The 144,179-nt window shown below is 39.4% G+C and overlaps 2 protein-coding genes across 2 annotated transcripts; one reads left to right on the top strand and one right to left on the bottom strand.

The window, feature by feature from the left end:
• The first annotated feature begins 44,269 nt into the window (after window positions 1–44,269).
• Cd96 (CD96 molecule) lies at window positions 44,270–121,052 on the top strand. The gene is given in 18 exon segments (XM_051190939.1): window positions 44,270–44,391; window positions 45,779–45,870; window positions 47,987–48,229; window positions 55,634–55,752; window positions 66,506–66,713; window positions 70,725–70,779; window positions 80,170–80,258; window positions 82,311–82,499; window positions 86,788–86,879; window positions 95,474–95,519; window positions 96,280–96,351; window positions 113,835–113,900; window positions 114,576–115,037; window positions 115,179–115,454; window positions 115,973–115,996; window positions 115,999–116,058; window positions 118,649–118,787; window positions 120,930–121,052. Coding segments are annotated over 18 exon segments (2,463 nt in total). The 3' UTR covers window positions 121,039–121,052.
• LOC127227226 (glyceraldehyde-3-phosphate dehydrogenase) lies at window positions 114,324–115,525 on the bottom strand. Its single transcript, XM_051191565.1, has one exon. The coding sequence runs from the start codon at window positions 115,502–115,504 to the stop codon at window positions 114,503–114,505; it is 1,002 nt and encodes a 333-aa protein (XP_051047522.1). The 5' UTR covers window positions 115,505–115,525; the 3' UTR covers window positions 114,324–114,502.
• Window positions 121,053–144,179: the final 23,127 nt, after the last annotated feature.

Raw genomic sequence — 144,179 nt, 5'->3', positions numbered from 1 at the left:
GTTTCTCTTTTTAAGAATAACTAGAGTTATTAGGCCAAGACGTGAAACCAGGCATAAGAATAGAAAAAGTTCAATAGTGACTTTAACATGAAAATTTCCAGAGGATTAATAGGGAGAAAAAGGGATTTCTGAACATTAATTAGGAGCAGCTGCCTGAACCTATCAAGGGTTAGTAGATGGAGAATGAAGGGCACTCAGTGTGAGATGGTTGCCTGCTGCTCTCCAGGGCATGAGGGATCAGGAGTTGATGACTGGCAAGGGCAATGAAATAGAAATACAAGGAGACAGAGGGCTGAGGGTCATAGTAACTCCACCATCAAAGGCAGAGATTTTATAGACAAACCTTTGTGGAAATTTGACAACAATCCAATTGATTATTGTAGTTTGTGTCTGTTAAATACCGATATCTTACATATAAATCAAAAGAAGAGAAGCAAGTGTCATTTCTGTATTATTTGTGTACTCCCACACATAAGGAATCTGGCATTTGATCTCCCCAGATTCAACAATAGGGGCTCAGTGAGCACTGGTTTATATTTAAGTGTATGTTTTGTGGCATTGCTGTATTATTCCCACCCACTAAGGCAACCAAAAAGGGGAACTGAGCTAGGAATGAAGATGTCTAGGTTTTAGTTTTAGTTCTACCCTAGAAATGTGTAATTTGGGTCATCTTTTGAATCTCAGTTCACAACAGAAAAAAATATAGGGAGGGAAGGAGACAGAGAGGGGGGAGAGAAATTAAAATAGATGTATTTTAAAGGTACCTCCCCCAGCTCTAACAGTCTATAATTACAAGCATCACATGCAGACAAGTATGCCCACATTTTATTCTCTTGTTTTTCTTTGTGTGCATATGTCTACATCTATCTACAGATTTGTGCAAATGTCTGAACCTGTGTGTGGGTTTGTGTGTGTGAGTACAAGATATGGGGATACCAAAAGAGGGTGTCCTATTCCCAGGAGCTGGAGTTTTCAGGTAATTTTGAGTTGCTCAATGTATGTTCTAGGATAGGACCTGGGTCCTCTGATGAATAGTGCATGCTCATAACTGCAGAGACATCCCTCCAATACCATAAAGAAGCGCTGTCTGTGGCCTTTAATATTCTTCAATTTATTCTATGAGAATTGTTCAGCTTGTTTCCAACAAGTTCTTTCTTTTTCAAAAACCTGTTCCTCTTCTTTCTCCTCCTTCCTAACCCCAAACAACACATGCTTAAAAGGATGGAGACCAGAGACCACGCTACTGACAACAGAAATTACTTTCATTACCCAAATATTTCCTATTCTTCCATGGTTCCATAGTATTATTAGGATGATTCTGTGTGTGTGTGTGTGTGTGTGTGTGTGGTCTTTTTGTGAATTTTATTACCCTTTCAATCACAAGGTAGTGATGATGCTAAAATATCTCATATTTTAATATTATTGTAACCTTTTTTTTTTTTTTTTTTTTTTTGGACACATGGTTTCTATGAATGGCACACTATCCTGAAACTTACTATGTAGACAAACCTGACCTCAAACTCAAAGATCCACCTGTCTCAGCCTCTTTAGTGCTGGGATTAAAGCATGGGTCACCAAGCCCAGTTATATTATTCCAACCTTACATATCTACTTAATTAAGTCTTTGTTTGTGCCACTTGGTTTTCCTGTTACTATATCAGAAAACCTGGGATATTCAAATTAAAAAGAAATTTTATTTTGTTTTATAGTTTTAGAGATTTCATTACATTTTTACTAGGAAACACTGATCTGGGCATTTGTTGAGGCAACACAAAGGGTAGTGTTGGAATCTGCTCATCTGTAGTTGAGGAGCTATTGCCAGTTGATGGGGGTGAGAAGAGAGGATAGTCATTTTCACACCCAAATGCATGTGGACATCTGTAATTGCATGCAGAAGGATATACCCTTAAAAAAAAAGAAAAGAAAAGACAATGGAGTCAGGAGGGGGATATCTGTGGGTTTGAGAGGAGTTGGTTGGGGAAAATGGGGGTAGATAAAATCATAATATATTTTATACATGTATGAAATTTTCAAAGAATAAAAAATAAAGTAACATTTTTAAATATTTAATAAAGAAAAATACTCTATAAAAACAAGTCACCCTATGAATGTCACCATTATTTAAGAGGAAAGGATGAATTCATTCCAAATTCCATCAAAGAGCAAAAGAAATAAAATGCTAGTATTTGAGTTCTTTCAGAATTAAGGGAGCTTCATGCAAATCATGCTCCAAATTTTCAGTTACTCAAAGACAAATTAATAACTGAAAGTGTATTCCTAATCACTATAGATGGAGAAAACAAGATATTTAATGATAAATCCTGACATTCTTTTTATTTTTTTATATAACCAAGTCCATTTAAATGAAAACAAATATTTATAGACAATATTTGGGAATTTAGGCGTTGTTCTTTCCAAACTACTTCCTGCTGGTAAGGGGCGCTGTCATGGGTGATTCGAAGAAGATTCAGAAATCCTGACTGTAGTCTGTAAGGCTGCTTTGTCCAGCTGTTTTGAATGTAGGATCACCTGGTACTCTGTTTCAGGTGGTCTGGCTTGATCAAACCACATTAGTCTGGAAGGAATTCACATCTTTTCATTTTCTGTGGAAACAAAAATAGAAATCCTTTTCCCCAGTAACTTGTCCTTGAACTTAAATTTTGGAGTCAAAGCATTTTTTTAATTTAATTTATTATTTTACATGTCGATTCTTAATTTGTGTATAAAGAGTTAGAATTTAACCTACCTACAAAATGATAAAACCTAGCAAATAAACACAGAGAACATTATTTATTGACTTCATTCCATTAACTTGTTTATACTTTATGTTATGTTCTTTTCCACCCCAAATAAAAAACTTAATGTATCCTTTAAAAGACAAGAAATATAGCATGACAAGTAAATCTAGATGTTCTTATATGCAAAATATAATCTGTCAAGAATGATCATCTTTTTTGCAAAAAAAAAAAGTGTGTTACATTTTTGGCACTTCTCATCAATAAACGTATCATAAAACACACAAAAACCAAAAGAAAGAAGTAATACTTAGAGTGGATTAAAAAGGAAATTGCTGCTTAGAATGTATATTCTGGTGTTTCATCTTTTTTATTATTAGATGCTAAATACAAATTTAAGAAGTTTCCTACCATCTAAAACAAAAAAGAAAACATGTCAAGAAAATAATCACAAGGGTGTGTATAGTTACAAACATAACCCTCTTAGAAGAAAGGAACCCTAAATTTATTGTTGATAGCTGAGAAATATATCTACCTGGGTTATATTGAATAATGTGAACAGTGACAATACCACAACATTCTTCCAGAAAGCATAGTGATGATTTCTGTGGCATGATATATATATATATATATATCTTAATTTATACCAACAACATCTTATTAAAGAAAATGCAGTACAAAGCAATTTCTAAAAGCTGAAATCAAGCAGTATGACTCAGGCTTCCCATTTCTGCATATAGCTCTAAAAGACTCCAAGTCAACACACCATAGAGACACTTACCACCCATGTTGACTGCTACACGATTCACAATAGCCCGGAATCAGAACCAGCCTAGATGTCCATCAGCATGGGAATTGATAATGAAAATGTGGTGCATATACGTAATGTAATTTATGATGCCATAAAAATATGAAATCTTGACACGTTGGGAAATTAGAAGCGACTGGAAATCATCATTTTCATGGAAATATATAGATACAGCATGGCACACCTTGGGTATTTTTTCCTCTTACCCAGCACCAAAAGTTAAAACTACACACACACACTCACACACGCATGTGTAGGGGTGCATTTATGTCTGCAAGTGTGTAGGTAGATCATAAAATTATAAAGAGGATCATGAGAGGGAAAGAAGAGATCTTGAAGGAGATTAGACTTCAGCGGATGAAAATAGAACTAACAGAAAGGAAGGAAACACGTTGTAAATGGAGCACAGAGGAGAGCAGTGGAGGAGAGGAACAATGGACAACACACTATAGTGACACATATGTGTGACGATGCCAGGATGGAACATGGGAAACCTCTACCATCTTGGTCTTTCTGCTCTTCAGACATATGCAACCAATTTCCATTTACTTTTGAACTTTTTCTCCAAATATATATTTTGCACACTTTTTAAATTATACTTCTTAGTCAGCATATAAAACAATGGGTTTCATCATGACATTTTAAAACATAAAGATCATTGTGCATTGTATTTGTTCCTGTACTACCCTCCCTTGTCCTCCCTTCCCTTCCCTTCCCCTTTTCCCTACTGGTACCTTCCTTCCTTCCATAGAGTGTGTGTGTGTGTGTGTGTGTGTGTGTGTGTGTGGTGTAATAATGTATACATATATGCATATATTATACATATGTGTATATATGAGATGTATATGAATTTGAAATTCTGCTTAAAATAGCCTGCTTTTCTCTTCCCTATCCCTCCTTAACTTATCCTTTCCCCTCTTATTATCTCTGGACCCTTTCTCTCCCCACCCCAGACAGTCTGCCTTCTATTTTCATTTCTCTCTCTCTCTCTCTCTCTCTCTCTCTCTCTCTCTCTCTCTCTCTCTCTGTGTGTGTGTGTGTGTGTGTGTGTGTGTGTGTGTGTGTATGAGAGAGAGAGAGACAGAGACAGAGAAAGTCTTTCTAAACTTGGCAAGCACTCTTTCCTCCTCTCATGACAAGCTGGCCCAGAACTGTCATATGTTTTCCTACCCTAACCCAAGAATCACGTTTTCAAGGAGCTCTTTAAATTCCCCATCTCTGAATCTTAAAGTGAGATTTATTTTCTCACGAGTGTCTGAGGCTAGTGTGTCACTTTGTTGGTTGTCCATTTTATGCATTCAGATTTTCTTTTCATATTACCAAGTCTGATATTTGACTGAAGAGATCTCATCACTTATCAGAAAGTTTAACTTCATGCATTTAACCAGATAGATGCCATCCATATAGTATATGCAGTGGTCAACATAATCCTTCTAATCGGAATTCTGGTGGACATAAAATATTTATTATCTGTTCTGAGAAATAGGCAATAGACTTCTATGGTTTTGAATCTAATATAGATAAGTGTACATTTCTTAACTGGTGCTTTCTAAATATATGTCCTGGCTTATCTGCCCTGAAATATGTTGCCAACAATTTTGAGATCTGGACAGCTGGACAGAGCTAAATGTAAGCTATTTTTCCCCCACGAGCCATATGCTCTGGGAATCACCCTGGTAACAGATTTATAGCCCTTTGCTGTGATCATGAGGAGAGTAGGTGTGACTACAAAGTATACCTCACATAATCCAGGCACAACAAGGCAAAGCAATAATTTATTGCCACTACTCTGGTCTTATGAATACAAAACAGGCAGAAAGTAGATTGTCAAGATGAAAAAATACAAACTACAGTGGTGTTTGTGAACAAGTACATTTTCCCTAAAATTCTCCTTGTTTAATTCATATATTTTAAAGCATTATAGCTACCCTAGATGCATTGAGTTTGCTTATGGAATTCCAATATCTAAATACCACAGTAAAATATTCTTACATTGAAAAATTTCAGAAAGGGTTTTTTCTTAATAACTTGTTGTCTCTGTAATGCAGTACATTCTCTTACTTATAAATTTCCTTACTTATGATCTAAAATCAGTAGCTTTTCTGTCAATCTTAATTTTAGTGGACCATATACTACTAGGAGACATTAAACAGGATGCATATAAGAGGACAGATGTGCTGAAGAAGGTGCTAATTTAACCTTATGTTTGAGCAAGGAGAATTTCTCTGCCCTTTAAAATCGAATTGATCAAAACCTTTATTTCAACAGCTCTGCTTCTGCACTATTGAAAGAAACTTAGGTAACCTTATTTCCTGTGTGGTCTGGATGGGTTGCACTGCTCAAGTTTTATTCCATCTAATTACTGACAATGTTTGTAGCTCCATGGAGACAAGCTAAGATAGAGAAAGCATTAGAAGTTCCCAGTAATAATGACTACAATATGATCAGATGTTTCATGTCTATCAAATGTGTGTGTGTGTGTGTGTGTGTGTGTGTGTGTAACATCTTTGTTGTTGTTGTTTTTATCTCAAGGAGTCCACTTAGTGCAGCATATATGTATATGCACGGGGGTAGGACTGTATCAGAATATGGATAGCCTCTAAGGAGTTATATTTCTGAATAAAACTAATTATTCATCCTTCAGTAGCCATCAATGGCTAATAGCTCCTTAACATAGGATAGAACATTATGAGGCCCTTCCTAACCCATGCTAGGATTGACTTTGTCCTTTGCAGATCTTGTGCAAACAGTAACAATCACTGAACTCATTGTGCAACAGCATTGTCATGTCTAGCAAACACTGCTTTGCTCAAAGTGTCCACTACTTTTGGCTTTTGCAGCCTTTCCACCACCTTTTTCTGAGCTAATCGCTGAGTTGTATGGGGATGGGGTGTGTTACAGCTGTCTCATGGAGAGCTGAGGATGCTGTCATCTTAGTTCTAGGCACTGTGACAAGCATTTGGAATCTCTGCACTAACCATGGTCCAAGGCAAAAAGGAGTTTCTCTAATGGGCCTTGAGAGTTGCCCTAATCTACTGGTATAAAATAAGAACTTGGCTCTCAGTTTATTCCCCTGTCCAAATAATAGAATAATAGTAGTAGGTTTTCCACTCAGGCTTATGATCTAGCCAGCCATAGAGTTTTGTTTTGTTAATAGTAATAATCATGGGTTCCATCTTGTGGCATTGGCTTTATACCCAAACAGAAAATAATTATTCCTATAACATCTATGCCACTATCACACCAGTGGATATATCTTGTAGGACCATCCATCATTATAGTTCCCAGAATTCATGAAGTAGATAAGACTATAGACTATTTTCCTCCCTTGGCAACTTGCATAACACCTTCTAGCACAATGAAAACTAGCCAGAAGGGAGGAGAGTATTAGTCTGGTTCCACTTTGATTTCTTCATATCCTATTATTCAACAAAGATGCCATACATATTTAGGAATTGAGTCTTACTATCAAGCTTTGAAAAGTAACTAGGAAGAATGGCAATAGTCTGTAATATTTGGTGTGGGTCTATGGTACCCCATTGGCCAATAAGAAGTAGTCAAAAAGAGGTAACCCATAGCTAGCACTTGACTTTTTATTTGATAGTCTATAGTGTTAGGGGAAACATTGTCCCCATTATGAGTCAATGCCATTTATTGTATATAGTTTTTAAAAACTTCTACAGTAGTAGACTTCCATATGGCCCTTTCAAAGGTCTTCAGTGTTAGCTTTCCCTCCTCATACTCCCTCCTCTACCTGTACTCCCATCCCCTATCTACTTAGTTCTTGTATCTTTACTCATCTTTATTCCTTCATAACACTTATATCCTATTCCTGTAAACTTAAAATACCTCTTCTATGGCTCATTACTAGTTTCCTACCTCCCGTGGGGGCACCAATGGCATATATATATATATATATGTATGTATATACATATATATATATGCCATATTTTAATGATTCATTTATCAATTTATGGTCGTCTAGTTTTTTTTCCATTTTCTAGCTATTGAGAAGGTAACAAACACTGATAAGTAAGTGCCTCTGCAGTTGATATTCCTATGAATTTCTCTGGGAAAATGAGTCAAGGAGAAGTTTTTGAGGGCAGTTATAAATACTTAAGCGCAAACACTATTATCATCATCAAAACACCAAGTGAGAATGGGCCAATAGGCCTTCTTTAACCACAAAAATGATCAAAGGATTTTGAGGGCAGATAGCTTTCCCTTATTGCAGATTTCCATAATGTGCATATAGTCAGGGATGACAGAAAAAGTATACAAACACAAGGGTGGATAGCAACAACTGCCCTGGAAATATATGAATGAAGAATAGCTTAATAGGACTTTTAGACAATTCTGGTATTATTTTCAGTTTTATCAATCAAGTTCAAAGCCCAAGGAGGAATTATGACAGAACAAATGGCAGAGTTTGCAGTTGACAAGTTCCCCTTAAGCTCTACATTCCAACATGATTTCCAGTCAAAGACACGGTCTGATGGAGGCACCAGTGTTAAAGCTTAGAGGCCCAGAGATGCCTTCAGTTTACAAATGAAAACTAAGAATAATTAACCTGCTCCAGATCATTCAGGCTGAAAACTTTTCCTCCTTCTAGAAATCAAGATCATTTACCATCAGGACAATTCTCCTAATGCCTAAATCAAGCCACTTGTAATTTATGCTATTCCCTCAATAGAAAGATATATATATATATATATATATATATATATATATATATATATATATGAGATAATATATACATGTATGCTATGAATATAATATATTCCTCTTTGTACATCTTCCTATGTCAAGGTCAAGGAAACACTATTAAATTCAAGGAGATAACATCGATAGGATACATTTTTTTGAAGAAAAATGTAACCTTTTTATTCATACCACATTAGCCATTCTATTATTTAAAAAGGCTCTTTTTGTACTCCCTCTATACTGAAGCTAAACTACTGGTTTTATAAGTACAATATTATTTTTTTTAAAAGTATAGAATTAGTGACTCTTAGCTGGCTGTGCTAACATACATCTGTAATCCCAGCACTGTGTGGACTGAGTCAAGAATATCACCTTGAGTTTGAGACCACCACTGGATGCACAGTGAACTACAGGTTAGGCTAAGCTATAGAATTTGTCCCTCCCTATCATCAAAATAAGTAAACTAAAACAACAAAGGTGACTCTTCAAGCATGTTCATTTATGTAAGCTCTTTTCACATTAGGCTTATATTAAATGTACCAAAAAGACTGAAATTTGTTGATGGGAGATGTCATTCTGTATATGTTTCTCATACTGGTTTAATGAATAAAGCACTGTTGGCCAATAGGAAAGGAAGATAGGTGGGACCAGGAGACTAGGAGGAAAGAGGAAGGAGTAAGGAGGAGTCAAGATGGAGAGTCTGGAGAGAACAGAACTGCCAGCTGCCTCTCACTGGTAAGACCACGTGGAAATACATAGAAATGGGTTAATACTTAAGACAGAGCTAGCTGATAAGAAACTAGTAACAGGCCAGCACAATTATATCAAATACAGAGTCTCTGTGTGTTAATTGGGGCTGGCGCAGCGGCGGGACCAGACCAGGGGGCAGGCGGAAAAACTGTTCCCATTTTTGCTGATAAATTTTGCCCTGCAAAATGACAGCATTGACTCTACAGAACAATGAAAATTAAGACTCTACAAAAGGAAAAACTGCCTCTGGAAATCAGTCCTTGAAACCATAGCAGCACAGATATACTTGGCAAAAAAAAAAAAAAAAAAAAAAAAAAAAAAATTATCTGTGGATAGCAATGCAATACAATTGCCATGCAAAATGATAGCATAAAGTAAATTTCTTGTCAACAGTGTTTAGATTAATTATATTACTTCACACATGATGCCATATGTTATTTAGAATGGAAAGAGACTCTGTCACATTACAGAATATTTTAAATTATTTGCTAATGTGAGTTCTTGCTAACTGTAGTCACTTTCTAGAAGTATCCAACGAGGGTGCACACCTCAATTGAATTGTAGTTGTGGGTGTCACGGTTAACAAGTGCCTGAAATACCCACACTTGGCTACTTAACCTCTTTGATGCCTGTTTGTCCAACTCCTGGGTACTAAGAACAGCATCCTGTTGGAATAAAGATGTCTTTAGAGCATTTTGAGTATATCACTATCTTTCAAGTTAAACTTTAGTATCAGGAATTATGCAACTGTTGCTGTTTGGGCACGAAATGAACTGTTGTGTTAAGTCCTTTGAGCAACACAGACAATGACTTTCTCTTTAAATGCTTCTCTTGTCTTATATTGCTGGAGATGGAGATGTGGTTGGATGTTCTTGGGTTTGAACATCTCTTTTCTCAGATTAGAAACTCGGATGGTCAAAATGCAGAGAATATGTGTCAGCCATCTATATTGCACCACCTTATTCCTATTGCCCCAAGTCTACTTCAGATCCAGAGACCATCATGGAAAAGGGATGGAAATAATGTAAGAGCCAGTGGTCAGGGAGGACCATAGTGAAACAGAATGTTCTGGACATGACAGGACCATTGCTTTCATGAACTGGAAGCATCTGTGGTTGCCATCAATAGACTTGCTAGTAAGCCAATAAACATTTTAGTGTGAGTTATGAAGGGGTTCATGAGCTTCCATCCTAACTTAGGAGCAATAGACAGCTGACAGATTCTGGGGAAGAGAGAATCAATTTCAGTTAAGGGTGTGTCATGCTCCAGAGGATGGCCTTACACCAAGCATTATATGGGTAACACCAACTGGATTTTGGAGTTTTTTAAAGGCAAAAAATTAGGCAGTAGGAAGCTGAGAATGAATCTTGGAGGTGTTAGAGGAGATGGGAGGGGCTTATGATCAAAATGCATTTATGAAATTCTCAAGAGAAATGATAAAAAATTATATAAGAACTTGGAAGGGAAAAACAGGAGATCAAGACTGAAATAATCGCTCAGGCCACACAACTTGTTACTAGCAGAGTTGCTCTTAGCCTTGTGTCTAAGTTCAAGTGTACACCAACACCCAGCTAGCACACTCTATTTTTTTTTATATTGCTGATGTTTGTTGTCTTGTCCTCTTCTTGTTTTGAAACATGGCCTTACTCTATAGCCCAACTGTTCTAGAACGTACTGTGTAACCCAGGACATCTGAGTGATCCTGCTTCAGCCTGAGTTCTGGGTTTCAAAACAACCAAACCAATTTTTTTTTAATTTCTCTTTAAAATGAAGAAGAGACGAACATCACTTAGTGTGTTCTGAAATGAGGGTCCAGACAGCACAGGGAATGCTGGGTTAATATATAATAAAGTACTATCATAACCTGTTTTGTTGGGAATATGTGCAGCTTTGAGGAATGGGGTAAAGAAACAGAAGCCCATGAGGACAGACAATGCGGATGCAGAAACAATGACAACCAGGTCTTTGGAATACATACACAAAGAAGGGATCAGTAGCACAGACATTCCTCTGTGACTGGCAGTTAATGTCTGCCTGTTAGCAGAAAAACATCCACTGGACAGTGACATGACCAGTAATAGCTGAGAAAATGAAAAGCTATTAAAAAGGAATAATAGCATCATACAGACAGAGAGAGATTCAGAGAACTCATCAACAAAAGGAAAGAAAGCAACTAGCTGCAAACAGCCCATTCTCAGTGTAGCAGTGTATCCAGGGGGCAGAAGAATTGCAAACAAATTCTCCAACCATCGAATTTATGGTAATGGAATGTGAGCACATCAGCACACTAGGACAAGACACTCAACAACCAGGAGAGTAGGTGGGGGGAATCTGTGCCCTTCAGAGTGACATCTTTTTTAAACTTTAGGTAGCAGAAGTTGAGAGATTTCTTGATGAAAAATGCCTGGAGCCCTGCTATCACATCAGCCTTTATGGTTGGGGTTTGGAATCATTGAAAGCATCCAGACATCAAAGCAGAAGGCGAATGCCCCAAGTCTGATAGAGCATCAGACACATGAGGAGAAGCAAAGGCGAGTTTCTGTGAGTGCCAAGGGCATGCTCCCTTGGGTAAGGGGAGGACAGCTGTCGAGTGGCTCCCTGATGGGGTTATCCTGATTTATTTTTGCAATCGTTTCATCTTTACTGAACCACGGGATAAAAATAGCAATGTTTGTTAGGGCTTTACAATTTTTTTTAATGCTTCAAATTACATGGCCTTTAATAGACTGTGCTCACACTCACCTTATGTGCTCATGTGTTTGTATCTTCTGAACTGCTGTGAGCCAAGTTACAGTCCCTTTCCCTTTGTTCCCAGCCACCCTTCCAATTCTGTGTCATCCTAAGCATGTTGCCTCTCTCTAAGCTAAGACCTGATTTGGCCCTGCTTAGAGACTGCCCTCTGCTCTTTCGACTTTCTAAGATTTATTTATTTTTATTTTATGAGGATTTTGCCTGCACCCATGTCATGCCCATGACTGGCCAAATGCACCTGATGAGGGCAGCAGAGGGTGTCAAATTTCAGAGAACTGGAGTTATACATTGTTGTGAGCCACTGTTGGGTGCTAGGAACATTGGGAGTTTAAACCCTCTGGCACGTGATGGCACCAAGAGAACTGGCTCTTACTTAAATTGGAAGACTGCAAGGCTGTCTCTGGTGTTCTGTGTAATATGGGGATTTTAAGTAAGGATGCATGTACTGATTCAAATTTCATCTTCACAGAAAAAAAAAAAAGCAAAACTGACAAATGAGACTTTTTCTTTCATTTTCCCTAGACATGAATTAAGTTTACTTACTGTTTCTGTGTTGCCTAACACCACACACACACACACACACACACACACACACACACACACACACACACACACACACACACAACACCTATGCATATATGGTTGTATACATAAAACTGAAGGCAGATCTTTGGAGCGCTCCAAAGAGAGCTATCAATGTCCAATTTAGTTGCTGTCTTGGACTTTTGTTGTCTCAACAGACCTCTGGGGATGGGCAACATAGCATGGCACAGCTCTATATTTATGGTGTTCTATCTGCTGATTCAGTTAACTGAAATCAATCATTGGAAAGTTGTCAGTAGCAATCCTTGAACTTCACCGACAGTCCATACCAATCTGAGTTTGCTTCTGCCTAAGTATGCATAGCACTAAACTCCCAAGAGAGGAAAAAGACTGATTCTCCTCTGGATTAGAAAAATTCATCTTTGGAAATTTAGAAACTAGTGCACAGCTATTGAAAGAAAAATTGTATTCTGGACTTAAAGTCCCTTAACTGAAGTTGCTGCAATCTGATTTTAGCCTCCTTCTCACCCTGGCCAGTGGATAGGTGAGAACTAGCTATTTGTTTTCCTCATAAATTCTTCACTATCCAAGAGATTGATGGACTCATTAATACCCAACAAACAGCATCAAATGTCACCCACAGACCAAATACTATGCTGCATTTCAAGATATTGCAAAAATATTTGATTTCAGTACCTCAACTGTGAATTCAATTTACAAAAAAAAAAAAAAAAGATAGAGATGGGTAAGTAATTATAAGCATAATGATGAATTCTATGACAAAGATAAGAAAAGAGTGATGAGAAACACAGAGAAGGGACAAACCAGAGTGGAGATTCCAGTCTTTAGGGATAAATAAACATAAGTCAATTAGCCAAGCATCAAGAGATGGAAAGCTGATGCATAGAGAACAGCAGAGAAAAGACACAGAAACAAGAGACCAGACGCTCTTGAGGAATCACAATGAGGAGGTATGTTGTTGTGTGTGCAAATTGTAAGGCAGGTCCAAAATGAAGTTTCAAACGTGAACAAGAACCTGCTCAATACCTGTATTTGCATATGAAGCTTAGGTTTCTGCCTGGGCATTTCAAAAGAGTCTTAGAACAATTTCAAGGGAGAGAACAATAGAATCGTGTTTGTGTATTTTATATGATAAATGCATGGCTTCACCGCTCTGTGTTCCACCTATGGCCTACTCTTAAAACCTTAAAGTTATGTAAAAACAATGGTCCAGGTCTTGAAGTGTTTCTCAGTCATAAAGCAAACAGAATCATCTTTAATTGGAAAAATTAATACCAGCATCTATGTTTCAATCTCCTTGGAAATTTATAAATGTTATTCAAAACCAAAGTTAAATCAAGTTACAGGGAGGAAAAAATATCTAAAATCAGATATCAAGTCCAGGTTAATTGAACTATTTTCCATCTTATTTTTGGAATATAATTGAAGAGAACATTCTGTATTATACACCATTTAATTTCAATTGATAATAGTATCCTTCTGGAGATGTCCTTGGCTGACTTAGTATTGTCTTCCAAAAGCAGAGAGATAAATAACAAGTGGATTATTCCTCAAGTGACATTGCCTTTTTGAGGAAACATACTGCTGTGGGAGGCTTAAAAAAGTTAAAAGTCCTGAATTGTCTGAGTTACAGTTTTCTCAGATGAATATATAATAAATCTTCCTCAAAGTCTCACTATATAAACAAATAGTTTCTGTTCTAAAAAGGGTTTGCTATGAGGCCCAAGGAATCAAAACAGCTTTTATAGAAACTAAAACAATACTGTCAGCTATTATAAATCATTACCCGATCACAATGACAAATAAAAAGTAGTGCTTAGACTCAAATAATAGCATCTACTCTGGCCTATACCTCTATCCTACATGTACCAGCATTGGCTTAGGAGGGAGGCTAAGTGGTATCCCAGACAACTAATCCATGAAAAGGACAATGTGGGAAAGTCCCAGATGTTCTCTGTGTCCACAGTGTAGACTCCTGACCCTAGCACAGAAGAACTCTGTAAATCTTCATTAGTACTCAGAAGAGCAGGGAGGAGCCTTGAGTATTTGGAGAGTTGTAGCTTGATCAAGCCTGAACATCTGAGTTTGATCTGTACATTAGAAGCTAAATCAGTGCTCTAAGCCAGACAAATATTGCTAGGAGAAGGTATGTGAGAAAACTCAATACTGGAATGCCCAGCTCCCATTTACTGTGGCTCCCATGTTTCTATAGATGAATACTATCATGGTGATGACCAGGTCATATCCTGTGTTTATCCCCAACAGTAACAAACACTGGTCAGGATATGATTTCAGAGGAACCTTTGTACATTGTGGAAATGCACACCAGTGTATTGAAACTCTTTAAAAACTTAAACATAGAACTCCCATAAGACCAAACTTACTACTCAGCACAATTCTTTACAGATATTGAAAGAATAGTACTCAACTTCATATGGAAAGAAATGATGCAGGGTAGTTAAACTAATCCTGTACAATAAAAGAACTTATGGAGGTATTATTATTCTTGATTTCAAGATCTATTACAGAGATATAGTAATAAAACTGCATGGTATTGGCATAAAAACAGATGGGTAGATCAATGGGATTGAATTGAAAACCCAAATGTAAATCCGCACAGCTGTGGACACCTGATTTTTGACAAAGAAACAAAAAATCATACAATGGAAAACAGAAAGCTTATTCAACAAATGGTGCCTGTAACTAACTGGATGGTGACATGTGGAAGAAAGCAAATAGATCCTTATCTATTGCCCTGAACGAAATCCAAGCCTAAGTGAATCAAAGACCTCAATATAAATTCAGATATACATACCCTGATAGAAGAGAAAGTAGGAAATAACCTTGAACACATTGGCACAATAGACAACTTCCTTAATAGAACCCCAATGACATAGACACTATGATAATTTATAAATGGGACCTCATGAAACTGAAAAGCTTCTGTAAGGCAAAGAGCACAGTCAATAGAAAAAAAATGACAAAATGGGAAAAGTTCTTCATAATTCTCACATCTGACAGAGGGCTGATTTCAAAATATATAAAATCTCAATAAACTAGACATCCCTGAGAAGTCTAAGGGACCTCAGACAGTGGAATCAGGATGTATTCCTGGTGCACGAAAGGACATTGCAGGTACATCCCCCATGGAGGGATACTCCCTTAACCTGGAGACAGGAGAGAAGTCCTAGTCCCTACTTCAAATGACTTGACAGATTTAGATGACCCCTCCTGGATGGCATCATCCTACATGTGGAATGGGGAAGAATGGGAGAGGAGGGTGGTCGGGGTGCATCTGAGCAGGGGGAGAGAAAGAAGAAGGGAGGGAGGGAAAGAGGGAGGGAAGGAGGAAGAGGGAACTGGGATCAATATGTAAAATAAAAACTAAAATAAATAAAATAAAATTTACCTCAATAAAAAAAAATAACCCATTTCAAAAATTGGGTAGAGATCTAAATAGAGTTCTCAACAGAAGAATCCCAAATGGCTGAGAAACACTTAAATGTTCAGCATCCTTAACCATCAGGGAAATGCAAGTCAAAATGACTCTGAGATTCTACTTTATACCTGTCAGAAAGACTAAAATCAAAAACAAGTGATAGCTCATGCTTGAGAGGATGTTGAGCAAAGGAAACAATTCTCCATTGCTGGTGGGGGGGATGCAAATTTGTATAGCCACTTTGGAAATCAATATGCAATTTCTTGAAAAATTGGGAATGGATCTCCCTCAGGACCCAGCTATACCACTCTTGGGCATATACCCAAATGATGCTCAATTATTACACAAAGGCACTTACTTAGCTATGTTCATGGCAGCTTCACTCATAATATCCAGAACCTAGAAACAACCTAGATGTCCTTCAACAACTGAAGAATGGATAAAGAAAATGTGGTACATTTACACAACGGGCTAAGCTGTTAAAAAAAAAAAAGTGACATCATGAAATTTGAAGGTGAGTGAACAGAACTAGAAACAATCATCCTAAGTGAGGTAACACAGACCCAGACAAATAAATATGGTATATACTCAATTATAAGTGAATATTAGCTGTAAAGTAAAGGATAGCCATGCTAAAATTCACAGACCAAGAGAGGCTAGGTAAGAAGGCAGGTGTAAGTGGAACACCCAGATCTTCCTTGGAAGGGAAAATAGGAGAAATTTGGTGAGTGGACTTGGGGTGGGTGGGGATAGGAACATGATGGATAAGGTGGTGGCAGGGGAAAAGTACTGAAAGAGAGTACTGGAAAGGGGCTCATTTCAGGATCGCATAGAAACCTGATGCAAGGGAAACTCCCAAGATCCTACAAGGATGACCTCAGCTAAGACTACTAGCAATAGGGGATATGCAGCCAGAACTGGAAATTTCCTGTGACCAGGCAAGACTACTGATAGAGAGATTGGGACACCAACCTAGCCACATAATCTTCAACCTGCAGTCTGTCCTGCCTATGGCATATGTGGCATTAAGGATGGCACAGAATTTAAGATAGTGGCCAACTACTGACGAGTCCAGCCTAAGATCCATGCCATGAGAAAGAGACTATCCCTGACTGGAGTAACAGGACTCAGAATCTGTGTTTCCCAGAGAACTAGGATAGAACCAAACATGACTGGAGGAAAAAGCAATGTTAATGTAAAACTGCCTAACGGTATTACTTATAGATTGATGGCTAGCCCAATGGTCATCAGAGAGGTTTCATCCAGCAATTGATGGAAACAGATGCAGAGACCCACACTCAAGCATTTGGCTGAGCTCCAGCAATCTGAAGGGGAGGAGGGAAGGATTGTAGGAGCCAGAGGGGTCAAGGATATCAAAAAATAAAAAAGAATGCAGAATCACCTAACCTGAACTCACAGGAGCTCTGGATTCACAGAAGACTGAACCAAGACAACCAGAGAGCCTGCATGGAACTGACCTAGGCCATCTGCATATATATGACACTTGTGTAGCCTCGTCTTCTTGTAGGACTCCTAACAGTGGGAGCCGGGGTTATCTTTGACTTTTTCTGGCTTTGGGGACTGTATTCCTTATACTGGGTTGCCTTTTCCAGCCTACATACAAGGCAAGGTGTTTCATCTTTCTGCAACTTAATATGCATATTTTATTGACATCCATGGGGAGGTCTGCCCTTTCTGTGTAGAAACAACAGAGGAGTGGATGGGGGCAGAGAGGAAATCGGGGGGGCAACTGAGAGGAGAGGGGGGAGAGGAAACTGCAGTCAGGATGGTGTATAAAGTAAATACTTATCAAAAAATAAATAGGGATATAAAGTTCATCATCAGTATATTAAAATAAAAGCTAAAATACCTTCATTTCGTCCCACTTTAAACCAACCAACAAGAAAAACCTGAAGATGCCATTTAGGTCTGTGCTCATAGGGAACCTTAAGAATAGCTGTATTGGGTGGCATTGGAAGTTAGTAGCTGGAAGACTTGAGATGCTAATGACAACTCTCTTAATTTCTTATTAAAATAGCCTTAAACATATATATGCAAGAAATTTGTTTTTTAAAATTGTAGCATCACTGCAAATTCAAGATAAGAAAAACTCATATGGCAAAACTGGAAGGTCAACTAATTTCATTAGCCCCAGAGATGAGCTTAAGATATGAGTTCGTGCGCTGTAGGACACACACATCAGTCTCTGACCCTGAACAAGCCTGGTGGACTTGGAAAAGTTGGAAGGACTGATTCCTCGAGTTAGAAAAACAAGCAACCATTCTTTCACTCCAGAGGAGCTAGTTTGTAGCCAGAGAAAACCAGTCTTTCTTGTTCCACATTTACCAGGACTGTGCACAGGAAAGTACACGGGGGATAGATGATGCCAATTTATTTTAGGTGGAGGCAGGATGGAGGCAAGACATGAAGGTTAGAAGTTTAGTGTCTCATCTGAATCCACTGTCAGAAAGCTGCAGATTATTACATATCCCTTTGCTCATGAAGAAATTTGATAAATTGAAAAAAGATACAGGGGCTGGAAACATAGTTCAGCAGTTCGAACCATTGACTTTTCTTCCAGAGGACCTGGGTTCAATTCCCAGTAATCACATGGTGGCTCCCAACCACCATTAACTCCACTCCTAGAGGATCTGATACCATCTTCAAGTCTCCACAGGTACCAGATATACATGCACTATGCAGACAAATGTGCCCATACACATAAAAAAATAAACTAAAACAAAACTAATGCCTTTTCACCGAACTTGTGGCAGTCATTAACAGAGCATATGCAGGAACAAAACAAGTCTCAGTAATTTCAAAAGTTTCAAATTATCCTGAGTTTAACCTTTGAACAATTTGAGTAAATTTTAATCAATAATAATAAATAGAAATGACCAAATGCCTGGAAAATTAAAAGAATAAAAAACAATTTCTAAATAAATTTTGGCTGAACAACACAAGAAAAATTAGACTGTTTTTGTCAAATGATAATGAAATTTGTGTTGTGCTGATACAGTAGGAACACATACAGCTTTCAGAGGTGTCCAATCTTGCAGCTGTGGCCTGCATGTGACCCAGGAGAGCTAGGGATGGTGGCCATCACAATGTCGTAGGCTCACTTAAAAGGTGGCAAGATGTTTTCTACACTACTTTAACAACTGGACTGTGCAGCTCTTGGGTGTGACCTTCATAGATGACGAAGTCAGATCAGTCGTGCCTATAAAAAAAAAATATCTAAGTCAGCGAAGGTTCCCTTACAAGAACTGGAAAACAAGGAAAAAATAATAGTAAAGAAAACTTAAGGCAGAGAGGCAGGACAGGAAACTATATTCACAAGTGGCTTTTCTCAGTAGACCAAGTGCAAGAACAATGTTTTCCATGAGAACTCTTTGCCTTGTTTATTTTGCTTGGTCTTCAATAGAGAATGAATTATTTTCATAAAACATCCATCACCAACAGCAATTTTGCTGAGGTGTATTTTACACACTATAAAATTCATCATTTAAATGTATAATTCAATGGTGTTTGGTAAATTCATTGAGTTGTATTATTTTCCACATAATTGTTCAGATCATTTTTATCACCCATTGAGGGCCCCTCACATGCATTTATAGTTAAACCCATTCCCACATCTAGCTCTAGGCAAACCACTAGTATAACTGTCCTGTTTCTATTTGTCTATTCTTGATCCTCTATGTCCTGATAAAATTGGAGCCATAGAACTTTTGGTCTTTTATGACTGACTTCTTTCCTTTAATCACAATGCTTTCAATGTCCTTTGTTGAAATATTCATATATTTTAATCAGATTTTAATTACTGGGTAATATCCTAATAAGTGTATATGTCACAATTTGCTTATTCATTTAAAAGTTACTTGGTATGTAGGTAATGACACATTTCAGGCAATTAAAAACATTCACTTGTAAGTCTACATACAGTAGGTGATGCTTTTTATGTTTGATTTAAGAAAGAGTCAAACCTTTTCAATGTAGATGGTGCCCTTTACACACAAATTGGTAATGAATGAAAGGTTTGTTTCAATCATGACACACCAATGCCAATATTTGTTTGTATGTGCCTTTTCAACTACAGTCATTCAAGTGCAATGAAGTATTACCTCAGTGTGGCCCACTTCTTGACTATTGAAGCTTTATTAGTACACAGCAGCACCCAGTTTTTATGTATTGCCTATTGTTGCTTTTATCCTATAACAACAAGCTTAAGTAGGTATAATGAAACCATATTGTCCACAAAGCTTAAAACATTTACTCTTTGGCTTTTTATAGAAAAGGCTTGCTGGTCTCTGGATATAGAAGAAGACATCTAGATTTCGCTCATATTCTTGTTTCATCTTTGTAGCAGACAGAGGGACAAGAAATGCTCTTTTGAAGGTTATAGAACATGAACACAGCTCACCAAACCACCAAAAACTAATGACAAGATTGTATAATGTTCCCCCAAACACACATCACACAAGACAGATAGGCTTCCTGTATAGTAACAAGGACAGTGGCTAAGAGCAATCCAAAGCTCAAAATTTGCCTGAGAAGAGATCACTGGGAAACTCAAAGACAACAGGAAAGAAAAATACAAAAGAAAAAAACAGAATACAGAAAAAAAAAAAACCTACCTATTGAACCTGTAGCTGCAGCAAATGGTAAACACAGTCTAATTTGTAACCAAACAGAACTGCATGCAAGGCATTCACTTCCTCCTTTCTACCCATCAGCTTCCAACAAAAATTTGCAAAGCAAGCTAAAAATATAAATAAATACATAAATAATCTGGCTACACAGAGAGATCATGCTCCAAAACCAGACATACATATGGCAGAGATTTCTGGAACTGCAGAAAGAGGAATTTAAAATAGCTATGATCAATATTCTCAAAGCTGGGATGGAAAAAGTGACATCAACAACACACAGATAACTAAACAGACATATGGAAAGTCTAAGAAAGGAAAAGTGCCCTGCTGTGTGATTTGGTCAGAGACATTTCTTCTCACACTGGTCAGTGATAACTGCAGAGGCTCATAACTGATCACACTGCTGCTGAGAACAAGTGGTTGCTTAATGCTCGGCCATAAATGAGATATCTCTATCACTCACTTCAAGACCAAAGGACCATTGCAGGAGAGATAGCACAGAGGGTATAACAGCTAAAAGCAGCAGTCCTCAACGTGGTGCTTGCAGCTCTTTGGGGGTCAAACATCCCTTTCACAGAGGTCATATAGCAGATATTCTGCATATCATATATTTACATTGTGATTCATAAGAGCAGAAAATTAAAGTTATGAAGTAGCAATGAAAATAATTTTATGGTTGGGAGGGTCACCAAAACATGAGAAACTATATTAAATGGTCACAGCATTAGGAAGGTTGAGAACCACTGAGCTTAAGGATGGTATGGGGTGATGTGAAACACTCTTTAAGTATGTCATGGTCATAGAACACTTGAGGTCACAAAATCTGTGATTATTGCACAAAATTTGACTCATTAAGACCCTGTGGAGGAAGGGAGAGGGACCCACAAGGCCCCACTTCCCTGAGAATACGTAGGCAGTTAATAGTTGTTGGAGGAAGGAGAGATATTTCTTTTCGCACGGATGTCCATGTTCCTGTTAAACAAACAAACAAGCAAAAAAAAAAAAAAAAAAAAAAAAAAAAAAAGCCAGGAAAGTCGATGGGGAAACGAAGATCAAGAGAGAGAATAAAATGGCATCATGAAACCCATTACCATGTATAATTAATATGTTAGTAAAACCATAAAAGTGTCCTAATAGTAAAGAAGGTTTTTGGTGACCCTTTAATAGACTGAACAAAGTCCAAAAATTTGATGAACTTGACAATACTTAAATATAAAGTAGAAAGTGAAGAGAAAAGATTGAGAACTAATAGAAAACTTGTCCAACAACTATGTGACAATTACATAAGACACATAATGAAAATACTAGAAGATAGGAAAAATTAAAAAAAAAAAGTTCCCTCTCTGAACAGCCAACAATTGCTGTATCTCTACATCTAGAAGTGGGGCCTTTCAGATTTTGCCAGTTTATGTTAGCACATCAATTGCTGTCGTCATTTCTCAGGTCTCGTTTAGGTAACCATATTGCAGATATTTCCCGGGTGAACCTGTTCCATCCTATCCAGTGGAGTCAATGTCATAGCAGACATGGTGGTCCTCTGGCCTCTACAGTCTCTCAGCCCCTCCTCCTTAACATCTCCTGAGCCTTGGGTATGGTGGCTGTTTTGTAGATGGATCAGTTAGGGCTGGGTCATGCACTGTCAGCTCTTTTCTCAAATTTGACCAGTTGTGGATTTCTGTAAGGGCTTCCACCTGAGACAAACAGAAGCTGCTTTGGTGAGCAGGGAACTCCATTTCCCATGGGTACAAGGATTTAGAACACAGGAATTATGCTGGCTTATGGAAGGGGCAGCATAATCTGTGATTTTAATATGGAAACTCAAATTAGGAGTTTCTTGATGGAAGAAATCTGATCTTACTCATTTTTCCATCTCTAGTACTTATTAGTATTTAGTATATAAACCCACAAATTTTTAAGGAACCCAGTAAATTCATTTTGGATGAGCTAACAAAATTATTGTGAAATTGACATAGAGAACTATTTCAAGCACTTTTTTCCATTAAGAATAAATGCATCTCAGGGCTGGAGAGATGGCTCAGCCGTTAAAGTTTAGGCTCACAAGCAAAAATATAAGTATAAATGCCTCTCTAAAATTTGAATTAATATGGTCTTAGCCTAGACAAGGTTGAAGCTGAGGTGGACTAGAAGAGGGACGGACAAAGAATAAAGGAGTGGCGAATCATGTATGTTGGAAAAGGCATCACTCTAGAGAAGTTTTACTTTACCTATTCTTTACCCTTTACTTTCAGTAGCTATTTCAACAAGTCTGCCTACAGAGTCCTTGATAACACAGCCTTGGGCTCTGCTAAATAAAGGAACAATTATAAACTCCAGTAAAGGTCTCTCTGACATGCCATGTTCTCTCAGGGCTGCAGGTGGAGAGGGAGATGGGGAAATAACCTGATTATATTTTCCTCATTGCCTGTTTTTTTTTCTTTTTTGCCCATTGTGTGCTTCACCATCATTCATCAGCGTTATGTCATACAAGGGCTTTCCTTAAAATAGCTGAGAAGTAGCATTGCAGATCACTTACCCCTGTCAGCAAGTCAATTTGGAACTCACTGTCTTCTTCTAGGTCAAAAAAAAATTGCTAATATTTTTAGAGGACATGATGGATTGCATTTAGGATCCTAACAAAAGGTGACCAAAATAAAACAAACATTATTTTTGTGTCTGAAGTGGCCGGAAGAAGAATGGGAAAGCCTAGATGACATTTCTCACTCAACCTTACTTGCCACTTACTTTGAAAGAGGGGACACAGGGCAATGGAGATAAATTCTAAGCCATCATTTAAATCATACCCATGGGCATTTGTCATTCAGGTGACATTGCACCGTGCTACTTGATAAAATTGAAAATGCACTTTCTTTCACTGTGTCTGGCCTAAGGTGCTCTGCTCCAGTCTGCTGTACGGATCCTCTACTCTTTGGGTTTACATTTTTAAAGGAGTATGAAGTTGACAAACATTGTACAGATTTCTGTTTTTAAATCACACAAAAAAGAAAATTGGTGTTTTGTGGAATCATTTGCCTCATCCCTCACCCAGAGCATCTCTCTGACTTTCAATTGTAATTCCACATGGCTCCTGAGCTAACTGCATTCACTGACATCCCAGCTCAGGCTGCATTCAATATTTGAACTTTAACAAATCACCTCAAATGTACCTAGTTAATTTCTCTGCTTCAGTACAGTACAGTAGTTTCTAAACTGGTGACCAGGAGCACACAAGAGGCCAAAAGAATGCTAAGGAACATCCCTAAAATTGCCAATTCTAATCATCACTTAGCTTCATCACAGAACTCCTGCCCTTGTTGGCTTTTTATACCAATGTGAGTCTAAAAGCCATGGATTAAGAAATCTCGCATCTAAGAATTTGGGAAGCCATTGCTCTAACCTGTTTGGAACAGAACATGAATAAAATAATAGATATAGATCTGGAAGGGATTTAAGAGATGGTTGAAGGCATCATCTGATGACATGGATGAGAACGTTGAGGTGGGAAGAAATAAATAACATGCCTAGAAGCACAACATGATTTTCATGCAGCTATCAATTGGTTTACACTTCAACATTCTTACTGTTCTATAATGTTGAATGAAGATGAAGACTGAAAAAGTATACCTTTCTGCCAGCTCCGAGTTATCAGATGAGGTAGCCTCAGTGCCACTGTCACCTCTACAGGGTTCTACATCTACCCTTCAACATGGCCTCTGAGCCTCTCCTTGCTACTATTTCTATTATAAATTAAATATTTTATTAAATATTAAAACATGTCCCACTAGCCTCTCCATTATTCATTCCTCCATCCATTCCATTAAGGATAATAAGCTAGTTTTACAAGCTTTTCTAGAACACAAATACCACATTAAATCATCTAATCCTAACCACTCAAAGTCTGGAGGCCAGGAAGCTGGCATAATGGACCATGAAGAGGGCTCAGTTTAGGAACACACGGAACTAGGTAGTAGATGGACATATAGTATACGGCTTCTAAGCACAAACTTCTGGGCACTTCCAAAAGAAATTCAGATTACAAAGAGCTGATTTCTGCCTACATTTTGCTAGGAAAACATGGATAATTATCATGTTCTATTGAGGTGCACACTGATGCCATTTTTTGTCATAAATGGCTCAGACCATACACCTTCACTTCTGAATTCTTCTTACTTTCTAGCATGCCATCAAATTGCAGAAAAAACAGTGACATTGGAGAAATTCTCTGCAATGGCTCTTCCTTTCTCTTTGTGTCTTTACAAGCTTAACACTAATTCCTGGGCTCTTAAGATGTATCTCACGTTTCAAATTACAAATGTGTACTGTTTTTTATTATTAATATTTAGATTAGGAACAATTTTATTTTACATATCTATCCCAGTTCCCTCTCCCTGCCATTCTCCCATGCCCCCCCCCACCAACCTCTCCACCCTACCCCCCATCCACTCCCCAGGTAGGGTGAGGCCTTCCATGGGGGATCATCAAAGTTTGTCACATCATTTGGGGGGCATGTATCTAGGCTGAAATAGTACTCCTCCATGGGGGGATGGGCTCCAAAGTCCATATGTGCACTGGAAATGAATACTGATTCCACTATCAGAAACCCTATAGACTGTGTAGGCCTCCTGATTGTCACCCATGTTCAGGGGGCCTATTTTGGTCCTATGCTGATTCCCCAGCTTTCTGGCTGGGGTCTATGAGCTCCCACTTGCTCAGATCAGCTGTTTTTGTGGATTTTCCCAACATGGTCTTGAGACCTTTGCTCATCACCCCTCCCTGTCTACACCACTCAGGGGTGATGGATTCCAAGACCTCCAGTTGTGCACCAGGTGAAGGAGTCCTGAATCAGTCAGTTCACAGAGCCCCCCATGATTATCCCACTGGGTACTATAGAGGGGCCAGCATCAGTACCACTGTCACTTCCACAGAGTTGTACAGGGGTCTCTGCCTCTCCCTGGTACTGCTTATTTCACAGTAGTTTCAGATGCCCCTCTACAAAATGACATGGTTACCTCAATGCACTGCCACTGACTGTGGTTTCTCTTACTTTCACTGGGTTTGTTCTTGCAAAGATTCTCTTGAAGAACATAGTCTAAACCTGTACCAGGATACTGAACAACTCTAAAGACACTTTTCTCCATCATATGGTATTTTCATCCATCAGCAAAAGGGGTCCTGAACTTACAGACATTTTATTGAAATAGCCATGAATGAGAAAATTGTTAGCAAATAGATGCCATAGATTGCTGTCTCCTCCCTTCTATTTCCCTCCATCTCCCTCTTTTGTGAAGACAGACCAAATCTAAGAGGATGGATAGTAGAGCAAAGTAGTTAAGGAAAAAAAAAAGAACCATCTCTGCACAGGGTGGGAAGGCAAGGCAGCTTGATGTTTTCCCAGAGGAACATGCATTTGTCTGATGTATTCTGTGCATTTTCTTTGCAGAAGAGAGAGGAACTGGACCAGATCACTGACAAGATGACACAGATGGAAGAAATCTCTTAGGATGCAAGAATGAAAGAGTTCCAGGAATCTTAGGATGCTGAGAATTCGAAGAGAACAGAAGGTTTACTTTAAAGTAGGTACAGATGAAGTTTCTCTACTTGATGCCCACACAGTCAAAACGACAATGTCTAACATTTCAACCTCAACTAGATGCAGGCTTGCAAATTACTATGTATTTCAGTAGTTATGTACTGAACAGCATGCTATTGTTACACTATTGCTCTCCTCTTCGTGGACCAAGGCAAGTACACAAGGACTAAGTCAACAGACAAATCTGAAAGAGTGATTCCCAAAGGTTTATATCTCCTGCCACCTACAGCAGATGGATGCTTTGCTACTAATCTGAGCTTTCCCTTACTCTTCTCTGCAGAAGAGTTCTCTCTTGTATTACCCCTAGATCACAATCCTGCAGTAGATTTCCCACGGAGTGTTCTAGTTTTGCCCACTCCTAAATTTTGTTCTAAGAGGGAACAAATACATGTTCAACTGGAATCCCACTTTTTCAGTTTCAATAAGCAGCAGGGTTTTCTCATGGGTTAGTAACTCTTACTCATATTCTAGAATTTTTAGGATGCTAGAATGAGTTGACACTTTCATTGTTCCCTCATTCTGGCATTTTAGTTTTATAAAACCCCAAATTAACTCATGGCTGTTGTTGAGTCTGCTTTAAGAGATTACATGCCTCCCAAAGTATCTCAGTTGGTTTAAGAGCTGATGTATGGTATACAGGTCTAATTTGCTTCCCAGATAAACATCCGTGTTTGTTTAATAGCCACTGGCTGAGTTGCTCTGAGAATGACGAAAACCATGTGGAAAGCCCAAGGGCCACTTGCTCATCTCCTGAAGTTACACTGTAGGTGTTATATGGCTCATCAAGTTAGAGGTTTTATCTCATGAAAACTGAGCTCAAGAATTAAGCCTCACAATTTCCTGGCAGAGTAAATCTAGATTCTCAGTAATAAGAGATTTTCCCCATGCTTCTTCTAGCTAGAGCCTGGAGGTGTCATGTTTATAGTAAGGAAGCTGCACTGAACTTATTTTTCAGTGTTTGTGCATTCTTACCATATGTAGTACTACTAGATGAGGGTCGCTGAAGACGATTCAGTCTGCAATTTCCTCCCAAGTCAAGGACACAGAAAGGTACAGTAGGAAGAGTAAAATGCTAAGGAGACATGCTCAGGGTGCATACCTGGATTCTGGTGAATGTACAGTTAAGTTTGATTGAAGAAGATGTGAGTTTTGCAAGAGCAGAATGAAGTGAAGATGTTAACCACCCCCTTTCATATCCCCAAGCCCATGCCACAGGGAGATGCTTCCAGCATAAAGTCCTTACGCATGTCTCTGGTACTGGTTTCCTCCATTCCCTTTCAAAACCTCCCACCCCGAGACAGTATGATGATGTCATTTCACAGCATTTTAAAACTTCTATAAAACAGACATGCTTAAGACTCACAACAGGCTGGCCGACATAAGGTCTCCATGGAGGAACCTGGAGGGCAGGGATCCTGGGTACACAGCCAGCCAACCCAACAACCATACAGATGGTCTTGGAAAAGACTGTGACAAATACCCTCAAGTAAAATCCCTTGCAGTCCTTCAGTGGGACTGGGTGAGTGTTCCCTAAAGTGTACCACATTTTATGTGCTTTAAACTTTGGGCTGTATGCCCATTCTGAAAAAGAGATGTCTAAGAAAAGGGTAGTGGATGCTAAACTTGGAAGGCCCTCAAATCTATTTTGATTCCATCCATTATGTCTAGACTCTCAGTTGCCACCATCCGGGAGCACTATTTAGAATGCAGTCAGTCAGACCACTATATGACACCAGAGTGGTTAGCTTCCAGGTCAGCAACAAGCTCTTCCATAAATTCATGGAAGTAGTTACTGTCAGACTGTGTGTTCCATTTTGTTCTGTGATTTTGAACACATTCCAGGTTCAGCTGTTTTCTCAGACGACCTACTGAAAACACTCCAGCTTCTTAACCTCCATATTCCTGGGGCACCGTGGCCATGTATATATTATATATGTCCTGGACACTATACCTCATTGGTACTGCAGCAGGAGAAACAGCATCATAAAGAAGAACGGAACAACACTTAAGGCAAGGGTTTCTACTCATGATGAATCACCCACTATGTATGTGTCTGTGGTGTCCTGCCATTCTTCCCTATGTCAATGGCCTGGTCCACAAAACTAGAGAAAGAAACCAAAACATTCTCAATGTAAGAACCACTTTCACAGATATATGTTATGCATGATCATGCTTTGAATATTGCTAGAACATTATTTGCATTATGTCTCTGCATATGCTATAAATGGCCTTAATGTGAATAGCTTTTAAAGCTGTCATTTATTGAGAACAGTCAAACATTACTTTCATGCCCACTGCATCAGGCTTTGTACTAAGTCATTCTACCTTGGTGAACCAATTTAACAGCTCTAAAAACCCAAGAGAATTCTTGTTCCAGTTTAAAAGACCCTGGGAATTCCTGTTCCAGGTAAGACAACAGACCTAAGAGTGAAGCAATAACCCTTTGGAGCTCCTGGAATTATAAATGGTGATGCTAGGCATCGAGGTACAGTTTGTGACTGTGAATCCAGACTTCTTGACAGCCCAAATTTTAAGCCTGGGTGGGGAAGGCCCTCTCTAGATGACCTGGCCGATCCAGGTCAGTGAGTAATGTGGTAAGAACACAAGACAACATTGTCAGCTGCCCGCCATTCCATGCTTTTCTCCAGGGCCCGCATAAGGCTTCACTTAACAAACAACTCAGGCTCTTATTGAGCTACCAAGTAAATGTCCTTGTCCTCTCTCACAGCTCACTAATGCTGGCTTCTTGAGGAAGAAAACTACCAGCAAAGCACACCAGTATTAAAGCAAAAGCAATGCTCTTTTTAGCCATGTATATAGCAGCAACAATTTCAATTTAAAATAACAACGCAAATAAGGAGAACCCATTGTACCACAATGAAAGAAATTCATGCCCCACAGATTCACACGAAGAGTTCTCGACATTGTCTAAAGTGTTGGATTGTCACAGAACAAACAGTCTTAAGTTTACATTTTTTTCTTTTCTGTGTGACAAAAATGCCATTTTTGTCATTTTCACATTAAATTGTTTTAAATTTTACATTAGACTGCTATTCACTCTCACTTTATGAAAAAAATCTGAAAGTGAACTCTCATTATAAAGACTCAAAATGTTAAAAAAGAATCACATAAGGATTTTATTGACCCAATTAACATTCATAAAAGATGAGGAAACAGCTTGCAACGTCTCTGAGGTCACACAGTAGGGACTTCAGCTTGTTAAGCCTCAGCTTATGCTTGACAAATGGCAAATAACACATCTGTGGACCATTCAGTCATTCTTTTGAGTAATAGAAATGCCTCATCTGGAATCTGCTCTGACGGAGGAGCCAGCCTTGCAGTGCACACAGGCTAGAACTAGCACAAGCATTGTATGATGATGTGGAGGAGGCCAGCATATATTCTGGCCTCAGATGTCTCTATGACCCACAGCATCCATTCACTCAAAGTTCTGCTCACCTTCCACCACCACCATTATTCTTTGCATGTCACTGAAAGGAGAAAGTAGGTATCAACTACTGGAATCTAGACAGGCCCACCCCAAAAGCTAATGATCTTGGCCTGTGTTTACCTTAGATTAAGTGCATGTGCACACACATACTCACACACAGAGGGGGAGAGCAGATGGAGGATGGATGGATGGATGGATGGATGGATGGATGGATGGATGGATGGATGGATGCATGCATGGATGCATGGATGGATGGATGGATGGACACCTAGACATACACACAGATAGACAGGCTGACTGACTCACAACAGATGATGTTGGTTATAAGAAAGATTCCTCTAATTTGAAGTTCGGAGGTTTGTGAAACTTAGTGGATATTTTATTTTCTGTTTTTGCCCTCTAAATTTCTATGGTCTGAATTCAATCTAGACTTCATTCTGATCAATAAACTATGTATCGTATCACTGGCTCTTGAGAGTAATTGTTTTAATGAGGGTCTGACAGACTTCTGTTGATCCCCAGGAAGCATAGCAGAGGAATTGTGTTTATAATCAACTCTAATCCATCCTAATCTTCCACCTTAACCTCATCAAGAATTAAGTGATTGATTTTTTTTTTTTTTTTTTTTGGTCTCCTGAAAGAAAATAAAGACCTCCTGAGATGAAACTTGGAAGGCATCCAAAGATAAAGAGACAACCCAGGACCAGCACCATTTGTACTTGGATGTGAAACTTGTCTTGGCAATTTCCCTCCTGCCAGCTCTCAGCCCATAATTGAACACTAGCATGATGCCAGGTCATGTTTCACAGAATACCCTAATCACTTCTTCACCTTGGTGACAATTACCTGAAAACACAACATGGCAAAAACAATACATGGGCCAGGTTGTTGTCCTGCATCCTGCCTCCTCTTAGGGACAACCCACACTCTACAGGGCCCAAGTGTACAGTTGATGGCTCCCAGTTTAGTGTTTCGGGCTATGATGCTTTTTTTCCTGTTTATGTCACTCAGAACAATGGCATGTGTGGTTGGGATTTAAAAAAACAGCTGAATTTTAATTCAGCTGTCACTCAAACAAGGGCTCATTTGTAAAGTCTCCATGAAACTGGGGCTGAAGTCATGAACTTTGTAGTATGGAGAACAATAAGGGAGCATGGAGAGAAAACTGGTCTTTCCTGTTCCCATCTCTTGCTCCTTTCATCCCTGCTTATATCTCCATTTTCTTTTCTTTCTTTCCTTCTTTCTTCCTTCCTTTATCTATTTATTCATTTATTTATTATTTTTGCCACTGCCTCGGGTTCCTATTATCTCTTTGTACTCGATTGTCAAATAAAGTGTCCTCCCTCATCTCTTTGTGTCTGGTCCTTCACACCCATGGCACTGTCAAACTGCCAAGCTGCATTCTCCTCTTCTGAACCCTAGACTTCAAGTGCTGCTGATGCCTGCAGAGGTCACACTGCCATCTCCTCCAGTGTTGATGCTGCTCAGGAATCTTATCTATTTAGCCTACTTATCCCCATCCCCTCAGTCACTAGTCAAGAAATTACTTCTTCACTAGTTCTCCAGGTCCTCTCTCTTTCACATGCCACACACCAGAGACTCAAATACAAACTTTTAGAACTCTGTTAGTGCCCATATTTTGACTTTTGTCACAATCAGTCTCATGTCACACAGGAAGTACTTCTGTTACTAGTATGGTCCCTCCATCGGTGCACTGGCCCAGCTGCCTTATTGCCCAGATATTTTCCTGTGTATTTTCTCTTCTCTGCCTGGTAATGTAGGGCAGCGCATACTCACTGCCCCATCTTTGATCCACTCACACACTTCAGATCTCAGAAATTCAGTTTTAACAACTCTTTAATTGCCTACAGCTTTTGTTCTTCTTAAAGATGATGTATACATTTATTTTAAAATAATTTTTCTTTACTTTTGAGAAATCCAAACATGTACACAATGAAATATGGTTATATCTACCAATTTTTCTCTTTCTTGTGTCCACTCAACATATCACTCTCCAAACTTCATATCCCTTTGGGGGGATCACTGACTAAGTCCAGTTGGTACTGCCCAATATGTGCATTGGTATGGGATTATCCACTAGAGCATGGGAAATCTACCTGTGGGCTTAGCCTTTAAAAGGAATGACTCTCCCTCCCACGACAGATATCACCTACCAATAGCCCCTCAGAAAAGAGTTGGACCTGGGAAAGTGTCTCCCATCTATGCTGAAATTTTTGGATGGCTTAATCTTGTGTATGTAACCACAGCTGATGTGAATTTATCATGTCTGAAATGTAGCACTTCACACACAGTATTCTTCTCCATCTTCCAGTTCTTACATTATTTTATGAATATATTTGTTTTGTCACTTTTAATTCTATGTAGGCACACATGTCTTGTGAATACTGTTACCAACAGAGGCAAGAGATATTGGATCCCTTGGATCTGGAGTTACAAACAATTATGAGCTCCCCAACATGGGCTCTGGGAACTGAACTGAAGTACTTTGCAAGCCCGTACAATCTCTTTCACACTAAGCATCTCCCAACCCCAACCTCTTATACTCTTTCCACATGTTCTTCATTGCTGTTCCCTTAACCTTGGTGTCCATTTATAGCTGAGCTCTCCAACTCTTATTCTCAGCACTTTGCCCAGTTACGCATTTGTGCAATGACTGTTGTCCATGAAAAAGAAAATCTTCTCTGACAAAGGCTGAAAGCATAACAGGCCATAACAGGAACAAGGTCAATTCAAGGGGCTGTGTCCTCCTCAACCATGGGGTTTTGATGATGTTTACAGAACACAGAAAGAGAACTACTGGGGTGTTTAAAGGGATCAGCGAGAGTGATAAGGATGTATGGAGAATATCACAGGGCTTGGGGAAAGAATAACCCAAGGGAAGAATGTGTAAAAACCATATAGATGCATACTATCTCACAACCCAGTTAAAAATGCACTAGAGGGATAATAGACTATATGTGATATAAAGGAATTGAGGGGGGAATACTGCTGTTCCAAGGACTAAGCATGGATGAAGCAAGGTAATAAGGTAAAGGATGGGGTAGTGGGTGTGTTAAACAAAATTAAAGGTTTCAAGAAAAATGGAAAGTCACTAGATTAGGAAGATAATTTAAAAATAAAACTTTTAAAAAGTTTGAGTGAAATTATTCTGCATGGATGAACAATGCTACTCCCAGAAAGGCATGGCTCATTCTATAAGAATTGCCATGGAAGGGCCTACCTCTTTACAATTTAGTGGTCATGGAGGCTCTGGAGTTCTCCAAAACAACACAGGCTCTTCTCATTGCTTTTGATCTCATCACTTGTGTAATTTTTTTAAGTGGATCTCAAATAGCCTAGGCTGGCCTAGAACTCAATATGTAAGACAACCTTGAACTTCTGATCCATGTCTGTGTCTCCTTACAGGCATGCACCACCACAACTACATTTATTCCATTCTGGATATCAAACTTTAGGCTTTTGGGGTGCTAGACAAGCACTCTACCAACCGAGTTATACCCCAGCCCCCCTTTTATTTTAGTTAGTGGAAAACATTCCTGGCCTGATCTACCAGCAAACTTTAGGATGTGCCACTAAATTTACAATTATTAGAAGAAACGCCAGACTCTGTCCCAAGAAAGATTCAAATTAAAAAGAACATTTTACTTTTATCACATTGAAGCCTTGAGCCAGAGAGATTTTATGTCAGAAAATACCAAAGGGCCAGATATGATGTGGGAAAGAGAAATATCTTACAACTGGGTCAAAGGGGAAGGTAAGCAATAAGTAGACACAGTAGCCATGTAAGAGGAGATGAACAGGATAGCAGGTACAGAAGAACTCTAAGTCTCTCTCAGGCAGCAGAGTCCTCACTCTGGCACACAGCAGTAAATGACATGTTAGGACATTCATCATTGTAGACAATGTTTTTGTTTCTGTGCCCATTTCTAGAGGCATTCCTGTCTTGATTCCATGAAGCCCCAATATCACTACCACATAAACACTAAATTGCTTAGTGCGCTCCAATGGCAGTAGAGGCCAAGCTGATTATGTCATCTATTCAAAAGATGTTATGTCATGAACACTGTCACCCAAGGCCACTACTGGTTCCCATCAGGGCAATAATGGAAAACATGTGAAGTCGGAAGGAAATTCAATAACCAAGCCCGATATGAGACTTTGAGGCTAGTCTAATAGGAATAGATTCACTTGGCTTTATTCCTGTTTGGTCACCTGCTTTGTGAGGAAAGTTATGGCAACCTATGAGCATTGATTAACTCATCTCTCCCTGGACCCTAATGCCAAATATTTTAAATCAGGAAGATGTGGAGAGTAGGTTGTTTTGCTATGCCCTCCTCTCTATCATGGTGGAAACTTTAACAGCTTCTCCAGATTAGCCAAAAGACTCAGTTGTTGATTGACCTGAGGACAACTAAAATTCAGAATGGGGCTTAGGTGAGAACTCAGTAGGCAAAGGCCTGCCACATGAGCTTGAGAACCTGAGTTTGATGCCTCAGATCTCCTATAAAAAACCTGGACACAGCATTAGGTGTTTCTAATTCCAGGATTAGAGAGACAGAGACAAGGGGATCCCTGGGGCTTGCTAGCCAGTCTAGCTAAATCAGTAAGCTCTGGGTTCAGCCAGAAAGTCAGTCTGAAAAAAAAAAAAAAGCTATTAAAAATGGTACCTGACACAGATGTCTGTCCTACACATGAACTCGCCCACACATGTGCACATACACAAACCCACAAACACACACATTTTCAGGAGTGCATTTGACAGAAATATGGACATTATTCCATGCTATAGTATTTCAGAAAGTAATTGGGATGGATAGCTGCTAGTTTTCCAGCAAATTTTTAGCATTAGCTTTTTGTTAAAAAAGAAATTTAAATTCTTTTGGTTAAATTTCTATGGAGGCAAATAATAGAGAATTTGAACTCTCAATTTATTTTTAGAGGCATGTTTTTAAAGCAATGGATTTACTAATTCAATCTTATATTTCTTTTATGGCATCCCTGTGTCTAACCCAGTATTTCTGTGTATAGGGTAGCAATTTATTTTAGATATTTATGTAAGTCCTAGCAAGATCTTCCCATTAATCCAATCACTACAGCATGCTATGATTAATTCACTCCAGCATTGATTTCTAAGGTCAGAGTAAAAGCCTCCATCCAGGAGGGAAAAAAATGCATTAAGGGATTATAGGCTAAAACTTCCAGGACAACGATATTTACCCATATAATTTATTGTAATTTTCTGTTTTACATGGTCTATCATCTTCTCTATATTTCATGGAAATCTCATATTTTATAACTTAATGGCAGACCAAATCATTTAGTGATGACCATTAAGCCTGTCTTGAGTCAGTGAACTAGAAAGCTATTTTCATTTGTGTAATCTTTAGCCATTTACTATTTTACTAATGAGGAAATGCAAGCCTAGAAAAATCAGATAACCTAGCTGTCCAACATCATTGATCTGAAAAGAGGGTTATCTAGAAACCATCTTTACCCTTTTCTTTCTGTCCCTTTTTGCATGCATTTATAGGCCTTGCTGTGATGCTGTTAGCTGAGGTGTGTACCAGACACTGGACTTTCACATGTGTTATCCCTTAGAGGCTACACAGCAATCTGTTATCCTAATTTTCTGTCCAAGAAAGTGAAATTGTGATGTGTTACTTAGCCAACGTCATTCACCTAACAGCTGACCTGGGTTATAATTCCCAGTGAAAATGAAAATTTTGCTTTCCTCCAAACCATGTTCTGTATATACAAACGTTGCTTGAGAAGATTATACTGAAAAGTCCTTTCTCACTTTGGCCATTCACCACTGTCTTAGAAAAATTGGTAATTTGTCTCATAGTAGAACTATCATATGATAGTTTTATTTACTTATTTTTGAGGAATCCTCATGGCTATGCAAATTTACATTTCCACCAATAACATATGAGCCCTCTTCTCAGCATCCTCACTAGCATTTGTTGAGAATAGATTTTCAAACGGGAAGTGAAAGCAAAGGCCTGGGATGTTAAAAAGAAAAAATGGGATGGGGTGGGGTGTGGGGGTTAAATTCAAATAAAAACAAAGGATAGTGGGTTAAATGTGAGGATGTGACTGGTCTAGAAGAACTGTAAAAAGAGACATGTTACCCACGGTCCTCTGCAACAACAGTAGAGACATGCAGCATGAAGTTTTCTTCCTTGATATCTTGAGCCAACAGCCAAGCTTTCTAAGAGTTTGGTTTCCTAGTATGTACCATGGAGAAGAGGCCAGAGTATGTATATCCTGCCTTCCAAATACCTTTTATCCATGTTTCCAAGTTTGAAAAATAAAACGAAACAAAGCAAAACACTTCTACAAGTGTGTTTTGCATATTGACCCTCACACACTGATAGTAGAAGACTTCAGTACCCCACTGTCACCAATGAACAAGTCATTCAGACAAAGACTAAACAGCGAAATGCTAAAGCTAAAAGACATTATATAACAAATGGACCTAGCAGATATTTACAGTACACTCTACCCAAAGACAAAAATATGTGCCTTCTTCTCTTCACCTCATAGAACTTTTTCCAAATTGGACCACATAGTTGGACACAGAGCAAGTCTCACCTGATATAGAAAATTGAAGTAACTGCCAGAATCCTACCATAACACCATAAATTAAAGCTAGGTATCAATAACAGAAAGTTTACAAACTCATGTAAACTGAACTACTTTCTACTCACTGAAAAACTGGTCAAGACAAAAAAAAAGTAATTAAAGACTTTATAGAGTTCAATGAAAATGAATACACAACCAGCCTTTCAAACATATGGATCCCAATAAAAGCAGTACTAAGAGGAAACTACATAGCACTAAGTGTCCACATTAAAAAAAAAATTGGAGAGCTCTCATACTAGCAACTTAAAAGCACACCTGAAAGCTCTAAAACAAAAAGAAGTAATCATACCCCAAAAGAGTAGATTGTAAGAAATAACCAAACTGAGGGCTGAAGTCAATAAAATAGAAACAGAGAATACAAAGAACTAATGAAACAAAGAGTTGGTTCTTTGAGAAAATAACACAATAGACATTTATCCAAACTAACTAAAAGATAGAGAAATTTATCCAAATTAACAAAACCAGAAAAGGGGGACATAAAAATAGACACTGAGAAAATTCAGAGAATTTCAAGGACATACTTTAAAAATCTGTACTCCATCAAACTGGAAAATTTAAAAGAAATGGATAATTTTGTCAATAGGTACCACTTACCAAAGTTAAATCAAGATAAAATAAACAATGAAAATATACCCACATCCCCTAATGAAATAGAGACAGACATTTAAAGTCTTCTAATGAAAAAAAAAAAAAAAAAAAAAAAAAAAAAAAAAAAAAAAACAGTGCCAGAATTCTATCAGACTTTCGGAGAAGAGTTAAAACCAATGCTTCTCTATTTTTTCCACAAAATAAAACAGAAGGGTCATTGCCAAACTCTTTTTATGAGGCCAAACTCTTTTATGAGACCAGAGTTAACAGATAGCCAAACCACATGAAGATTCATTGAAGAAAAAAAAAAAGATTACAGATCAATTTCTGCTATGAACCTAGATACAAAAATACTAATAACATATGTAGTTATAAGTTATTTTCTGTTTTGCCTAGTCCAACTGGAAAAGTTTTTCTCCTACCTGCTGGTACCTTCACCTGCTTATGAAATAATCACTCTGAGGTAAATATTAAATATAATTTCTTGGTCAGTGGCTCAGTCATATTGCTGTCTAGCTTTCTCTTATAAATTCACCCATTTCTACTAATCTGTTTATTACAACATGGCTGTGTTCTGGCATCCTTCTCCTTAGGCTGCTGCTGGCATCTCTCTTGGGTGGCTAGCTCAAATCCCTTTCAACCCTGTCCTTCTTCTCCTGTATATCTGTTTGAATTGCCCTCCTAGCTATATTGTATCTTGCCATAGGCCAAAGTAGCATTAATTATCAACCAATGGGAACAACATATATTCATAGCTTACAGAAGGATATTCCACCCCCAAAATACTTACAAAGCAAATCCATGAACACATCAAAAAAAAAATCATCCACAATGACAAAGTAGGCTTCTTCCTGGAAATTCTGGGATGATTCAATATATGAAAATCAGGAAATGTTATCTACTATATAAACAAACTGAAAAAAAAACAACAAAACAAACACATGATCATCTCATTATATGCAATACAAATGTTTGATAAAAATCCAAAGCCTCTTCATGATAAAAAGTCCCAGAAAGATTAGGGATACAAGACAAGGAACATATCTAGACATAGTAATAATAATAATAATAATAATAATAATAATAATAATAATAATAATAAAGTACAGCAAGCTTATAGGAAACAATTAAATGGAAAGAAATTCAACTAAAATCAGGAACAAGACAAATTTGTTCACTTTCTCCACATCTGTTCAATATAGTACTTGAAGTTTTAGATAGAGTGATAAGACAACTGAAAGAGATCAAGCGGATACAAATTGGAAAGAAAGAATTCAAAGAAATTGTTATTTGCAGATGATGTGATAGTATATGTAAATGACCCTAAAAGTTCTACCAGGGAACTCATAGAGGTCAGAAACATTTTCAGTGAAGTGGCAGGACACAAAATAAACTTCAAAAAGAAAATAAATGAGTAGCCCTCCTAAATATAAATGACAAATAGCCTGAGAAAGAAATCAAGGGAACAACACCTTTCACAAAAGCCTTAAATAATACAAAATATTTTGGGGTAACTATAACTGAGCAAATGAAAGACTTGTATGATAAAAAGGTTCAAGTCTTTTAAGAAAGAAATTGAAGAAGACATCAGAAGATGGAATTATCTCCCATATTCATGGATTGGTACAGTAAAAATGGGCATCCTACCAAAGGCAATCTACAGATTCAATGAAATCCCCATCAAAATTCCAACACAAGTCTTTATAGACCCTGAAAGGATAATACTCTACTAAATATGGGGAAAAAACAGCACAATAATTCTCCAGAATAAAAGAACTGCTGGGGGGGGATCACCATCTATGAATTTCGACTGTATTGTAGAGCTATAGTAATAAAAACAGCATGGCATTGACATTAAAACAGACACAATGACCAATAGAGTTAAACTGAAGACCTGAACATAAATCCAAACACATTTGGACACCTGATTTGTAATAAAGAAGCTGGAAATTCTCACTGGAAAAAAAGACAGCATCTTCAACAAACAGTGCTTGCCAAACTGTATGGCTGCATATAAAAGAATCCAAATAGCTTCACACTTATCACCCTGCACAAAACTCAACTCCAAATAGATCGAAGATCTCAGCATAAAACCAGACACACTGAACCTGATAGAAAAGTAATTGAGGAATAGCCTTAACTGCACTGGCAAAGGATACAACTTCATAAACAGAACACCAATAGTGCAGGTTCTATTATCAATAATTAATAAATAGTCCTTCATGAAACTAAAACACTCTGTAAGACAGGGGGAAAAGTCAATTGTAACAAAGTAACATTCTACAAAATGGGAAAAGATTTTTACACACTCCACATCTGAAAGAAGGCTAGTATGCAAAATAGATAAAGAACTTAAGAAACTAGATAAAAAAGTAAATAACCCAATTTAAAATTGGGTACAGATGGAAACAAAGAATTCTCAATAAAAGAATTTCAAATGGCTGAGAAACATTTAAAGAAATGACTCAGGGTAGGAATAGAAGACAGGAGAGAGAGAGAGAGAGAGAGAGAGAGAGAGAGAGAGAGAGAGAGAGAGAGAGAGAGAGAGAGAGAACAAACATAAAAGAGGGAGCCATTATTGGTTTGAAGAGAAAACTGAACCTAAAGAAAGGACTAGAGACCTACAAGACTGCCACCAACTAACAATTTGAGCAACCATGGAAAGGCTACCATAAATGCCCTTCCTGGATAGTGAGATCAACAACTAACTTATCCACCATCATGGAGCCCTCATCTAGTACCTGTTGGAAACAGAAGCAAACACCCATAACTAAACACTGAGACTAACTAGAATCCAGATGCAGAGGGAGAGGACAAGAACAGGTTGCAGAAACACATAGAGACAGCTGACCTGAACAAGGAGGAGCTAATGGGCCCCCAGACTGATAGCTGGTAATCCAGCATGGGACTGACTCAGGTCCCCTGAATATGGGTCTCAGCCAGAAGGACTAAGCAGTCTAAGGGACCTGAGACAGTGTAACCAGGATGTATTCCTGGTGCACAAAAGGACATTGCAGACACATCCCCCATGGAGGGATACTGCCTTAACCTAGAGACTGGAGAGAAGTCCTAGTCCCTACTTCAAATGACTTGACATATTTAGATGACCCCTCCTGGATGGCATCACCCTACATGTGGAGTGGGGGAGATTGGGAAGGGAGGGTGGTCAGGGTGCATGTGAGGGGGGAGAGAGGGTAAGAGGGAAGGGAGGGAGGGGAGGGAGAGGGAACTGGGATCAACATGTAAAATAAAAAAAATTAAAAAAGAAAGAAAGAAAGAAAGAAAGAAAGAAAGAAAGAAAGAGGGCAGGAATTCTGCTGTGGGATTTTGTCTTGTAGAAATGACAGTATGCCTACTTAAAAAAGACATGACACCACCAATGGACATGTTACTCTAGTAGGGAGAAGTCTCTGGGAGCCATACTCCTAGGGAAAGAACAAACTGATGACTGCTGAAAGGAAGATTTAAATTCCCTCAATTAGGTGTTCCTAATTGGTTATTTAATATAAAGTAGCTTGAAAATCATATCCATATAAGCAAGACTTATCAGACTCAGCAAGTTGTATTTATGTATTTATGTGCATATATATATATATATATATATATATATGACATACAAATACATGTGCATGTTTTATACACACACACATGTGCCACAATAATGATATGGAAAGATTATGGAATGGGGAAACCATGCAATTATAATCTAATTTCATATATATTGCACAAAATAGATATAACTGGGATGAGAAGAAAGGTAAATAAACAAATAAATAGCCTTTTAAAAAATGTTTCTACACGTCCCTATACACCTTACATGGTGTACTAGATAGTTTTCTGTCAACTTGACACAAGCTAGAGTTAGAGAGAAGGGAGCCCCATTTGAGAAAATGCTCCATAAGATCTGGCTGAAGGTGAACTTGTTGGGCATTTTCTTAATTAGTGATTGATTGGGGAAGGTTCCAGCCCATTGTGGAGGGTCTATAACTTGGCTTGTGATCATGGAGTCTATAAGAATAAAGGCTAGGCAAGCCGCAAGTAGCAAGTTGGTAAGCAGCACCCTTCCACTGTTCAGGTTCTCACCCTGCTTGAGTTCATGTACTGTCTTTCTTTGATTATGAATGGTGATGTAGAAGCACAAATGGAATAAACCCGTTCATCACCCCCCCCCCAAAAAAAGAAATGTCCAAAGTTCTCACCCATCAGGGAAGTGGAAATCAAAACTACTTTGAGAGTTCATCTTATGTCTGTCAAAGTGGCTGAGATCGATAACACAATTGACAGTTTATACTGGCAAGGGTGTGGAGCAAGGTGAACACTTCTCCACTGCTGAAGTACAAACTTGTACAGACACTATGGAAATCAATATGGCAGTTTCACAGAAAATTGGGAATTGATTTATCTATCTCAAGATTCAGCTATATCACTCTTGGGCATACACCTAAAGGACAGTTGCTCAAGCATATTCACCAAAGCTTTATTCATAATAGCCAGAAAGTGGAAACAACCTAGATGCCCCTCAACTTCAGAATGGATAAAGAAAATGTGGTATGTTTACATAGTGGACTCAGCTGTTAAAAAACAGTGGCATCATGAAATTCACAGGCAAATGGATGTAACTAGAAAAAAAGTCATCCTAAGTGAGGCACCTCAGACTAAGAAAGACAAATATGGTATATATTCACTTATAAGTGGACATTAGCCATTAAGTAAATGATAACCAAACCAACCTAGACCCAGAGAGGTTATGTAAAGAGGAGAGGTCCAGGGAGGACACAGGGATCTATCTGAGAAGGGAAAACAGAATGGATTTTACAAGTGGACTGGGAGTGGTGAGGTGGGTAGATCAGGTGGGGTGGGAAGATGGGATGGAGTGAGACAATGTGAGGAGACACAGCTGGAATTGGGGGCATATTGGGGCAGTATGGAAACCTGATCCAGTGGAAACTTCCTTGAATCTATGAAGGTTGATCTCAATGAAGACTGCAAGTAAGGGAGGCTACTGAAGCTCAACTGGCCATCTCTTGCAGCCAGGCAAGACTTCCAGTGGTGGGTGTCGGTTACATTCAATTGAGTTGTTGACTGAGGGGATCCCATAGAAATCCTCCAAACAACCCAGACTGATGCTTGATGACATAGCACCACTTCCTGTTCACTCTGCTTCCTGAACACAGATGCAATATGACAGGCCAGCCTCTTGTCCTGCCACCATACCTTCCCAGTCTACTACCATGTTTCCCCCCACCCCAATGACGATAGACTATATTCCTCTAGAACTGTTAATCCAAACTCACTTATGTTGTTCCTGTCATGGTGCTTTGTTGTGGCAATGAGAAAGGATCTGGAACACACACTTGGTATGCTTCATGCTCAGGGAACTCATGTAGGAGTGCCTTCAGGATAAATGCTTTCAAGGGTATGAAGGAAGCAAGGGGGGCAGAAGGAGATATTGACCTGTGTTAAAGATGTTATAGAGCCCCACTGCAACATAGCTCGGAAGCTGGCAGACACACTGTAGTTTCCATAAGCAAAACAAGTACCCAGGCCTTTGTGCTTTGCCTGTCACTATCCATTCATTAACTGTTGAGTGTTTTTAGTGGGGAAGCATTAATGTGGGAAGGCAGCATTCTTTAAAAAAAAAAAAAAAAAAAAAAAAGTCTTAGAAAATAGCCGAACTGCAAGCCACATGATTTACTAAAATAAAGGATAGGTCTGATTTTTAGGATTCTTTCAAAGATCTTATTTCAACATTGTGGACCTTGTAAGAAGATAATATTATTCTGTTTTAATAGATGTGGCATCATCTTAGCGTTTTACTGAAAAACATTCATATGGTACCTATTTCATGCCATGACTACTCTGAGAATTATAGACAGAGCAATACACAGGACAACTTATCATGCACACCCTATCTCCCTTTTCTTAGTAAAGGCCACACTGTCATTAGAGTGTGGACACCACTGACAACCAGCAGGCACTTTCGTAGATTGACAAGGGAAGAATAAACTCTCGATAGGTCCTCGGCCTCACTTTTAAAAGACAATTTCATACATGTGTGCAGTATGTTCTGACTACTCTCTCCCCTTACCTCTTTTATCATCCTCCCATTCCTACCAATCCCCTACCCATACCTGTCCTTTTCCCAAATTCATGACTTTGCCTTTGTTCTAAAACACACAGTTTAACCAAGACCATCTGTGTTGGAATGGAACTATTTACTGGAGCCCAGTGAAGTCACCAGCAGATACACAACTGAAGGGCAATGACTCCCCATGTGTCTGAATCTCTCAATAGCAAATACTTCAGCAGCAAGGGTAGGGCCCCTTGAGCTCCTGACTCTCAAAGAACCTATTTTCATATAGACCCAATGCATTCTGCCTCCCCTTTTACCTTTCATCCTTTCAACTTGCCTACTCCCACCCTATTTATCTTTCAAAATGTTTCTTTATGCTCAAACAATATTTCGTTATGCTGATGCTGGGGTATGGGTGGGGAACCAAACCTAACTAATTCTCAAGTGAAGAAGGGAAGTTAAACTCTATAGCCTGGACTTGAAAGCTCTCTGAACTTCAAACTTGCCTCTACATAGCTTTGTTTTACATCCAGCTATGCTCCAGGAGAACAGCTTATATGCACACTGCATCCACCTTGAACTTCAATGTTGCCAAGCCTTGGCTCTTCCTATTTCCTCTGCACAGAATAACCCACCTCCCAGTCTCTTCCAGGATGACTTCTCTAGCACCTGGCTAAGTTCAGAATCCATCCTTGAGATGATTCTAGCCATTCCCTCCCTCTCCCTATTTCAGTCTGTAAATCCCATGCTGCCTGTTCACTCAGGCAGCCATTTGTATTGTCCAGGTGGAATTTTGCTTTGTTTGCCTGTTTCATTTTCTGATGTACATGGATGCTTTTTTCCCCATTAGAATGGCAAGTTTCTAGAGAACAAAGATCATGATGTTTCCATTACATTTTTCAATGACCTAGACCTGTGTATCTTTAGTGACCCCTGAAGGGTCACAGTAAATATATTTTAGTTAACAGAATCCTTGAGTGTCGCATTTTAAAACACACTGGAAAGTGCACAAAAAATATACCACTTCACTTTCTTGCAATTTATGTGAGTGGGTTAAAAATAAAGGTCCAGTTATATTTGAGTTAATCACTGTAGCAACCGTGAAAATAAGTTTACCTCTTGTTCCCTTCCCTCTCCTCGGTGCCCTCTTCTAATTGAGTGTGTTTAGATAGACTGTTTAAAAACTTTGTCCAAACACAGTCCTGGCCTTCCTCTCCAGCAGAAATGCATGTGCATTCCAGCTCCTCTTTGTAAATAATTGCATATGCCTCTGAAGTTCAAGAAGTTCAAGGTTTCTCTTCATGCTGTGAAACTGACTTCTGTTTCCTTTTCATGTGCAGTAGGCTGGAATACAAGGCAGAAGAGATGCTGTGTGGTTTGGGATTTGGTGAGCAGAGAGGATAATAGGAAAGATTGATAAGGCTTCATAAAAGAGTTATTTTTAAGTACAGAGAATGCCTATCCCCCTGCTGAAAGGGCCTTTAGAAAATATTACAGGATAGGAATGCTGTGGCCGCCATTCCCATCACCTGGGATAGCTGCTTTGGTCTGCAGGCTGCTGCTGCCACCTGCTGCAAAACAACAGCCATGGAGGGGCTGCCACTTGGGTCTTGCCCAAGGCATCAGGTACATTCAATCTGTATGCCATGGGTACCTGAAAATTGTCGTCTCTAGGAGTCTAGATAAATCCCAAAGGAAAATTAGTACAATCCTGGACACAGATATTCCTAGGATTTAGAATCATGAACCAGGAGTCCAAAACAAAACAAAATGAAGCAAGCAAACAAGCAAAACTAGCTAGAGGACGTAGATTTGCCCAAAAGCAACTGATAAGTAACTCTATTAAACCACCCCAGTCAGAGGCTGGGATTCTATTAAAAGTGAACCTGTAGCTCTTTTAATCACACGTTTGTTTTAATGGGACAGTCTCGCTCTCTTTTTAAAGCTTCTTCATTTTAATGCAATAAGAGATGTCAAATACTCCAAGTAAGAACTCAGTACATTGGGATTTTTATGACAAATGGAGTAACAGGTGACAAGTTCTTCTCCAAGAATATAATCTGTCCTCATCACATAGGAACACCAACTCTCAGATTAGAGTCTTTATAGCACATCTCTTGACTTGTTTTATTTTTGTTCTATCATTGAATTATCAGAATTCCCAGCTAAGACAAAGAAAGTTACCCTGAGCAGTTACAACACTTCCTGTCCTCCCTTCAAGGGTCTGAGCTCCTAACCTTCCCTGGAAAAATCATCATGGCTCCCTGACTTAACAAACCCACTGGTGTGCTACATAGTTCTTTATGGTTTTGGGCTTGGCCAAATAAAGCTCTTCTTATACCATCATCTAAAAAGACCCCTGGTCATCACAATGAGGGATTTCCCCATCTGGCCTCCAATTATTAAGACAAGGGGTGGAAAAGACACTCCCTTCTCTCTTCACACCCCAGACATGTGGATTTCCTTACAAGAAACTAGACAACGAATTCAGTCGGATAGCTGACATCACTCCCCGTTATTTTTCAGAGTTTATTAAAATCGGACATGTTAATCATTGTTCTTTCACCCTGAGGCAATTTTGGAAAGAAAATATATCTCAAGATTGTACTGAAACGCTATTATGAGAGGCCAAAAAGCTGCTGTTTGCTAAATGACTTTGTATTCTTGAAAGGGGATGTATAAAAAGCACAGGGGGACTGCACTGCACCGTTTCCTTTGTTTGGATTTTAGAAGCAGCTTGACTGACAAAGAGACTAAAGGAGAGAATCTTGGGATATGAAAAAGTCTTTTAGAGGTGAGACACAAGGTTTCAGAGAACATTTTCTGCATTGTTCTTGTGAAGGTTATACTTAGCCCTGAACCACACTACTTTCCTGTCTGCATTTCATTTCCTGGGGAATTGCCAAGCGATCAACACCCCCAACCTGTGGTAATGTTGGGGTTTTTGAGCACGAGTAGGGTGGCTGGAGTTTGCTCAGCTAAAGACATCAATCGACTCCTGTGATCATTACAGAAATGCTGGTGTGAGCTCTTCTTTGGGAGACATAGGGAGAAAATGGACATACTGTGCTGTTTACTCCATCATCCAGATCCAGTTTTTCAGGGGTAAAACTTCTGGTCAATCCTTTCCTCTCAGATGGCTGCTTTAGGAAACTTTGCTCCTTTGAGTTGATCACTAAAGGGCAAACTGTTGCTGAGGTTTTCAGATACGTATGTGACAGCAACAGAAAGATGCTAGAGTTGAGATGGGATTCCTCATGAGCACTAAAATTAAAAGGGGAGTGGATGGTTTGGGCCATTGTTCTGGCCACTCTTCACCATTTTACCTCTTCAAAGAGTCTTGAGTAATTGGAAAATTATGTCTTGGAGAGGAAATGCTCCTGGGACATCATAAAGGCAACTCCAGAAAACTAAAAACACCCTACAATCATATCCATGGTCGGAAAGCCTTACTCAGCTTTTAATCCTGTCTCAAGCATTTCCTGTTTCTTCAAATTAACAAGTTGTTTCTCCTCCGCAGTGCCAATGCCATTAGTTGTTGGATGTATGTGAGGTCTTAGTCACATATAAGAAGTGACTTGGAAAGCAAAGAGGATCCCTGTGGCCTTAAGGCCATCCTTAGACCAGAACCTAAAAGGCCTATTTCAAAATCAAAGGACAAAAGCTTAGTTCCAAATACCACAGTACAAGGTTATTATTGAAAGCCTGAGTGACTTAAGAATTGGTATGGCTATGAAGAATGTAAGAGTTTCTGAATCAAAGACATTGGAATTGGTGATGTAGGTAGGCTCACAGGCACATTATTAAAAGATCCCTCCCAGGGAGTTAGACTCAGATGTGTAGACCTCTGTCTACCCAAAGTTTGTGCATTCACAAATGCATAATAATTCATACCCACAGAGTATCTTTGAGGTCTTGTTTCTTCTCGACAGCTTGTCATCTTTTTATCCTTTCCCTTTGTGAGCTCCAGGGGACTTGTCACAATAATGTATAACTTCTGTAATGGTAAATTCTAAAACAGAGCCCAATGTTTCTGAAGACATATCAAAGGCTCAGGGCTGAACAAATCTTTAGTCGTCTGTACCATGCAGCCAGGTTGCTGATGGGAGAATCTTCTTTTATGTCTGACATATCATGAGCTGGATAAAGATGATGCCCTAGGTTACTATTACCTGAGGCATCTCCTACTTTCTCCTTGGTAGACATAACTACATGGAGATGAAGGTCCCTTCATCCTCTGAGGGTATGTCAAGGCTCTTCCTCTACTTGGCCAGAGTGAATGTAGGAGGCAGTCTGGAGTTATGAAGTTAACACTGAAGGAAAACTACAGATGTGACTAATTGCAAAGAGAATTCGTGTTCTCTTAAGGGGTGGTCTCTAAATGATCTACTTAATTTCTCAGTGCTTTCCTTTCCCTTTTGATAAGGTAGCATAATGTCACTCTTATGACACATGCAGATTAAAATGACCGCATGTATAAGAGCCTCTAGTAAACACATAGTGTTTTAAAAGAAAAATCATTTTATTATGAAGAACTTAGAATTAAAGTGTGGAAAAAAACTACTGTACTTAGACTAGTTATTACAGATGCTGATCCAGAAAGGTCAAATTCATGTGTATTAACACTTTCATAGTAAATTTGCCAGGGCACTTCACTAGGCCTAATTTATGGGGCTGAAGAGGTAGTTCAGCAATGAAGGGCGCTTTCTACTCTTATTGAGGACCTGAGTTTGATTCCTAGTATGAATATCTAGCAGCTGTAACTCCAGTTCCAGAAGGATTTATGGCCATCTATGGGCATTTTTACTCATATTTCCACACAGACACATACTCATACATATAATTAAAAAATAAAAATATAAGCCTTCAAATATGCTCAGTTTTATTCACAGTCAGAGACCTTCAGTTACCTTTTGGGTAGACGAAAAGACAGAAATATGCAGGTCCATAGTTTCCTCTCCTCATCCTAAATCACAAGGGGTTTTCTTTCCTGTAACAGCCAGGAAGAAATTCCAGTTGCTTTCTCATACCAGTGAACTAAACAGGGTTTTTAAAGAGTCATTGTTAGGTTTTGTATGCTGAAAATGATTTTTAAAGCACACTCATGCACATGGGCACACATACCAACACACACACACACACACACACACACACACACACGACCTAAAGGGGCACTCCAGGTAAATTATACAAACTGATTACTTACATCCTTCCTTTCCAGAGGTATGGGAAGAAATATTCAGTGTAGGACAAGCCACATATGCTCCGCCTGATTCTGATGTCAACTTGACCTGCCTAACAAAGGAGAAAGGCTTCCTGGTACAGATGCAATGGTCCAAGGTCACTGATAAAACTGACCCGATTATTATTTATCATCCCCAGTATGGCTTCCACTGTGTCCTAGGGCACACCTGTGAGTCCCAGGTGGCATGCATAGAAACTCAGAAGAATGTAACGCCGATTGGCAATGAATGAAAGGTTGTTTCAATCATGACACACCAATGCCAATACTTGTTTGTATGGCACAATGATGTCTTCTTTTGACCTCTTCATACACCAGGCACACATATGTACATGAAGGAAAAATATTCATATAAATAAAATATAAATAAATATTAAAAGTAAGATGGGGAATTGCAAATGACTGGAGTTAATAGTAGTAGTAATAATAATACAGTGAGGGACTTTTCTTTTTAGAGTGGTCTGATTATAAGAGGGGATCTAAAAGAGTGGGATCCCATGAGATATTGTCAGATGTTAACACAAGTACACCTAGACTCTGGCTTTAGACACAGCTTTGGAACATTGTCCCAACCCCAGTAGATTATGCTATCATATCTCTAAGGGCCCGATCAATACCCCATTGAGAAATAGCAACATGGTTATATCTTCCATTGCTGTGCTAACAAAACTACCACGATCTATCCTCCAGACAACAGGGGATATATTATGGTTCCAATGAAGGCAATAATGGGGAAGACGTATTCAGAAATGAGCAATGTTGTGTTTAAGAAAAGTCTGTTTCTTAAAACAAATGACAATGAGAGATACTTAAGTTTGTAGCTACTGAAAACTGTAAATAGAATTCGAGTCATATTTATGTCTGTGGTTGGAAAATTTCCAATCTTCTTTCTGAACTTTGCTGTTGATCCTCTGAGTCAGATGGAAAACAATGGCCTAGTGATAAAGAAGGGATGTTAGTACTGTATATACATACAGGGTCACAATTTATAAAAAGGCAAACAAGAAAGAAAGAACGTTTTACATAATGGTGACAGACTGGAGCTAAGGACAGAAACACAGGCTTATACTGGAGCGAAGGAGTGAGAGTTTGACCTAGAGCAGATGCCTGCTGTCTAGCAGCATGGCCAAGTCCCCACCCAACCATATGCCCTCTTTCCACCTCATATTCTCCCAATCTTTCCTTGCCTTTTCTCCTGTTTATATCTGGTTCCTTGCTAAGCAAGACATTCATGTTTCCAAGCTGGGTGCGTAAGCAATGCACACACATGCAGTGAAAACACTTAGGAAGAACATAAACAAATTCAAACTGAAGTGATACATGAGTCTAAGTAAGCCAAGGCCAAAGCTCAGAGCTCAGAGGTGGCTGGGTTAATTACCTCTTCCTGTTTCCTCTTTCTTGACATCTGAGACCACCTTCCTGGGTTTTTTACAAAACTGTGAGTGTCTAAGTCCCGGTTTCATGTCCCCTGAAGGCTCAACAAAGAAAGGCGGCTATCTGTTCCCTTTTCATAACATTTTGTCCATGTGTGTCTTAATGCGCATAAACTGTGAATAGGAATGGAAATACAATGAATAATTAATTAGGTATCTGCTTTCATTTCATTTTATTTTGATACATTTCTCCCTAAATTGGAGTCTTTGAATTATTTGAAGAAGGATAGTTCCCTGAGTTAGTCCTTGGTTTATAAGAATCTACATTTCAGAAATTGGAATGCTACTTAAGATTCTGCCTCTTTTAGCCTATGAAAAATTGTTGTTATAGGATGAATTATAAGAGTATGGCATGGTTTAATTTCCCAAATTGCAACCAAAGCCAAGGGATTGTTAATGTCAGAAGCAACAGTGATAGTAGAAGCACTAAGAAGAGACATAGCACAAATAACCATAGTAATAACAGCTGGGTTGATGGTGTAGCTCAGTAACACAGTATCTGCAAGCTCCCGGGAGGCTCTGAGCTCCACCACCAGCAACCTGAAAAAAAAGGAGGAGTGATGATGGCAATGACTAGTAATATTCTGATCTTGAAAATATAATGTTGAACAATTGCATGCACAAGATCAAGCCAACATGGATGGGAGGGCTGTGTGAGCTCCCACTCTTAGCTAAGAAGCTAATGACAGTCAATGGCTTCTAAGCAAGAAAGAACCAGTTTTCGTTAAGATTCTGGGCCTTGGTTAATAGATTATGATTCAATGAATAGCCCACACCTATAAGTATATATGAGCAGTACAAATTGGACTCTGGGTTAGAAAAATTATTTAGAATAGGGCACAAACTTGAGAGAGGAAGGAAGCAGATCTGGTCGATGTGGGGAATGGAAATGTTTAAAACACATTGTATGCACGTATAAAATTTTCAAAGGATTTTTAAATGGTATTTAAATGTTGACAAATCATTAATAAAATATTACTTAAAAATAAAGAAACACATATAAGCTTCGGAACTGTAAAGGAGGAAGGATCATGAATGGTTAGAAACCTATAAGGAGGCACTAAATGTTGAAACATGTACAAACATGGAATCCATGAGATAACTCACTGTAAATTACCACCATTTACCTTTTAAAATATAAAAATTTCAACGAAAAAAGAAAATATAACATTGATAAGCTAAGTCTTACTTATGTGATTAACTCTCTGAAGGCTAATTTGTCATCGAACCTGAATACTGACTGTGCTCAATGTCTTGTAGGCATCCTTTGTCCAGCATATAGTTTTTGAGAGATTATAGTGCTGAGTACCAGGGATACAGTAATGTGGGATGCAGACAAGATGGCCATCAATTCTGATGCTTCTGGGAAGACAAATGTTTATTGGATTGTATTTAGGAGCATGAAAGGTATTGACCACTTAGCAGGAACTTGTGTTGGTGGCATTATGGAACAGAAAGAAAATCAGATAGGAGGAAGAGCAAGAAGTGGGAGGCAGGGGAATGGGGACAATGAGTATTGACATAGCTTCTAGCAACTGATCAATAGCAATAGAAAGAGTGTGAGTGTTTGGATGAAGTTTTGTGTTGGTGTTGTGGTGTCTGTGGTTTTAAATAATGCAGGGGACCTAATTATACTCCAAAGCCAATGGACAGGATATACTTAAGAAGTGTTAACCATATCACACAGTGGGTAAAATAAATCAACTAAGATTTCTGGGAATATAGGGTCACTGAGATCCATAACAGGTAGTCAAACTATTCAGAAGTAGGAGGAAGTTTTATGAAGTTTCTAATAGCATACATCAATTACCCACAAATCTAGGTTTCACTGTGACATTTTATACATACATCTAATTGATTTTGATCTTATTCACCCACATTACCTTCTCTTGTTCCTCCCACTCCTGGTAATGTCCTTCTCTTCCCACCTAATCTCCCGTCTCCCTTCATGTCTTAACAAAACACTTTCAAGTTATAATAGTGAGGAAGGGGAACAAGATGATTGCTTGTGATGAGGGCAATGTTGCCTAATATTTTAGTATTTTTCTATCAGTTAATCTATTCCCCCAAGAAGTCTGAGAAGGTCCAAATAAGATAAACACAGAGATGCCTATAGTACTGGAAGTCAAAAAGAAAAAAATCATAAAGTAGTGATGAAAATAAGTAAAGCATAGAAACAAAAAAAAAAATTCATGGCTTACAGAGGACCGATAGAATAATCAAAAAATCAAAAACACTTCTCATCAGAAAAACCAGGGGTCAGAAGACTTGCCCAAAATAGAAGATTAAGTCTTCTAAGCCTTTCTCCATCTAGTGAAATTGTCCATTTGAGATATAAAACCATATTTGTCTTCTTACATGCTAGGGTTTGAATGCCCATCCTTACATAACATGGAAACTTCACCTCCAAATTCATATGTTGATGGTATGTAAAGGTAGAGCAATGGGACTGGATAAAGTTCCTAGAGTTGTGCTCTCATGCTAGCATCATTCATAAGAAATCTGGGCTGCCCCCTCCAGTGTCCTCCACCCAATGACATGCTTTCTCAGTCAGTGTAGAACGTGTGGACATCTTACCTGGGCCCTCAGGACTCTTGTTTCTAGATGAGCCACACTAACTATCTAGCTGGACACCCACCAGCTTGGTTCATTTATGCTGCTTTACACAATACTACAGGCTGGCCAGTAAATGTGAAAATGAGTTTCTCACCGTTCTGGAGCTGTGAAGGCTAAAATCAAGTCCCCACTGTGTGTCAATGGTCTCTGGGTAGGAGAAAGGAAGCATTGCTGAGTTTTGCAGGTAGCACTATGCTGCTAAACTATTTCTCAATGACCAAGGGGGCAGGTGATGGAGAAATAAGCTATAGGTGAGAGGGCTGAAGGTTCCTAATGTCTTGACTTAGGCAATTGCAGTTTTACAAGGAAAAGATGATTCTTAATTTGATGTTGCCATTAGTCAATGTTCAGCAATATGAAATGATTGTATTTAGCATTCTTGCCCAGTGCCCATTTTAGTTTTGTACTTGTCTTTTTTGTTTTGCTTTGTTTCTTTTTGGTTTTGTTTGGTTTTGTTTTGTTTTGTTTTTGAACCAGTGTTTCTCTTTGTAACAGCCCTTGCTATCATGGAACTCACTTTGTAGACCAGACTGGCCTTGAACTCACAGAGATCCACCTGCCTGTGCCACACTTGCCTATTTGTCCTTTTGTTTTGTTTTGTTTTGTTTTGTTTTTTAAACCTACCTCTTTGTCGCTACAAGCCAGTCTTTTCTTCCTACTTCTCCATTTTCTGGAGCTCTATTGTGCTGTTGTTGTTGTTTAGAACATGTATTTATGAGTATCCTCTTCCTTATAACAAGTATTACTAGAGCCAAATGTGAATGGCCAGGACTCACTGCACGGATGACTGTCTGGTCTGCATGCTCTATGGGAAAATCCCTGGGAAATGCTGATGTAAGCAATGCAACCCTGAGTCTTGATGGGACCTTAACAATACCTTGTGTTTTTTAATATTTAAAGGTTAATATCATTGTATTTAAAATCTTTAGGTCACATGTTCTTTCCTTGGGTATATTAAATATATTCATCAATATTTTCTACCATGAAATTGCTGCCAAAATCCTATTAACAATAATCTCATTTTCTTCCCCCCACTTAACTGATTGTTAAGTACTGTCATAAAATGCTGCTTTATGGTGTCTGATCTAAGTCAGGTTCCTTACTTCAATGAATCTCTAAATATATGTTATAGCTATTTTTTATTTTAAGAAAACTTTCTAACTTGTGATTTTTAGCATTTATGCTATTCCATTCTTCTTTGATTTTTCCCTTCAAAGTCTTTTGTCACACACACACACACACACACACACACACACACACACACTTATTTGACTATCTTATTTTTAATGTTATTTATTTACATATTTCCTTCAATTGACTTTTAAAACTTCTTTCAATACATTAGCTTTTGTGCACATATAGTTTCAGTTTTGTTCTGGCTTCATCTCATTCTTTGAGTGATTTTTGAAAATGATTTTCTGAATTACATCACCTATCTTTTACAAGTCTTCTGTTCTTCAGTGACCTCTTTTATCAGCTGCTCCATTTTTGCACCGTTTATATCATTTTCATTCATTCACCTCATTTTGAACAATGAAGTAGTAGCTTTTATTTATGTATGAATATATCACTACTTTGCTTTCATTATTACATAAATGGTATTTTATTCTTTCGCCTTTTTCTCGCTGTAGCTTTACAGCTCATTCTACTGCACTCATTTTTCTATTGCTTTTCCTTAAGGATGGTTTTATTCTTTCCATGAAATGCTAGCCAGGCTAGCTCCTCTGTAGCCTTCATTGTGTCTACAGCCCCTAATGTGCTATTTTCAAGGTAAACACTAGCTCTGGGACTTATGGGATGTACTTCCTTTCCTTTTGTCTCCCACTTTTATCTGAATTTCCTCTTTGAATTCTCATATCGGATCTCACTTAATTTAGGTTCTTCTCCAAGAGTTTCTTTGCAGCACCACAAACCTTCCTCTGTCCCTGGATGGGGGACTTTTTCCTGTTCCCCAAAAGAAACTGGTGATCTGGGGTCTTTAAAATCCCTTCTCCATCCTGCTGCTCTTCTCAGATTAGACAGCTGTCTCTACAGAGATCACCAACTGTTGCGAGTAGACTTTCCAAAGCCCAGCAGAAGTACAGTTCACTTTCCTGTTTTCTTTCTGCACAGTTGCTACTACTAGTGTGTTGCCCTTTATGGATGGTGATATGCTGTAGTTTAATATACTTGTAGATGCTTTCTAGGTTTTAATTTATTTGTAAATTATATATTTATATTTAAAAAATCTATGCTCAGAATCAGAGCAAACTTCAAAAGTAGAGGTGATGAGATGCTACACACCTGTAACCCTCTTGCTTGAGGCAGGAGAATTGTGATGAATTTTAAGTCAACTTGGGCTATGTAGCAAGTACCAAGACAGTCAGGAACATACAGAAAAATCAAAAAGTTAAATAGTATGTAAACGCTAATAACAATAATTATATATTAACTGTATATTGGATAATGGTCATTAAAATACTATTACATATGCATTCATTTTGTGAGCATCATGGATATTAATAACAAGATTACTATGTTTAAACTATACTTAAGCAAAATAAAATTAAAAAGTGGTATGCATGTGTTAGAATTTTGATGGTATTGTACAAATAACTACATTTGGAATTACTATGGTAGTTAGATTTCTTTAATATTAACGGACAAGAATCTTCTAAAATATATACATGTATGTGTGTGTATACATACATATATATATGTGCATATATATATATATATATATGTAGAGAGAGAGAGTAACATAGACTATCCTCCATTATCTCTAGGTTCCATAACTACAACATCAGATAAGGAAGTTTTAGAAACAAATTGCATGTATACTGAACATGCCCTGCCCCTAAAAACATGCCTTTACATTATATCTGTTCTAAGTTTTCTAGGATATGCTTGAGTCATATGGAACTTGAGTGCCTAAGAATTTTCTCTTGAGACCAAAGAAAGAACAGGTTTCTAGAGCATTAAACAAATGTGTTTAATGTGAGTGTGTGACACTATACACTTGTCAGAACCCATAAGATTTACAATGCGTAAACCTTACAGCAAGCTGTGGGCCCTAAGAGCTAATGATTTGTGAGTGTAGGATAATTTATTATGACAAAGGCACTACTCTTGCGCAAGATACTGACAACAGAGGAAGCTGTGTGTATAAAGGTGAAAACTACGTGTACATAGGAATGGTCAGTATTTTTTGCTCACTTTTGCTGTGAACCTACAGCTTCTATGGAAAAAGAATACGTCCTAATAAATTTTAAAATACAATTACAAAGTAGGTTATAAGACTTCATATTCCTTCTTATGAGGACATATAACCTGAAGATGAATGGACCTAGTTGGGGTTAAAGCAGAAGAGTATATCAAATAGTTTCTCTGTGAGTTTTCAGTGATGAGCAATTCCCCTGGCTTCCCCTGGCTCAGTTTTGCCATTTAAACAATGAGGACTTCGGTGGGGTTCTGCCTCGTTGCTTCATAAGTGTCTTGAAGATAGATGAATTTCTATTCTAAACTGTTTCTGTCTTTTCAATAAAATGTACCTGATATGCCAAGATCCATGCATCTTCCACCTTATGTTTTGTTCCAGTTATACTAGATGAACGCAACCATACAATAGAAACAGAGACGAATCGGACTCTGGAAATACCATGCTTTCAAAATACCTCCTCAGAAATTTCACCTGGGTTCACCTTTGCATGGTTGGTGGTAAGTGTTGCCCTTTTCAGTGAATAACTGTAATGATCTTTAAATATTAATGAGGTGAAATGAATAGCAAGCAATACTAGAGAAATACTTGATGAGACACAGGCATTATGCCAGTGGCTGGGAAAGGACTGGGGAAGGAAGGAAAGGGCACTGAGGTGTCTTCTAACTAGGCAAGCAGTGATGCATGCAGTGGGACTCCAAAATTAACTCCTAAAGGTTGATTTCTGTTTTAAATTATAAACCAGACGGTGATTGTTCAGAACACAAGTGTGAGGCTGCCCTGGGGAGGAGCTACATACAGAAGCCCCCAGTCACAAATATTTGTTTTATAAACAACATATGTAGAGACATAGAGCCTCCTTTTCCGGAACCTGCATTGCCACAATCTTTTATTGCTTTAGTCAAGAAATGCAAAACCTGATGCTTATGAAACACAAAGGAAGAGGCTGGAGAGATGGCTCAGTGCTTAGGAGTGCTTACTGCTCTACCACAGGACACTAAATGGCATACAAGTTATTCAGTGCCCCCATTCTGACAGCCATAGCTGTAGCTGCATGCACACACACATACACATACAGAAACACACTCACACATTCATAGACACACACACATGCGCGCGCACGCAATCAAATATGTCTTCTTTAAAAACACATGTGAATTGTGTATGGGAGACACTGGCCCTGTGGAAACATGTTACTGTTCAGCACTGTTACTGAAGCAGGGGCTGCAGGCCTGTAGTAACCATGACCTTTAGAAACCACTACAAATGGCTGGACTGAGGACTTTTAAAAGTTGCATATATTTATTTAAGGGGGGGGGGCGCGCAGTATGTACCATGACGTGTATGGAGGTCAGTGAATACTTTTCTGGAATCAGTTTTCTTTTTTCACCATGTAGTTCCAGGAACAGAACTCAAGTCACCTTTTTACCATTGTCGTGTTAAATTGATGGTCACTACATTCATGCCATTTGGTTGGTTAATGAGTGCCAGCTCACTAGATGTCAAATACTAGATAAATGCTAGGTCTCCTTTATCTAGTAGTGTTCTTCAAGAAAACTTGGAAGGTGGCATAGATCTTATGATCCCATCAGGACACTCAGAATAAATAGGGGCTGGAGAGAATGCAAATTAGGTTGCAGAGTGATAGGGTGAGTCTTAAACATCAACAGACCCTTGCACCACACTGTAGTATAGACAAATTGAGGGATGCCTTTGAAAGACTCCTTCCTTCAAAGGGAATATTGTGTTGGCAATATGCTGATTAAATTCCTACTGTGCACTCTCTTTTTAAATGTCAAAATCTGTTTGCTTCACTGACTTACACCAGTGCCCCAACTACTGGTGGTTCTAGAATTTACTAAGCCTGATGTGAAAACATCTAAGCTCTTTCAGTCATCATTGCTGTATGTCTGCAGAGGTCACACAGATTCTTACAAACAGGAAACAATGTGGCTTTAAGTAAAAGGCTAAAGAGAAGAGATGATGAAGATTAGCTCAGCAGGGCAGAAACCTGCTGTGCTGAGCCCAGAAACCATGGGAAACTGCAAAGACCTTCTGCCCCAGAGTGTTTCATTAAACCCCTGGAAACAGTTCTACATACAAAAACCATCCAAGTCTCCAGGATGTAAAAGTCATGTTGTGGAGTGTGTGGAATTATAAAATCTAATTAACTCAGTTGTGAATCTCACGAGGAAAGTTATTATTAGGATTCTCAATATCATCATAAAAATATATTTGCTGTGAGTACCTGGTCTCATGTCAGCTGTGTGAAGTGGAACAGATCCCTTGCTTTGGGGGAGTTACACTCAGGGCTGTGCTACACTGAAAACAATAGGCATCAGACACAAACACAGTGTATCTAACAGCCAGTTGTCACAAGATAATCCAGTTACCCAATAAAACACAAAAGGGCAGCTTGTCCGCATCTATGTGAACAGTGGAGTGATAAATAAGAAATTAAGGACTGTGTGTGTTTAGTTAGGATATGGGTTGGTAGATAAACGGAAAATGCTAATTTTGCTATTTAATTCCTAGGACACATACCAGCAACAGGGAAACTCTTCAGCCTTATTCTGGGAGTTTCTAAATCCATTCTAATATTCTGTTTTCATTACAAACTATCATCCTGTGATTTCCCACAGTATACATTTTAATCCAATCCAATAAACAGATGTGAATCTGATTTGAGTATTAGGTTCTATAGGGATACAAAATTATATTAGACATATTTTCTATCATGGCATATATTTATAATAAAATGTAAAAAAAAAAAAAGTAGTACTCAGGGAAAGTAATTTATCAGCTAAATCCAGGAAAGCTTTTTGAAGAGTTATGTTTGAGCCACATAATTAAAGATAGTTAATAGCAAAAGACAGAAAAGACAGGCATATGCTATAACAAGACCCTGATACTCATATGTACAAATTAGTTGTATACACTGGGGAATGTCTTAGGATATTTGTTCACAGTCAGTGAACTAAATAGAGATCCTTCACCACTACTTATGAACTCACAGTGGCTTGTGGTTGCCTGCATAAGACTTGTACAAGCCCAAGGCAGTGATGCTCAGAGTCCTATACCCCTAACAGAAGAGCTTTGAATGGTTGATAGCTTCTGTGGGAATGGAGAATCAGTTTTCTTTAAAGGTGTGGCTCCTGGTAGCTCTTATCTTGATCCAGTGATGGCTCCATACCCACTAATGTATGAACAGCACAAACTGGACTCAATGGATCATTCTAAAAACGGGGGTGGGGTGACACAAAGTTGGGAGGATGTAAGGGGTGAGGGTGGGTTTGAGAGCAGTTATGGAGAGGAGGCGTGGTGAGCATGACCAAAGTACATCACATGAAATTTTCAAAATAATAAAAGTATATTTAAAAATAAAAATCAGAAAGAGGCCTATCTCAATACTTATCATTATACCCATAGATTAGTATGGTTTTCACCTCTCATCAGAGAGACCTTTTTCCACACATACATATACAACTAGCACCAATTATAAGTGACTATGGAGTGTTCAGACATAAATGGGCATCTCTGTCATACCAACTCTCTACAAGCTCTGGGAACCTTAAGGAAGAAGGGCAGAAAGTCTAAAAAAGTCAGAGGTTAAGAAGACTTCTGTGACTACAGGTGTGGAGGGTGTAGGACCTAACCCCACTCCACCCCCAACTTTGTGTGCATCCCTTCGCCTGTGTGTGCAGGCAATATGCTGAGAGAACATGCTGGTGTCTTTGTTACCTTCTTTTTACACAGAGCACAATTGATCAGGACTTTGGAGAATATTTAATGTTCACACACCACAAATAAAGAAGTCAGTATGAGTTACCTGTGACCCCCCCCCCACACACACACCTGAATCCCTAATGTTTAGTCTTCAATATTCTTTCTTGAAAAAGATGGTGATTACATTTTGAGCCTATAAAATTTTTACAAAATTGATCTTATCAGAAACTTTTTCCTATCCTAGGAGCTAATAGGGAACAAGCTACAAGGCAGTAAGATAATTTAAAATTAGCTTCTATGCTGGGAATGCCTGAAAATGTTTGAGAATACAGTTATATTTAAAATAAATGATACAAAGTCTTTTTAAAATTTTTGATTTTAAGGTCTTAATTAAATTTTTTTTTCCAAAAAAACCCCAAATAAATAAAAAAGAAGATGACTTCTGTGAAATATTGTCCTCTGGATATGACAGGAAAGGGCCATTGCACCATGAACTTACAATAGCTACACATGCTTGTAAAAGACTTCTGCATGACCAATCCAGTTAATATTCCATGGACGGGAAAGAGGTCATGAGACCCCACCCCTAGCTGAAGAGCTATTGGCAACTGATGACTATTGGGAAAGGGAGAATGGGTTTTCTTCTGGGATGTGGCCTGGCAACATAGGTTGCCCATGTTCTTGAGGATGGCCCTAAACCCATATAGATATATGCAGCACTAGACTTAATGAGTGATGAAAAATAAGAAGTTGTTACTTAGATAAACCCTGTCTGGAAAAGACAAAATTAAAAAAATAAATAGGAAAGAAGGAAGGAAGAGGAGGAGGGAAAAGAAGAGTTGGGGGGGGGATAGGATGAGGGAAGAAGAGAAGGATCAAAATACACAGTATACATATATAAATTCTCAAAGAATAAATAAAATGTTAAAAGATCTTCAGGTTTTTTTCTCTTTTAAATCATGATGTGGGGAACAAAAGACAACATTCAAATCATTCAATATTCATGGAAATGTCACATAACAGCATACTAGATGCCTACATTGTTTAACATTTCCATCATATTTTCATTTGTGCTGTTTTATAATCGGGCAAGAAGAGATGGTTTTGAACGTACATATGAAACCTTGAGATTTAAAGACAGTATCACAACCTCTTGGTGATAGCTGACCATCATGGTCTTGGTTGTTATCAAAATTCAAGGTACCTGCCAAACTGTAAAGGGTTAACAACTAATGATGGTTAGAAATATGCTGGTCCAGTGCTGCTGAAAATGAGTGTGAGGAGTGTGGCAAGTAGCCTGCTTGACAGTGTTGGCAGGGTGAAGAATACGTGGAGAAAATGTGAAGATGTAAAGCAGATTGGAGACAGAGAAGCAGGGATCAATATAGTCAGCAACCAAGGGCTGTAAAAGAGCTCAGAGCACCCAACACCTGCTGTGTGCTCTGCTCAAAGCAGCCAGTGCTAACTTAGAGCTGGGTCCAGGCAACTGAAGCCAGCCAGAGACAAGACAGAACCATTAAATCAAATAGAGCCAATGTCCCTCTGAAAAACTGGAAATCCTGATCCCAATATAAATAAATAAATAAATAAATAAATAAATAAATAAATAAATAAAAAACAGAGAAGGTTCAATGAATGGATTTTTAGCATGAGCTGAGCTGGGAAAAAGCATATGGCAACAATTTTTCATGATTAAATATGACCTATCCAGTTCCTACCACACTAATTCTGTTATCAAATCATTATACATAATTTAATGACAAATTCCTATGCCTTCTTGGAGCCTTAATTTTGTAACTGTTTCTGGTGAAGTATTCATCTCAAACAGACTACACATAAATAAGGCAAAGACAGCCCTATACCTATTGTAAGGTTGTATATAGCAAAATCACTAACAACATGGCCTTTGAGAGAAAATGGTATGTGCACATCCTTACTGGCTGTGCAACCTAAGGGTTTGAGTTATGTTGAAATGAGGAAGGCCATTATCCATGAAAGTAGCATTCAGGGGAGCAACAGAAATGAAGATAAGTATTTTAATACAATATTTTAAATATATAAAACGAAAATCTATGGTGAACAACCCATGGTCGGTTATTTGTTATGAATATTACATGTATATTGTCCAAGGAATAGTATTCTCTAAGCCATCTGGGGCTCTTGGGTCTTCAATGTCATCACATAGCCTGGTGGTGAGTTAACAGAGGTCGGATAAACAGAGCAATGTATGACTATATAACTGTCTTAGCCACTTTCTGCTACTATTATAGTTTATGAAGAACAGAGACTTGCTTTCTCACAATTCTCAAAGTCAGGAAGTACAGAATTAAGGTGCATGTTTTCGCAGCTATATTCTCGGCTTCCAAGATGGTTCCAAGATTCTGACTCTTGTGTCCCTGCAGGACAGAAGAATGGAAGAGAAGGAATCTACTCACACAAACCTCATTTGGTTTATTTGCTTGCTGCAGGTTTTGTTTTTGAGTTTGGGCTTTTTGTTTGGTTGTTGTCTTGGTACTGTTGGCAATGATCTATGTTGTAATTGCCACAAGTCCTTTCAACATTGTGGTATTACAAGTAAGTTTTGGAGGTAGGAGAACAAAACCATTTAAGCCCCCGCAATCATTCTCCAAATTTTCTACTTATCTGGGTATGTACTAAATGTTCATAAAACACAGAAGATTTGTGGGTAGAACTGGGGAGGAGTGAACTTGTATTACTGACCACCTACTAAGTGTCTGGACTACGTAGCTAGTTAAATATATGCTGCACATTAAAACACAAAGGCCCCAACTAAGACTCTTGGCAGCAGTAGATGCCTAGCCTCAACTAGCCATCCCCCAAGATGAGATTGGTGACAATCCCTGTTGTCATAAAAGAGCCTTCATCCAGTGACCGATGAAGGCAGATTCAGAGACCCACAACCAAACACTGGGCTGAGCTCAGCTAGCCTGACCCATGAGAATTCAGAGAGTCTGAACCAACAACCAGGAAGCCTGAGGCCTCTGCATATATGTGACAGTTGTGTAGTTGATTTATTTATGGGACTCCTGGCCACAGGAGCAGGCCTGTCCCTGGAGATTTGACTAGCTCTTGGGAATCTGTTCTTCATACTGGATTGCCTTGCCCAGTCTACATACAGGGGGAGGTGTTGGTCTTCCAGCAGCTTGTGCCATGCTTTGCTGATAACCCTGGGAGTCCTGCCACTTTCTGAGTGAATATGGAAGAGGGGTGGATTGAGGGGGGGGGAGCAGGAGAAGAAGATGGGGGGAGGGAGTGGGAAGAGAGGAGGGAGGGGAGGCTTCAGTTGGGATGTAAAATTAATTAATTAATTAATTGATTGATTGAAAAGAGTTAAAAGGGCCCATTTTACATAAGATATAAACCCATAGAGGTTTTGAAAATTTATTAACATTTTCAAAGGTAAATAATAGTTTTCTCTGCAGAACAGAAAGAAATAAAAGTAGAAATAAAGGCACTGTGTGTGTGGTTCCTTGCCATGCTTTCTGCAGAGCTGGTCAATAGAGGTTATTTATACCAAATAAGAGATGAGCTGAAATATATCCTATGATGCTGGTCTACACAAATGGGTTGTTTTAGCATAAGGCCCTTTTCAACCAGCATCCTGCCCTGATTCCTGCAGCCTACAACCTTATAAAGATTTCTGGCTTTCCAGAATTTATCCTACATTTCTCATTCCAGATACACCTCTAAGTTTTATTTTATTTAGTTATGTAGTGGGTCAGATTTTTTTTTTCTCTGTGTAGTCCTGAGGCATGATTTTCCTTGGTTCTGAGCATCCTTGCTTTAAAATGCTTTGGTTTGAGTTCCTTCTTATTCTGTGTTCCCATGGGTAAGTTAACCTTAATTTATTTCAAACTGGGTAAAGAGTGTAAGATAAGCTTGAGCGAGCTTTACAGTGCCTAGAACCTACTGTTCACTAAACAGATGAAAGACAATCTGTTATCTATTACCAAATGGTTATCTATTAGACAACTGGTTATTTATTACCCAAATGGTCAGCCTGAAAATATACATACAAGTAACATTACGTAGATTGAGCAGATTGTATATATGTATTTAGAAACATATATGTATGTGTATGTATATGTATGTGACAACAATAAAATAGAAGTCATGAATGTGGAAAACAAAAATGAGAAGTATTTGGGAGAGCTTGGAGGAAGGAAAAGGGAGGGGAAATGGCATAATTATTATTATCTCAAAAATAGAAGTAATAGTTTTAAAAAATCTTTAATAATGAGAACATAGCACTTCAGTTGCAGGTTGCAGTCAGAGCATAACTATAGAATTCCCCTTCTCTTCACTGTAAGTATTGGCTAACTCATCTAAACTAGCTCCTCCCCATTTTGCTCTGTGATGACAGCCACTCACATGTAGGTTCTTGCCATGGGGAATCTAAAGCCCTTCAGAATCTCATGTTGTAGGCTTCAGGACACGTTGTAGCTGAATTCCATCTTTAAAAACCAAAACTACCCTCTACCTCTGCAACTGCCAAAAGCCAAAGGAAAGCAAAGCAAAACAACTATTGTATACAATGGTATATGTGGATGCTATCTTTATCAATAAAAGTATTACAGTAAGCCATGTCCTGCTATATAATAAAAGCAAAAGTAGTTTGTACCAGGCTCCATCCTGAATCTACCCTCTTTAACAACATGACAGATGGAACTATCCCAAATAGAAAACCACTTTTAAATAACTTACTAAATTTGTTCTTTGACAATTTCATGCACATATATGATGCAATATAATACCCTCACCCAATTGACCCTTCCCGGCTCCCTCCCACCACTGTCAGCCCTCTGCTTCCATGAGATCCTATCCCACATTCACCTCTCTGGTTTAGTTTGTGACCCACTACATTTAACCAGTGCCATCTGTGTGACCATGGGTTTAGAATTCTCTACCGGAGTGTGGTTGACTTATCGGTGGGTACACAATTTGAGACAGCTAATGCCCTTCCATCAGAATCCATCAGGAGTCAGCAGGGAACGATAGGGCCCCATGAGCTTCTTTCTGATTCATAATCAACAGTTGACAGGCCAAGAACATTTTTCTTTTATTTTTGAGATTATAAGCATGTAACTTTTCCTTTTTCCTCCCTCCAAACCCTCTCACATACTCCTCCCTGATCATTTTGCAATCCATGGCCTCTTTTTTTCATCAATTGTTGTTACATACATATATGCATGTTTTCAGGGCTGACTATTTGATATTAGATAACCAACTGCTATGCTCGTTCCTGGAGAAGACCATTTTCTCACTGTCGATTCCTTTGTTTCCCATAGTTCTTTGAGTAGGGTTGTGGTGCCATGCTCTTTCCCCTGTCCCCTTTATTATACTTCTTAGTGTTATCTTTCTTCAGCTCATGTGGGCAGTCTTTATAACTAGAAATAAGTGTAGTCCTCACCTCTCATGAAAGAACTTCTCTCAAAACAGAAACCAATATATAAAACAACAACCAATCAAAATGCAGAGTTGTGGAGCCCTGTTCCAATGGATACATCTACTCTGTGACACTTAAGCCTCAGGGAACATTGCAGAAGAATGGGCTGTAAGGCTGTAAGAGCCAAATGATCAGAGAGTTTTCTGGGAGTCTCCTTGTAATGTTAGAAGCTACACCCATTAAAAACTCTCCAAGAACATTTTGAACTACAAAATCTTTATAAAACCAGCCCATATACAAGATGCTTAAAAAAATCTTGTGCAGTAGGTCCTGCAGAGGGAGCCAGCTTCCTTAACTATTGCCTTCAGATCTGTGATGCTGAGGGAAATGCCTTCCTCTTCATTCTGCTGGTGCTTGGACTCTCCTGTCTTGGGACTAGATCCTCTCTTTGCTCTTCTTCAGAAGGAAAGTTAAAGGTCAAGTTCATGAAGCTGTAGAGGTGAATTCCTTGTTTCAGAGTAATGCGTAGGACTCTTTGCAAAAAAAAAAAAAACCCTCTAAAGTTTCATCTGTTTGGGACACGGTTAAGGATCTCAGGCAGATTCAGCCAAAGAAGTGCAGTTTACATAAGACCTGCTCTTTAGTATTATCTGGAAATTTCTATATAATTACTTTAATAAGTCTTCCTGCACCAAATTCACTCACTGACCTAGATTCTACTTCTACCCCAAATCTAACTTTTTAAACTAGAGATTCCAAGTCACAGATAGTTCTTTCCATTATTTTAAGTGGTTCCCCCTACCAAATTCATTCCTCTCCACCCTTCTGTGCTTTAGTTCCTGCCATTTCCCCTGTGTATAATCATTTCTCTGGAAAGGTTATGGTTAGACCAGCCATTCTCAGCCTTGGCTCCCCTGAGGAACTTGCAAATTGTTCCAGGTTAGGCCCGGCCTCAGACAGATTGAACGTGACTCTCTAGAGGGGAAACTTGTGCCATGGACAGTTGCCAAGCAGCTAATTGAGAAGACTGAGTTGGACTAACACAGAGGGTATTTAACCAGCACACTGCCTCATGCTCCTCAAGGGTCCTGTCAAACTGGGAAGCTAATCAGCATCACACTGACCTGACAATCATTGTGACCACAAGATGTGCCTTGGAAAACCTGGACAGGATGGGGTGGGGGGAATAATAGGGACTTTTCTTCATCAGCCCCAAGACAGGACATGAAATAGAGGAGTCGAGATCTCCCAGCAAATGCCAGTGAACTACAGTCACATTAACATTTTAAGTCCAGCATTCATGAGTTTTCTCTGAGGCTAATACAGCCACAGAAGCAAAGAAGCAGGGGCCAGAACCACGAGTGCAATAAAGAACTGCAACAAGAAGAACCTAGGAGACAGAATTTGAGAAGTCCACTTCCTTAAAGATTCCTTCCCTTTGTGTGCCATACTCTGAAATGTGTCTTCTCTAAATTCTATGCTCTATCCTGTCTACTTCATCCTACTCCTGACTCTGAAAGGGGCTAACTCAGATTTTTTCTTAGGGAATTCTGGGAAGATGAGATATGTAGAATAATAAAGTTGATGGAAAAAAACTAACCATCAAAATCCCCACAGTGTCCCCAGCACATCTTAAAAATGGATTGTCTGAACTTCCTAAAGGAGCCTTGGGATCTGCTAATACCATCTCTCCTGCCCCCAAAGCAAGGCTGTGAATGGCTAGGTCTGTTCAGAACATGTTTCTATTTGTTTTAGTAGAAAATAAGAGTAATTTTTATTAAATTTTATTAAATAACAGTATTTTTTCTAGTACTATACTGAACTTTCCCCATTTTAATTCTTCATCATTCTTGTTTTATTAATGTTTAAATAGCACTTGTCAGGTTCAAGAGGTGGCTCGGTGGTAAAAGTCCCTGTTTCTATTCCAGAGGAACTGAGTCTGGCTCCCACTACCCATGTCAGGCATCCCACACCAGCTCTAGTTCCAGTGGATTCCATGCCCTCTTCTGGCTTCCACAAGCACCTGCACTCATGCACACCTACACATAGACACACATGCACATAGTTTAAAACGTGCACTCATCCCGTGTTATGTAACTGAATACTGTTTCTCTCTCCAGGAGAAAGATGGAGTCCAGGAAGATCTCTTCATCCATAATGACCACATCAGCAATTCTACATCACTTAAAGTCAGAGTCAAGCTGCGTGCAGACTCTGGACTCCACCTCTCTCCAGTCCAAATCCAAGATGATGGCAAGACATTCTCTTGCCACTTGGTAGTCAATCCTCTTGAAGTCTGGAAGACCTCCACTACAGTCAAAGTTTTTGGTAAGGAGTTCAGTGACCTCTCTGCCATCTCTGTCAAATCCCTGGCCAAGTTCTTCTCTTTTGAGGAAGCCCCCCCCCCCTGCCGTTACACTGGACAACAGCCACACAAGGGTAACTCCTGCAGTTCTGCTTTCCTTGATTCCTATCATTCTCATTGGGGGAGGGACCAAAGGTGGAAGGCTAGAGAATAATTATTCAGTTAATAGAATAAAACCACCAGAAAGCCACATATAGGTCATCTTCCTGGTGGCCTCTACCTTGTTTTCAGGCATAATGTTTCCTAGGGGTACTGGAAATCTCTTTCATTATAACTGCCAAAGTCTAATTGCTTGGCTGTCTAATTATCTGAGTTATTTTCTGGTGTGAAGTGCAGTAAGGTCACCGTGAGAAAGGGGAACTGATAAATACAGCCAGAGAAACTGCAGGAGGCCCCATGTCAACCTGCAAGGGTCTACGGGGGTGACAGTGCACTGGGAGCTTCCAACAGTGGAATGCCGGCTGTCTGACCTGATCCTCATAACACTGAGCTGTGAAATCCACCACCATCTCATTCACAATGTAGCGACTCTGCAGGGTGCAATTTGCAGAGAAAAATGCGAGCATTCTGTTTGGTTTCCTGGTGCAAGGAAATATTACCAAAGAGAAGCTTCTGGCTTTGACTAGTTTTTCATTTTTCTGACCATGACCTGCAGTTTTTAAAGTCATTCTTAATCAGGGCAAAGGAAAAGCAGCCATGTGAGGGATCAATCAATTGTTTTTGAAAATGAGGTAAATAAAGAGAAAATATGTGTCATAAAATCTGAGGGCCAGGACTACTAGATTGTTCCTCAGCTTTTTGAATGTCAGAGCAGACAAAATAAAATATATTTAAAAAAGGTTTTCTGTTGTTGTTTTTATTTAGAAACATGTTTGTTGAATTAAAGTGGTCAGTGGGGGGGAAACCCACAAAGTAATTTATAAAGACAGAAAAGGCTGAGGCAGGATTTATTGAATGCAGAGTTTCATGAGTATAGCTTTCTCCTATGGCTCGTTGTCTTCCCCTGTTCCCCTTTTCTCCCCTGTCCTCCTAAGTTCTTTCTTTGCCTACCTTCTCTCCTTTGTCTCCTGAGAGGATGGAGTAGACCATAATGATCTATTACCACCAGTTCCTAAGAAGCCTAGACAGTGTCCCATGAAGACTTCAAAACAGACTGTGAATTGCTTTGATTGTACCAATAGCTCCATTTGTTCATTTCCTGGGCCTGACTGTCTTCACCCAAGCACAAACTGACTCATCTGGCCTTATTGGCAAGCCAAGGAAAGCAGACATCCAGGATGTGGGAGGAAATATGCATTTTAAGTTAGGCGAGATCTTTGCACCATGATGTGATCTAATTGCCTTGTCAACATGCAAACCATGGTTGCACACCTTTGCGGCCCTCAGACTTTTTCATGTTGGTGTGGAAGGCATATATACTCTTACATTCCACACTTAGCACCATCTCTGTTTCTACGTCTCCCTGTCTGAACATTTTTCTCTCTTCTTTAAGCTCCTTTTGTATGGTGCTTAGAAATATGGAACCCTGCCTCTTTATTTTGTAATCAAGTTTTTATGGCCTAGTGGAATTTTTTAGTAAATATTCTGTTTATAGACATGCTACTAGCTTCAAAGTAGGTTCTCCTAAGATTTAACTATACCTCTCATAGGCATATTTATTTAGGCTGTAAGTTTAGGCAACTGATTCAGGAGAATTACAAGTTTGAGCCCATACTGCAGCATGCCTAATAAATAAATAAATAAATAATATTGTTAGAAAAATCTGTTTTTTCATCCACTAGTGTTTCCCTACATTAAATAATCCCAAACAAGATATAAAAAAATGTTGTGTTAAATGTGTCACCAATCCATCTGTCATGCACTATACCACTTAATTCTTCTTCCTAAGCCATTGCTGGCTGATTTTTTTAATTCTCTGAATAGCAAGGAGCACAATCAGCCTTCCCCTTTGCATCAACCACCAACTTGCTGTTGAGGCTTTGCTTGCTCTCCCCTACTCAGAACCTGAAAAGTAGACTGTTTCAAGCTCAGCTCACATACCCCTATGACTTTTAAGTTCTTTCAGGGCCTTCATTATACTTGGTTTTTTTCAAAGATATTGTTTCGTCTGTCAACTTCTGGGCTGTATCTTGGCTTGGTATCCCCAGAGGGTGGAGTGGAGGACTTTGAAACAAGACTTTGAGTTAAATTAGTGTATTTGAAATGGGGGCCGGTAAGCTGTAAAATATCACTCCAGGGGCCCTTTGCTGAGAGGTGGGAGTGGACAGAGCTCTCATCCGTAGCCAAGAAGCTATCTGCAACTGACAGATAACTGCAAAGGAATAATTAGCATTCTCCAATGCAGCCCCACTGGTTATATTAACCTCACTTAACATCAGGCCCAGCAGTAGATGCCAACACAAAATGAACTCAATGGTATCGTTGAAGACTTGAAGACTTTTTGTCTCATATAGGTTTGTTTGGCCTCTTTTTCCCCCCTTGGTCTTACTGACCTTTGGCTTGTATAATTAGAGTTTCTGATTTTGCGCTTTCATAGCCATATATGTATTTTTTTTTAAATTCTTGTGATTTGCTTTGTTCATCTGATTGTTTTCTAAAGAGAGAGAAAGAAAAACCTGTAGAGTTAGGTGAGTGGGACCTGGGAGAAGTTGAAGGAGGAAGACATGATCAGAATATATTGGATGAAAAAAATTTTTCTTCAATCCAAAAGTCAAATCTAAAAAGTATACCCAAATAAATTATATTTGAACACTAAAAACATTAACAATAATAATTTATCTGAGAGGTCACCCTGGAAAACAGAACAGGGATAGGAAAATGAGTCCAGGAGGGGAAGGAAGATAATGAATACACAGGATCAAACCAGTTACTTCTTCAAGCTTAGAGATCAGTCTTACTGAGAACTCTGAATTATGGCACAAAACACCCATGAGGGGTTGTGAGATGATTCAGTGGTAAAAGGTGGCCTGAGTTTGAACCCCAGAATGCAAGGTGGAAAGAGAGGTTCAAACTCCCAAAAGCTGTCTGCTGATGTTTTATAGGCACATTGTGGCACTCAGGAGCCAACATAACACACACACACACACACACACACACACACACACACACGTACACACACACACACACACTCATAAATAAATATTAAATGAATCCTATTAAAATAAAAAAGCACACACATCTGATATCTCAAACGGAGAGCAAGAAAGCCCAGATATTTACCCCCTGACTTCCCATCTATCATCTACTTTTAGCTTTCCTCACAGACTCAGTGAATCCTGAGGCAGTGGTCATTAGTGCACTGGGTAGCACCCTTCAGTCAATGCTAAGTGGGCCCCTAAATCGCTTGGCAAAGAGAATCTCAGAACATACTTCAGTCCTCTGCACAGCACTGGAGGTGAAGGCTTTGGGACACTTCCAGTACAACAACAAAATCCTTTCGTGATGTTGTTAGTGCCAAGCCAGCTAACAGTTATCCAGTGTTTGCCAGATTTCCTTCATGGTCCTGTAACTGACTTTTAGCCTTTGGCTGTTTAGGATCCCCCTTGTCTCTCCCAGCCCAACCCTCCATGGTCCCATTTTCATTATAATATCCCTGGCATCACACCACACATCCCAAAGCCTGTGCTCCAAGGCTTTGGAATGTTAGAAACTTTTCTTCTTTGAATCCTATATGTCCTCAGTACTGATATTAGTGCATTGTTACTTCTAATGTATCTGTATTGACTGTGAAAATGCAAGTTGTTTGAAGACAATGCATGTGATACTTCTCTTCGCTTCTTATACATTTAGCACAGTGCTGAGCAGTCCATGAGTGCTTATTAAATAGTTTCAAATGAATAATGAATCTCATAAACCATAAACACATACCTAAATGCAAACCACAACACACACACACACACACACACACACACACACACACACGGGCAAGTAGTAGAGAATCCAATGCCACTAACTGTGTTTTATTTACTTTTAAGCTAAGCCAAAAATCCTCCTGATTGTGGAAAACAGCACTATGGATTCTTAGGAGAGGTAAGTTACCCCAAATCCTTTAAACATCTATAGTGTTACAGGCCAAGCTGTGTCAGGTTGCATAGTTGCCAGAACATTCTCTCCAAGTCCTTATTCCTTGGTCCTTAGCCAGTTAACTGCTGTTGTGAAGGAAGACAAGCTGGGTGATCCTGGAAATGGAATAGAAAGCCTTCCTTTGACTTACTGCTCTCAGAAGATGTAAGCTGCATCCTCAGGCCTTACTTTCCTGGGGTGTGGTGGACATTACAATTGTTTAGATGTCTCTGGGATAAAAAGCTGAGGGAAAGTGGGACAGAAAGCAGTGTGAATCCTGGTAGAAGAAAGATTCTGCTCATCTCATGTTTAATTTGTTGTTCCCTTGAGCTGCCTTTCCCATTGCTTTGAGAAGAGACATAGTGCCCTCCTGCCCTCCTCCCAAACCCAGCTGTTTCCCTGGCAACAAGAGGAAGGGCAGGAGAAAAGGGAAAGTAGAACAGGATGCTCTGAGTTCACCCCCTTTAGAATAGTTCTCAGCCTCTAATCATTGGACCTGGACACACTTTCCGGCTGGCTGTGGCCTAGAACAAAGTACTTTATATCTCTATAGTCAGTTCTCCATTTATATGTCATATCCAATAATAATATCTGCTTGTTGTGGTTTTAATGCTGAAATCAATGTATGAGTACTTCTTAAAAGTCTGTGTGCTGTGGTTCAAACAGTCGATAAATATTGTGGCAACTATCCTTGCTATTCCTGCTTTTTGTTTAGCTTTGTTTGGTTTTTCGATATACATTTTCTCTGTGTAGCCCTTGCTGTTCTGGAACTCACTTTGTAAACCAAGCTGGCCTTGAACTGCTTCTGTCCCGTATTGGGATTAAGGGTGTGTGTAGCCACACCCTGAAACACTATTATCACTTTTAATTCACTGTCTTGTGGCCTGTGACTTCACCTAAGCTTTCCAAAACTCCACGTAAAATAAATATTCTCATGCATGTATGAGCAAATTATATTTAGCTGTTTCCCACCCCATGTATATTATTAATTTTGACCCTGCTGGATATCAGTCATTTAATTCTACAACTGCATATAAATTATGGCTCAAATTTTGTGGGGTGATTCTGGATAGCCCTAGACATCTATTATCCAAGTATATGTGTCTATTAATTGATATTATAATTCTTAACACAATAAAGACAGATTTAGTCATTTATCTTCTGTTCCAACTAATCCCCAAGTTTACCAGTGCATTTCATTCACTTTAGTGGTTAAAATAAAACAAATGATCCAACAACACAGTTTTCCATGGAATGGTCTTCTTCTTAGGACCTTTTGCAGATTCTTGGTGCCAGTGTTTCTGATTAAGATGATCTCAGTGCAGATATAAAACAATAACGTCGGATCCAAGAATCCCAGCTGGAAATAAAAAAGAAAGGAGTACTTGGCTTTGAATTCCACAAGCCATAAAATTTTCTCTTCAGTACCCATGCATGCCTGGATGCTGACTAGAGAAACAAAGGAACAGGCATTATTCCTTGAGAAATTAATGAATGTTCTTCTGTCTCCACCTCCACATAACCATGCCTGGCCTGGAGATGCTTAAAAATGTTGCCAAACATTCTCAGCTCTTCATTCTAATATTCTTAGGATTGCTCTTCTAAGCATCTTAACATATTTTCAATTTTTTTCATTCAATCATCCTCCCAAATAGAGCATCTGTTATTTTATAGATGAGAAATTAAAGCCAGGAAGCGCTGAACATTTGGCTGAGTAACTGTCTGGAGTGCATGTAAGCATATACCCAGGGAGGATGGGACAATGAGAAGACAGGCCACCTTGGTCAGGTACCACACATATGGAAGTACAATCCAACTGTGACTAGTGAAATGCCACATCAAGTGGTTACCCACCAAGAGCCTCGGAGTGCTAATCCCTGAAACTTTAGACTAGTGACTATTTCATAAGATTCTTAGGAGAATTAAATAAATGTATACACAGTTCCAGAGTCCGAGACACACAGTAGATATCTCAGGCATGATTTTCCCTACTCACTAATCAGTCTCACTGTCTCACCAACCCCTTCCTCTGCCTGTGCCGGCATGTATCTGTGATCAGTTCCAGGAAACAAAATGAGACGGACGGAAGGGAAAACTGGGACACATTGTAGAATCTGGCGGAACTGGGTTTGACTTCTCAATGCATTAACTTGAGGAACTGGATCCTTTCTTCCTTCTCTTTCTTATACATGGAAGGAGGCTATGAATGATGCCAACCTCATAAGGGTGATGGCCTGAGCAAATGAGAGATTGTTTGCAAAGCACCTGCCACCTACTAGCCACAGATGTTCAGCTATGGCAATTCCCCATCCCCTAAATTCCTAGAAAGGAGTTACGTCAGTGCCATGCACTGGAGGCCAGAGCTCAACAGCCCTCAGTGGAAGAGTTTGCTGGCGACTCGGTCTGCTATGATCTGTGTGAACCAGTGATATTAGTTAAACCTACAGAGTTTGTGACTAACGTGTCTGTTCTGCACAACAACAAGACCCAGCGTGATTCTATCGATGATGCCTCTTAGAATTGAACATACTACCAATGTCCACAGATAATATTCTGTGTCTAATCATGATCTTATGTGTTTCTGCAGACAGGACTTTACCAGGCTGCCACACAGCATTCAGACTCACTCCTGCAGCTGAGAAGGGTAGATTTAATTTAATCGAAGGATCCCTCCATGTGTAGATTTTTGCATTAAACTAAAAGATGTCAGGTCAAACAGTCCCACAGCTGCTAATACAGTAAATCAAGACAGGTGCATGGAATCCCCACATTTTATTGAGCAGTTTGAGCTTTCAGAAACCACTCTGTCTCCTTCATGTTTGTGCTTTTTGCTTTAACTTGGTAGCTTCCATGGATCCTCTCCTTGTCATTCTATTCTTTTATTATTTTAATAGAATATAGAAACATACTGTCTAAAGCAAATGACCAAACACAAAACACAGGAAACAAACAAGGGTGTCTCAGAAAACCATGAATGCAGGAGTTTCATGTGATTGGCCACTCAGTGAGAAGGATGAATGTTGGGGCTCAGTTTGTCCCTCTCCCTGTCTCTCTTGGGTCTCAAATAAGCCAATCTGGCCTCAACCCCACTATGCCATTATGGATGCCCTTAAACTCGCCATCCTCCTGCCTCTACTGCCAGAGTGTAGGGATTACAGATGTGAGCCCAGCTCCTTTTTCTCTTTTCATTCAGTCTGGACCTGGTGTCATCCACATTTAGGATGTCCTCCCTCTTTGTCTTTGGAAACACCTCGCCCATTCAGCCAAAGTATGTTTCCTGTGAGATTTGGATTCATTCCAAATTGACTATGAGGATTAACCAACTCATTAAAAGGGGGAAAGGAGGAGAAGGCACTGGAGGACCCATCTCAACAACAGGCAGACCAGGCACAGAGGCCATGGTCGCATCCAGTGTGATTTTATTCTAAGTTAATATTTTAGACATAGATTCAGCAACCCAGAAAAGTTTTGCTCTATGTGGACTATTAGAGTCTCATATTTTAGAGGTGCAGCAATAATCTAAAACCTTCACAAATTAGTGTCTGGTCTCTGGACATGAAACAAAGGCAAACCATTAAGAACTGTGCCTTTCAGGTCCATGGAAATGGTCTCTTTCCTTTGGTCGCCCTGGCAAGCATGGTCTCTTTTTCTTTATCCATCATTAAACTTTCTTATATCACCGCTTTTCTTCCCTTTGTGTACTTCTCTCCGGCATTTTTTCTGTATAATTTTCTCTCTTCTCTACATTTCTCCTCATACTGCTTCCCTTATTTGTCTCTCTGAGTTTCACTTGCATTTACCCACTCTTTCTCCTTTATACCTTAATGTAGAACTAGATTAAAATTTTAAATATCTGTGAGCCAATTATAGTATTTTTATTTCTTACAGTCTTTATTTTAACTACAGTGTGTGTGTGTGTGTGTGTGTGTGTGTGTGTGTGTGTGTGTGTGTGAAGTATGTATGATGTATGTGTCAGTATAGGCACACATGTACCATGGTACACATGTGGAGATCAGAGGACAACTTTCAGGGGTTAGCATGCACCTTACATGGTGAGTTCTAGGCATGGCCCCCAGGTCATCATGTTTCTCCAACAGGTACTTTTAACATCTGACCCATGTTGCCAACTCACCTTTCTTATTCTTAAATTTTAAACCTAGTGAGCTGAGAAGTATTTTACTTTTTTCCATCCTAATTATACATTAAGTCATTTTGGTTAGATTGTCAAAAAATCTCACAAGATATAGAAAGGTTACATAGATGAAACAGCTTTGATGTAATAATAAAAAACAAAGTGTTCCAGCCAGAAGAAAGATTCATGCGAAAGTCCAGACAGCTCATATAGAAGGCTCTTAGTTCTTCCATCATTGGATCACACAGAATAACCTTTGCATCACCTTAGATTGTGCTTGCAAAAAACGCTGACCTGCTGCAGTCTCTGAGCCTCTGAGGGTGAGCTGGTCAGGTAGACATTCCCTTCAAGTCTCCCCCTCCACTGAAACTAAGTGCTGGAGATGATGATCCACATAGTCTAGCTTGAAACAACTCATGGACATGACAAGTAATCCGTTCATCTAATTAGCATATTTTGAACTTCTAACCAAGGGTGAGCAAACACTGGGAACCCTGTAGATAAGCATTTGCTCTGTTCATACCTGTAAAGATTGTTTCCCACGATCTATTTTTTCTTTAAAGCCCCACCTCATATACTACCTTTGCTTCATATTTGAACAAGTACTAACATTGTGAAAGCCGGTGTTTTCAGAACGCATGCCCACGGTGGAACAGAAGGGATGCTCTGCTGCAGGCAGGTCCTTGTCTGGCTGCAGGCATACCCACTCTCTCTCTGCTCTCACCTTTTACTTCATCTCCAGGATGGCCACTTCCATCCTCAAGTGCTTGCTCCCTGCCTTCCTGTGGGAACTGGCTATGCAACTAAACAGTAGATGGAGTGCCTGTAGGTGCCTTAGTTGGTTTTCCTCCTGCATGGGTATTTAGCCTCTCAAATAAAGAACATTGTAAGATAAAGTCGGGAGGATGAAGTACAGACTCCCCCAAATGCAAAGAGCCCTGTGATTTCAAGCGCCTTCCCAAGTGTCAGATAATTAAGTTTTATATTTAGCTGAAATCTATGGCTCCTATGAACGTGGTCAGAAGAAAAGCCAAAGAATTCACAGAAAAAAGGCTATTAAGTGGAAAAAAAACCCCAAAACTCAAAGAAGAATGGAAAATTAAGATATGGATTTTGGAGTACTTTTATTACATTATGTAACTAGAGTTGGGAAAGCTGAAATGCTCTTGGCTTATATTCTCTGAAGGATAATTACCACTTATGGAAAATATATACTCACATTTGTATTCAAATTTGGGAAACAAAACATACCAGAGGGGACAGAAACAGTTTTAAAGGCAATGTCCACAGGAAGGAAAGGGTTTACAGCATAGAAGATAAAATGTTATAGTGCAAATTATGTAGAGCCTGAAAATTCCATTTCCAACCCAGGTGGTGTGAGTAGAGAAAGGATGCAACTGAGATTCAGCATTGTTTTTTGAAAACTTGATGAACATTTTTTTAATTCCTTTTCTTTTACTGGAGATTTAGGGTACAAAAGCACCGACCCTGGGAATCCCAACAGAGATGGTGTACCTATCTCTGTACACCAAAAGAGGGGTACTGGTGAAAGATAAGTGATACAACCAACACAGCCACATTGGGAAGAACCCTGAGTGCATCTTAAGGGTACTGGTATGAGCTCTCAGTCTGATCACAGAGAGAACTGAAGCAGAAGGCGAGGGCACGAATAAAGCAGTAGTTTGGGTCACGGTGTGCTGCAGTTGATGACTTACTCAGCCCTATGCAAGGGGGTCTGGAAATGCCCCACCCCTGTTGTTAAGTGAAAGGAATAATTTTGTTCCCAGGAGACGATGACTCTGGCTATAGGGTGCATCCTATCATCTTGGGAATTATCCTCATTGGGGGCTATTCTGTCCTCAATCACTTCTCACAAAGATGCTTCTCAATCAGAACTATCTCCTGGGATCCATGGTAACTGGAGGACACAGAGACACAGAAGGGAAAAGTTAGTTGCAGAAACACATAGACAAAGAGTCTGGTCAGTGACCACTGCCTTTCTTTGTTTATAGATTAAAAACCTTGATGTGTTCAAAATTATTCCCCAAACAAAAAATCCATTGAAAAAGATGCTGTCCCCATGCAAGTGTGTTAACCAGGGATAATTTAGTATTCTTCTACGTGAAGAATTGTTACTTAGCCTGTGGACTCCCCTCTCACAAAAGACAGTAATAATGGAGCAAGAAAAAAGATTTATTCGGTAACCCAGCAAAGCCAAAAAGATGGTGATAGGCTGCATACTGAAAGGCCATCTTAATTTGGTGTGTTCCATCCCATTTTTAAAATCTGTTAACTTTTAAAAATCTTTTAAAAGAACTAATGAGTCTAAGACATCTAACCAGCTCATAGTGCAAAACCTAGGGGTTGTTAGCAATCTGCGAGTTTTGCATACAGGCATGAGGCCACCATGCTCCTGTAGAACTTGAAAGTCGTAAATCATCAGTCTTGAAGGTGAGGAGAAAATTTGGGGAAATTTCAGCCCAGTACTAGTTTGTGCTATTGCAGACAAACACTCTTTGAATGATTAATAAGAGCCCCGTGGAGGTGTAGTCTAGTAATGAATTACAAAGAGATAGTTAAATGCAGCATGAAGAAGGTGGGGCTAAGTTCCTTTGAACTGTAAGGCCAGCTACAAAAAAATAAATAAATAAATAAATAAAAATAAAATAAAATGAGCAAGCATATGTATGGATATGTACATATACAGCCACATACACAGTGAGAGCTGTATTCTTTTATTTCTGGCTTGTCAATCTCAGCTCATCATCTACCAACATCTCCCAGATTCCTGGAGAACATCTTCAACTTATATTTGTTCCTCTTGGCTAAAGAGCCCATCTTAGCTACCCAGGTTTGGATTCCTCGACACTTTCCAACAGACACCACCACTACAATTCAGGCCCATGCCTTTCCTGCCCATTAAAATTATCTTTGTGTGCACTTACACTACTATATATTTTGTCTCCATTTTTATTTCAGATTTAAAATTCTCTTCTTGCTCATTTAACCCAGGTCCTAAATGAAGACAATACTACTTCCTCAGCAATAATATGAATGTGCTTGATACTTACTGAAGCATTTGACCTAAGATTATACTATTATGCCCTCTGACATTTCAGCCTTAGAGATCAGAGGCATTTTAGAATAAGACCCAGATTCTTGAACCAAATATTGGAAGACAGAGACTTAAGGTAGTTCCTACCTTAAGATTCCTGCCTTGGCTTATACTATCTGGACTGCAAGCTGTAAGATGATTTAACCCTGTTGTGGAATATTAGTTTAAAGTGTGTTACATTTGTTTATGATGTAGAAAATTTGTTTAATTTTCAAAGATGTGCTGCATTTGTTTAGCTCTGTAAAGCTTTGTTACTTTGCCTATCTAAAACACCTGATTGATCTAATAAAGAGCCGAATGACCAATAGCTAGGGAGGAGAAAGAAATAGGAAGGGGCTTCCAGGCAGAGAGAATAAATAGAAGAAGAATGAGAAAAAGAAGAAGGAATGAGAAAATGAGAAAGGGGGGAGAATGCCAGGATCCAGCCACACAGCCACACAACCAGCCACAGAGTAAAAAGGAAAGAAAGGTGTACAGAATAAAAAAAAGTAAAAGCCATGAGGCTAAAGGGAGATGGAAAAATTTGAGAAAAGCCCCGTAATTTCCTACACCCTATCAGATGTATGTATCCACATTGTCTGAAAATGAAATAAATGTTGAAAGGGTACAAATGCTGAGAGCTACAGTATTTGCCACCTGCTATCTTAGATACAACAGTGAAACCTTTGGAGGAACTGTATATAAGAAGGATTTTGCCAGAAAACAATGTTTCTTGTACCTTTGAATCTGGTGTCACAGCTTTATAAGTTTGGCTTATTTGAGAGTAATTGGTTGCAGACTGGTACACAAATACTACATTCATTTTCCTGTTGAACCACAATTAGATCCAACAATTGTGGGAAACATTTAGGTACCAAGAACAAGGACCAGGACCAGGCATATGCAAAATCCACACATTGGTAGTAAGAAAATAGCCAGAAGTTGAACTATAATTTTATAGAGCATCAGATAAGATAATGAGAAGTAATAAATATCTTTGGGTATGTTCACCATGCTATGGAGTAAAATCTGCATTTTCCAAAGAATGAAAGGTGCTGAAAATAAGATCTAATTAATCCTGAATCTGTTTCTCTGTTTTTATAGCATAGTTACCTGTCTTCATTACTGTTATATTTCTGTGAAGAGACACCATGGACAAAGAAACACAATGTAACTTATTTAATTCGGGGCTTATTTACAGCTCAGAGAATGAGTCCATGGCTAACGTGGTGGGGAGGGTGGCAGAACACAGCCCCACTGGAGCAGTGGCTGAGACCTTAAATCCTATCCACAGGCAGCACAAAGAGCAAGACTAGGTCTGGCGTGGGCTTTTGAAACCTCAGAGCCTACCCCCATCAACATACTTCATCCCACAATCTCCTAATCCCTCCTAAACAGTCCACCAAATGGAGACCAAACATTCAAATATATGAACCTATACGGGCCACTGTCATTCAAATCACTATTCTACCCAGTGGTACTGGGTACACTATTCCTCCCAGGTGGTACTTATTTCAAACCAAAATGTTTTACCAAGAAATTTGTTAGACTGAAACCCCATTAATGGCTTCTAATTCCTTTAACCATGAGAAACCCTGACTTTTTCTATTTTTTTTTTTTTTTTTTTTTTTTTTTTTGCCTACCAAAGGAAGCATGCACTGTCTACTGTAGAGAACCAAGATGAAAAACAGAGGATTTTGAAAAATGTAAAACCCCCAAAATGATAGATATTTACTTAAGATCATTTCTATGACCATCACTAGAGATGGTCTTTCACACTATTTTGGAAATAAAACATAATGTCTCATTCCCCTTCACTTCTATTCTAACGACATTCTTCTCAGCTCTGTGGCTCCTCCCTGCTACTCTTTGATTTCTAGCTTAGTAACAGTTCTATTTCTCAGAACCCATAAACCTCATGCAACATTAGTATAGTCTTTCACTTCTTAACTGTCCTAGGGTCCTGGCCACAAATTTTCCAACACCCCTAGAGTCAATAACCCCGGTATGTAGCCTGTGCACAGTTAAAGGTAGGCAAAATCATTTCTTGCTAAGTTGACTCATATGAATGGAAACACAGCAAGAATTTCTTCCCAATTTGCGAATAATCCTCTTTCTGTCTGTTGTAGAGAGTATTTACCTGCCTACTGAAGAGTGTCTTCCCCAGAGCAAATATCACCTGGTTAATAGATGGAAGTTTTCTTCAAGGCAATGAAGAAGGTGAAGAAACAAAGCTATGGGAATGGGCTCAGCAATGCCAAGCATTGGAAAGCCTTGGTGCCCAGGTTGATCTTGTCATTGAAAAATAATTCTTGCTCTAAGAAGCCCATCATCTTACCTAATAGGTGTCACTTTCTGATACTTTATCTAATTCCTCCAACAGGGTAGAAGGCAACACTTCCAGGAATAAAAGTGATACACTTGATTTCTTCAGACAATACATACAATTTAATTGTTGTTTATAAAAGCAAATATCCTGTATGAGGAGAAAAACATTCAAATAAACATGTAGTTAATAATAAGAGCTATGATTTTGTAGCATTACTATCTGTTCTGCCCTGTTATTTTAATATATTATGTTCAGTTTTCTTGACACCACTGCTTTAAATCAACTGATAATAATTTCCACTTTCTCTTGTAAATATATCGGGTCAGAACTTGGGGGTGTGGCAGTAGCGTTGGATATATAGGGTTTCTTCACAAGGAACAAGTTTACTGGGAGGATTAAGCTCTTGGGGCAAGAATACACACAGAGACCATTTCAGTACAAAGTAGTAGATTTCATAGGTGGTAACCATGGCAGCAGCACCAGAATAAGACCAGGCATCTATGCCTGGACCGCAGGCCTTCCACTGACTCTTTGTTGCAACACACTGAACAATAGCTGAGTCACAAAGCTATGTTCAAATATCTCTTTTAATTTCTAAAATTAATAAGTTCTACTGGTAGGTGATTTTATAGATCCCTTGATGATCATTTACTGGTTAATGAGTTCACTTTAAAAGCACTTCGCTCCAACCACAACACAACACAATCCTGAAAGAGTATGTTAAAGGTTATGATAAGTATATTTCACTGTTAAGTAAACACTGTTCAGTAAAGCATCCAGATAGGACAGGCCCGTTATGTTCACACATAAGAGGCCAGATGGTGTGATTAGAATTCCACCAGCATACAATTGCATTTAGCTAATAGTTCACTAAATACTAACTCTGGAATTAGCAGGAATAGCCTTTCATGGGAGCCAGGCATGTTGGCACAGACCTGCAATCTTTATACTTGGGAGTCCGAAGAAGGGGATTAAGAGTTCAAGGTCATGCTTGGTTACATAATGAGTTTGAGGCCAGACAGAAATAATACATCAGACCCTGTCTCAAAAGAACAAAGAACCTTAAATGTCAAGACTGTGAGAGTTCAGAATGATGTGGCCTGTGGGGACAGATGGGTTTTTAGTAATTAATTATTACAATGCATGTAATTTGGACATTATCCTAACAGTGACAGTTAAAAGATTCTAAAGAACCCTCATGTGATCAGAACCGAAAATGGATATCAATATACAGCTTATTTTAGGGAAAGGATATGATATGGTATCAGAATTAGAATATACATCATCTACTCCACTTATAGTAAGGAGGAGGTTCAATCCACTCAACACCCACTGCATTCAGTCAGCAAGGGCCACACCCAGATGCACTTTCTCAAATTAGGAAAGCTCAAAGCAGAATGGGGGGGTGGTTATATTCTGTTGATACATTTGGGGTAAAATTTCACTACATGACCAGAGACTACAGATGAGCCTCCCCAGAGTTCAAGCCAATTCAAGTACAAATCAGCAAGTTGTCCATGACTAAATGGTGCTGATAAGTTGGAATAATCTACCGGAGCTCTTGGATCCACAGTCAGAAGCAAAACATGTAAAGAATGCATATTATAGCCCTATTATGGATCAGTGCCACCCGGGAACTGGAACAATTGCCCCAGGTTAATGCCAGCTTTGCTGGAACTGGCCTTGCTTCTCAGAAGTTAAATGCTAACTGCTTGATAGTCTACATTACTATAAATTAGTCATGTGGTGAGTCTGTAGTTTCTCTCCACACATGGGGTGGGAAGATGACTAGAGACATGAGAGAAAGGCCAGTCTGGGCAACAAAGGGAGACCCTCATGTCAAAACAAAGTAAACTCGAATTTTATTTTGCCATGTCTTGGCATCCTTGTCTGTCTGGTAGAGAAAATGTCAGGGCCTAATTATGTTTTCATCTGTCTTGTAGGAATATACATTATGAATGATGAGGAAAATGACAGAAATGGATTTCGGGAACTGAAGTCAGTTTTAACAAGGATACATGGCAATAGACCAGCCCAATCAAACAACGTGACAATTCAGTGTAAGGCTCTGTCCCCAGACCCCAGAAATAAAATGTGGAATACTTCATCACAAGCCATCACACTATCCTTGGGTGAGTTGCCTGAGGAGCAAAGTCAATAAGGGTTATCCAAGAGTGTCACCAACTCAGAACATGACTAAGGAAAAGATAGGATTTTTTTTTTATTCCCATGCCAGTACTATACCAGAAAATTCTCCACGTAAACCCAAATTGCTAAATTTCAAAATATTAAATAGTTCATAAGTAGAATCTAAAACCACTTTCTCCAAATAAAAATCAAAGGTAATTTTTCTATAAAGATTTTCTAAGAGTAATTTTTTTTATTGTGATAGTAACTCTTTTTCATTTTCTTTTTCTTTCTTTCTTTTTTTTTTTCCAGACAAGTTTTTTAGGTTGTAGCCTGCACTAACCTGGAACTAAGTGTCTAGTATAACCTGATCTCTAATTCCTGGCAATCTACTTGCTTCAGCCTCCCATGTGTTAGAATTAGAGTCATTAGTCACCGTGACACCTAGCCTAATCATAATGTTTAATCAAGTAGCATTCTGGTTGACTTATCATCCAAAGCAAATTAGTAATAGCACCTATGATTAATTGAAATTTGAACTGTCTTAAAATTCCTGAGTCATAAACATATTTAGTGCCTGTGAATGACTCAGCAGGTAAAGGCACTTGCTACAACCCTGACAACTGAGTCCCATCTTCACACCCCACATAGCAAAAGAAGAGGACAGGCTCTGGAAATGTGTTCTCTGATCCTGGTGTGTGTGCTATGACTTACGCACTCAGGCACACGTGCATAAATAAATGCTCAAATGAATAAAAGAAAAATGAAAAGATTTAATTATCCCCAGCTTGTATAATTCCACTATTTAGAAATGGGTAAACCTTGCATGCATTAATAACTTCACTACCCTGGTTTGAAGCACAGTATCTACATGAAGATTTTGATGACTACAAAAACTGATCAATTCAGCCACTCCAGTTACCACAAAATTTGAACAATCAAATTTACTACCCTGAATCATATAAAAATAATTGAGATTTTACTATATAAAATATGACAACTGCCTCAGCAAATGTGGTGACAACAGACATGCCTATGTTGAAATGGTGCATATTTAGTAGTGCTCAGATAAAACAAGATTTGTGAATCATCATTATAGTTCTATAAGACTATTACCCACTTTAACTATTATCACATCTTCATAAAGGTTGTCTATAACATATCCATAAAAACATACTAATTGATACAGGACTGTTTGCATTGCACCCTGGCAGAGTCCTTACAGGTACAATGCTTGGTTAGTGTGTCTTTAGGTGAAGGACTATATATCTTAGCACAAAACCTTTCCCACTACTCAGAAGCAGGCACCATTCCATGCTGAGTCAAAGGCAGTATCTCTCATGACTTTACCTGTGAATTCAGAGTCCTCATTCAGAAGCTGCTATGAACTTATACAAAAACAGCCTTACTCAACTTCAGTCAACCCCCTGAAGAATGAGCCCAGCCCTTTCCTAGAGGGGACATGATGGGAGGGCTGCAGTCTTGGAACAGTATGGACTTTATCATGTCTCATATAGATTTGTCAATGCTTTGGCACACTCTGGAGTCATGAGCTAAAAGACTCTAAAGTCTTCAGTTCTTGAACAGAACACTGTTCCCATGTGTTCCCAAAACCAATGTATTCTGATATTAAACCCATGCTTTGTTTCAAGATCAGAAAATAATGAAACTTTCAAAGCAAAAAGGAATGCTGATGTTCATACTGCAAACACACTGGATTCCAAATTTTACAGGGAAGCTCCTCTTCTTGTGTAAGTTTAGACTATGAGCTTTTAATCACCAAATGAACTTTTAGTCATTATAGTCAGATATTAAAGCTAATAAATCTTGGAGTTTCCAAAAATCTGTTTCCCCAATTATAACTCCCTTTCTAGTCCCATTCATACACAAATGTGTTTTTACATGCTTAAGTGTGCTCATATATTGTTTGGAGGGTATGGAGAAAGCCAAAAGGATATCTATCCCTTTAGCTGAGAGAAGAGGGAAGCTAAGCATTTAATAGAAGTTCTAGACAAATACTTCTTGCCTCATGACTTCCTGCAATAATCCAAGATTCATACTTGCGTCTGGTCCCAGGGATCCTGAAAGCATAAATAGAGAATTTAATATGCACACCAATCACCCAGAGACCTTGTTAAAATATAGATTCCAATTCAGTAAGTCTGGAGCTAAGTCCTACATTTCTAACAAGACCCTGAGAGAAACCTTTCCCACTGCTCTGTGGACTCTGCTCTAAGAGGAAAGAATCTTACATGCCCTGGGATTTGGCTCATTTCTTAGGTGGACCAGATAAGGATGGATACTAGTTCACAGGAAACCTCAGGACTGACACAGCTGTTCTTGTGGGCCAGACTCACAGCTGCTGCTGTGGTTCTGAGAAGATTCCTATCCTACAGTAGAGTGACTTCAGAAAGGAGACTCCAGAAAGGATGGAGGTACTAAGGTCTGGAAGCCCATCCCTTTCAACACTGCAGCAAATGACCTGACCTTAAATGTGCATAAGGCAACTTTACTGGGTCCTACCCCTGGGTGCCGGGAAACCTCTTATCCCTGCCATGCTGGCGCCATGTCTTTTTAACAGCCCTGATTTTTATTTTGACCAAAGAAATGTTTCTACTTTTCAATACACTCTGAAGCCAGACAGATGGTTTATGAGCTTAGATTTTGTGCTGAAATCTATGTGGATCTGGACATGGGGTACACCCCTCCCCCAACTTCTAAAGATATCTGTTTATGAAATAACAGCAGAATACTGTTCTAAAACAAAATGTCCATCTGTGAAAAGGGAATGCCTTACACTGTAGAAATCTGGGACAGAACATAATTAATAATATACCTTCAGTTTCAGGAATTGGCACTTCATCTATAAAGGGTGAGAGAGTAAATATTTTAAGTTTTATAGATAATATTACCTTTGCCATAATTACTCAACACTGTAACTACAGCACAAAGGCTGCTATGGATAGCCTGTAAGGAGATTAATACGATTATATCCAAAAATACTTAATTGATGAGCATAGGAATGGGTAGGATTTGCCAGTGTGCACTGGATTACAACCTGTGTAAAATCATTCCACAGAGAAAACCATGTAATCATTTACCTTACAGCCCCACACTTCCGCTTTACAGCCTACTGTTTTAGAAGCGGACCCTTACTACCTAAGAGCAGCCAGGTAGACATTTAAGGTTGGTCTTTCTGGCAATTTTGTATGATTACATCATTTCCATTTGTCAATATCTGCAAATACAGTGAGAAACAAAACTGGTTCTTCTTTGGAGTGGCATGACCCATGAATAAAAGTGACAAGATCCTTCCTAGCACTAACATCAAGGGAAAGAGGCATATCATCAAAGTCCCCTGGGACTTCCCAATTTTAAAAAGGTTCAAATGAGAAAAGGTCAGGAAACAGCACAAAGACTAAGAAGTCTTCCTGAGTGAACTATCCTTGGGCTGAAACACCTGCCTTTTGTATAGAATGTGTGGTTCACGAGAGACAGAAAAGTGATGGTCAACACCATGACATAAAGTAGGGGAGCATGTCAAAGTATCAATTATGATGTCATTTGAAGACGTCAGACTAATTATACAAGGTGTATACAGTATGACTCTCCTAAACAGTGATATTATATCTAAAAAATACAAAATCCTCCAGGCTCAAAAATTAACTAACCACATTTAATCTATATTTCTCTAAAATCAAGCAATCTTCCTTATACTTGTAATTTAAAAAAGAAAAGAAAAGAAAGAAAACCCTTCAGGGGCAGTAGAGATGGCTCAGTGGTTAAGATATGCTAGTCTTCCAGAGGACCTGGGTTTGATCCTATACCCTCCCCTGGCCATGAGGGGAAGGGGCAGGGGAGAGTGGCTGCCTGGTTCACAGACATAAATGCAGCCACAACTCCCATATACAGAGAGCTATTTGCAAAGCACATAATGGTAGCTGAAAGAAGACAAATGAGTGTAAAACAACACACCTTAGATTCTATTTACACACACACACGCACACACAGAGAGAGAGGGGGGGAGAGGGAGAAGGAGAGAGAGAGAGAGAGAGAGAGAGAGAGAGAGAGAGAGAGAGAGAGAGAGGATAAATAAATTATTTAAGTGTTTAAAGAAAATTTAAAGACAGCTCCACACCTGCTCCTCTCACTCGATATCTCACTGCCTGGTCCATAGCAAGCCCTGAATACTGATTTGCTAGATAATGAATAAATAAAGTAAGTTTAGAACTGAATTAATATCTTTTTCTTATAATATTTTATTCATTATAAATACCTGCCTTACACTTTCAGATTCGGTGAATGTCTCAATGGAGTATCCAGCTAGTGTGACAGGATCTACCCTAGGCACACAACCTTTTCCAGATGACAGTGTATCTCCTAAAGTAAGAGTGTTACCACATTATTTTTAATTTACATAACTTACTAATCATTTAACTAATAGGGTGGTTAAAAGTAGCAACTTGCATGATTTGTGTCCTTCCTTGCTATGACATTTGAAATAAACAAAAGTATTGATCTCATAGTTTCCAAGAGATACAAGTTAAAGCCATGGGAAAATTGAAGTTGATATATATTCAGTGAGGAATTTGAATTCTGTATTCATTATTAAATAGTTATTAAATTGACAGTCCTCCATAGTCATATTCTCACTGGGAAGTTTTTTAAAAAATGTGGTTGCAAATGGGGAAACTGTGGTCCTAAAATAGCTAGAGCATTTTACGTTAAAATTTCTCTGGCCTCAAACTAATTCACCAGGATGGCTGTGAAGTCAGCACTCCCACCCATGGCATCATTAACTGTTGGTCAGTGTTGCTATGGTGAAGTCATTCATCGTGGGGCATCTCAGAAGTTGGCATTGATTCAAACAAATCATAATCCTGATGTCCATGCCTTTGTACATTATAGAGATCCATGGGAACCGATTACCAAAAATAAATAATAAATAAAAAATAAATAAAACCAAATCCTCAAGTATATATAGAGTAGAAGTGTGGCTTTAATTTCACATTTAATTAAAACTATCAATTTTGCCTAAAAACGAGAGCTGAAAATGGAATAAAATAAAAGCAGTCCACTGGAATGAATGCTTGCTTTAGCTGGTAGCCTTTTGCATTTTGCCTACAGTCACTGTCACATACAGTGACAGAAAGTGAGAAGTAGATGGCAGGAGAGAAATGCCTGCAAATCCCCATTAGTGTTTCATAACACTGTTTAAACACTGCTCCTCTCCTGCTCATCTTCCTTTTCCTCTTTGTCCCCACCCTCCTTTTTTTTTTTTTTTTTTTTTTTTTAAGTTAGCACTTTCAAAGACCATGGTTTCACCAATAAATTACAACAGACTGGAACATTTTTACCCAGAAAACCTCAGCATATTCAATAACAATAGTAAGATCTTAAACCAATACAGTGCCTTAAGTATTGTTTGTACATTGCTATGTGAAAAATTACTTTGATATTTAGTAAAGTATAAAATACCTCAAATGGATTCAGTATCCTAGAATCTGCAGATTAGCTGAGTAATACTAAGGGATTTTAGTGCAGTGAGGTTGAGTTGTCCTACGTTTCAGTCATCTGAAAGATTGGCTGGAGTAAAAGCATGTACATCCAAACTCAAGCATGTTCTCAAAACAGATGCCTCAGTGCCCACTGAGTGAGCCTCTCAGTAGGACTGCATCCAATATGGCTGCCACCTTCCCCTTGACAAAGTACTTCAAGAGTAATGGCTCCAGAAAAGTACCATTTTAATGACATTCTCTTCCACACCACAGGTCACTCTGCTTTATTCTATTCATTAAAAACAAGTGTATAATTTGGGGAAAGTCTTAATTCTCATCTCTCTGCTCACAAGACCACAGACCCATTGGTTCTGCCTCCTGTTTTGATGTCTATGCCAGACCTTCTGACTCAATGACATTGGTTTTGATATTGATCCCTCATCAGTAACTTATCTGGTTCTCACAGTCTTATTTCCTACTCTCAACACCTTGAGAATAATGTCACATCTCCTCTGAGTCCAGACCTTGGCCTGTTCATGTGGTAACAGCTGGTCTGAAAAAAAGTTGATGATTATGCATAGGAGACAAAAGGCAGAGGGGGTACAGCAAAACTAGAGATTTACACATAAATATGTCTGTCAGAAGTGGATGGAAAACAGATTTGAGAGATAAATTATTGGGTAGTTTTGGAAGGAAGCAGCACAGAAAACATCAGCAGGTCAGGACACTGGGTTCTAAAGCAAGAGAGTCCCAGAGAGAGTTGAAAGGAGGTAAAGATGTTGGTGACTTGGGTGTGATGGCATCAGTTTCTGCCATCATCATCCATATATAGATATAGGTAAGGGACAAAGCAGAGAGAGTTAGAGTGGGGCTTAGAGGTAGAGTGCTTGATGGACATATGCAGATCCCTGGGTTGCATCTCTCCAGCACCATGACTATCACCACCACAACCAAGGATGACAGCAATACTCAGCAAGCCATGCTGAGCATGCAAATAGGGCTGGGGATGTCCACATGCAGAGTCTGGAAGGAAGGATGGGCTCAACTGGAATAAAGATACAAGATGGGTCTTCAAATTATTATCCTTTCTAAATTTTTAAAACTTTATTATTTAAAAAGTTTATTACTTGTTGAAAAATTATACCAGATCCCTAAACTAAAATTTTCATCTTAAGCACAGTTGTAAATAAGTTGGACCTATCCATGAGAAGAGAAGCAGGGGACATAATAAGTACTGTTGGGGAGAGAAGTGCTAGGGAGCCAGATGAGGTGAGGCCAGGGAATGATGAGGTAGACCAGTAGGCTGTGGATTTAGACTGATCTGCATGCCAGCAGTCACTGTGGTTTCTTAGTGTGTGAGGAAGAGGAAGATCTGTGAGTAGTGGCAGGCAGCCAGAAGACTGGGTGATGGTGATTTAAAATGACCTATGTCGATGACAGTCTCAACAAGGCATTTGTAGAAATGGAGAGTCCCATGACAGAAGGCTCACCAGCATTGCCTGATTAAATACGGGAAGAAAGCAAGGTTTTTAGAATACTGTCACACAGTGCCTCCCAGGTTTCTCCTAGCAATTATCAAACCATTTTTTTTCCCACTGACATGGCTGTGTCAAATAGCTGAACAGTGACACTGATATTTGTTGAGTTCTTCCAGTGTATCTAGGATTATCCTAAACTAAATACATTGCCTCATTTCTTTCTGCCAATAGCACAAAGTTGAAGTATTATTAAAACCCACTTCACAGGAAAGAATACTGAGTCACAAAGAGATTAAATAGCACAAGCAAGGTCATACAGAAGGTTGATGAGCCAGACAGGAGCCTAGATAACCAAACTACTGCTCCTGTCAGTACAGGCTTCGACTCAATAAATGCCTTTATACTGGATAAATCTCTGCTCATTTGAAGTTTTTGGTGATGCTACTCACACAGAATATCTGTATTAATCTTTCTCTTTGGTGGACCAGTGGTTTCTATGAAATTCTGTCTCCAGAAATGGAACTCACAACTCCTCACAATGGAAATAAATAAGAGGAAAGAACACCTTTCCATGCTTTACGTCTTCCAAAATCATCTTATAGTAGGCACTTTTACCTGCTGAACAGTCTTGTCAGCCCTGGATGATCAATTTTAAGGTCATTAACAATTACCATGTTTACGACTATATCAAGTATGTGGGGAACTCTGCCTTGCTTTCTGTTGTCATCATTGAGTTGGCCTTGAACCCTTTTCAGACAAATAATCTAGTGGTATATGGTCCTCTTACCTCTTCATTTAACATGTTAGACAAGCAGCCTCCTTTGTGACAAGAGTTTTGTGATGTTTTTAGGTCATCTCTGCAAGTGACTCCTTTCGCTAGCCTGAAGGTCAGTCTCCACCTGAGTCTGACCACTGGGACTGATAAGGCTCATTTGAATGTGACACTATGGCTCAGATTCCCCATCTCACCACTGCCTTGAAAGGTTTTTTGTGCTGCAGGGGAGCTAATGGAGAGTAACTCCAACTATGTGCAGAAAACAAAGCAGATTGGTCCAAGTACATCCAGTAGATGCTATAGTGATGGAGTAGAAAGCTGAGTGAAGCAATGTGATATGAAAAATAATTTAATTTCCAGGCAATATCACAAGAATATAAGCAAAACCTTGAATAAGTCAGCCTGACTAACCACATTGTTCTGACTGAACTTGCAAATCACTTTTATTCTTGTACTTGGTTGATTACATAAGATGGACTGGGTAGCAAAAAAAAAAAAAATATTTCCTCAATCATTCTCTGTTCAGATGAGTCTGTTGAATTGTTTCTTAGCCTCTGGGAAAAAAATTTCAGACAAATTACTTAGCCTTTGAGGTGGTAATTTTCATATAATAGATGTCGTCTGGTCTTTTTCAGTCACTAGAACAGACGTGTGTCAATAATTTAAAAGTCTTGTCAAATGTAGTTTCAAAACTTGAAAAAGTTAAATTAGTCCAGAAGTTCTCTTCTCTCCCCACTGCAAACATGGCTCCACCTTAGCTGCAGAGGGCTGATGTGTACTGGCTCTGTGCTTTATGTCTGTGTGGGGTGAAGACAACAAAGTAGCTTTGCAATGCCCTAGTCTGACCCCAAACTTTCCTTCAAACTTTTTTTATGGCTTAGCCCCCTCCTTTAGAGGACATGGGGTAGGAAGAAGAGAGAAGCATGTAACCGTGGGCTTCCTTTAACAGGCTAGCTCTAATCTAATACAGGCAGCTCAGGATATGAAAAATTAAACTGTTCACCATCACCTCATGAACACTTGGGCAGGTGTATTAAAGAATTTTCAGAAAGTTCTTAACTATGGGACTGACCAGGTAGTAAGATGCCTCTGTCATTTCTAGAGTTTATATATTACCCTTCTGTGGTCTTTGATGGAATTGAAGACAGATATTTAAGGTTATAGTTTTCCTTAATTGGGATTAAAGGTAAGTTACATATAGGACTTTAGCCTCACAAAGATAGGATAGATGAAGGGATATTTTCTTTAAATCTTACTAAACATTCATGTACTAAATATTTTTAACTGTGATTCTTATTTGATAACTGTTGTGTGATATATTTTGCTATGCTAAGGTTAAAACCCTTCTTTTTATTTTAGACAGAAAAGAGGAGATGATGGGAGATATCATTCTGTAAATATGTTTCTCTTATTGGTTAATGAATAAAGCACTGTTGGCCAATAGGAAAGCAAGATATGTGGGACTAGGAGACTAGGAGGAGAGAGGAAGTAGTAGGGAAGAGATTCAAGATGGAGGATGGAGAGAGAATGCCAGCCCCTCTCTCCAGTAAGAAAAGACCACGTGGAAATACTTAGATTAATAGAAATGGGTTAATATTTAAGACAGATCCAGCAAATAAGAAATTAGTAACTGGCCAACAGCTCTATATCTAATACAGGGTGTCTGTGTGTTGTTTGGGGATGGTGTGGCTGTGGGACCAGATGGGCAGGAGAAAAACAGCTCATGACAGTGGGACCGCTGACATTTTACCCATCTACCCTTTCTGTGGAAGGCTGGTGGTCAGTCTGTGGGAAAATGAACAAGGATGTAGGCTAAGAAGCAGTTGACATAATGGCATGTGGTAAAAGTCAGAATTAACTTTTGTAGAACATACTTCTGTCTCCTCCATTCAACAAAGACCACTTGAATGTCTATAGAAACTATAAAAGAGTAATCCTTCCTTTTTAGTGAGAAGTATTTAAAGAGTTAAAATGAAACGGATTATAAGGCTTTAAACCTCATCTTACCTCATGGAAGGTTCCAAACTAGTATAAACAAAACAAATTGAATGAAGTGGCTGCTTGTTTCTTTCCTGGAAACAACAATCATGATGATGTATGTCTGAACACTTGCAAATATAATAACAGGAAGTCTTACACTGAAGAAAAAATAAACACTCAGGAAACAGCAATCAACTATCACCTGAGCTGCCTATAGAGTGTGTCATAATATAAAATCAATTATTGAAAATCAAGAGGTTTTAGTGTGTCGTGAGTCAGTCTTAGCCTTGAAACTAAACAGACCAATGTAAACTGCCCCATTAGCATGCTGAGAAATATAACGAATATGAATTTTTTAAACTGCAAATAAAATCCTTTTAAAATTGTCTACTCAGTGTAGTGACAATCAGACATGATCATATTTTAGAAATATAACACTTTAAAATTAATTTTGATAATTACATAATAAATGAATTTTGATCATATCTACCCCTTACTCTTCCATTTTAACTCCCCCAAGAGTTGTTCCTTACTCCTTACCCCTTCCCAACCCTGTGTCCTCTTTTTCTGTTTTTCCATATGAGTCAACTGATTCCAGTTTGTACACTCGTAGGTGTTCTAGCAGCCACTGAAGCCAGGTCAACCTACCAAGGGCCACACCTTTAAAGAAAACTGACTTTCCCTTTTCAATAAGCTAGAGGTGAAGGCTTATAAACCCTTCTGCCCTCCATGCACTGATGTGACTGCCTTGATCTTATCTAGGCAAGCACAGCCCCTGTGAGTTCACAAATGCAGCAGTCCTATTACCAGACACCATCTCTTACAATTAGAGAATCTCCAGGTCAGGTTTTAGGATGGGATTCCTTTTAAAAACCACTTCAGACTCAAAGCCTTGAGAAAGAAACAGTGCTGACACCAATGGCCTAAGTTTGATCTCTATTCTCCTTTTGCTGTTGACACTAGAGACATGTCATTGACCATCTCAGAATCACATCAAAACCACACAGAGGAAAAAAAAAAAAAAAACATGCATGCCTGCCAAGTAGTAAAGATCCAACCACGGAAAAGGAAGTGTCATAAGCTAACTAAGCCACAGAATATAGGGAAGTTTCCACCTTTCCTTCCCAGATCCAGTTCTCCCATGACATTCCTGGACTGAGAACACATAGGTTTACATGTTGTCATATTTGGATTCCCTATGTAATTATCTATCTCCTCCATGTCTCCCCTAATTCTCTGTGTCTGCTCCTTGAATGGAGGCTGCAGAGGAGGAATATTTGAAATTTCAAGTTCAGTGCCTAAGGAATACAAGCTCTCAAACATTTGTTGACCAAAGAGTGCCTGCGGAGGGATGACTATCTGTTAAGATGTGGTCCTGGCATGTGAAAGGACCTCACTCCGAAGCCATGGTGTTAAACCACCAGGAAGGCAAGTGGATTGAATTAATTTAGAAACCAGTTATTTTACCAAATGGATCCAACTCTACCCCTCTGTGTTTAATACGGGTCCATAGTAAATGATTCATTCTTTTAATAACCTATGAAAAGTTGTACAGACCAAGAATGACAACAAAACACAGCAGAAGATCAATAAACCTGAGACTACCATGTGTTCCCTGCAGATAAAGGCCAGGTTTCGATGGTTCTTTTGTTTCCTGGGGATCATGTGGTCCAAGCCTTAACAAATACCATAGTTTTGCCTGTGAATGGATGCTGTGCTCTGAATGAGTTCAGAAACATTAGCATTAGTACACATGACTGACCAGAGGTCTTCCCTATCTCAGGTCTTCTTTTGCTGATATTGATACCTATTTAAATTTCCAAGCAGCACAAAGCATCTCCTAAATGTTCCCCTGTTGGTGACAGTTTAAATGGAAGGGTATATGACATCGCATCTCTTTGAATTTCACTAGCAGGCAGCATTGCAGAAATATTTGCTGAGAATATCTCTGTGTGTGAAGCATTTGTAAACCATGCAAAAATTTATTTACCATACACTTATTTTTCAAAATTTCATTGTCTGTGTTCTCCAATTAAGAATTTTTTTTCCAGGGCTAGAGAGATGGCTCAGACGTTAAAAGAATTTTTCTATAACCAAGGCACTCAGAAAACTGGGATACCCTTCTCTACTCACAGCAGTGTGAGGAAACACAATACAGTGCTATCATACTGCAAGCATGCTATTAAGGACATTGTACAACTTCCACAGCATTCATCTTACGAGAACTTGGAAAATCTTTTTCTCAATTATGATAGAAAGAATAACTCTCCAAAACTAATTTACTTTTTCTTTTAATACACATCAATCAAATAATATACATTGTTTCTTTTCTAACATTTGTCTTAGAAAATTCAGGCCTAATGTGGGGCTCTATCTGATAAGGGATCAAAATACCAAGTGATGCATATTATGTAAAATCCCATTCCAGTCTCAACAGAATTCAATTTTTTCTATTTCCTCTGTCCTTATTTCCTCTTTTTATTTACTGTCTTATTTCTTTTGCTGAAATTTTATGTAAGACACCTTAGGTATGTTTGGGAACAAGGGAGAAATACAGACAACCAAAATATAGTAAAAGCACATCTCTCGAGGAGATGCAGGCATGGTTCAACAGTGTGGTTGGATTTTCTCTTCCTTCATCTGTCTTTCCTCCTCTCTGGAGGAGCATTCACATTTCAAGTGAACATGAAGCACATTTTCATTTGTGATAGGGGAGACAAAAAGGAAGAAAAGGATATGTTGCAAAGATGGAGATGACTTTGTAAGCTGAAAATTGAAATATACAGAAGTCTCATAGCATGTGAAAATATATTCTTATGAAAATTCATTGTAAGCCAAGAATCAAAATAAATATGAAACCATAGTTAGCATGTGAAAATGTTTAACCCTTATAATAACTCACTGTAAGGTAAATTTCATGAAGACAGAAACCTTGATTTAACTTATTGCTGCAACCCTTGCACCTAGAATAGTGTTAGGTACAAGGTAAATATTGAATCGATATATGTTTTGGAGAGTGAATATAATAGATTTGAATTTAGGAGCAAAGGAATTATATGGATATTTGCTGTGTAGCCATGTTTTCCATGTTTGAAATGAAGCTATTATACTATGTGTCTATTTAGATTCCTTCCAAGACTCTCTTGTTCAGTGTCATCATTAAACATGTGACTATAAATGTTTATAGCAATTTGGAAATTTTGTTTTAAAAACAGGATCTCCAGCTATATCTTCAATGACCATTGTAGATGGGGGTAGATGGGGATGTGACAATACCAGATGCAGCTCCTCAAGGTAAGGCCTCTCCTCCTGTACTTCATACTCAACAACTCACACATCTTACTGCTGTATCTAAAAGTTTATATTTTTCAATAGATTTTTGAGTTACCCTGTATTGACTACATCTGGATGTAGTGATCACTATAATCTTAACAGTAAAGGTTGATGGCATGCATTACAATAGACCTTTCATTTGTCAAGGCATTTTAAGGTAATACTAAAGTAACCCAGTTAAAAGGACAGAAAAAGGAAATACATCAATAACAAGTTGGCATTAAACATGAAACACAGAATATCAACCTCAGAACTGTTAAGGATAATGCATGTGGAGAACCTTGGCGGATTCCATAGCAGCAAGGGTGACTGAGGAAGGGGACAAATATGTCAGGCAAACAGAGCTTAAGAGAGAAGTTTTATTAGAAATGGAAGAGAGGGGGAAAGGAAAAGAGGTTAAGAGATGCAGAGACACAGAGAGGACAGAAGAGGGAAGACAGGAAAAGTCCTGTCTGCCCCAGGATAACAGTGGGAAAGAGAGTGTAAGTGGGCAGAGGTCTTTCTTTTAAAAGATCCTTTGCATCTGCATGCTGACCAGGCTACTGTCTGAGTGATGGGGGCAGGCCAGCACAATGCCTGAATCCTTATAAGAACATCTGAGTAGGAAGGACATTTCACATGTCCCAAAGTCTCACAGATTAAAAACAGTGCATCAAAATAAAATTATATTACAGTTTTATAAGAAAAAATGTTGGATTCTGAAAATAAATTTCTCTTGCAGGCAGTAATTCCAGCACAAACACTAAAAACTTCAACTATTCCCAGACATCTGGTGGGACAGATGTCAAAAATTGTTGCGTATAACCATGGGTCCCTCTGTGTCTTCCATTCATTCACCCAGCACCTGTATTGAGCAACTACTATGTCCTGTGTTCATAATTATATTCTTGAAATCTTATAAAGCATCAACTATGTTTAAAGAACTGTTATAGGTGATTAGAATACATATATGGACAAGATCTAAGTTCCAAATTTGCTGTGAAGTGAGACAGAAACATGGTAACTAATGATAAAAGAAAATAAACTCAATACACAGACATAGGAAGGGTCAAGGGCAGGCAGCAAGGGCTGCTATGATACCTGGAAAATGTGTTAAAAGTGAGGATTCTGAAATAGACATAATGGTACACACCTGTAATTCCAGCATTTGGGGAGTGGAAGAGGAAGGACACAGCTACTTCAAGGTCATCTTCTGCTACATGGGTAGTTCTTGAGGATATTCAGCCTTTTGGGAAAAAGGAGGGGGAAGGGGAAAGAAGGAAGGTGATAGATAGACCCAAACACAATGAAGATGTCAAGGAAAGTTCTGAATGCATGCATATAAAGTGTGAACTAGCCAGGATCTATGTATCAATAATAAAGAGTAAAAGAGAATGAACTTCCACCATTGACAGTTCATGGTTGTTAGGGGAGAGAAACTTAGTTTTCCTTAAGGGTATGGTCACTGATAAGTTGACCATGTTCCAGAGGGTGGTCCCACAGTCATGCATATATGAGCAGCACTAATTAGACTCAGTGAGTTACCAAGAAAGAGATGCAGAGAGAAAGAAGATAGATAGATAGATAGATAGATAGATAGATAGATAGATAGATAGATAGGAAGAAAGATAGAAAGATAGATAGATGATGATAGATAGTGGCAGACAGATAGGATGAATATGCGGGGAGGGATATAAACAAAGTATGCTGAATACATGAATAAAATCTCAAAGAATAAATTAAATATTATATTTGTTTTAAATAGGAGAGAGAGCCAAAGGCAATGTAAAGGCACCACTATACCTTGGAACTAACTGCAGAGGCCACCTTAGTAGATACTAACAGCCTAAAGGAATGCTGCCTCTTAGTGGCAGAAGACAAAGAGCATGTCATAGAGGAGGTGGCATGGAAGATAGAACAGAAAGAAATGAGGACCTGGCTGGCCTCAGGTCCAAAATCAAACTTCACTGCTGGACTCTCTGGCACAAAGAGCACATGCATTGAAAAGCATTTAAGCTGCATGTAAAACCTTAAAAATCGTCTGTACTCGCTGGCTCCATCATTGCGTCCCTGGAAGTTTGTCCTCGGGAAATGAGAGAGAAAAAAAGAGTTCATACACTACAGGTCTTTGTAATACTACTTATCATTTTATCTCCTTGGTGAACCTCATGCCTGCAGTTAGATTAATTATAATCTTTAATTCATCATAGGCTTTCATCATTGGCCAATGGAATATCCTCCATTTTCTTTCATTAACTATTCTAATAATTGATACCTATGATTAAACTCAGTGCCCCCAAAACAAAGGGTGAAAAAGCAGTGTTCAGAGGGGGTGCATTGAAGGAGAGGCACTGAGAAGTGGAATGTAGATGTAGAGCAGAGATAGCATGGCGGATGATGGTGAGGAAAAAGGGACTTCTCAGCCAAATTACAGGAAATACTTATTCTTTATAAGAAAAACATTCAAATGGACTCTTACACTGCATATTACACAAAAGTAAATTGCACAGTTTAAGACCTATCTTAATCTTATAAACTTTATTGTGTAAAAAACTTACAAATAAACAAAAGGCTTACACACTAAAACTAACCAGATCAAAGTGTACAATTCACTGGACTTCGTTACAGTTAGAATAAGCATAGTTTAAGATCTTGACGTCAAAATGAAAACATTAAAATAAGTAATAAACATATGATTTTTTTTGTCCTGGCTCTAAAAGGATAACTTACAAGGAATTAAGAAATCTGGTTCATGAGAAAGAGTGAAAAGATAATTGCATCTGGACAAAGAAGACTCAGGAAGACACACAGTAAAATGAAATGATTGACTTAACTGGACGTTTGAAGTTTATTTTTTGAGACAGTTTCATGTAGCCCAGGATGAGAGTGACTTGAATTGTATTTCAGATCCTCCTGCCTCCACTTCCTGGGTGCGGGGGTTACAGGCACATACCTCCATACGTAGGTCCATCAGTGGTGGAGCTTGGGATCAAACCCAGGGCTTCATCCATGTTAAGCAAGCACTCTACCAAAATGAGCTACATTCTCAGCCTGTAGTCATATTTTATTATGTTGTTATTATATTATGCTGTGTTTGGGATAGAGGCCCAGACAGAAGAGGGAAGGAAGAAGAAGAGGAAAGGAGGAATGGAAAAGAAAGAATGGAAAATTCTTGCCATCCTGCACAGCAGCATGAAGTAGGACATAGATGTTACTGATGTTTTTATTCAGATAGTTGTTTCGCCACTGACACAGTAAGCTGCATCAAGCCAAACTACAAGTATAACAACATTGCTGTTGAGAACAAAGCAACTCTGGAGTGGGTTAACTGGACCCAGAGGATAAACAAAGCCAGAGAAGTAGCTCCCTGGAGCTAAGGCAAGGGGTTGGAGGGGGTGTAGATCTTAGGTGAGGGGTGATGGTGTGCCAGCCAGGAGCTGGGACTGCCAAGCATGGCCAAAGTCACAGCAGCTGGGCGGGCACTTGGGTGGGCTGGTCATATCAAGAAGGTGGTTTGGACTGGCTGCTAGAAATGTGAAATTGGGCTTTTGATTCCATTCCTTTGTTTAAATTTTCCGTGTGGATGGGGTTGGCGTAAATAGGGACGTCGGGGTTTTCCAGCTTGTGCTGGAAATTTCGAACAGTACAGTTAATCAATGCAGTTTCTAGCTCAGAAACTAGGAAACAAAGATCCCATGCTGATTAGTCTTGCTTTATAGTTTATGTACTGTATTCTTAGTCTTTCTGATATGGTTCACAATGAAATGAACTATTATGATCTTTCACATTTTCTGTTCTTTACCATTTGAAAACTTCATTTGTCCAAGGACACCTCATCAGTGTTCTTATCCTAAAATGGTCTAAGATACAATAAGGTCTAGGAAGTGACTCTGACATCCATCAGACAAAGAATGTTTCACTGGCAGCGAAGACTCACATTCTCAATACTTCGTGAATAAGATGTAATCATTTTCTCTCCATAAGTTTAAAAGAAGAAAGAAAAAAAAATCCCCTGCTGTGGGTTGCTCTATTTATAATCATTCACAGGAATCCATTAGAATCTAACAAGCTGAAATTGAATGCTCACTCCTCAACTGTTTTGAAACACATTGCTGCAAGTTGAATTAGGCTGTAGTGCGACATGCAATATTAGATGATGCATTTGGCAAGACTCAGTACAGGCGTTGGTAATGGGATTTTTTTCTCCTCTCAATATGCTTATTTCAATAGATTTATGAAGTACTTACAGGCAGAAAAAAATGATAATGGATGATTTCTGTGTTTCTAGGTCCTTTGTTGCTTGTGAACATGGTCTTGGGAGGTTCACTTTATAGGCCTTATACATATTTAAATACCTCTGCTATTTTTATTGCATTGTATTTATCTGCATTTATATGAATATTTTGAATGCAGTCTTTTGCTGACATTTGTTTATTAACTTAATGAGATCCAGGCTGGGATCAAAAGACATTGGAATCTAATCCTACTTCAACTTCCAAATTTCCCAGGATCACAAAATAAAATGTGCATTTTAATTTAAGCACCTATGAAATGGGAACACTCCACTGGGCCACCTTCATACCCCAGTGGGTGAAGGTAATGGCATCTTAGAAGACATTTTTCACCCCAATGCTCAGCCCATCAGGCCATGGAATGGAAAATTGAATCTTAATTACTTTTTTCCTTATTTCCCTTGTCATTCACCTGGTCCAGTGAAGCTTCAAGTTACATTGAAACCAGTCAGTCTGACCAGAAGATGGCCTCGGCCTTCAGGATTAGAACCTGCCTCTCCACCATCTTTGCTAGCCACCTATGAAACTATTGTGTTCTTAGATCATAAATCAGTTAACTTGCAAATGTTGTGTCGCTTTCTTCAGCTTTACAAATGTATTTTATTTACTCTGCCTCTAGTCCTGGCAAGAATTTTTCAGATTCTTGGTGTTTGTAAATCTTAATGGTTCCACAGCAGTGTGTCTATGTCCCTTAGGAAGAGGGAGGCTAGGAGGCTAGAGCTGTGGCACATTTGTAATCCCAGCACTCAGGAAGACTAGGCAAGAGGATCAGGAGACTCAGGCCTCCTGTGATATGTAGTGAGAGCCGCTTGCACAAATGAAGAGGGAAGAAGGTAACAATGAGGGACTGAGAGACAGAGGTGGCAGGATCCTGCCATGCCAGAACCTCAGGGAATTGGGCAATGACCCTGCAGTCCCTCTGTCCCCTGTTGGTTCCGCTGTCTAAACTAAGCATTTCTGTTCTCCACTTCTAAAGTTTTACTCTTAGCTCACATCTCATTCTACTCCCTCTCCTGGAAAGCATTCTCTCTCTCTCTTTCTCTCTCTCTCTCTCTCTCTCTCTCTCTCTCTCTCTCTCACACACACACACACACACACACACACACACACAATCTACTCTGAAGTGAAAAATGATACTTCCTCAAGTGAAATGTTACTTCTCTGATTTAAAAGTCGACTTTTTGTTAGAATGTCATTTCCTCTGGCCACAGAGACTGAGTAGCATCTCATTTTTATGATTGGGAACCTTGTGAAGGTGCCACCTGTGGAATAGCCAGACATGGCAAAACTGGGCACAATAGTTAGCACAACTGTGTGCATTCTAGAGGCAGGAGTCATGCCATATGCAGACATATTCTTCTTGATGGAAAGTCAAAACAAAAGACAGACCCCCTCCAAATCCCTGTATCTGCTTTCTGGATGTTCTTTGTCATCTCAGTCATTGTCCCGAGGAACAAATCAGGGACTTAAGGATACTCCCTTAGGGAAGATTCAACAACCAAGAAACAGTTCGTTGAAAGTCAACTTCCTAAGCCAAGCATAGTGGGACATATGCCTATAATCCTAGCACTTGGAAGGTGTCAACAGGAAGACCGAGAGTTCAAGGTCCTCCTAAACTACATAGAAAGTTCAAGGCCCACATGGGATTCATGAGACCTTGCTTCAACAACAAAAATAAGGAAAGTCTTCTGTATGTATAAAAACAATGCAAAAATTCTTCCAAATACTCAGAGCAAACTTATAAGAATAACAGAAATATCTGTGGCATCATCAAAAGAAATGCAGATACTAGAACAAAATATGGTACATGTGTATGAAAATGCTTGTACACCAGGTTGAAAAAAAATAATTTAAAAAAATTAAAGAAATACAAAAATATTTTTAAAAGAACTTTAAAAAGTAATTGACTTTGATATAATTTTAAGTAAATCTAACAGTGATAAACAGTTGCCAATAAGCCATAATTTCCCTAATGTGTTAGGAACAGTTTTCCTACCTGCCTGGTCCCAGAGCCGCACCAGCTCAAAATAACACACAGAGACGCTGTATTAGATAAAATGCTGTTGGCCTGTTACTAGCATTTCTTATTGGCTAGCTCTATCTTAAATATTAACCCATCTGTATTAATCTAAGTATTTCCACGTGGTCTTATCTTACCAAAGAGAGGGTCTGGCATACTACCCTGTTGGTCCTACATCTTGAAACTCCTCCCTATTACTTCCTACATCCTCCTTGTCTCCTAATCCCACCTATCTTGCCTTCCTATTGGCCAACAGTGCTTTATTCATTAACTAATAAGAGAAACATATTTACAGAGTGGCATCTCCCATCACTAATGACTGTCAATAGGATGTAAGTGAATAGCCAAGCCACAGTTATTGTACCTAGCGAAGAAGTAGGATGCACTGCAATCTATTGGGCCCTTCACTACACTGAGAAGTACCTTTCCTGCTGAGAAACTTTACCAAAAGCCACTCAAAAAAGTATATATGAACTACTTGAGATTCTACAGCATAGTCTCCCTGTGTTCACAGTTGTGACTGATGCTGGTTTTATACAAGAGATTGTTATTGGTTGCCCTACTGTTTGTTACTCCCATGTCAAAGCCATGCTCATTATGGGTTTTGATGAAAACAGATGATCAAAAGATTTAAAGGAATATTGATTCATATATTTCACAAACATGATGACGCCTTAACACAGACAATTTCAATCAAACCAAGAACTCAACATCATTTTGCTTGGAGACTCCCTGGGGCACTGAAGTCTGGAAAATGGTTTTGTTCAGAATGGGGTGTTTAAATGGTGAGAGTGAGTGAGCTTTCAAGAAACTGTTGGATTAGTGAAAGGAAGGTCATTGGAGATAGCCAATTCTATCTTACAGAGAATTCTATACACAAGCATGCTTCAGGAAGACTACTCTTGTCCAGGAGCAATCAATATAAAAACTATATATAGGGGCTGGAGAAAGCGCTCAATTGTTAAGTGCTTGCCTTGTGAGTATGAGGACCTCAGTTCAGATTCGCACAACCCATGTAAATACAAGTGGGTATGCAGTCTGCATGTAGTTCCAGTTTGGGAAGGGAAAGACAGGTGTCCCCCAGCCCAACAAGCTGGCTAACTAGACCAGCCATATTGAGAGAATGTGCCTCAGTGACTAAGATGAAAGAATGATTTCAAGTTAAATTTCAAGTTAAATCCCAAATCTCTATGTACATGCAGGCCCATGTATACATGCATCCACATGAACTTGTGCCTGCACCACACACAGTCACACATGAATGAGCAAAGAAAAAGGGGAATCATCTCTTCATCTTACTGAAAAACTTTGTAATGTGTTTTTGGTGTTGAAATTCCTCCTTTACCCAGTTTAACTTTCTTAAGACATGTCAAATCAACGGAATCTCCTTTACCTTCACTTCCTTCACTACCAGGATATTCTGAACACATGTAAAACAATAACTCTTATAGTGAAAAATAAAACAAGCCAGATGTGGTGGCACACATGTCTGTAATAACAGCACTCAAGAGAGTGTGTGACAGAGGGAACAGGGATCATCACAAATGTGAGGCCAGCCTGCTCTATACAGAGAGGTCCAGAGCCACATAATGAGAACAAACAAAATAAAATGTGTAAAAATAGCTCTCCCTGTATCCAAAGTGGATTTTATAGTTTAATATTATTATGTAATATGGTTTATTCTAGGAAATGTTTCAGTTGTATAAAAAGAAATGTTATTAGATCATCAATTTGTATAATTTTAAGTATTCCTATTTATATAATTTATGTGGATTGTGGTGATGCTCCTTGAATTTAGTATTAAGCTTGACTTTTTTTTATTTAAGAAAAAAATCAGTACCAACAGGAAAAACTGTTCTCCCACACTTAGTAGAAAACCTACTAGTGTTCAGTGGTTACTAATTATTATAGAATTTTCTTCTTTGGTTCACTGATAATAAACATGTAGTGAAAAATATTTTTGCTTTAAACACAGATTTCTCATAAATAGAAAACAATTGTTCAACCATTTTTACCTTACCATAAATTAATGTATTCCATACTTTCTTGCAAACATACTCTAAAAGGGTACTAAAAGATGCCACTCTATAAAAGTAGGAAGTTAAAGGCAACACTATATTGAAGGGGGGGAGCAAGTTTACCCAGAAAATTCTGCTACCTTCTTTATTTTGCCCAAATGTTCACAATTGATTTTGATTTTTAATTGGTCATTGCTCTTTGTCAATGGAATCACTGTCTAATTATGGCTTAAACACACACACACACACACACACACACACACACACACACACACACACACACACAATGAGCTTAAGCCAAAGAACAGTCCATAACCTATAGATCTCTGGCATTTTGTCTAGAACGAAAGAATCATTCAAGGTGAGAGGGCAGGGTTGGAAAGTTTTACTGATGGTAGATACAGCATCTGCATGTGATGCAGCTTCTGCATGTGCCTTTCATCAGTTGCAGCTACTGTTGACATGCAGAGGAGATGTCAAGAAAACAGGGGATAAACGTTTTTGTTTCATTTATTCATCTGCTTAGCTCTTGGCACACTCTACAGCTCTTAACTGGACGCATTACAGTGGTTGTATTTTAAATGGATAGATATGGAATGTTTCTATTGATGGCAAGCATACACCTCTGTAGTTATCTTCATCAATGTTAGTTTTCAAAGTCAGTTGTGTGCCAAGAAATGGGTCTTTCTTTCCAGAGATAGAACAATAAACAAAACTGAGTTGACAGATTTATTTCAAAACTCATGCTTGTTGCCATCCACTCAAGACAATGGCCTGCCTCCAGGGGTCATATAGATACTGTGCCAGGGCTAACAAGGCCTGTGGCCACAGAAGTCTGTCATTTCACTTTTGATGCACTTCAGTGTCTACAGTTGACTGGAAAAGCCAGGAACCCACAAACACAAATGTCCTTCTTCCCTTTCAAATGTTCCCACAAGGTCTTCAAAGTCCTCCTGATATGTTTATTTGACAAAAGGTCACCATAACACATGAGGGTTTCATTCTCTTCCCTGTAGTGAGGTAGTCCTTCTGTAGCACTGACCACGCCCATTGGGGGGTGGAGCGATGGGCGGAGAGGACCTGAGGAAGGAGGTCGGAGGGGGCCAGGAAGGCGCTCTCTTGCTGGCGTGACTCGGACAGGAGAGGATCGGGTTGAATTTCCTGGTGTTCATCTGTCTAGGTTGTAAGTTATTTCTCCCTGAATAAACATCTATTCGGCCCATTTGTTTATCCTGATCCTTATTTACCGCAATATCTGGTGTCAGAAGCGGGATTTACCTGGGTTTTGCCCCCAGGCGGCAGAAGCCGTCCCCCCTCCCCCACCTTCCCCAACGGGCAGGGTTTAACCAGGTGGACTCACCACAGCTTTGGGACATTTGCCTCTTCCTTACTGCAAAGGAGATCTTTGCCGCTAAAGCAGACCTGAGAAGGCACTTACCGCTTAACATTTTTTGCCCATTTCCCCACGGGACTTTGCATTCGCGCAGAGCCTCTCGGCGGCACCCGCCCGGCAGCACCCGCCCGGCTTGCACGCGTTTCGTCTTGTGTTACAAGTAACTCCAAAAGTCCCCTTTTAACAAAATTCTGCTTGCCATAGTTTGTTAAGAACTTTTTACAGGAACCGGGATCAGACGAGCCTCGGCGGCTAGGCGCTATTTGGCGACACACCTCCAAGCGTAGCTACCACAAGCTGAGATATACAACTAAAAGCATCAAAGTTCCAGGACAGCAGAATTACACCTAAGGTAATTGTAACATCCTTTGCAATTTAAGCTGATATAAAATCTGAGATAAATTGTTCCATAACTATGGCAGATAATTTTACTATGCAGAACTTTAGGAATTATTTTACTTCATATGTAGAAGGGATTTTAGCAGAAGAAACTTATGACTGGACCAATATATACTTTTATTTTGTAATAGCAATGGGTTTCATCATTAACATGATATTCTTAAAGAAATGGTTTGAGATTACAGCAAACAATAAGGAACTTGTACAAACCATGGGAGACTTAGTGACAAAGATTCGAAACATTGAAAATGATGGAATTCAAAACATAGAGACAAAGATTCGAAACATTGAAAATGATAGAATTCAAAGCATAGAAAATATAGAAAGAAAGGTTCAGAATATTGAAGATTGCGTTGGCGAGCTGAAAGGTATAATTTGTTTAATGTCAGATACCTCAATAACCAGAACAGAAACAATGCAATGCATTAACAAACTAGCAGAAACAGCCCACTCCTGGTCGGAGGAAGCTACTAATAAGTTTAAAAAACTGGAACATCAGATAGAAAGACTAGATGACAGAATCTCTTCCATGTCTGAGGATAATGGCAAGCTAGCAGATAGAACATTGTTTCTGGAAGGCAGTTTACACGCCATTCAGATAATATCTAAGGATGATAAGATTAAAAACATGGAATCATTTGTAGTTGGAGAAAGTAAGAAACTGACTGATGCAATGAAGTCTCTAGAAAGTTATTTGATTCAAGAAGTTCAGACACTCAAACAATGGTGAATAGATTTCAGGCTTTAGAAGACCTTCAGTCTGATACATCAGAAGAAGAACTACAGGTAACAGGGCATGAAAAAGATTCAAAATTTTCCACACCATTTAGGGTCAGGGGAGCTTTCCCTGTATCTATTCATGAAAAGCCAGCAACAAAGAAACATCCAAAAGGTGTCGTTGCATATCAGTGGGAACCAATACGTATGAAAGATTTAAAAGGTATAAAGGAAGCAGTAGTCTCTTATGGCATGCACTCACCTTATGTGAAGCAATTAGTAGAATCATGGGCATGGAATAACAAGGTAACCCCTAAGGATTGGGATCAATTAATATCAGCTGTCCTTGAAAGCGCCTCTCAAATAGAATGGAGGGCTTTATGGAGAGAGGAAGCAAAAGCTCTTGAACTTCAGGGCTTAAAGAAAGGTTATAAAGCTCCCCAAGATAAAATTCTTGGTGAGGGTCTCTATGCTGACCCAGAAACCCAAGCTGCCTATGATGAACACATCTTGTCTCTATGCAGTACAGCAGCTTTGAATGCTTGGGATAAGGTTCATGAATTAGGAGAGAGGATAGAACCCTATACCAAGATAAAGCAAGGACCTAGAGAACGTTTTAGTATCTTTCTAGAAAGATTATCTAGGGCAGTACAATTAGAGATAGCAGACATAGATGCTAGGCGAATACTCATAGAATCTTTAGCTTATATGAATGCGAATCCTCAATGCAAACAGGTGCTTTGGCCTTTAAAAATGCGATCAGCACCCTTGGATGAATGGGTCCTATATACAGGCAACATTGAGTATAATGACAATAAGACTGAAGCATGGATAGGAGAAGCCATATCTAAAGGTCAGAGAAGATATCAAGATAACAGAGTTCCTTACTATGGTGACTTAGAAGCTTGGGTAGGAGAAGCCATCCCCAAAGGTTTGAAAAGATATCATAATGTCAGATGTTATAACTGTGGTAAGATAGGACATCTAAAAAGAAATTGTAGGCAAAGCTTCCCTAGAAATAACACCCCCAGGAATGAATCAAACAGAAGGCCTCAGCCTCCTGGGTTATGTAGAAGGTGTGGCAAAGGCAGACACTGGACAAATGAGTGTAGATCGACCAGAGACAAGCAAGGAAACCCTTTACCATCGGGAAACTCCTTGGGGGGCCTCCCGAAGGCCCCCACGTCACAGATGGTTCGAACATTCCCAGTCACAGTGGAAGACAATCTCCCACAGGACAATTAGAAAATTCTGTGCCTATTATAAAAACTCATACTGCTCTGGATGACGAACTAGTGACGGAAGTTGAATCAAACATGACAGAAGGAAATGAAAAACGTATATTTTGGCAAACTGCTATAAATAGTCATAGGCCTAGATTGATAGTTAAGATGAATAATAGACTGTTTGAGGGTCTCCTGGACACAGGAGCTGATGTAACTATCATATCTAATAAATCTTGGCCTCAAAGATGGCCCCTGCATGAGGTAAATGTTCAATTCTTAGGGATTGGAACCCTGGCTCAGGTAAAACAAAGCACGAGATGGATTGAATGTATAGGACCAGAAGGACAGAGAGGGAGGTTGAGACCATATGTGGCTGATGTAGTGATAAATTTATGGGGTCGTGATCTATTACAGCAATGGAATACACAGATTAACATTCCTCCTGTATTAGATAGGAACCATAGACGACCTCATGATTGTGGAAAGAATACTGTTAAGTACTATACAAGACAGAGACCAAATATCCAGGCAGTACAAAAACAAAATACAAATGCTGAACAAACAGAGGAACCAAAAGCCCTACCTTTAAAATGGCTAACAGAGGAACCTGTCTGGGTAGGACAATGGCCTATGACTTCTGAGAAGTTAGAAGCTTTAGAAAGCCTGGTTCAGGAACAGCTAAATGCTGGACATATTGAGGAATCAACCAGCCCTTGGAATTCTCCTGTATTTGTGATCAAAAAGAAATCTGGTAAATGGAGAATGCTTACAGACCTGAGAGCCATCAATAAAGTTATCCAGCCAATGGGCTCTCTACAGCCTGGAATTCCCTTGCCTTCTTTGATACCCAAAGAATGGCCTATTATAGTTATTGATTTAAAGGATTGCTTCTTCACTATACCTTTACAAGAACAAGACAAAGAGAAATTTGCCTTCACGGTACCTAATTATAATAATTCTCAACCGGTGAAAAGATATCAATGGAAGGTTTTGCCACAGGGAATGCTAAATAGCCCCACCCTGTGCCAATATTTCATACAAAAACCGTTAGAAATAATTCGTAAACAGTTTCCACAATCCATAATCTATCATTACATGGATGATATATTGTTAGCTGACTCTAAAGGAGAAATATTAGAAAAAATGTTTGAGAAAGTAAAGGAAGTTTTACCTCGCTGGGGATTACAAATTGCACCTGAAAAAATACAAAAAGGAGAGTCTATCAACTACTTAGGATATAAAATAGGTCTACAGAAAATTAGACCACAAAAAGTACAGATCAGAAGAGATCGCTACCAGACTCTTAATGATCTTCAAAAATTACTAGGAGAGATTTCTCAACTGCAAACCATAATTGGAGTAGAAGGGCATGATTTGAAAAACTTGAAAATGGCCCTAAAAGGAGATAAGGACTTGAATAGTCCACGAATACTATCAGCTGAAGCTGAGAAGGAATTAGAATGGGTAGAAAAGAGGATACTAGAAGCACATGTGGACCGTGTGGATCCAAACCTAGACTGTATTCTGGTTATATTACCATCTAGAGAATATCCTTCAGGGATTTTGATGCAGAGAGAAGATATCATGTTAGAATGGATATTCCTACCACATAAACAGAATAAAAAACTGAAAACATATATAGAAAAGATCTCTGACTTGATTTTAAAAGGTAAATTAAGACTTCGTCAGCTAATAGGAAGGGACCCAGCAGAAATTATAGTACCTTTAACTAATGAGGAAATTTCTTCCTTATGGAAAGATAACGAATATTGGCAGAGAGCTTGCAGTAACTTTTTGGGAACAATTAGCAACAACTATCCCAAAACTGAGAGAATCAAATTCATAAAGAAAACGATTTGGATTCTTCCACGCATTGTAAGAAAAACACCTATTTCTGGAGTTCATACATTCTACACTGATGCAAATAAATCAGGTAAGGCAGGATATAAATCAGGAAATATTAGCAAAGTGGTTCAAAGCCCTTACAATTCTGTACAAAAGGCAGAATTGTATGCCATTCTCATGGTACTTATGGATATTAAAGAACCCCTCAATATAGTTACTGACTCTCAATACGCAGAGAGAGTCGTTTTACACATTGAGACTGCAGAATTTATTCCTGACAATACAGAATTAACTTCGTTGTTTATACAGTTACAAGATACTATCAGAAAGAGGACTCATCCTATATATATAACACACATCAGATCCCATACGGGTCTGCCAGGTCCTCTAGCACAAGGCAATGATGAAATTGATCGTTTATTGATAGGAAGTGTGCTAGAAGCCTCAGAGTTTCATAAGAAACACCACGTGAACAGTAAAGGTTTAAAAAAGGATTTTTCTATCACTTGGGAACAAGCCAAGGAAATAGTAAGGAAATGTCCTACTTGCTCATTCTATAACCAAACTCCTTTACCACCAGGCAGTAACCCTAAAGGTATAAATAGGAATGAAATATGGCAAATGGATGTGTTTCATTTTGCAGAATTTGGAAAATTAAAATATGTACATCACACTATAGATACATTTTCAGGGTTTCAGTGGGCTACTGCTCTGAGCTCTGAAAAGGCTGATTCTGTTATAACGCACCTTTTAGAGGTAATGGCCATTATGGGCATACCTGCACAAATAAAAACTGACAATGCTCCAGCATATGTCTCCAGCAAATTGAAAGAGTTTTTTGAGTATTACAAGATAAAGCACATAACTGGTATACCACACAATCCTACAGGACAAGCAGTGGTTGAGAGATCCAATCGTACTTTAAAAGAAATGCTCCATAAACAGGCAGGAGGAACCAAAACACCCAAACACAGATTACATAATGCTTTATTAACATTAAACTTTCTTAATGCTGATGAAAAAGGAAAAACAGCTGCAGAAAGACACTGGACAATAGAAAAAACTTCTGAACTAAATCAGCCAGTGTATTTCAAGGATGTACTGACCTCAGAATGGAAAGCAGGATATGTGTTACGTTGGGGTAGGGGTTTTGCATTTGTATCTACAGGAGAAGAAAAACTATGGATACCATCTAAGTTAATCAAGATCCGAGTTGAACAAGAGAAACATCTTAATGAAGAGAAATGACAAGTCATCCAACAAACTAGGTCCTATGAGGTGTGCTGAGGCCTCTCAAAGGTAGGGGAAGTGTTCTGTTCTTGTTTTTACAGGAAAACAGAGAAAACCTATCATCAAACAGCCAAAAGACAATGAACATGTAGGTGTCTACAGAAGAGAAGACAGCTCTTCAGAAACAATCACTTAAGGAAGCAGAATCTGATATATGGTAAAAAAAAAAATATTTAATTGTAGTAAACTATTTCTATATAGAAATCTATTTCTCTCTACTATCTAGTATTCCTGAAGTCCCAAATTTTGTAAACCAATGCTGGCTTTGGAGTTGGATTTGGCTTTCCTTCTCTAAATTCAAGCATGTTGTTAAGATTAAATTCATGGTTTCTGCCTTAAATCAAGAAGCCAATTGGTGTAAGGCAGAAGAAAACAAAATCTGGGGACTCATATCTTATGCAATTTTCCTCTGAAATCCTAATTTTCTCACATACTTTTAATGCTTATTGTTGTCTTTCCCTAATGCATACCTTAAAACTTGAAAATTTTACTTTAATATTGATGTGTAACTTTTCCACAAGGAATAATAACGATTCCTAACAGCAGTCTTTGAACTTTCCGGAAAGAAGATGGGGCCCCACATCATCATTTCCACTTGACTCAACCTGATGCATCGGAACTACAAACATCACCCTAAAACCGGTTTGAGACTGTTTTGCTCGAGACAACTCATGACTAGCTAGCTGTAATGGTGTACCTTTTTATTACACCCTGGCCAGTTTCAAATAGAACTACAGTCAAGAATTTTCTGCCACACAGTGACTAACTACATATGTCACAGCCAGTTCTGTTGAGAAATTTGGTTGCTAAAAATTTTCTTCCTACAGGATCCATTGGAGCAATCATCGTCCCATTTCAGCAGGAAGTAATCTTAATATGACTACGCCCCCTTTCCCTACCCTTGGAATTTTGGGATAATAGTCATCGTCTTTGGGTTGGTTTTAGTTATTTGGGATTGGGTGATGCTTACACTCGGGTTTATCTTTTAGACAGGAATAGGGAATGGTTGGTAAAGGTATGGTTTAGATGGGATATAGGTAGATTAGCCTATTTTCTTGAGAATTTGAGTAAGAATGAGATAGTATTTTACAGCTTACATTGTTGTGTATTCTTATGTGGTAAGCTATGTAAAATTAAGTTTATATTTTGTTATATTGTGTTAAATGTTTCCACTTATAATATTTTATGCACATTATTTTTTACCATATTCTATGTATGTATACTTTTCCTGTATTCAAGACATTTTGTATATTGATACAATTTGGGATATTTATCTTGCTGCCCTTTATAGTTCTACCTCTTGTCTTGACACTTATACTCTACCTCTATTTTAGGGATTTACATGTAGGTATATGTAAATAGTTATATTGTTTAAATATTTGTTCCTGCTTTACTCAGGAAAGTTTTAATCAGTCTTTTTAGCTAAGTTCCCGAGTATTACAGATTATCTTCACTCACATTTCCTGTACCTATGAGATTAGTCAGATATAGATGCTTAATCTTCAATCACTTCATAGACATGCAGAACATGGCATTTAAATGTTTTAATATTAGTACTCCATTGACATGAGACACTGTTGCTCCTGACAGCACCGTGCACTTTCCCCGAAAATTTGTTGGACACTGTTGTTGCTCCTGCTGGAGTTCAATCTCGCCTCAGCTAATGGCCTGTTGGGCATAGAATTGCCCCCATCTTGACCACTGATTTGGACATGCAGTCCTATGTGCTTGCAGGAGACAAATATAGAAGACTGCTTGACCTTGCCAAGTCAGGGTAAGACAGCCATTCTATTTCCCTGCTGTTGTGGTGGTCTGTCAAGTTCTCTTGGCCTTAGCCAAATCTGGGTGTACCAACGTCGCTGTGAGACCTAGGGTGACTGTTCAGGTGGCTTGCTGTTTCTGTCCTTGCTGCACCTTTTGGAAGTTGTCCATCCGCATTTCCTGTCTACTCTAGTATTGTTAATTTCCTTCTCAGGTCTTGATGAGGTTGAAGATTAAACTATCACAACTATTATTCTCTCTTCCTAGTTAGATATATTAGGTACTAGACTTACATTTTCCAGCTTAGGACAACTCTATTGTAAACTCCATTTATGCCCTCACACTAGGACTAGATATGTAGGTCATTTTGTTCTCGATTTTCCTTTTCTTAGAGCACACTTGTTATTCACTGTTTTGTATATAGTTTTGTATTAAGCCTAAATCTTTTCTTTAGACTAAAAGGGGAATTGTAGTGAGGTAGTCCTTCTGTAGCACTGACCACGCCCATTGGGGGTGGAGCGATGGGCGGAGAGGACCTGAGGAAGGAGGTCGGAGGGGGCCAGGAAGGCGCTCTCTTGCTGGCGTGACTCGGACAGGAGAGGATCGGGTTGAATTTCCTGGTGTTCATCTGTCTAGGTTGTAAGTTATTTCTCCCTGAATAAACATCTATTCGGCCTATTTGTTTATCCTGATCCTTATTTACCGCAATACTTCCCTTCTTTCTGCTTCTCTGAGGGATGGATGAGAGCCTGTTCTCCATGCCGGAGGAGCTTTCTTCCATTCTTTCATCCTATTGTTAAGGGACTAAGTCAATCCACTTTCATCCTTCTGAGACAATAAGACCACATGTTTTGTTAAGAAAATGTATTCCTTTTCTCATAGCTCTAGATACTGGAAGATCAAGATCAAGATGCAAGCATTTGAGGAAGACTTCCTTGCTAGGTCCTCACATGGCACAAGGTTGAAAGGCTGGGGTGGATGCTCCAAGAAGCCTCTTTCATAAGGGTCTTAAGACCATCCATCAGGGAAGAAGCTCCTGTAGTGTACTGATCTCTTAAAGACTCACTTCTAATGCTCTCCCTTTGTCAACATCTTTTATAGGAGACAACTTTAAACCTAAGCAGTGACTATCACTGAAACTCTCCCAACTAGAGGTGTTAAAATCATAGCATCTCTTCAACTCCCACTGTATTTGGGACCAAATGTCCTTTGCAAGGCTGATGGATAAGATCATTTTAAGTATTCATTACTGTGCCATTTCCCAGTTGTTGGACACAATTAATGATGAAGAAAAATATGACCACAAAAACTGACTCCGCATGTCTTCTTCCATTAGCAGTTTCATTGGTTCTCAGTGAAATGAACACTTCAGCCCATTCAGAGGCAAGGTTGGCTCCTCATGGTGAGTCTCTACAAAAGGCAGAGTGACACACAGGACAGTGGTATGCTTATGTGGGCCCAGGTGGAAGACAAGAATGATGAGATGCCATTCACAGACAGGTGTTTTAAAGAGCTTCCTCCTGATGAAAATGACGAGTGATATGAAAATCCTTCAGTCATTCAGACAAGACACAGAGAGAAAAAAACCTTAGGGTTTTTTTTTATATAGTTTGCATCAAAAGAAATGTATATGATGATGTCTTGACCAGTTACACCTCTGAAAATGTCTCTCGATTTTTAATTTTCCACTGGACATGGAATGATGGATCAATGTGAACTTGCTTATTTATTTCAAAAGAATCTTTAATGAACTTCTACTATATTGAAGCATGGAGAATCCATATTTTGATTAGTTGAATCTTTTTTTTTTTTTTTACAGGTGCAGTGAACTTTATTGATGATACTCAAGAGAGCAGGGCTCCCTAAGCCCCTTAATTCTAGGGGTCTGGGATGGAAACTGTGAGGGAGATTAGTGTCGGGTGTTGTTGGACAGGGACTGATCAGCAGCCAGGGCCTCTCTCTTGCTCATGTCCTTGCTGGGGGTGGATGGTCCAGGATGGGCTCTTACTCCTTGGAGGCCATGTAGGCCATGAGGTCCACCACCCTGTTGCTGTAGCCAAATTCATTGTCATACCAGGAAATGAGCTTTACAAAGTTGTCATTGAGAGTGATGCCAGCCCCAGCGTCAAAGGTGGAAGAGTGGGAGTCACTGTTGAAGTCGCAGGAGACAACCTGGTCCTCGGTGTAGCCCAGGATGCCCTTCAGTGGGTCCTCGGATGCCTGCTTCACCACCTTGTTGATTTCGTCATACTTGGCAGCTTTCTCCAGGCGGCATGTCAGATCCACGACAGACACATTGGGGGTAGGAATGCGGAAGGCCATGCCAGTGAGCTTCCTGTTCAGCTCTGGGATGACCTTGCCCATAGCTTTGGCAGCACCAGTGGATGCAGGGATGATGTTCTGGGCAGCCCCACGTCCATCACACCACAGCTTCCCGGAGGGGCCATCCACAGTCTTCTGGGTGGCAGTGATGGCATGGACTGTGGTCATGAGTCCTTCCACAATGCCAAAGTTGTCATGGATGACCTTGGCCAAGGAGGCTAAGCAATTGGTAGTGCAGGAAGCATTGCTGACAGTCTTGAGGGAGTTGTCATATTTCTCATGGTTCACACCCATCACAAACATGGGGGCATCAGCAGAAGGGGCAGAGATGATGACCCTCTTGTCCCCACCCTTCAAGTGGGCCCCAGTCTTCTCCATGGTGGTGAAGACGCCAGTAGACTCCACAACATACTCAGCACCAGCATCATCCCATTTGATGTTGGCGGGATCTTGCTCCTGGAAGATGGTGATAGCCTTCCCATTGATGACAAGCTTCCCATTCTCAGCCTTGACTGTGCCCTTGAACTTGCCATGGGTAGAGTCATATTGGAACATATAGACCATGTAGTTGAGGTCAGTGAAGGGGTCATTGATGGCAACAATGTCCACTGTGCCAGAATTGATGGCAGCCCTGGTAACCAGGCGTCCAATACGGCCAAATCCGTTCACTCCAACCTTCACCATTGTGTCTCAGAAACAAGGCTGGCACTGAACAAAAAGATGCGGCTGTCTCTAGAACAGGGAGGAGCAGAGAGCCTGATTAGTTGAATCTTAACTAACCTGTGAGATTATGTCTGAAACCATATCTTTTTTTTTGCTAAGCTACTCATATTTTTCAGGGAGTTTCTTCATCCATCTTTGCTTTATAATTCAGAAGTGTGAAGACACTATTCCTTAAACTTTCAGGAAATTCCACTCATTTTGTAGCTATTAGACAGATTCCAGGACCCCAGCCTTGCTATACCTATGTCTTTATAATTAAATTTAATGCATAAATAGCTCCTAAGCCCAATCAGACTTGACATAGGTATGTTGAGGTCATTCAAATTGAGATTTTCCAAGTAATACTTGTAACTTAATTATGAGTTTATATCACTTGATCATATTGAAATGGCTGTCAAGATGAATTTGCAAATGCCTTTACATCTCTAGATGTCATCACTAGCACAACCAAAGAATTCCAGATGTCCCTACAACTGCAAGAGGAACAGCTGAAGATGACCACAGCCATATCACCAGTGAGTTGTTTTTCTTGAATTTTATGTTTCATTTACTCAGTGAATATATTTTGAGCACCTTTCCAGACATTCTGGCATGTATTGGATATATAGTGTCACTGGCATCCTAAAGATTATGGTTCATTGGAAATGACATACAAAAAACAATCCCCACAGTTGAACTTGTTTGTGAAAAGCGTTACAATAAAGTGTTCTCAGAATCTAACAGAAAGACCTGATTTTAACTGGAGAATGGGAAATGCTCTAAGGTGCTTACATTTTAAATTAATCTGAAAGAATAAAAAGGAAGAAGAATTAGCCAATTGAAAACTAGAAGAAACATTGCAGGCTTATGAAAACATTATTTGAGACAAGAAAGATTGTTGTAATAAAGAGTATTCCCGTAGCTCGACTAATAAAAATTATGTCAGTGCAAATGCAATTCCTTGTTCTACATCTTGAAACAGCAAGTGATTAAGTGGAGTTTAAACCTTCACAGAGGTCATGACTGTCAAGTCATAGGAATAGTCAATAATTTCACATGGTGATGAGCATGCTCAGTTGACTAGTGAGCCACATAACCTTTCACATGGGCAGCCATACAATTGCCCATCGCTTGCAGCATTATCTCACACACATCGTGGTGAAGGAACCAAAGACAAAGTTCTAACCAACAGCTTCATGACACTGACTTTATGATCATGAGAGACGTGATTGGAAAGGTTGAATCTCAAAAGATAATTCACCTGCCTTGACATGAAACTTGTTTGAACATTTTCTTCTTGTGTTTTCTAAAATGCTGGTTGTAAAATGTTGGCTCTTATATGATTTCTAGATACAGCCTAGTAAGTTTTGACTTGAAGAAGAGAACTCTACTCAGCTCTAGACTCATTATCTATGATTTCTCTCTCTCTCTCTCTCTCTCTCTCTCTCTCTCTCTCTCTCTCTCTCATGCTATATCACAGACTGTACTATGAACTCTAGCCATTAGTAGAGACAAAGCACCATGTGTTTATGGATAGAGCATCATAAGCTTCAAAGATATCTTCAGTGTTTCCTATGGCAGATTGAGGTGGGAGGTGTCATCAGCAAGATCAAAACTGTGTGTTGTATGAAAAGGAAAAGCTTTAGATTTAATCATAATGATAAACATGGCTGTAGTCAAAACTATGTAAACATACAAAATATTGATAGTACTACTTTTTTTCAGTAATGAAGATTGAACTCAAAGCTTTGGGCACACTAGGTAACTCTTTAGCACTGACCTGCAATCCCAACCTCATGAAACTGATTAAGTCAGTCCTTTAATTCCTATTGTTTTTAAACTTTACTGCATAAAAATAAATAATAAAAGCCAGGGAACAAAGAAACATAGACCTTATCACCACCCACAATTTACCAATTTGAAACAGGAAAAAAAATCAATCTAGATCATTTTTGCTCAAATTATCTGTATAAACCAGTATAGATATTCCTGGAGTGTGAGTGCAAGTACACTTGAGGACCAGAAGAGGCAATCAAATGCCTTAGAGTTACTGTTACATGGCATTGTGAGTTACTTGACACAGGCACTGGGAACTGAACCTCTGTAAGAGCAGTCAGTACTCAAGCACTGAGCCATCTTTCCAGCCCCATGATCTATAATTCTTATTACCTTTTTTGTGAATGCTTTCATGGAGGCCTAAAATACATCAAAAGGTGGATCTGGGTCCAGGAAACTTGTACTTTCTTTTAGAAAAATTACAAATTTCTTAAGGTATGGTAGAGTGATTGCCTAGGCATGTTCAAGTGTCTGGGTTTGATTCACTGGCACTGAATGAATGAATGGATGAATGAATGGAGTCTGAGAATGTAGCTCAGTTGGTAGAGGGCTTAACTAGCATGCAGTAAACCCTCAGTTTAATCTTCAAAGCCTCACAAGTTAGGCATGGAAGCACAAATCTATAATCCTCCATTCAAGAGGTAGAGACAGAAGGATCACAAGTTCAAGGTTATCCTCAGCTACATAGTGACTTCCAAGAAACCTAGAATACATTAAATCCTGTCTCAAAAACAATAAACTGTATGTCTAATAAATTTTGCTCAAGTATTATATGAATAAAAAAAGAAAGCTTGAAGTAATTTGACCATCTAACATTATGAAACAAATTAAATTAACTATAGTACTAGAGAATTAACCAGGCATAAGAATGAGATGCATCATTGTACATTGCCATGAAAATAACTCTAAATACATTCTAAGAGGTTTGGAACAAAATAGTATGCAAGGATGCACCCATTTATAATATATGAAATTTATCTTTATGGCACACATGTATATACTTATATGGTCTTGTAGTCATAGAAAATTGCTGACAGGATACTTAATCAACTATTTCGTTTTCATCTCCTATATAAAGAAACATATAGTGTATACCTCATAATCCTTGAGGAAAACATGTCTCTTCCACATGAAAAGTTAATGCTTTGGTGGTATCAAGGTTCATACATGGCACCTCATGCATGCTGGACAAGCGTTCTACCACTGGGATACATTGAGGTACAGAAATCCCTTTGTTTTCCCCAATGCCAACATTTGGCACTAACACTTATCTCTTTCTGCCCTTGTCAGATATAACCATTAGTAAGCCCAGAGATGGAATGTTCTGGCCTGTGGTTGTAGCAGCTTTGCTCTCTTTCTGCACAATATTGTTCGGGTTTGGAGTAAGAAAATGGTGCCAGTGCCAAAAAAGAAATGTATGTCAAGATATGTAGAGACATCTACATTTTCCATCATAAAATATTTACTTGATATGAAGACTACATGGCAATCCACTCCTAGTTTAACTAGCAAGCCAGTTTTCTAGAAGCTTGTAGAGAGTATACAGTTTTCCCAGGATCACTCAGCACATGGATCATGACCCCAACTCCCTCTCTGCACTGGCTTGCTTGTGTGTGAGATTTGTGTGTGAGAACCAAGGCTGTCCTTGCGGCAAAGCTAAAACTGGGTGTCTTTTTTAATCTTCATTATTTTTTCATTTTCATGCATTTTTGACCTGACTGGGATCAGCTGGGCTCAGATGCTCAAGTGTGAAATTGAGTAAGAGAAATAATTTCTAAGGACTTACCAGCTGCTCTCCATCGGAGCAGGCTTCTCCCATCTCTTCTCTTTTATTCACAAGAAGTTCTCTATGCAGCAGTCTTTAGTAGGTGGAAGGGTATACTTCCCTTTTCTGATTCAGTGATTGGGGTGAGTCTGGACTAGGCTGTGACTACAGGAGAGCCCATAATGCATAGCGCTGATCTCCATGTGTTTGCCATCTAATATAACAATCATTACTGCACAGAATCCTCTTCCTGGAGTACCCCTGAACACTGTAGTAGGTATACCCAAAAGGCACCCTATCTACTACATGTATTCCAGAAAAGCTATGAATGTGTCCCAACCATGTTTGAAGATGGAGGGAACATCATGTCTCAATGTCAAAAGTGAATATTCCTGCTCTATAAGCAACAAATATTTAATGATAATTAAAAACAAAATCAATATTCTGTTTGTTTTTAATCCAAGGACTGTATCTTGAACACCATATGGCCTTAAGAAATTTATATTTTTTCTTAAAAAATACAACATCTTGGATTCAAATCCACATTTTGATATATTTTTAAACATTCACAAACAAGGTAATGAGAATTACAGATTATGGGGCTGGAAAATGGCTCACTGCTTAAGAGTACTTGCTGTTCTTGTAGAGGACCCAGGTTCATTCCCCACCTGTGTCTGGTAGCTCACCACCTCATGTTACAGGTGTTCTGATTGCCTCTTCTTGTCTCTGAAGGTACCTGCACTCACACCTGACATGCACATTAAATAAAAATAAATCTTTTTCAATTAGGGATATTTATGTTAATATAAATGGAAGTACAAAAATACTGTTTTTCAATTATTCTCTGCCTAAATATCTAAGTTATATAAAGATAAAATATACAAAATATTCTCTTTCTCCCCCTCCTATCCTTCCCATTCTCCTCCTCACTCATTCTCTCTCTAAATTGAGATGCTATTTATGGCCAGAGTAGGAACACAAAAATTCTCACAGAGATTTCCCTATTTCATGATAACAAAATATCTTTGAGCATTGGCACAACAAAAATCCCTCATGAACCTGGAAGCTTAGTTCAAATAAAACAAGAGATAGATTGTGCTACTGTGAAATAGAACTTTACACAAAGACAACTTCAAGAGTGCATTATCCCACCAACCAACCCAGGAGTACAGGAGCCCCTCACTTCCCACTTGTTCCAGATCCTCTCTGTGTCCATGAGTGTGCCCGTAAAGGCTGAGGGTAGAGTTGGCAAAGTTACTATTTGAAAAAGCCCTTGAATTTTATGTTTCTGTCTCGAGAGGGATGTTTTGCCCATGTGAGAGTAAAGCTCCTTCCATTAGGAGGCAGTTGCCATGGAGATTATGGGATCTAGTTACAAGACTTCACTTGCTGGGCTGCTTCTCTTAAGCAAGTGCCCTCAAACCTCTATGCCACAGTTTTATCTGTCAAACAGCGATTATAATAATTCTTAGGTAGAAAATAAGTGCCAAGATCGAAATCACTTTGCAAACTATAAAGTGGACTAACCATGTATGTACGGATAAAGCCATATTAATTAAAATTTTGGTAAGATTGTTTTCTGAGTTAACCTGCCAAAACTTCTAAGAAGATAGAATGTATCTCTTCATCAATATAGCACTAATGTTAAAAAGTACCACCTCATGGGTGGATGCAAAGGGATGGGGAAATGAATAGGATCAAGATACATGATGTGAAAGACACATAGGATAAATGAAAATTAGAAAATTAGAAAAAAATTACTTCACTGGCACTCTCGGCACTGAAAGAGAAATGTTTTATTCCCAGCATGGAAAGACCCCCACCTTTTAAGCCCCCACTGCCTCCCATCAAGTATATGTGCATTCAAGAACCCACTGGGCATGCTCTGCCTTGTCATGAGTTGGAGGCACTGTGAGCTTCTGAGCTTTGCCACACAATAGACCATTTCTGCATTCTTTCGGAAAGACAGATACTGTTCTCTATTAACATCATCACCAACCAGCCGAGCCTTTGCTGCAGTGCAAGTGAACGATGGAAATAAAGGAGTTGCTTTTCCCAACACCTGCAGTCTTTTATCTGCACACACTTGAGGTGTAAATAAGAGGTAGAGCAGTAGTTCTCAACTTGCAGGTCTCAACCTCTTTGGCAAACTTCTATCTCCAAAAAAAATGTCTACACTATGATTCAAAACAATAGCAAACTTACTGTTATGAAGTAGCAATGAAAACAATTTTTGGTTGGGTGTGACCACAGTGTGAGGAACTGTATTAAAGGGTCACATGCATCATTAGGAAAGTTGAGGACCACAATGCTAGAAGATAAAGCAATGTTTCCACCCAGTGCCAGTTCCAGCGACCTACTTGTTTATGTAAGAGGTACACATCAGCTGCTGTCATTTTGAAAAAGTTCACTCTATATTTTATCTCAGTACTCTGACTGGGGGAAGACAGTGATTTCCAGCATATGCTTTATTTGTTAAATTTTTTATGATGTTGCCAAATACCCGACAGTAAGAAACTTAACAAAAGAGAGGCTTATTCTAGCTCATGATCTGAAGGATACAGGCCATCATAGAGGGGAAGGCAAGGTGGCAGGGCCATGTGACAGCTGCTTGTTACATGACACTGGCAGAAAAGACAGACCAGTAACTCCTCAGCCCCTCCCCTCTCAGATCTGCCAGCTAGATCCCATGTCTAAAAGGTTCCTTGACCTTTGGACATGATCAACAGCTGAGGACCAATTGGATAAACATGAGCCTGTGGGAAACACTTCACAGTCACATCATAAACATGCCTATACAAAATCTTCTGAATGTTTTCCATCATCTTAAACTAGTTGCCAAAATTGTGATCCTCTCTGACTTTTGTCACATCCCCTGAGAAAATTCTAAGGCAAAAATGTCAAAAATCATCACAGTGATTCCAAATGTTTGCTAAAGGTCTTCATATTGAAATTCTGTCTCTCATTGTCACTAAAGGAAAATATATTACCCTGTACAAGAATCACATCCCCAATCCTCCCTGACCCTTTCTCTCCATCATGTTCAGCCCAAGTGCCAGCCACGTGCACCAAAACGGAGATAGATGAAAGAGTTAAGTAGCCAAGAAACCAGCTGCCTTCTAGAAATGAATGAAATTCATCAGTTCCTGGATCTGGGTGGTCTTTTTCTCAGTTCTGACTGTCCGTGTACATGTGCTCATGTGCACACATGCATGCATGCATCATACTGTTAAGAGACACTTACATAAGTCCACAGGCAGTCCAGCTGGAGACTTTCTGGTTCATCCAGCCCACCTGCTTTGACTAGTCTCAAAACAGATAGAGTGGACTGGAAGTAAAAGGGTGATCCTGTCTCTACCAACATTTTCTGAAACACTTAAGCAGAATTTACAAACGAAGAGGAAAACAGTCTCATTAGTCAGGCTTACGCTGTGTTCAGCAATGTTTTACAACTGAACAAATTACAAATCTCCCTTGTTACCTCAAAAGATCCCACACTCCTTGCCCCCGGGGAGTGGAGGGGGGAGAACAGATGTTGTTGACAGACATGTATAGCAAATACTGAGTGGTCTTTAATCCCCAGATGAAACATTTTCTCCACTGGTAATATGCTTATCCCTAACTGCAGCTGAAAACAACTTCAAAGTTTGTTTTCTAATACTATCTAACACTAATACCACTCTAAATCCATTAAATCTTCCCCTCTGAGAAGTGAGGTACCTGCATTAGCTTTCTCCATTGATTCATGTGGTCAAACAAAAGTGAAAACTACAGAACTGGTGTAAATCCCCCCTCACAGATGAAAACCTCAGTCAGACACTTGGCTCTCATGATGGCCCTGTCCATCCAGGCATGACCAACTTGTGACCCATAGGCTATATTCATCCCATAATAGCTATGAATGTGACCCAAAAAACTCACATAGATCACATTGTCAAATCACAATGTCAAAAAGTTGAACACCCCTGTATCCGCTCCAACACTGACTGAAACTGGCTTATGTAAACCAGTATTGTGTGAAGCACTCACCAAATTTCAGTGTAAGTTGCCACATAGCAGTAGATAACTAATGCAGCTCAACAAATGGACAAATAAGCTGTTTGCTTCCTTTAACTGTTCCCAATTCCTTGTTGGTTCCCAAGTAACAAAAACTTGCCCTGTATACATTGCTGTTGGTCCTTGAATAATTATTTTTATTTAAACAACTTAATCATCAGGAATGTGTTTGCATTTTATTGTGGATTTAGCTTGTTGCTTTATTTGAAGACACAAATACAATCAGAAATATCAAGATTAAAAAGTGGCAGATTTGAAGACATAGTTTTAGCAAAGGGAGAGATGATTTTAGAGTACAATGTAAATCTACATAATTTTTAAGTTGTGAGACAGGTGTGCTGGTGTTTTTATGGTAGTTCTCCTCTGAAGTGCTTTACTTTCTCTTATTTAGCCTTGTTCTGGTCAGCATTTGCAAATTCATCTGCCATTTGACTAGAAAAAGCAGTCATTTATCTGCTTGCTCAGTCAGCGATTCAGAGAAACTTTTCACAGTCCGGCAATGTAGAGGGGCTCAGGCACCTTAGGTAGTGTTGTGAGTTTACCACTCCTTGTTTGAGCAAACTGAAAGTATCAGATGCACCTTCAAGTGTGTGCCAGTGAAACCACTCAGCCAGCCTCAAACAGCATCTCTTAGAAACAGATTCAGAGCCGGGAGAGGTAGTCTATACCTGTAACCTAAGTACTCAGAAGGTGAAGGCAAAAGATCAGGGGTTCAAGGCCAGATTTTACTACAAAAAGAGGTTGCTGCTAGTCTGAGCTAGATGAAGACTCTGTCTCCAAGTGTGTGTGTGTGTGTGTGTGTGTGTGTGTATGTTGTGTGTGTTGTGTGTGTATGCATGTGCGGTGTTGATCCAGTTACATTTCACAGAAGTATCAATGTTTTAACTCTGTAGCATACACATGTCTTCACCACTATCTTCATTTTCAATAAGAGGAACCCATATAGAATCAGCTTATCTTATATGAAATGATTACCCAGACATAGCAATCTTCTCCTCTCCTTGCACCATTATCTCACCTTGACAATGACCTTGGCCATGTGATGTTTTTGATCAATGGAATATCATGGCATGACTAACTCAAGGTTAGAAAACCAAATGTATGTTGGAATTATACTCTTGTTTTTTGCATTGTTGTGAAATATTTACAAGCCAGCTTGATAATACCAAGAACAAGATGAAAAGCTCACGGTATGCAACAAAACCAATTAAGCCAAGCCCAAGCTCAACCCCCTAACCTATGACCTCACAGGGCATATAAACTAAGTATTTGCAAATCATAGAAAGTTTACAGCTGCCATATAACATTATTAATGGCAAATATCCAAGTTTATGGACAAAGAATATGCCCAATCACAAAAGAGCTCTTTCTCTGATTCAGCCTACGTTTTATGTGAAGAAGATGGTTGGTCTCACAAAATTCATTTTGTATTCTAAGTCTTTAAAATCACAGGGTCCTTGACAAGGATGGACAGTAAAGGTCATTTTACAAATAAGGAGGAAGCCAGGTGGTGGTGGCTCATTCTTTTAATCCCAGCACTCGGGAGGCAGAGGCAGGCAGATCTCTTAGAGTTTGAGACCAACCTGGTCTACAAAGCCAGTTCCAGGACAGTCTCCAAAGCAATACAGAAAAATCCTGTCTCAAAAAACAAAACGAAACAAACAAACAAATAGGTAAAGGGTCCACGAGACTGATTTACCCAAGGTCTCGGTAACACCAAAATGGTGACCAGGTTCTTTGGTTCCCAGCTAAAGTGCTCCCTCTCCTTGACTACTTCCACACCCCTTTTTTATTTTCACTACAAAGGCAACCTGTTTCATGTAGGTTTAGGTTATTGGTGATTTTTTTTAACTATCTAGGTTATATATTTAAAAATTGTGACAGAAAACAAAACAGTACAAAGACAGAACTAATTGATCCCCAAGGATAGAATGGCCAAGAAAAGGGAAATGAGTAAGTAAGAAAAAAGAAAAAAATCAGAAGCAGAACAGATAGTCTAGAGAAGTTTGCCAAGGTTATAGGCAATGAACCGTTGGTTCTCAAAGGTTCCAAGCAGTGGAGGGTCTTGGAGGCAGCTTTACCTTGAACCTGGAGGCTGACTCTGCAGAAACAGACTATCCTGTAAGCAGGGCTGAAAACTGTATGACTGAGCTTTTGACAATGGCACCCACAATTGTGCCAGTATGACAGAATGAGAATCCTCGTGCAGGAGCAGCTGCACTGACAAGTGAGAGTTATCATCACAGGAGAAAAGCCATTAACCAGCAGAAATGGGTTGAGAGAGAGAAAGCAGGAACAAAAGCAGGTTCTGCTTCAACTCCCACAAGGCAGCTTCTTTACAGACACTGTGATGCTAACAAGGCTTCATGCTTCATGAGGAAGGCATTGCCAGCAAGTGGAATATACGACCTCAGGAGCTGAGAATACTTCTGTAAGTTATTCCTAAAATCTACCAGGTGCAACGCTGACAGGTCTGGCCATTAGCTGCAGGGAAATTAACATGGGAACCACAGCTTGCTCCCAGGGCTGCCTCCCAGAGCCCTTTTCATCACTGTTAATTATTTGTGTAATCCTGTGTGTGTGTGTGTGTGTGTGTGTGTGTGTGTGTGTGTGACTCTGCCATTGTGGGGACCCAGGCTATCAAGACCCAAAACAACAAATCAGATATCAAGGTATAAAGGAGAGTATGGATGAGGCCCAAACCAGACACAGATAAATGCCAGGAGTCTATGACTATTTTTCCTGAATTTTGTCAGATGATCTCTGATTTACCATCTCATGAAGACATGTCTAACCAAATAAAACTGACTACAAGGGATGGGGCTGTATTTCATCCGGTAGAGAGTGTCTACCCAGCATGCCCTAGAAGTCCAGAGTTGAGTCTCAAGAACCACCTAGACAGGATTTTGAGGGCACAGGTCTATAATTCGTGCACATGGGAAGTGGGGACTGGAGGATCCAAAGTTCAAAGTCATCTTTTAGTACATGGTAAATTTGGAGTTAGACAGGGCTACTTCAAGATCCTGTCTCAAAAACAAGCAAAAAGACCCATCTATTAACAAAATTACTCAAAATCACTAGGAAGGTGGTTTACATGAGATGGAAAAACAGTGTCTTACATCTTAATTTGATAGGGACCCACTAACCTGAGGATAGTGTGCTAGCTTTCTTCTTTGACACATAAACACTGTGTGTGTGTGTGTGTGTGTGTGTGTCTGACTGTCTGTCTGTCTGTGGTATGTGCACACATGTGTAGTTGTGCATGCCCATGTATATGCACATGGAGGCCAGAGCACAATGTTGGGTGCCTTGCTTTGTGTCTCCCCATCTTACTTTTTAAGATAGTCTCTTCCTTTAACCTGAAGTTGACTGTTTGGCTAGTCTTCCTAGCAAGCTCCTAAATTCTGCTTGCCCTCCCACAACACTGGAGATATGAGCATGTGAAGTTACACAAGTCTAAGTGTGGTTTCTGTTACTATGATAAAGACCATGACTAAGGCAGCCTTGGGAGGAAAGGGCTTACTTACTTGACTGACCCTTTCAGATCAGTCAATCACTGAGAGACGTTAAGACAGAAATTGAAGAAGAACCAAGTAGCAAGGACAGAGACCGGAGAATACTGCTAACTATTGCTTGCTCTGGGTATTTTCTTATACAGCCCAGGACTACCTGCCCAGGGTGGCAGTGCTCGAGTGGGTTGGGCTCACCTACATCAATTAGCAAGTAAGGAAATACCCAATAGGCATGCCCCCAAGTCAATTCAATGCAGGTAATTCCTCAGCTGAGGTCCCTCTTTCTGGATATATCAAGCTGACAACTGAAGCTTATGTAATTGCTATCAAGGTTGGGAAGGTGGGCACATTTTCTGTATTGCTGAAGATAATGCAAAATGGGCATAAATGCTTCTAAGAGGTAATTGGCTGCATCTAACAAAACTGTGTTTACTGTTCTCCCTTGACCTGGCAGTTCCTGAGGAGAACCCCCCTCCTGAGGCTCTCCATGCTGACAAACTGTACAGACACTGCTGATTCTTGGCATCACTGGATGTACTTAATTAGTGCTGGAAATCATCTGCATGTCTAAACTATGAAAGGCTGGTTGGATAAACTATTATAAATACTTTAAATGGAGTAATGCTGTGCTTGTCAGCTTCTTGTTTGTATGACAATTTCCTGTGATAATAAACTTGCAAAGGAAAATGGCTTGTTTTGACTCACAGTGCTAGAGTCTTCAACCCATCACTTCTGGGCCTGATGTGTAAAGCAACACATCATGGCAGCAGCATGCAATATCACATGACTGCTCACTTTTCAGCCAAGACAAGAGTCACATGGGAGAAAGAAAGGGGAACTGGGGAACCAAACCCTTTTTCAGCATACTCTCTAATGAGATAATGACCACCTTTCAGAAGCCACCTCTTAAAGATTACAGGGACTATGCATTTAACACACAAGCCTTTGGAGACACTGAAAATAAAACCACAGCATATGTGCAGCTGTTTAAAAGAGAGAGAGAGCAATATCTACCAATGGATAAGAAGCAATTTTCATGAGATGTTACTAACAGGAAAAGGCAAAGTACAAAGCACACACACACACACACACACACACACACACACACACACACACACACACACGATGTTATCTTTATGTAAAAATGAAGAAAGGATAAGGAAAAATATTTAATATCTTGTTGTGTCTATACAACAAGCTAGTGAGTTTTCAACTTTACAATTGCTGGTGGCATGTCAGAAGAGCAGCAGATGGCAACTGAGCTTCTGGAGATCAGCCCACCAGGATGCAAAGCACTGATGGGTGAATCTTCCATAGCAAGGCTCCAAGGGCTCCTGTTCCATAATGTCACTTGCTACCGCCCCCATTTTCTCTAGTATCTGGCTTGGTGTGAGCTCTCAGGGGGCGGGTGGGGATTCCCACAGCCTTTAATATAGTGTGATTATCTCATGAAAATATACTGTTGTACTAGACATTTTTACCTATGAATTATTATGAAGAAGACTTCCTCTTAAGTTGTACTGTTTAAAGTGTTGCCCCTGCCCCTGATAAAGCAAAGCTACCAAGTATAGAAGAATAAGAAAGTGCCAGGAAGCTAGTGAGAAGCCCAGGCCCCAGCAGATCTGTGACCCATACAGCCCTAGCATAATCCCTTATCACCCAGGCCCTGAGCTCAAAGTCAGTGAAAGAAACACACCCTGGATTAGGGACCCCAGGTAGCAAAAGAAACGCTTTATCCCTAAACCCAGGATAAACACCCTGACTCTAAAACCAGAAGCAAAAGAATACACTTTGATCCTAGAATCTGAGACAGCTAAAGAAATTCGCCCTGGCTCAAAAATTGAAGCCAAAGGAAGAAACACAGTTTGGCCCTGTAATCTGGGCCACCTCTGTCCCTGACACAAAACCAACAAATCCCTGAGCAGGAAAAACAGACCAGTCCCTGAATAGGGAAGCCACAGCCGCTAGTCTAGAGACATCCATAGACCTTAAGCCTAGGGAAGTAGTAACCCCTAGTCTAGAGACATACCATGACCTTTTCCAGACCTTAGTCCAGAGGGGGCAGCAAATCCCAATCCCAAACTTGTAGACTTGGAATTCCCCTCACCCTATAGTGGGGCAGCCAATCACAAATCTGAAGGCTTGGAATTCAAAAAAAAAAAAAAAAAAAAACCTACTTCCCTATTCCACGCAGGGTCCCTGCTCTTGCTGCAACTACTCCAGGTGGACAGAGGGACCTGAGTCAACTTTTAATAATACTCTTTGCTTGTGCATCAGAATGGGTCTCGTGGTGGTAATGTGGGGATCCAGACTTGAGCATAACACTAGGAGTTAGAAGTTTCTCTTGAGCAGCCATATGGACTATAGATTAGTCTAATGATTAAGGAAAACAACCAAGTCCCAAGAGTTAGCTCAAGTTCTCTCTGATTTTGGGCAATGTGTTCATTGCTTTGGGAGCAGCAGAACTAAAGCAAAAATTTAAACAGTTGACTTCATGTAATTAGAAAACAAAGGACTGGATGGTTAGTTAAGATAATTGGACAGGACTCTAAACCATGAAAAGTGAAACTAATAACCTGTCCTCCTGGTAATTATAAAATTTACTGTTGATGTAAATGGTTATGGCTGAAAGACCCCTGGTCTATGAGAAATCTTGTTTTTCACTTGTAATATGTAAAATGCTTAATCATGTAAAGAGTATGAAAAAACATTTTAGTTATTTGTGTTCATTATAATCATTCACTTAAAAAACACAATGTTACCACATTGTAACTTTGGTATTGCTTGAAAGATTCTGCTTGGATATGTAAACTTTAAGGGAGAAAATAAAGACCCAGTAGAAGGAAACCACCCACAAAGATATAGAAGGAAAGTTGTAAAAGGAAGATATCAGGAAGTCCCTGGGAAAGCACGAGGAGGAAAACATCCAGGTAGAAGAACAACAAAGGAATAGAGTAGAACATGGACAAAACGAATGATAAAGAAGAAACTTTCATCCCTCAGAAAAGAAGCCTGTATGTTTTTCTTGCTGACTTTGATCTCGTTCCCAGTCTCTCTGACCTGCAGAAGTTCCTCTAGCCCTCTTCACATGGAGAAAGATGTCTCTCCTCTATGATTTGGGACATTTATATCTGTCAAGTCTTTCTGTTTGTTTGGAGTTGTCCCAGACCGAAACTCTTGTCACCAGGACATGTAACCTCTCTGCTTCCTTTAGGTCCTTCCTGTGACTTCCCCACCTCTCCCTAAGAGCTGCCTGATGTGTTTATTCTATGTCTTCCCTGGTGTTTTCCTCAGTTTACATGCCCAAGCAATATAAAAAGGTACTAGTTTCACTTTTCATATTTTAGAGTCCCATCCAATTAACTAACCATCCCATTCTTTGTTTCCTAGTTACATGAAGTCAACTGTTTAAAGCTTTGTTTTCACCACGATGCGCACCAAGACCAATGAACACATTTCCCAATATCAGAAAGAACTTCAGCTAACTCTTGTGGCTCAGTTGTTTTCCTTAATCAATAATCTAAACCATAATCTGTAAACTCCTCAAGAGAAACTTCTGAGTCCTAGGTGTATAACACTTCCTTGCTTCTATTTTCTATCCTCTGTAGCCCTTGCTTTATCAAGGGCAGGGGCAACACTTTAAATAGTACAGCTTAAGAGGAAATCATCTTCATACTAATCCACAGGTAAAAATACCTAGTAAACAGGATATTCCCATGAGATAATCATACTGCATTAAAGGAATCCCCGACATGCATTCACACCATGCCAGACACCTGAGAAAAATGGTAGCAGCAAACAGGTAAAGACACAGTAGTAGCAAGAGACATTCTGGAGTGGAAGCCCTTGGAACCTTACTATGGAAGATTCACCCATCAGTGCTTTGCTTCCTGGTGAGCAGATCTCCTGCAAGTCAAATGCCACGTGCAGCTCTTCTGACATGGCCACCAGCATACAATGGTAATTTTTCAATTTTATTATGGCTGGAAAGTATTACATATTCAGTTAGAATCTTATTCCAGACTTTGATCTTTTCCTAGACTAGTAATACTCAGTGTGCTATTCTCCTATATCACTGGTCAGCTCCAGTGAGGTGCCGTGTCCAGTTAACTGTGGTTCCCATTGGGGTAATAATGAAGACTCTATAATCTGTTGGGATGGCAAGGTAGCCTGTTCAGTATGTAGCTGGGTTGAGTGCATGTTGAAATTGCTTTATTCCAACTGTCTGTTTATTAGGAGGTAAGCTGTTTATGTACATATATGTTAGCAGAAAGAAATAAAAAAAAATCATTGGTTTAGTTATCTGTAATGGTAAGGATAGGTATTGAATGAAATGAGAGCGAATGTGTATACTTCTCTGAATAATTTTATTGGACAGAAATATGTTACTATCTGATCTATTCAAATAATACAATAAAGTACAGAACAAGGAAAGCAAGCAAGAAAACTGAGTGAAAACTTAAACAGACTAATTTACTTGTATTTCAGATAAATACCTCAATCGCAATGAAAGGAGAGAAAAAGAACTAATCCAAGGATTTACACAGACTATACTAAATTACACATTCTCATTTTGATGTTGGGTGGAGGTGAGAGACAAATGGGAAAACTGTAAACAAATCACAATCATCTATAAAGGGTTTATTTTTTGTTTGGTTGTGGTTATATGAAAGAAGCAATTTCTAAACTACTTTGTATATATAATAGAACTGAGTGAATATATGAATATATTATTCTTGAAAGCTCACATCCTCACTCTGGGAGAAGCAACGATAATTGTGAAGTGAGGAAAGATGAAAAAACCCTCTGTAGATATAGGAATGGATTCAACAACCTAGAGTGAGTATGAACTTATTATTTCCTCCATAATGTGTGTGTGTGTGTGTGTGTGTGTGTGTGTATAGTCATATGTGAATGTGCATAGTTGAAAATATTCATGGATAACTCAGCTGGAGGCCCCATGATGTTCACCTGTTAATGATGCTGCTGTTGTTAATCTTAGTCAAATCTTGTGTGTGTGTGTGTGTGTGTGTGTGTGTGTGTGTGTGTGTGTGTGTGTGTACACAGCTGTGCATGTATAAGTCAGAGAACAACCTCTGGAAATCTGTCCTCTCTGACTCCATGTGAGTCCCAGACATCAAACAGGTGATCAGGCTTGGTGACAAGCACCTTTTTCTGATAAACCACACCACCAGCCTCTAATATAATTGTTTGCTTAAAGGACCTAGAATTTCTCATAGAAATAGGTATGAATAGGCCTAGAATATCTATTTGGAATGATATCAGACAATAACTTAGTCCAAAAATGCTAGAGCGTATCAAAAGAATGAAGCAGCAGCCCGAAGGGACTCCACCAGCTAGAACTAGGGTAATTTGAACAGCAGCATAACTAAGAATAATAATGGTTTAAAAACACACTGAATAAAACAAGAATTCATAAGTCTCTTGCCAGTCAATTGGTTAGGGTCTTTTGCACTGTTTCAATGAAAATTGTGTATGGGCAAAGGGCAGCTTCCTCAGGTGTGGTATTCACTCAGGCCACTGAGTGGCAACAGCTTATGGACTAAATTAACAGACCTAGAGGCTTAAGGCTCTGGGTCCTAAAAACCAGTGACAAGTGATAATACTTGGTCCCTCAGAAAGGGATGGGTTCTTCTGAGACCTGGCACACAAATCATTGCCAATTATAAGTAACAGACATAAGCAGATGGAGTTCTACAATAGAACACTCAAAGTAGACTGGGAAATGTGGAGGGATCTTAGAATTCAAAGATTCTCATTTTGTGGTCATTATAATAACTGAATCACTCTAGAATCATCCATGGGTAGTAAGCATGGAGGAAGTCTAGGGGAAGACTAGCATATTTGCATGGTTTCTGTCTTCCTGTAGATGCTTGTTAGTGGCAACTGAGGAGACATCAAACAACTACCTGACCACAATAATGTTTCCATAGAAGGACACAAGGACACTGTGCCCCTCCATTAGTCTGTCTGGGTGGTACATATCCCCATGCAATGTTAGGGCAGAGAAGAAACACACTAACTTCAGTCACAGATAGCATCAGACACATGAGACACGCCTGCTAAAAGGGAACATGTACTTTTGTTGTCTTTGAGATGACCAGATGTCTGATAGAAACTAATTAAAAGAGTTAGGGCTTATTTAGCTTATGGATTCTGGTCTGCATACATAGTCCTCGGCTCCAGTGAGCCCGGGCCACATTGGGCAGAACTTCATGGCAGTGGGGACACTTGGCCAAGGCCATTCATCTCATGGCACACAGAATAGCAGTTTCAAAGGGGTCTGATATAAGGCACTCCCGGGCACCCACCTCCTCCAACTAGTCCTCATGTCCTGAAGTTTTTAGACCATCCCACTATAGTACCACTAGCTGGAAGCCTGAGCTTTGATAGAGGAGCCTGTGGAAGACATTTATTATTCAAACCAGAATAAAAGGGAACTGCATTTTTCAAAAATGACACTATCTAGAAGACAAAGAAAGGCTCTAAAAATATTTTAGAGATATAAAAAAAAAAAAACCCTAAGGGGAGCTTATAATTACAATCCCTGACTCCAGACTGAATCCTCTACCGATTGGGAAAGAAAGCATAAGGAGCATGGTGAGAGTGGGTTGAAGACCTGCACTGCCAACTCAGCTGTTGCTGCGCTGAAAGAGTATTAATATTTTTATGAAATACATATTGAAACATTGAGCCTTAAAGGCATATATGCATATACACAATCATCATGTGTCTGCATATGTGTCTGAGCACACATGTACAAACATACATCTTCACAGCAGGAGAAGGGAGAAAATGATCTGCATATGTGTCTGAGCACACATGTACAAACATACATGTTCACAGCGGGAGAAAGAAGAAAATGATAGTGTGAGAGGGGTAAATTATTAAAACACAGTTGAATCTAGACAAGGAAAAGATTGCATTACTTTCTTATACAGTTTTCACATTTCAGTCTTGTTCTAAGTTCAAAATTATTCTCAAATACAAATTTTGTTTGGTTTGGTTTGGTTTTGTGGTAGGGGTGTCAATACACTACCTAGGACAGCCACAAGTGTGCAATCCCCCTGTCTCTAGCTCCCAAAGCCTAATAGAAAACGTAAATAAAAAGTTCTTGGGCAAGGACCTAAGAAAAGAAGCTTGTTGAGTCACAATCTATTTTTCCAACATCACAAGTCCAAACCCAAAGCTCAGTTTCTTGGGGCTGAGCTTTCCAAGAGTGCTGTCCCTTTCCCCCTGAGCGGCTTCATGCGAATGTTCAGAAGGAAATGAAGGAGGCGTTATCTTACCAGTTGACTCTTTTCATTTCATTTCTGAGTCTTGTTCTGCCCTAGTTCCTGGCTGGGATCCACTAAAACTTCAATCATTTTCTTTCTTTCTCTGTTAAGGAAATGAATGAAGTCCCTTGATTTTCCTAAAACTCTAGGACAGACTTACCCTCCCCCACTAAACTATTTCACATCAAAAGAAGCTAAGCTGTGTCTGCCCAGACCTCACTCACCAGTGAAACCTGCCTTCTTCCTCCAAAGCCTGAGGAGGTGCTTTTTGTTGCTACTTCCCTGAAAACTATTGAAACAGTACACAGTTTACAGCAGCCCTGCGGCAAGATTCCCACACACAGAGCACAGTGGAGGCAGCTGCTTTGAGAGTCCCTGTGAGTAACCACACAGCTGAGACAGCAACCTCTGCAGTCACTTTCCCTTCTCCTCCTGGGGACCCATCCTAGTCAGCACTCTGTTGCTGTGAAAAGCCTGCAACTCTTACAAAGAAAGCATTTAATTGGGGTTTGCTTACAGTTTCATAGATGAGTCCGATCTCATTAGGCAGGGAGCATGGCAGCACACAGGCAGACATTTTCAGGAACTACATCCTGATCCACCTACAACGGGCCAAGAGAGAAGTCTGGCTTGGACCTTTGAAACCTCAGGGCCATCTACAGTGACACACTTCCTCCAAAAAGGCCACACCACCTAATCCCCAAGCAGTGCCAAGCACTCAAATATATGACCTATTGGGGCCATTCTTACACAAAGCCACTTTCCATCACCTTATATTTGGGTACAGGGTTTAACCACTCATTATTTATTAAATAAATACTTAAACTGCAGGGGCTGGGAATGTGGCTCTCTTGACAGAGTGCTTGTGTGGTGAAGCCCTTGGTTTAGTCGACAGAACCTCATAAGCTGGAATGGTGGTACAACCTTTAATCCCCACACTTATAAACCAGAAGCAAAGCATGATAATCAGACATGCACAGTCATCCTTAGCAATATGGTTGAGGCCAGCCTGGGATACCTGACATCCAGTCTTAAATAAATAAGTCAGGAAATAGTCATTAAACACTTAACTCCCATCTACTCAATAGTCTGCACAGAGATGAAGATTTATTTGCTGTTGTTGCCTTGGTATACAATTTATTGACTTAACTTTCAACATTTATTTTATTTATTTGTATCTATGTCCCTGTGTGTATGTGATGATAAGAACCAGAAGGTTAGATGTCCTGGAGCTGGAGTTATAGGCAACTGTGAACTGCCCCCTGTGGGTTCAGGGAACTGAACTCCAGTCCTCTAAGAAACAGCAAGTTTTCTTAACCACCAAGCCATCTGTCAGCATAACATTTAAGTCAAAATTTGCAATGCCAGCCCAGTAGGATGGCTCATTACCACCAAGCCTGATCACACAAGCTGAAGTCCCAGAAACCACATGGTAGAAGAGAGAACTGACTCCAACAAGTTGTCCTTTGACCTCCACATACACACTGTGGCAACCCCCCCCCCACAACCCCAGATACACATTGAAAGAAAGAAACTCAAGAATAAAAACACAGGTTGCACTGTCACCCTGGTTTAACAAAATCAGGTTGTGAACTCCTGAGGACATCTGCCTTTGCATACTTCAGCCTCCCTAGCTTAGGGTGAGATCTGGGCAAGTTAGTGTTCTATAGAATGCTGAGTGTGGATGACAAATGATAAAGGATGATGGACTAGAGGGAACAAGTGCCTGGTGGAATAAATAATTAGTAAAAATGTAAATGTGTCTCAAGTAAGCTGAGCATTGCTACGTTTAACTCACAGCATATCATAGACCAATGCATACATTTCTAACCAATATTTTTCTTAATACTCTTCTGGTGGCAGATCATTGATGCCAGGAGAAGCCAAAGCCTGACTGACTGGATTGGCCAATGACTTAGATTGAACAATTGAATCACATACATCATATGTATATGTATATGTATATGTATATGTATATGTATATGTATATGTATATGTATATGTATATGTGTACACACATATATGTATATATGTTCAATTACAGTGTAACACAGATCAGTAGTATCAAGCAAGTATCAACAGGTAAGAGGAGAAAAAAAATATAAGCAAGGATTCAGTAAGGTCTCAAATAAGTAGCTGGAGACCACCAGTCTAGCCAGGAAAGACACAGTGATGTAAAACTTGATGGACAAAGACATCAGGCTACAGAAGAGTGGGGGTGGGATGGGGGCTTGTACACCCAGTCTGAGATTGCTTGTTGTCTGCCTCCTTTATATAAGCTGATCTGACTTTGATGTTATCATTTGCTGATAGGACTGACTGGATTCTGTAGGTAAACTTCCTTATGATCAAACAAAGAACAAAGAGGAAGTTAAAAAGAAAAATTACGTTGTACCCAGAGGCTAATTTGGAAGAACACCATAGAGACTATTAGAAAGTGATTTGTAAAATCACAATTTCAAGCCTCTGGTAGTAATAGCATGATTTTACACTACCAGAAATGCCATGCTTATGTGGATTAGTCCTAGAAATCCCCATTCCAGAAGATGAAGCTCAGCAGAAATGAGGAAAGAGAAGGGAGAGGAGAAGGAAGGCATATACATCAGTGTAAAGCTGGAGGACATCTACAGAATGTAACTGAAGAGACTCTAATGTCCTGTGGCTCAGTTTTCCATGGTGTGGCTAGCCTTATGTCAACTTGACACCAGCTAGAATCATTTGAAAGGAAAGGCAGGAACCTCACTTGAGAAAATGTCTCTGCAAGATCCAACTGTAGAGCATTTTCTTAATTAGTGATTAATCGAGGAGGGCCCAGCACATTGTGGGTGTTGCCATCCCTGGACTGGTGGTCCTGGAGTCTATAAGAAAGCAGGCTGAGCAAGCCATGGGGAGCAAGCCAGTAAGCAGCACCCCTCTATGGCCTCTGTGTAAGCTCCTGCCTCCAGGTTCCTGCCCTGTTTGAGTTCTTGTCCTGACTTCCTTTGGTGATAAAGAGCAATATGGAAAGTGTAAGCTGAATAAACCCTCTCCTCCCTACTTGCTTTTTGATCATAGTATTTCATTGCAGCAATAGAAACCCTAAGTAAAACACCTACCAAGTACTTCCACAACAACACTCCATTGTCTTCTTGCCACACTTCCAGTCAAAGGGACTCGTTCCTCCTGTGCTCCAGTATCTAGCCAGTATTTCATAGTATTTCATGCTCTGTCCTTCAGAACACATTTCACTTCTTTATACTAGACTTGGGGGTGGGGGAGTAAAGTTTTCGCTTTTGATTTTAAAGCTCCAAGGACCGATAGCCCACCCAGGTAGCTCTTTAAATGAGGGCTGCAAAGACGGCCAAGGCAATGACTGCATTCAGTTGCTGCTGGGATGACAGTTAAGCAGACCTGCATCATCTTAAATCAAAGTCATCAGAAGGCCAGGAAGCACTGAGAAAAAGTGTAGCCTCTTGCTGTTTCCAACTTACAACACCAAATCCAAAGTCAAGCAAATGGGCTCACAGCAAGCATTCCTTTATAAGGTTGAGTTTGTTAAGTGGTAGTACATGGGCAGGGATCATTCTAAGTAAAATGTCACTAAGGGACTAGTAACTGGCCAACAGCATTATATCTAGTACAGTGTCTCTGTGTGTTTGGGGGCTGATGTGGCTGTGGGACCAGGCTGGCAGGAAAACTACTCATAACATGGGGAGGAGCAGGACAGGGAGGAGACGGGGAAGGAAGATAAGAAGAAAGGTAGGGGAGGGGTGCAGAGGAGCTGATTTTCCTCCCAATTTAGTTCAGATCAACTACGTTTGCCAAAGATACATTTCTCTAAATACATAAACTTATAAACAACATGTATAGTGATTGATTGCTCTGTTTGTTTGTTTGTTTGTTTCCCCATTAAGAATTTGTTTGGTTTTTCACAGCCTCAGGCTCAAATATTTAGAACATAAAAATCCCCAGGGTAGTTTACTTAAAGGTCGGGAAATGTCTCCAGATCCTCTTGGAAATGTCTCCCCATCCAAGAGGATCTAAACAAGCTTGGCATTTGAGCTGGGAACTGCAGGAACAATCTCTCAGTTGTTGTGGTCTTGTGGTTTAGACCGGTTGGGCTACTTGGAAACTGAAAAGGCAAGCTTATAGAGGTCTGAAGTGAGGCTTTAATACCAGCAGGTGGCTCTCTCGCATCTGAAATCACAGCTGTTGCCTAAGCGCTAAGCACTTTCAAGCATGAGCTATAAGGTGGGTCTGACCACAGGGGTAAGACAAAGTAGAAGGAAGAAATGGATATGAAAACAAATGTTACCATAATCAACTGGAAATTCTACAGTAAGACTGTATTGCTGGGGGAAATTTTCTTTATAAAACAAACACAAGTCGGGCCATACATTTGGGAAGCACAAAGGCTTGGAGGCTCTGCCTAAACACAAGTGCTTACAAATGTAACCAGCCACTGGCGCGTCCCTCCTGTCTCACTCTGCAGCCTCAGTGGTGGACCACCAACAGAGTGTGGCATGAGATAAGAGCCTCTGATGTCATTCTGCCTAAGACACTGCCATCTTACCCAGTTTCACATGTGTACAGACCTGGTACCGTCAAGGGACTGAGTCACAACAACAACCAAGCCATGGGTTTTGGCTCCAGCCCTGATAACAAAACAATGTGGACCAACATTAAAGCTGCCTCATGGTCAGGCATGTGTGTGTGTTGTATCACATGTTCCCCAAATTTTGCTGATGTGGCATTACAAAATGAAATAGTTTATACTACATTTATAGTGTATTCCATCTTTTACACCCTGGATCCTCGTTTTAGTACCTTACCCTTTCCCCATTCTACCCTCACAGGGAAAAATAAATAAATACATATTTGGGGAGGGGGCGACAGAGAGAAACAAAGGAAGAGAGAGACAGTAGGGGGTGGGGGAGAGAGACAGACCACAGCAGAACTCAAAGAATCATATAGCCAGGCATGTCTCAAGCAACGTCCCTGATCTAGACATACCTATTTCCTGATCTCATTTAAAAGCTATACTTCTTTCACCTGGCATATAGCCAGGTGACTATATGGTATATGAATTCTGAAGCTAAAGACAGCCCCAATCCCAATACCACTAAAGCACACTTCCTTGAAGGAGATTTGAGTGCCTTCAATTATGTAAAAGTCAGGCTAGGTATCCTGCCAAACACATTTAGCCAAATGGTAAGTCATTTAGGCAGCTACTGTGGCACTCTCATCCATCACTTATAGTATGAATTCGAACAAAACACATAAACTAGCTTCAGAATATAGATATTTCAAAACACAGTGTAGCCCTTAAGGAGGGGCCGAGTGCTATAGTCATCTTTTCAGGAATCCATGATGTTCCTTAGAGAGGACATTTCAGAAAACAACATTTGTAGGCAGATCTGTAGGAAGGAACAAGTTTGGCTTTTATATATCTATAACAAAAATGGACTAAGAGCTTGATGAGACTTTAATGTAATAAAATATAATTTAAGAGGTTCTCTGGCTGCCCACCCAGGCTCTAGAATTGTAGGTTCTTGTAAGCAATGAGTAAGGCAAGCAGCTGACTTAGGGAAGACCATGCGTTTATTGCCAGGCTCTCCTTTTTTTTTTTTTTTTTTTTTTAATAGTCATTTACTAAGTGATGTTTATTTTTCCATCATTCACTACTCTGCTGTAGTAATCTTCCTACAAGACCATGCAAATCCCTTTCCCTTATTCTAAAAACCTTGCAATAGTTTCTTGTGTCCAAAGAAAAGGACTAACTCTTTAATGTGCTTTGGCCATAAACGTGCTTTGCCTGATTTACGATAATAATAGGTAACATAGAGCAGGGAGTCCTTGGCATAAGAGTGGAGCGTCTTGGAGTCACAGCTCTGCTCCTAGGAACTGAGAGGTATTCAGCCTCTAAGCTAAGAGCAGCAAGAGTCTGCATTCCTCACGCTGTTGTGAAGGTTAACCAAAAGTAATAGTGCTTCATGTCCATTTATTTCCACACACCATCCCAGGATGATTTTCTCCTCACACCTAAACTGATTGCCATAACTTTGCTCCTGTTTTCTCAGCTGTACCTGCCTTTCTACTCCACCCAACCCCCTCCTTCCAAGAGCAGATCTTAGAACCCAAGTTCTTTCTTGAATGCTTCCTACATTCTTTGGCCTATTCCTTGTCATATTCTATACCTCTTCATTGTGTCCTCAAATGTCTGGGCTATGACTTCATCCTGTGTTGTCCCACTACTTACAACGTACTTTTCTAACCCCCTCCCCCTCCTTTTAATTTAATTTAATTTTATTTTTTCTGATGATGTACTGTCTGGGAGTTATTTAGCTCCTTTCTATTCCTGAAATCTGTCAGAATGATTTATACATAGTCAGCACTCCAGTTGGTTGTAATTATTCATTAGTGTTAACTTTAAATTTTCATTCCTCCTATTAGTTTCTGATAGGATACCCTTGACAAATTTGACAACATAGTATCATGAAAACATTAACTACTCAGTTTCTGAATCCTAATCTTTTATTTGAAAATTATGTTTGTAAATGTCTGTAGTATAGTTTTTGTTGTTGTTGTTGTTGTTGTTTTTGAAACAGGGTCTCTAACACTGTAGCCTATCATGACCTGGAATTCACTATATAGCCTGTACTGGCCTTGTACCCTTGCACCTAGTGATTTAGCCATCCAAGTGCTAGTATTACAGGCATGATTCAGCACTTAGAGGTCATTGGTGCTTTCTTAATATGCTCATTCATTCTGAGGCGGGATAGAAGGAAAGGAGAAAGTAAAAGAACTGGGAAGGGAGTAAGCCTTCCTATCCTACACTTGTCACCAAGAATCAAGTGCCAGGAGCCAGCTGACCAGTCTTTCTCGGAGACCCTGATCAAAAGGAAAAGTCCAGGAATTGGCTTGGCCAGGCCTGCCTGACAATGGAACTAGTTGGAGACAAGGTTGCAGCTTCTGGGAACCCAACTCCTCTATGGGCTATGGTTTTCAGCCCTTAGGCAATAATGTCAGAAGTATAGCTTGTTCTCTTAGCCAACATTGCCTGGCTTAGCTCTCCACCAACCTTAACCATCGCCCCCCCCCAGTAAATAATATAAATGGTGGTGTACCTCTTAATGCACTTGCTTCACTCAAGTCATCAGCTTATATGACTTCTCTTGAACCCAGCTATTGCCTTTGTCCTCCTCAGTTCTTATCTTCTTTATTCTCATCCCTATTTTCCCTATCAATACCTCACCGTTCAGGACCCTTATTCCTTCTGGTTTGAGGTAATCATGAAAACTTCACAAGTTGGATGTAGTGGTCAATGCCTGTGAGGGAAACACTGAGTATCATGAAGGTCAGGAGTCCAAGGTCCTATTTAGCTACACCGTAAGTTCTAGAGTGTTTTGGGCTCTTTTTGACCCTTTCTGGAAAGAAAGAGAAAAAGGAAAGCATGAAGGGGGAGGGAGGGAAGACAGGAAAAGGGAGGGAGGGCTAAGGAGAGAATAGAGGGAAAGAGAAAGGGAAACTATTAGAACACAGACAGTCAAGATTGTAACCGGCCTGGTTGGAAGAAATGAGTACCCCCATCTGGAGATGCCTGCACCTCTCTCTTTGGCAATCGGACTATTGAAGCGATGGATCCCAAGAAATTAAATTTTCATCCCTGGAGAAAGACTTATAATTTTTACAAAAGTAAAAGAAAGAATACCTGGGACGGATAGTTTCAGGTCAACTTTGGCACAAGCTAAAGTCACTTGAGGGAAAGGAACCCCAATTAAGAAAATGGGTCCATGGGATTGGGCTGCTGGCAAGCTTGTAGAACATTTTCCTAATTAGTCATTGATGCTGGAGGGCCCAGCCCATTGAGAGTGGGCCCATCTCTGGGCTGGTGGGATTGGGGTCTATGAGAAAGCACAATGAGCAATCCATGGAGAACAAGTCAGTAAGCAACATTCCTCCATGGCCTCTGCATCAGCTCCTGCCTCCTGCTTCCAGGCCTGCTTGAGTCCCTGTCCTGAATTCCTTCAGTGATGAACTACAGTGAGGAAGTATAAGCCAAATAAACCCTTTCCCTCCATCTTGCTTTTGGGTCGGGTCATGATGTTTCACTATAGCAATAGTAATCCTAAGACAAATGCCACACCAATTTTGCTTGATCTTTTAAACCTCTTGAATAGTATAACTTCAAAAGCCACCCAAAATTAGTGGGTGGGCTGACTCATCTATTGGTTCCAGAACTAAGGAGACTGAGGCAGGAAGAATGCCAGAAGTTGAAGACCACAGTGGACTACATAATAAGGTCCTTGTCTCAAAGAGGTTGCATTTATATATGACTCTCTTTCTTGAGAAATCCGCACTCATTTTGGGGGACATGCAACTGTTTTTGTTTTTTTTCTAAATGCTCTTATCTCTTTCCTTTTCACTTTCTTTGTTCTAGTTTATTGACATAGGGTCTTAATTAATGTTAGCTAGACTGGATTTAAATATGTTATCCTCTTTTCTCCCCTGTGCTGGGATTACGGGTATGAGCCACCATGCCCAAACTTACTATGTAGCCCAGGCTATCCTAAACTATGTCCCTAAGGCTGATGTTGAACTTCTGCTCATCTTGCTTCCTTCATGCTGGGATCATAGACATGCACCATCATGCTTGGTTTATGTGGTGCTGGGGTTGGGATCCAAGACCTGGTCCATGCTAGTCTAGCACACTCCCAATTGAGCCACATGCCAGCCCTATTCCAATCTTAGTAAATTCTGGCTTTGCTTCCTGAAGACTTGCCTTGAAGTTATTTTCTGCAGGGTAAGTCAAGGATCCATGTTTCACCTAAGGAGGGCTTCCAAACAGAATTCCTCAACTCTTGTTATTACTGCCATTTCATTAACAAGAAAAACTACAGAAGAGGTAATGCAAAGAACACCTCAGAGCTGAGTTTAAAGCACACATTTTGTTTGTCTTACCTTCCAGAAAACTGCTTTTGTCTGGGAATTAAATACATGCATACATGCATACATTCATACATACATATTCAAAGGAAGACCAGAAAGGTGGAATTTCAGAAACAAACCTTGAGATAATGCTACACTGAGGGACTTTTTGTCTTGTGGAGAGATTTTGGTGAGTCTAACACTGGGTGACATATTACTAAGATCTTGTGGTATCGTTAAAAGAACAATATATACTGCAATGCCCTTTAAACACCAGAAGATACACGATAAATATTATATACTTTATTTTAATGAGCTGTCAAGCAACACTCCACCATGGAGACTTGGTGATTTTATGCCAGTGAAGCTAGTTTAAATGAATGTTAAGAATAGCCTAGAAGAAGAAATGCTACTAAAGCTGTGAAGAGGTGGCCTGGGGGTACAGAGATAAGGCCAAGTCATTTGGTGATTAAGTGACAGCTGGCCTAGGGTTCTGGACACAAGCCTCTTGTGTTCTAGTTGTGTGAGTCCTGAACACTATTTTCTTTTCCCTCCTGAGTCCGTAGGGTCCTTCCTGCCATAAAAGCCACCTCATTTTAAAATAAATTTGCCTGTTTGCCAAAATACCACTGTGATTTTTTTTTTTTTTTCCCTGACCTGATCCCTGGAATCATCATGGAAGGAGTAACTGGAGCATTCGGTCCTCTGAACTCCACATGTGCATGGTCACATATAAACATATGAGATATATAAATGTAATAAAAATTCTAAGCACTCATATCAGGTCATAAGATTCTATGCTACATTTAAGTACTATTTGGAATGGGAACAATTCAGGCAGCAGAGAAGTGGGTTTGTGTTCTACAGATCAGGTTAGGGAACCTCATTTCAAAATGAGGTTTGCAAAGGCTGCCCCATGTGACCTGCCTCGGGCTTGTTTCATCCATTAAATGGAAGTGTATCAGCAACCCTTTCTGCCTTGTGGTAATACTGTGAAGAGCAGCTGGGACAAATAAGTCAGAAGAAGGTTCCAAACAACAACGCTACGAATGTAAAGCACCAGTATTTCCTCCTCTGTGAAGTGGGAATAAAGACTCCGAGTGGCGGCAGAGGGCTGTGTAGAGGAACTGTCGGTTTGCAACGTTTCAAACACAAACCGTTCTTGGTAGTTCCCATCCAAATATGAGCCTCAGCACCTCTCTTGGCCGCTCTAGCTCTCCTGTTTCTGCTGCTTCCATGGTTTGCAGAAAATAGAGTGCTTTCTGGGTAATTTTCACCGCACT

This window comes from Phodopus roborovskii, unplaced genomic scaffold (assembly GCF_943737965.1).
Source record: "Phodopus roborovskii unplaced genomic scaffold, PHOROB, whole genome shotgun sequence".
NCBI lineage: Eukaryota > Metazoa > Chordata > Mammalia > Rodentia > Cricetidae > Phodopus > Phodopus roborovskii.
This window is presented reverse-complemented; position numbering and strand designations above follow the sequence as displayed.

What these genes read in the sequence shown, in the direction of transcription:
- LOC127227226 (XM_051191565.1), bottom strand. Translation starts at nt 115,504, where the DNA reads ATGGTGAAGGTTGGAGTGAACGGATTTGGCCGTATTGGACGCCTGGTT.